Below are 144,179 nucleotides of genomic sequence, written 5' to 3'. Positions count from 1 at the left end.
GGTGGACATCACGGATCCTTGTGTACTAAGGCACACAAGGCTGGAAAAAGACAAAACTAAGGTCCCCAGATGTCATGAATCATCCTAAATGCTAGCTATCAGAGCGAACCAGCCAGCCCTGCCCACTCAACCCACAGCAGCCTCCTCAGCCAAAAGGCCTGCCAGCTCCCAAAATGGAGAAGTAAAGGTTAGCATACAGCAAGCCTACAGACGCCAAGCACAGGTCTGCGCAATGCACTCAAACACCAGGAACTTCTTGTCCAAGTTACACCTGGGAAAACTGAGGCTCAGTCACCTATTTGTAGTTAAAAAGCAAAAGTAGGTGGGAGAACCAGGATTTTTAACCCAAGTTTTACTGATTCTGAAGCTTAGCTTTAAACTGCTCTTCTTGGGAATACTGGCCATTCCCTCCACACCCTGATCTGTCCCCAATTCTTAGCACACCTGGGAACTTCTAGGAGCGTGAGCTCCACCCCACTCAAACAAATGTTGGAAGAGAAAGGGTCAGGGATGTAGTGCAGCCAAGGGTAGAAAAAGGCATGGCCTTAAGTAATCAGTTTGCTGCTGTGAGGGTCTGGTCATAGATGAAGACAAAGCAGACAAAATGGATCCTGGCGCAGGTCCCCTGAAATCCTTCAACACATGACTTATCAAGGGACTTGAACATACCTGACATGGGATCCAGCAGGGCAAGACCAGCTGTGGGGCTTCTCAGATCTCCTGATTCCAAGCCTGGCCTCCAAAGTCCTATACTGGCTGTTGCATTTAGTCCCTGCGCTGGGACACCTGGCTAGACTCTGGAAGACTGAGCCTGTAACCTGATCTTTCATTGACTCCCTGGCTGGGAGCAAACACCAGCAGTTCAGGGTGCAGAAGTGAGCAAGGTGCAGACTCCCTGATCCTCTCCCAGCCAGGACACAGGAGTCTCCCATAGCGGTGCCTTCCTGTGCCTCTCTTCAGCCACATTCTGATGATCTGGAGGCAGCTCCCTTCCCCTATCCTCCGTGTTAAGTCCCCAGGTCTTTCGCTGTTTCTTAGAAGTCTCTCTTTACTCTGCCTACACTTTGGAAATAGTCCTTTGTCAACCTCCCTTCACTCACCCCTTCTCTGTGCACATCTTGTTTGATTCCAATATGGATTGCAAACAGATCTCAAGTTCTTGGCCTTGATGATTCTGGAAAGAGCCTTAGCCTCTCCCTCCTGGCTTCAATCCATCCTCAGAGAACAAGACAACCTGGATACTATAGAAGATGTTTACAGAGAACCACTGTTAGTCTCTCCAAAAGATCCACATTCCACCCTCCTAATCTAGTTCTGCACTACCACCCTGCTCCCCTGGCGGTGGCCAGCTCCCGCATTGAGGAGGGGCTCATCTCAGTTAGAATGAGGGAGACAACATTGCACACATACCCTCCCCGGCCATGTGTACAACTACCCTCCATACCCCCAGTTGCTCTCACTCCAGGTCCTGATAAGTAAGGTAGTCTTGGGTGTGCACAGGAATCAGGATGTAGTTGTTCATATATACACAGACATATACACAGGTTGACAGCTGTGTGCACATAGAAAGCCATGCACAGTCATGTGTATACATACAAACAGGAAGGCTCAGCCCCCATGTGAAAATCACACCCCAACAATCACTTGAACCCCAATCCTTAGTGACCCAATGGTGCCCAGAGCCATCTTTTCTCAGAGAGAACAGGACCCTACCCATGCCTTACCTGGCATTTTGTGTCATCTTAAAACAGATAGACAGAAAAAAAAACTCCATGAGTTTCCTTAGTCCATGATAGTTCCACCTGTGTTCCAACAACCTGATTCACTGTCATGCTCAGTAAGAGACAGTTCTACAGCCCGGGGGAACACAGCACACCAGGTGATGGAGACTCACAAACCAGGCCTCTGAGAAATCCTGAAGCAAGGCTAAAGGTCACCAGTTAACTGATGATAAGTTGCTGGCCCGTGGTGGATAAGGTAAGAAGGTAGATAGGTAGGTAGACAGATGGTGCATAGATAGATTTTTGTGGTTAAATTAACTCCATGAAGCACACTTCTAAATAACACCTGGACAATGGTTTCATTTTATAAATGAAGAAATGGCCTCAGACAGATCTGCTCAGGGTCACCCAGTTGGTCAAAGGCAAATCCAAGAGTAGAACCCAGGCCTCCTAACATCCTTGTCTGCCCTCTGTTCAACTGTCCTCTTTCCCTTTTCTGCATCAAACTGTAGTTTGATTTCTAGCGATCAAAGAGATCGATGTTGTTTCCACAACAAAGCCCAGTGTTTGTGATTGCACTGGATGACTTCACCCGGCCCCACCCCCACCACCACAGGAATGCCCTCCTTCCACTGGAGAAGGTGCCCTTCCCTGCTCCCAGACACTCTGGACTATTCTGAGAGGGGTCTATGGACCTGGATCCTGTTCTGCTGCTGGGAATAGACGCTTGCCATGACATTGCTAAGGGGCAAGCTGGAGAAATGAAATCTGACGTCTGGCCGGGGCCTGGGTGTCACTCACTGCCTGGCACTGGTTTCATAGCTCAAGTACTGGAAGCAGAGCTTGCTGCCCTGCCCCCTTGGCCAAAGTCTAGGCAGCACAAGTCCTACCTCCTACGCACCCAGTTATCGTCTGCTGTTCCCTCTGCACCCTTGGAGCATGCATCAGTGCCCACTGCTCCCAGCAGGCACTATGTCTGCATCCCTGCCATGCTGTCCCTGTTCATGGCTACCTAATGCATCACATAGGCACAGCTTTTCTCCTCCTGCCAGAGGACAAGCAAAGTCCTAGTCTCTCTACTCCCAAACAGCATGCAGGAGAGGAAGAGAAAGAATGGCTTCCAAGTGCCAAGCATGGGGCTGGACACACGGGGTATCCCAGGGCTTAACAGCATCACCTAACCAAACAATTCACCAGGCAGGGTAGCATGTTGAAGAGGGGTTAAAGAGCACTGGGATGGTACACAACCAGGCAGCTCCCCTGGATTTCTGGGCCCTCATCAATGCAATGTGGGAATGCAGGAGGCTAAGGTCACTTCTGGTTCTCCTCTTCAATCACAGAATCAGATAGAGGGGAAAGCCTAAGTCATGTTCCTAGCCAGCCCCTGAGCACAGAAGCAGCTGACATAGCATTAGGAGAAGACTGTGCATGCGTCCAGAATGAAGCCATTGATTACATTTGCAGGAATAGACTCGGTAAGACACACTACAGACCCTAACCTCAGATACATGGTGGAGCCTGACAATGGGACTGGGGGCTATGGACAGGAAGGCGTGGAGTTACAGTCCCTTCTCCTGTTAGCTTGTTATGCTAAGATCCTTTAGGAGCCATTTCTCTTGTTCCCCTTCTCTGCCCACAGCTTTACAGGCTGGCTTGGACACAGACACTGCTTGAGGCTCCTTTGCTGGAGTCTCACTGGGGTCCAGTCCTAGTTCTGCACCTTCCCTGGGCTCCATCCATCTATGAGACCCCTCTCCTCTTCTGTACTAGATAGAGGAAGCTGGGATAGTAGATGTCCCCTTCATGTAGCACCATAATCCACACTCCCCCCTTTTCCAGGCAGGTAAAGATAACACCAAATACTTCTCCAGGAGATGGCAAAACAGCCAGCCAGGGTCCTGACGGCTCAGCCAAGGTGGGCCTATTATCTGACACTATTTACCTTTGGGACATTAGGTGCCCTGCAGGTGAGGGCTTGGAGAGCAGGCCTCAGCCTTCTATCAGGGAGTAAATGTTGGCACCACAGGCCAGGAAGCTACTTTGGGAAGCCTCCTGAACAAGGATGACCAGCAGGTTGTGCTTGCTCCTCAAACCCAGCTCCTGAACAAGTCACTCTGTCCCCAGCTGCTTGGGCTGGCCTTCCTCTCAGTCATACACATGGTGAATAGCTTCTTACCCAAGGCAGCCCGAGGCCAGGGCCCCATCACCCAGAAGTGTAGGATCCCAAGCAAGCTACTTCCTCCACACCTGTCTCCTCATCTGCCAGATGAGAAGTTGGATGACCAGACCTTCCCGCTTTGAAGTAACATCACCTTGTGACCTGAGACAGTCCAGCAGACTTTGACATTATGGACAGGTAACAAGAAGGACACATGCCTTTGGCCAGAGAACACTCGAGCCACCAACTAATACATGATTCTATTTAGGTATTTATCCCATCCCATCGAAGAGCACACCGCATGCTGTCTATTATCACACCTGAAGGCATGATGCACATTTGGAGTATATTCCAGACTTTTTGCACATATACATTCACACTTGGAGCACAACAGAGGTATGTACATATGTTAGGGCACACAGACTCTTTAGAGATAAGCACATGGTATGTATCTACACAGATGTAGCTCACACTTGCGGGTATAAGATGGAACTCTGAAAAAAGTTCTCTCTGGGGTTAAGAACACAGACCTATACCAGGTGCTGGTGGCTCATGCTTATAATCCCAGCTACTCAGGAAGCCAAGATCTGAGGATTGAAGTTCAAAGTCAGCCTTGGCAGCAAGTCCATGAGACTCTTATTTCCAATTAACCAGCAAAAAGCCAGAAGTGGAGGTATGTCTCAAATGGTAGATTGCCAGCCTTCAAGCAGAAAAAGTTGAGCCTCAGTACCAGCACACAAGGAGAAAGAAGGAAGGAAGGAAGGAAGGAAGGAAGGAAGGAAGGAAGGAAGGAAGGAAGGAAGAGAGATACATGGGAAGGAGAGGAGAGAGGAGAAGAGAAGAGAGAGGAGGGGAGGAGAAGAGAAGAGAGCAGAGGAGAAGGGAGGGGATGGGAAGGGAGAGGAAGGGAAGGGACACAGCCCCTTCAGTGAGATGCACAGGTTTATGAACCTTGAGTAATGGCTTGTTCTGTGAGCCTCAGTTTCTTCATCTGTGAAGTGGGGGGTTACACTAGGGTTTACCTCATGGGGTTCTCAAAAACTAGAGGCTTGTCACAGGCAATACCTGTACCAGGGTCCCTACAGTGTCTAGCATGTAAGGAACATTTAACAAGCAATGATTTTGTTATTGCTCATGCACTTAAACATATTTTTACTATATATATATATATATGTATATATAAATCAGATGTTCCCAGAGTCTTAAAGCTTTTGAAAACTCAGATAACAGACAGGAGGACCACTTAATTCATATTTATTTCACATTTGATCTGTAAACTTTATTTTTTTAAAAAAAAAATCCACTGTCGTGAGCAGCATGTGCTGACATTACTTTTTCTTGAGTGAAATCAGAGTGCAGGGCTCCCACTGTCTCTGTCCAGAACATGTAGAAACCGGGTTGTAAACACAAGGTCTCCAGCTTCGCCCCTGGCTTTGGCCGTTCATTAGTGATGTGTTCTCAGCCAGAAAAGCAAGGGGTGGGGGGGAGAGGGTGGGCAATACTTTGATACCTAAGAGCTCTTGGGGCTTGGAGCTGGACAGTTTGGCAGGCCCATTTGTCTTTTCAAACTGTTTACCTTGGGCAAATTGTATTGGGTCTGTTGCTTCCACCTAATTTCCACTCCTCTGTGTCTAAAAACAGCAGCTCAACGATTTCCCCTTAGTCAGGGCTTTGGAGAATGGGGGGAGGGGGAGGGGCACACACATACAGGACAGAAACATACAGTCTTCTTCAAGCAGCGGCCCCTAAGACAGGGAGGGGCACCGGAAAGAACGAGTTTTTAAGTGAATTACTGGGGCAAACGGTGCCTCAGAGGATAATGGCTTTATACACAGGACTGATGCAAGGCGGAAAGGTTCATTGACTTCTGTCTTGGGCCATCGCTGAAGTATTTACATAGGACAAGGCAATTATGCTGTTAGGCACAGGTGGGGGGAAGGAAAAAAAAAAGGACAGAAATCTTTTTCCGTGTCAGGAAATCTCAAAGCAGGTTTGTGTCCAAGGAACTGTCCTCACCAGAGAGGGTATTGTCATACTAGAAAAGAGCTTGCGTCTCCTGATCAGGCCCCTGGTCCTTCCCAGAAAAGGATTCCAACTTCACAGCGCAGGCCATGTAAACGCTGGGAGGGTCCAGGGTGTGCTGTCCAAAAACAGTGTGTGTCTATGTACAGCTGAGGGTGGGGAAGGGAGGGCAGGGCTGCCCTGAGCCGTGGAGTTGGCTGAATTGAATGGGGAAAGGAGACATTGCCCCCCTCGCAGCCTCCCCCCCTCGAAGGAGGGACCAGGGTGGGAAATACCTTTAAGCAAACAATACTGTTAAGGGGTGGGCCCACCAGGAAAATGGCTCCCCGGTCATGAACGACCATAACAACCATTCCCTTGTAGGAGCTCTCAGAAGCACGCTGAGCACCGCCACCGTCCAGGCCGGGTCTTGGGTTGGGAGTGCCGCCGGGGCTGCGCGCACGGCCGGCCGCCGCCTCCCTCCGCGCCCCAGGCCCGCCACCTGCAGGAGTCCGTGAGCCAGGCTCGCGCGCGCGCGCGCAGGCGTGCGCGCGTGGCAGGCTCACACGATCCGCTTTCTGTCCCCCCTGCAGAGGATCTTCTTGAAGGCTCGGCGGAAGTCGTGGTTGAAAATGGTGTAGATGACCGGGTTCAGCGAGCTGTTGCAGTAGCCGAACCAGAAGAAGAAATTGAAGAGCGTGCCGGGCACGGCGCAGCCGACCGCCGTGAGCGTGTAGGTGAAGAAGAAGGGGAACCAGCACACCACGAACACGCCGATGACCACGGCCAGCACGAACGTGAAGCGCTTCTCGCGGTTCTGCCGCCCGCGCCAGCGCGAAGCCTTGGCGCCCCCGCCGCGCTCCTCCCCCGGCCCGGCCCCGGGAACCCCGGGCCCCGTCGCCCCGGTGGCTGTCGGGCGCCGCGGCAGGCTGTCCCCAGGCTTCACCTGGCCGGCCCGGGTCTTGCCCTTGGCCCGGGAGCCGCCACGCTCGGGTCTGCGGGGTCCCGGGGGCCGCTCGGCGTGCTCGGACGACGAGCTCTCCTCCAGGTCCAGCGCCTCGGCGGTGGCGGCGGCGGCGTCGCGCGGCCCGGCGGGCGCGGGGTCCCCCGGGGCGCCGTTGAGCTGGGTGGGCAGCGGCTCGGCCTCGGCGCCCGCGGGGTCCGCGCCGCGCTCGGGGCCCAGGCCGTTGGGCCTGCGCTCGGCGCCCCCGGGCGGCAGGGCGGCGGCGGCGGCGGCGGCGTCGGGGCCCCGGCGGCTGGGCGGCACGCGGGTGCGGCGCTTGGCGATCTGGTAGATGCGCACGTAGACCAGGATCATGATGAGGCAGGGCGCGAAGAAGGAGCCGATGCAGGACGAGATGACATACCACTTCTGGTCGTTGATCTTGCAGCGGGGCTCGCTCGACTGGGCGTCCGGCTTCTTCTCGAAGGAGATGAGCGGCGGGAAGGAGATGACGGCCGAGATGACCCAGACGGTGACGATGATGGCCTTGATGCGGCGCGGCGTGCGCTTCAGGTTGTACTCGATGGCCTGGGTGATGGACCAGTAGCGGTCCAGGCTGATGGCGCACAGATGCACGATGGACGACGTGCAGAAGAGGACGTCCAGCGCCAGGTAGATCTCGCACCACACTTTGCCAAAGTACCAGTAGCCCATCACCTCGTTGGCCAGCGAGAAGGGAATGACGAGCGTGGCCACCAGGATGTCCGCGGAGGCCAGGGACACCAGGAAGAGGTTCTGGGGAGCCTTGAGCGCGCGGCTGGTGAACACGGCGATGATGACGAGCACGTTGCCGAACACGGTGAGCAGCATGAGCAGGCCGGCCAGGCACACCAGCGTGAGCGTCACCTGCAGGGAGTACGGGGTGGCCCGGGCGCCGCCCCCCGGGGCCTCGCTCTCGTTCCAGCTCGCGTTGCCCGAGTCCGGCTTCAGGGAGCCCATGGGCGCAAAGCTGCCCTCGGCCAGCGGCTGCTCCTGGCGGAACATGAACGCGACGCGGGCGCCCGCTCGCCTGGGCCTGCTGCCAGTTGCCTTCCGGCCCGGCGCCCCGAGTCCTCCTTCTTCCTCCTGCGCCCCGCCGCGCCTCACATGCGGAGGGGGCCCGCCCGCGGGGAGACGGGGCCCGGGCTGGGGTGAGGGATGGCTTGTGGGGGGGTGCGGGGAGCGGGGCGCTAGTGGCCCATGGACCCGGATCCCGCGAAGGGCGCCGACCCGCGCCTCGGACCCGCGGAGTGGGCGCCTTCGGGATCCCAGCTCCTAAACACAGCCAAGTTTTCTAAGCGGCAGGAGAGAGAGAGAGAGAGAGAGAGCAAGGCGAGCCGGTGGTTAGAGATGGATTCTTCCAGAAGATGATGACTTGGGAGGATGACAGGAAATGTACATATTTATATATAAATATGCATGTATGCACACACACACACACACACACACACACACACACACACACACACACACACACACACACAGCTCGACTCCAGGAGCGCAAGCAAGAAGTCTTACCGTGTGCGAGGCCCGCCCCCACCCCAGGCGGGAGCCGAAGGGGGTTGCTGCGCGCTCGGGCTGGCGGCGGGGGGAAATGGAGGGGGTCCTAAGTCTATCTCCTTAAATCCTCCGGACGATCTCGGCTTCCCCTAAGCGCGGCGGTGCGGGCTGGGCCCGACTTGGGGCCAAGGCGCGGGCTCTGGCGCCTCCCCGAGCGCCCCGCGACTTCCAAAGTTGCGCGCCGGGCTGGGGCTGGGGCTGGGGCGCGGCGGCGGCGCGCGGAGCTCCGGGGCGGCGGCTGGGGGAGACGTGTGGGGGCCGCATGAAGGTGTCGCCGTCCTCGAGCGAGCCGGGCCAGGTGAAGCAATGATCAGCCTTCCCCGAGCCGCGGGGCCGCGGGCAGGCAGGGTGTCTCCTGAGCGTGGGCTCCGTGGGCAGCGGGCCGGGTGGGCCTGGGGTCCGAGGTCCGCGTGAGTGAGCTTTAAGCCGGAGCGCGGGGACCCGGGGAGGAGAAAGCGCAAGGCTGGTTGGGCGGCGCGCGCCAGCGGCGGGGCGTCTGCACCGGAGCGGGAGCCGCTGCTTGCTCCGCCTGGCTACGGTGGACTCGTTTTATAGCCCCGGGATCAAGCCGGCGTTGCCGAGCAGCCGGCGTCAGCCCCCACGTGGGAAGCCGACCCTCCTCCGCCCCTCGCGCCTCCCCTCGGCGGGTCCAGCACCCGCGCCCGCCCCGCGCCGGACCCCGGGGAGCGCAGCGCTGCGCAGCCCTGCAGGCTGGACCGGCCCTCCGGAGAGGCGGGCGTCTAGATCCAGGGGATCGGGGCGCGAGCCTGGAGCTGGGGAGCGGCCCCTGCTGGGAGTGGGTCAGGCAGCACCGGGCCGGCCCCGCAGATCGCGGCGGACACCTAGGCGCGCCCACATGGAGCCGGGTCCTGGAAGGAAAGTGTGGCCGGCCGGGATCGCTGACCCAGGTTAAGGGGAGTAGCCTCGGGTACCGGTGGCATCCGGTTTGGAGCGGCCCAGCCCTGGACTTGGCCGCAGGTGCTCCGGGCGGCCGGAGGGGGGCGGGGGAAGGGAAAGCCTGGCGGGGAAGGAAGGAGCGCGTTCCGATCGGACCCCCTGGAGCGGAATGGGCAGCAGCCACGCGCCCGCGGGCCGGGTCAGGGTTCAGACTTGGTACGAGACAGTCACCTGTCATCCCAGCAGCAGACCTGTCTGCGGGACGTGGGCCGCCTAGGGTCTGACCGACCCCCACCTCCCGGACGGACGTGGGGAGGGGTCCCGGAGACCCGGGCGGGGCGCCGCGGCAGAACGAGGGCGCACTGACACCTGCTGGCCGCCGGCTGCCACGGCCGGGAAGCGACCCGCTGACTGGGTGCCGGTCCTCCGCTCCACCTTTCTCCTTTCTCGGGGCAAGTTTGGATCTAAGCTGAGGAAGGAAGAACCCAGATTTTAAGTTGATCTGTTGTTTGAGTTCATGTGGCAGAAATCTTCGCAAAGCAGCTACTGTTGTGTTTCGACCTCTGGCGAGCGCAGAACTTTATCTAATAAAGTCACATCAGGAAGAGCTGGCAGGCAAGGCAGGACCCACAGCCCACGCTGGGGCAGATCTCAGGCAGGGAGGCCCCGATGCTGCCACGCGGCTGGCCTCCCCACCGACCCTCTGAGAACCAGTATGTCTTTGCTGAAACGCAGACACATTGTTGTTGTTGTTTTTGAATAATACAAGAAAGGAAGCTCCCTGGCTCCAAACATAAAGATGGAAACATTAATTACCCTGAATTGATTAGTACACGTTGTCTCCAAGTATTGGAATCACACTACACCCCCATAAATATGTAGTTATGACCGGCTAGTCAAATGACTTTTTAAAATATTTAAGCAGGTGAAAAATTAACTACCCTGTTTGTATGCACACTGCACCCCACAAATTTGCCCAGTGATGTTTGCTGATTTCTTTTTTGTTTTTCCTTTTAAAGCTGGATGCCACCCCATATTCACACACATCGTTCAGTAAAGGGAAGATGGATGCTCTCCAAGGAAGAGGGCATGTTTTTCCTCTGGGAAATGGTACGCTTTCCCACCTGTGCTTGATGCCTTGGGTGGGTTTTCCGTCAGGATGCCAGCTTATGCGGTGCTCTCTGCATTTTTCAGATGAGCAGCAGGCAGATTCACCACAAAACCCAGGAGGACAGGAAATGCCAACAGGGTAGATATTAGACCTAAAGACAAGTTGTCATATTTAAGGGCCCATTAAACCATAAAGGCCTTATGTAGTCATCTAAGCTGGAATTCCAAGAACTGAAGAGACTACCTCTCTAGATGCATACTCAGGTCTAGGTGGGCACTGAGGACTCTGAATGACCTTGACCCTCACCTTCAACCCCAGCTGATGTCTCCCGCCTGCACTAGTGAGGGCAACTGCTGCTCTTGCTATGTGTTTCACAGACGTCTCATTGACTTTAGTCTCCTTCCCTCCCAGCTTTCACCTAAGGATAACCCCTTCATGGAATACTGAGCATCCTGAAGGCTAAGATGGCAGAATTTTCTCCCTCTCTTGAGTCCTTTGTTTCCTGTCTTCTACTCAAATTTCTGCTTTGACTATATTCAATTTTTGCACAATTCCAGGAGCCCCAAACCCGAAGTATGAGTGTAAAAAGTAGCAGACCTCAAAGCCTGGAGCTATCCGAGATTCACATTGTTGTTCATAAAATTGACGGGGTCCTGGGAGACCACTACTTCTCATCTCCATGCCAGTTCCCAACACAATGCTCTGTCCTTATTTAAGAGGCCTTGGGTGGATGAGGAGATGAACGCTGTCCACAGTGCTTCCCCTTCTTAAAATCTTGCTGCTAGCCTGAGTATGTCGACGCTTGTCACATTTCCTACATGCTTTCCAAGCAGCCAACTGGCTTCTTAATTCCCAGTTTTGGAATCTCTTCCTTTAAAAAAGAAACAGGCCTTTCAAGGAACTCAGAATCTTGCAGCCAGCACAAGGGACTGTTGAGAAGAACACGAGCTGCCTTTTGTCTGGTACCTCAGGTGCATCATGTCCAGGGCTATATACGGAGCCAGAGCTGCTTTCCACACTGAACTCTTCCTCCTACCCTAGGTTCCTAACCATCTGTCACACAGGGGCAGTATCTGTGGGCTTGGAAAAGCTCCACGGAAACTATTAATTTGGGGGGGGTGGTTTCCGGTCGTGGGGCCTAAACTCTGGGCCTGGGCACTGTCCCTCAGCTCTTCAGCTCAAGGCTAGCGCCCTACCACTTGAGTGCCACTTCTGGCTTTTTTCTTTTTGCTTATGTGGTGCTGAGGAATCGAACCCAGGGCCTCATGCATGCAAGGCAAGCGCTCTACCACTGAGCCACCTTCCCAGCCTGACTATTAATTTTTGCTGGAGGTTTTTGTGCTATGTTGAGAGAGCTGATGCCGAGTAGAAACAGCTGCAAAGACAACTAATCAGGCCCATATGTCATATTGGGCAGAATGCCCTGCCAGAAAAAAATTATGGTTTGTCAGGTCTAAGGTAGAATGTGGCACACACACACACACATTCTAACAAGACCCCTTGAGAATGCCTGCTGAAGACCCTCCACCCCAAACAATACATTTCGGTAGGGCTGGGAGTGACAAGCTGGAGGAGGAAGGCGGGGGAAACCAGGATTTCCTGAGGGCTTTGATGAAACCAACCTGAGCTCCAAAGGATGGGCTTAGGTTGAAAAGCACTGTCCTGAATCTTGGCCAGCAGGACTTGCATTCCTCCACAGAACTGAAGCAGAGGACAGAAGACATTGGCACTGACAACCAAAGGAAGAACCAGATCTGGGCACACAAATGGGGGTCCAACAATGATTGATTTTGTTAAGAAAAATACCATGTATTAGCCCTGACCATATGTTAGGCACTGAGCAGAGCAGTTTACACACTTTCTATTATTTTATCGAGTTCCCCCAAACAATCCCACAACATAAATGCTATGAATTTCCCTATATAGATGGAGAAAACAAGACTCCCACAGGCTAAATAAACACGGAGGGGAGTCAGACTGCCCCTGTGTTTCCTGATTGTAAGCCCAACAATAATGCCCCACTGTGAGGCTCTGCTGCTGAAGGGGAGGGAACCAATTATGTGCTGGTCAGAAGTGAGAGCCTGACACGTGGCTAACTCCCTCTCTAGCCCTTTCCCTCTTATCATACGTGACTAGCACAGTTCCCCTGGAGCAAGACACTGCCCTTCACTCTACATCTGCCTGTCTGGAGGGTAGCATCCTGCACTGTATATAAGACATCAAATACTCCCCAGTGACTAGGTTGATGCAGAGCAAAGGATATCAGTAGCCATGGCAATGACTGAATCCAGAAGCCACTCTTCCAGCCCTTGGGTGCCCGTATATACTTCTAGCACATTGAATGACCTGCTTCTGGAACTTACCTATTCATGTGTGTGATGTGCTGATAAGGGGAAGGCTGTCCTGCTCATCCTGTATTCCCAGGGCACACCCCACACAAGCTATTTTTTTTTATTATAGTTTCTGGGGGACTGAGGATGTAGTTCAGTGCTAGAGCGCTTGCCTAGCATGAGCAAGGCCCTGAGTTCCGTCTCCCGTACTATAAATGATAAACAGTCTTTCTGAAACAGATCCCTGGAGGTTCTGATTTAGTAGAACAGGGATGAGGTCTGACATTTGTGTTTTTAACAAATGTGATAAATACTAACAGACATGTTAGCATAGACATCATAAAGGTTTGCAAGATGAATGAATGAATCAATCAATCAATCAATCAATTCTACTTATAATTGAGTTCCCAACAAGGTAACAGGTCCATATGGTAACATTTCATTCCCTTAGTTTAAGGTATTTTAACTAGATACTTGGATCTAAATAAAGGATCCTCTCCATTTATTTTTTTCCTAAAAGGAGCATGTGACGAGGACAATTATAACTATCAGCGAATTATAATGATCAACTAAGCAATTTACCAATGAATAAAAGCTATTGAAGTGAAATTGTGTGTTTGCCCCAGAAATAAATCTGCAATTAAAGTACCAGACATCATCCAAATGTGCCTGGCTTCTGCGTCTTACAGGGATGGTGACTTTTTCTAACAGGAACGGAGGAGCTGAATGAGGAGAAAAGGAGTATTAATTGTCTTTTCTCAAAGCTCCAATTCCTTAAGGGAAAAAAACTCCATATTACATGAGCTTGGACCTCTAGGCTGTCGGAATCCCCATACATATAAATTGGTCACACGTGCCTGCAAACCCAGTCCACACACCCACACACTGCGACTGCACTTCGAGCACGAACTCTCTCCCGTCTGAACATGCTGAGCAGGAGTGGAACACAATGTTCCCACTGCTCCCGTGCCATGCACACAGCTGGGGGCAAAGCCTTAAACATCTGTCAACTCACTGTCTTGCTGACAAGGGTGGGGGGTGGGTAGCAGAGGATCTGGGGAGCGGAGGGAGTAACTACTGCTTTCTCTGAGTTGTTATTTAATCCCTCCAGCTTGTCATTCTGGGCAAGAGCGCTTGGGAATCCCACAGTTACAGATGGTTAATGGGAGCCAAAAGGAAAGCGTGTTGGGAAGGCTGCCTTCTCCATGGCCCTCCTCATTTCTCACCCAGGAAACATCCATGTGGCTATGCCCCTAACACCCCCTTCGTCTGTGTTCTTAAAGTGCTAATCCTCTCCGGCCTAGCCTGGCAAATTAAGCCAGGTCTTTCACCAAATCTAAAAGATCAGCAGTTGATGCCAAGATCAACTCTTCCTTGAAGATCGTAAGAGAGGTTGGGCTCCCAGATGCCTCTTTGCTGAAGTCTCCTTCTACAGAGCATGTCTGTGTATCCACCAACAGGCAACTCTCCAGTGTGTACACGCATCAATCACAACGTCCTTTACCTTAGTCCTGAGTGCCATGTCCTACCCCGTCCAGCTGAGTGAGACTCCTCCATGGACCAGAAGCTTGAGAAGAAGCAAACCTTGAATTGGTTGTGGTGAGCAACCGTTATTTATTCTCAAGTATAACAGGTGAGACAGAGCCATGACCTTTGGAGATGAAGGAGCTATTGGTCACCAACATTAAAAACTCTCAAGCTAACATTCCATTAATCAAGGTAAAGTCAATCACCCTTCACTCTTACTCCATCATGGAGACTCTGTGCGCCAACCCCCCACCCCCCACCCCCCCACACACACACACTGATGAGCACAGAATCTTCCTTCCTACAGTGAGCCCTGCCAGAGAGGTGCTGGGAAGCATTGCAGTGAAACAGTGGAGTAAAATAACTTGAATTTTGGCCCTACTTCTTCCATTTAATAACTATTATCTACTTGTCTAGAGCCATTTTCTCATATGGAAAATAGTTTTACACACTTCACTCATTTTCCTTCTTTTAAGAATCGTATCATTGCTCATATGCTATTTTTATTTTTTGCATTGTTTATTATATTGAACATAACATCCTCAGGTTTTATCCTCCATTATGAGCAATGAATAACATTCCATTTACTTAGCGATTTATCTGTCAATGGATGCCTGAGTTGCTTCCATGTTTTAGCTGCTGCCTCTCCCATACTTTTCTATGAAATTAAAGTTAAATGTGTGGTTACATGGAAAATACTCAACACAAAGATGGTTCAGTGGGTGTTCCTTTTACACTGGTGCATTTTGTTGTGGTCACTGTTTTTGTCAATACTTTTTCTTTCATTAATCTGAATCTTCTTGAGACAGAAGCAATTAGAGCCTCAGATGTGCTGACTTAAATGATGGATAGTTAATAAATTAGCATGAGAAATAATTTAAAATAAAAGGAAGGTGTGTCTTCATTCCATTTGTGTGTGAGGGGCCAGGGGTAGATTCAATGGTTTTAAATTGTTCCCAGTAGACAAGGAAGACACATGGGGTAACTTACATCATTAGCCCCCAGAGAAGAGGCACAGAACCCAATAAATCAGAGAAGAGGCACAGACCCCAATAAATCTGGAGAAGAGCTTCACAGGAAAGACTCCCAACAAGGTGACTGAGTTCTAAAAGTCGTAACAGACGAAAACTCAGATTTGCCATCCTGGAAGGCAACTGAAAAGCAGGATTTGTGTTTCTGCTTTGATCTAGAGTCAGATGTAAACTAGGCTGGAGGTACAGAAGGGGCTAGAAAAAGAGAAGGGAGCAGCCCCCTAATGGGGATGGAGCCTTGGATTAAAGGGATGAATTGGCTGCTGCTGTGTCAGGATGCTTTCTTTCTCAACTGGAGCCAACTCTAACTAAAATAGAACCAAAAATGGATTGGTTTGCTTAAATGAAATTTGGTGCAAATCCGAAGCAGAGTTGCCTTGGGGCAAGGTGGATGCAGTGGCTCAATGTCATAAGGCGTGATTCTCCTCTCGCACTCTGATCTTGTCCCCCGCATCTGCCCTCACACAGTAGCCACAGTGGGAAAAGGAAAAGTTATTAAGAAAATACACAAGTGATAATATGAGTAGCCATGTCTCCCATCCCCCGTGGGTGGGGGAGGGGGTGGGGGGAGGGGTACCTATGAGAGGATCCACCTCAGTTACTCCCAGCACTCTGGTTTCCAGGTTTCATTGATGAGACAAATCTCTTGCTTTTCTTTTCTTTCTTGGATTCCATATGATTCCAAAGCCCACACAATCATTTCCCCCTTTTTACTCTTTCAGTTGGTTTCTATCTTGTGCAATTAGAAGACCTGGTCAGATGAGTGCTAAAGCATGAATTTCAAAAAGGAAAAAATTTAGCAAGAACATTAAGCACATTCAATGACTAAGACCATTTTGGTGCTAGACATGGATGATACGATCATCCCACAAGACATCACTTTCAAGTCTGTGAACTGAGGAGGAATCTTTGAGAGGCATCTTTTCCATTAGCTTTACAGGAACTCAAAGCATTTCAGTAAAACAATGGAGTTTCTTTTTAAGCACCAAATAGTATCAGTGATAATGACATTCTAATATCAAACCTTGATGCACCTCTTTATGAAGTCATGTCAAAATTAAAGGTAAAAGAGAAACATTTAAAAGATATGTCCAGCTGGGCACCGGTAGCTCATAGCTATAAGCATAGATACTCAGGAGGCTGAGATGTGAGGATTATGGTTCAAAGCCAGCCTGCACAGGAAAGTCTGTGAGACTCTAATCTCCAATTAACCACTAGAAAACCAGAAGTGGTGCTGTGGCTCAAGTCGTAGAGCGCTAGTCTTGAGTTGAAGAACTCAAGGACAGCACCCAAGCCCAGAGTTCAAGCCCCATGTTTGTCCATCCCTGGCACCAAAACAGCCCTATTATAGATATTACCACCAAATTTCCCAATGAAAACTATATGCCCCTACTAAAACATCAGGAAAACACAAAAGGTAACTTTACAAAAAGTAGCCTATTAAGAAAGAGAGGCAAAGACTGAAATAGAAATTCACATGAGAACTTCTATTCAGTTTTTCCATCTTTCATCTTATAAATCTGACATAGAAAATCTCATTCAGAATTAAAGGTAAAGGTCCACTGAGAGCTGGAAAATGTGGAAAGTCTCGAGGAAAATTATTTTCTCGTGTCTCTTTTATTCTCCCTGGTTCAGTTTCTGGAGTGTTTCCAGTTGGGGAAGTGTTTGTCATGAGCATAAACTAGAATTTTGAAGGTGGCAAAACAAAAGATTATTTTCTGACATAAACAAGAGGGAAGGGAAGACCCTGTGCTGTGGAGAGTGAGCAAGATTGGTGGGGGACAGGATTTAATTAATCTCACCTATCAGTCTCAGCACTCTGCCTGAAATGAGCTCACTCAGGCAGAACAGGGTAAGCAAGATCATGCAAATCCCCACAGAAGCCTTTCTGCCCAAATGAATGAGAAATGGGGATTCCTCAGGCTAAAAGTATGTGAGGTCATGAGGGAACTATATCAGAAACAGACGGTCATGCTGTGCTCTTCCACAAGGTCAGAAGTTATTGAATAGCAATAAATTCACAAGCCATATCAATTTTGCTAGCATGAATTAATTCATTACTTGGTAGCTGAGTTGCTGGCAACTTTTTTGTTGTTTTTATTGTCATCTTAAATATTAAGTCTCAGATCACATGGTACACTTCACAATTACAGGTAGGTTCCAGAATGGGTTTAAAGACCTGAAGTGGTTGAAAGATTAAGACAGACCATGTTGAAAGCTATGGGCAGAGGGCTCAGATGCAAAGAGAGGTGCTACAGATGATCAGATGAAGTTTTTATGTTTTACTTTTTCTTTTTGCTACTGAGGATCAAACCCAGGACATTTACCACTGAGCTACATCTCAGCCCCAGATAAGATACTAACCTAGCACACACAGTCCTGGCACTGTTGGGGCAGTGGTGTTGCAGTGCTGCATTTTACATTTAGGCATATGGTCCATTGAAAGTTTCTGTGAAAACTTGAAGTCTTAGATCAGTTTGCAAAACAGACGTGGACTTCCCACACCATCTGTTGGAAGGACTATCCTACATTGATTTCCCTTTGCTCCCTTGAAAATATGAGATGTCTACATCTGTTTGATTCTCCTTGGAGACTTACAATACTGTGACTTTGACCAATTTTGTCAGCAAGACCATTCTGTCTGGATTTTTGTGCTTTTATAGTAAGTCTTTAAGTTGGGGAGAATCAGCCCTCTCACTTTTCCTTCTCCTTCAATATTCTATTGGTCATTCTGAGGATTGAGGTTAATACTAACTACAAACCATAACATAGCCTCACCATTCATCCATTTATGAGCACGTTGGCTGATTGCAAAACTTGACATTGTGAATAGTGTTGCTATATTTATGTGTTGGTACCTTTATTGCATGCTTACATTCCATCAGGTATAAGCCCAGGAGTGATGCACCAGGGTCATATATTAGTGCTATTTTTAGTTTTTTGAGAAAACTCCCTAGAGATTTCTACAGTGTCTACACTACATTACATTCTCAGGATATAAGGGTTGCTTACCCCTCAAATCCTCACCAGCATTTGTTGTTGCTTGTTTCCTTGATGATTGCCAGTTTGACTGATGTGAGATGGAATCTCAATATACTTTGGGTTTACATTTGCTTTAGGGTAAGGATGTTAAACATTTCTTTTGAGAACTATCTTATTTGCCCATTTATTAAGTGCATTGTTAGTTCTTGACTGCTTAATTTTTTTAGCTTTTATACATTCTGGATATTAATAATTTGTTTGATGAATAGCTGGCTAAGATTTTTATCCCATTTTTGTATGTTGTCTCTTTACTCTTCATTCTGCTTTGCAAAAGCTTTTTGATGTAATCTCATTTGTCAATCCCTTTCATTTCCTGAGCTATTAGAATCTCATTCAGAAAACGGTTGCCTATCAATGTTTTCCCTATGCTTTCTGGTAATAACTTCAGAGTTTCAGATCTTACATTAAGATATTTGATCCAAGCTGGTAGGCTCACGCCTGTAATCCTAGCTACTTAGGAGGCTGAGATCTGAGGATCACGGCTCAAAGTCAGCCCAGGCAGGAAAGTCTGTGAGACTCTTACCTCCAATAAGCCATCGGAAAACTGGAAGTGGTTCTGTGGCTCAAGTGGTAGAGCACTAGCCTTGAGCTGAAGAGCTCAGGGACAGTGCCCAGACCCAGAGTTCAAACCCTACAACCAACCAAAAAAAAGATAATTTGCTCCTTTTGGAATTGATAAGGCTCTAGCATTAGTCTTCCACATGTAGATAATTAGTTTTTCTCTAATGTATATTTTTAGCACGTTGTGGAGAATCAGATCTGTAGTAGTATGAATTTAATTCTGAGTCCTCTATTCTTTTTATTTGTCTACATGCTTATTTTTGTGTCAGGACCATGATTTTTGTTGTTGTTGTTATGGTTTCTGTATAATTTGAATTCAGGCATTGTAATACCTGATGTTGCTCTTTTTGCTTAGGATTGCTATAGTTATTGGGGAGGGGAGGATGCCTGTTTTTCTATATTCATTTTAGAATTGATTTCCTATTTCTGTGAATGCCATTAGAATTTAAAGAGATTATACTGAATCTATCAATTTCATTAATATGCCTATTCTCACAATATTGATCCATGAACATGAAAGTCCTTCCATTTTCTAGAATCTTCAACTAATTTTTTCAGTTTTAGTTTTTACTTCAGAGGTCTCCTTTTTAAAGTTTATTCCTAGGAATTTTAAGTTTTGGTGAATTGGATTGCTTTCTTGGTTTCTTTTTCAACATTATTGAGTATATTAACAATGTATTATTGATATATAGAAAAGTTACAAATTTTTAGGATTTTGAATTCTTCTACTTTGCTGAACATGTCATATCTAAGAGTCCACTACTGAAGTCTTTTAAGGATTGTATCAAAAAATAGGGAGAAATGAACCTCTTCCTTTTATATTTGCATACTTTTTAGTTCTTTCCCTTACTCTCATTCTGGCCAAGAATTCACATATTGAGTAGGAGTAAAACAAGTAGATAACCTTATCTCATTTTAGAGAAAATGCTTTATCCTCTACTTAATACAATGTTAGCTATGTTTTATACATTTTCATAACAAGTATATATCTTATTGTCTAATCATTTATGTTGCAGTATGTTCTATTCCTATATCCTAAAGGACTGTTTAACTTCATCAGAGGTTTTTCCTGCATCTATACTGAGATGATTGGTGATTTTTGTCCTTGATTCTATTTATGTATTACATTGTATTGATTGATTTGCAGGTGTTGAACCATTCCTGAATTCCTGGAATGAAATCAACTTGATCATCGTATAATCTTTTTAATGTTTTGATTCTGTTTGCCAGTATTTTATTGAAAACTATCATGAATATGTCCATCAAAGAAGTTAATTTACAGTTCTTGTTATGACCTTATTTGTGTTGGTGAATAATTCTGGGTTCACAGAATTAATTTGGTAGCAGTCTCTTCCTCTCTGCTTTATGGAATAAGTTGAAGAGCATTAGTTGTCCTTTAAAGATATGTTCGAATTCATCAGTGAAACGATCTGGTCCTGGGCTTCTCTTTGATGGGAAACTCTGTTACTACTACAATCCCAGTATCTTTTTATATGTTTAAATTTTTAATTAAAAATTTTTTTTAAAATTCAATTCAGGTCATATATCCAGAAAGTTATCCATTTCTTCCAGTTTCCTAATGATCCTCTGAATTTCATTGTCTTTTGTTGTAATATTCCTTTTCATCTCTAATTTTATTAATTTGGGTTTTTAATTTTTGTGCTGATCCTGGGGCTTAAACTCAGGGCCTAGGGACTGTCCTTTATTTGCTCAAGGCTATCATTTGAGCCACAGCTCCATCTGACTTTTCGGTGATTAATTGGAGATGAGTCACATGGACTTTCTTGCCCAGGCTAACTTCTAACAGCAGTCCCAAGATCTCAACCTCTTGAGTAGCTAGAATTTCAGGCATGAGCCACAGGTGCCTGGCTGGGTTTTATCTCTTTTGAGTAGACTGGCAAAGGATTTATCAAGCTTATCTTTTCAAGATTCATTTATTCTGTGCATTGTTCTCGTACTATCCATTATTTTCTTCCTTGATCTTTATTATTTCTTTTCATCTGTTAACTTTGGCCTGTTCTTGTTTTTCTAAAAGGTTGAATTGCATCATTAGGTGATTTAAGATCTAATTTAATTTAGGCACACATAGCTATAAAATTTCCTCTTAGAGTTGTCTTTTTGGTATCTTATAATTTTGATTCCACAATTTAAAAAAATTCTTCCCTTTTTCTTGTTACTGGGATCTGGTAAGATAAACGAAATCATTTTCTTATATTGGTTAAGACTTGCTTTGTGGGTGCTGAAAAAAAGAGGCTAAGTGGAATATTATGTGGGTGTCTATTAATTTCATTTACTCTATGGTGTATTTAACTCAAAATTTACTTTGTTTTGGTCCAAGACCAGGACTCAAACACAGTACCTAACTCTTTTGCTCATTGGCTAATGCTCTAGAGCCATGCCTCTAACCCAAAATTCTGAAATTTCTCTATAATTTTTCCTGGATTATCTATTGATGAGAGCAGGAATACTGAAGCTGCCCACTATTATTGTATCTGGACCTATCAGTCCCTTTATGTCCAGTAGTGTTTGTTTTATGAAAATGGATGTACTAGGACTGGAATATAAATTTAGTCATTATCTTTATGGATTGCTCCTATTGTTAACATATATTGACTTTCTTATCAGCTTCAAGTCTATTTTGTCAGAAATAGAGCTACTTCTTCTTGCTTTTGGTTTCCATTTGCTTAGTATATAATGTTCCATCCTCATGCTATCCCAACGATCTCTTTGACAGTGAGGTGAGTTTCTTGCATAGCTGGATCTTGTTCTTTTAATCCAATCAGCCAATTCACATCTTTCAATGGAAGTTTAGGATCATTTTCATTTAGCTATTATTGAAAGGTATATGCTGATTCCACATTTTACTTTTTCCTGGTTGATTTGGGTATTGCTTTTTCCTTCTTCCTTGTTCATCTTAAAGAGCTTTTGGTTTTTTGAGTTGAATATGTTTATTTGCTATTTCATAATTATCTGTCCTTTAATTGGTACACAGAACATTTACACTTGGGCACTTGGTAGTTGATATAATATCTATTGCACTTGTTCTTTTCTGTGTGTCTTCCCACATTTTTTTCTGCTTTTTTTTGTTTGAAATAAGCATTTCATATTACCTCCTATCTTAGTACAGCAAGTATATTCCTTTTTCACTTTGGACTTTGCAAATTACATTTCCAAACCATACAAACCCACTTTTAAATTAGTTTTATCATTTTTTGTGAGTAGTGCAAGTACTTGAAAACATTTTTTTCACTCCTCATTGAGAACATGTTGGCTTTCATCTCCCTTAGCTATATGCTATGGCTATAGTATCATTTTGAACAAAAAGATCAATTAAGAAAAATGATTCTCTTTCAATTTTAACTAATTTAGCAGAAACACTAAATAAAAGCTAGGTATATTTATGCAGTACCACGTGATGTTTCACATGTATATATTTTTAAACTGAACAGATATTCATGGTAAAAACATCAATTTTTTTCTAGCATAATTATTAACCTTCATTTTATCCAAGCTTCTAACCTGCATTTTTCTCTTAAGAACTTCTTTTAACATTTCTTTCAAGGCAAAGGTTGATGGGAAACTTCTTCAATTTTAGTTTGAGAAACTTTTTAACTTTCTTGAATGGTGAACCTAGGGCCATTTCATGCTAGGAAAGGGCTTTGCCAATGAGTTATATCCTCACCTTTTTCTCCTTTTGTTAGGTAACTTACAATTATCCACTAAAATAGGTACATAATTCTAGAGCTACCCCAACCCCAGCCCTAGCACTACAGGTGATTTACTATAATCGCTTCCAATAACAGTTTTTAAAAAGTGATTCCCCTTGCTCCAGAATGTTTTCTTCTAGCTTGTTTCCAGGTTTTCATCTTTCAGTTTTCTACAATTTGAATACAATATGCCTATAGGTTTGAGTGCATTTTCCTGCTTAGTAGTTTCCTAAGCTTGTTTAATCTTCAGTTTTGTGTCTAACATAAGTGAGAATTCTCAATCATTAACACTTGTAATTCATTTTCCTCTTTATCTTGCATTCTTGTTAAATATATTCTATACCTTTTGTGTTTTTCCACATTTTTAGAAATTGGCTTGTGTTGGGATTTCAGTGGTTTTCATTTGGGAAATTTCTATGTCTACTCTTCCATAATCCCACCACAGGTATTATTAGTGTTTCATTTCTAGCCTTTGGATCTTAGAATTTCTGCTGACCTATATATCTATACTTGCATGTTGACTTTTTATGGTTCCGCTAGAACCTTTAGCATATTAATTGTAGTTATTTTAAATTTGGTGTCTGATAGTCCTAGAATCTCTGCCACATCTGAGCCTGGTTCTGATGGTTGCAGTCTTCTCAAGTTATATTTTTATCCTTTCAGTATGTTGTTTCATTTTACTAGTGCTGGAGTTTGAAATCAGCACCTCACACTTGTTCAGCTAGCTTGCTTGGTTAGCTTGCACTCTACCACTTGAGCCATGCCTCTAGTCTGGCTTGATGGTTATGTTCTTTCTGCCTGGGCTGGCTTCAAACCTCAATTCCAGGTGTCTGTCTCTGGTGTAGCTAGGATTACAAGCACAACCCAGGTTGTGATTTGTTGCTGCTGGAAAGCAGGTATGTGTTGGGTAAAAGCTAAGGTAATTAGGCCTTCACAGATATGGTACTAAGGTGATGTAGAAGGGAAGCATTCTAAGGTCCTATGATTAGGTCTGTCTTTCAGTGAGCCTGTTCCCAGCTTCACAAATGTTTCTTAGTTTCCTGTTAAGTGGAACAGGAAGGCTAGACTGGGTGTTTCCCTTCTATCAATGGAAAGCTAGAGGTGCCTGGAGGTGGGTACTTCCTTCTCTTGCTGTGGCTAGGCTTTGGTAAAATAGATTCTTTGTAGGCCAAGCCTTATTATAAACAGAAAACTCGGGGGTATTTTTTTTAAGATTTTTTTTCTCCTTTTATGCTTATACCATATTTTCTTCCAGCCTACACTTCAAGACCCTGGTAGGGTTCTTAGAACTCAGAAGGGATGGGGTCCCCATGGAGATAAAGTATTTGTCAAATACAATGTGAAATGATAAACATTTTACAATGATTACAGTCAAAGTCACCACCCCCACAGAATTCTAACCCACTCACACTGAGCCTCTAGTTACTTGTCATTTAGAGTTCCTATCCAGGCACTCAGCCCAGGTTTCTTGCTTGTGGGTTTATGCCCCAGGAAGTTGTGATTCTCTACAGTGAGTGGGTGGGTGAGAGAGTGGAAGGTGGCCAGAGGTAACCATTTATCTGTGACCTCTACATGATGGAGCTAAGAGTTGACTTTTACTTGTGACAAAGCAACAACATCCAAGCTCCTTAAATGTGTATCAATGTCTAATAAACCTGAAACGTTACTTAGTATTTGTTTGTATTACCCAAATTCTATGTGGCCTGTTATTTCCACTAGTATATTCAGCACAAAGACCAGTATTAGAATGCACTTAAAAGAGTATTTCTTCTCAAGAAACAAAATATACAGGGTATTATATCCTCTATTTTCCTAGGAAATATACTTTCCAATTCTAAGGTAAAAACCAAGCGCAGAATTATGTCACTCATTCTAAAAAAAAAAAAAACAACAAACTTTAAGCTTATACATGTTCTATGGTCCCAGAAGGATATGAAATATGGCTACATGCCACCTCTTTCTCCCCCTAGATGTATTTAAGCTCATCAGCAGGTGAGAATCCATGGGATTTTATCTCCAATTAACCACCTAAAAGCCAGAAGTGGAGCTGTAGCTTGAGTAGTAGTGTGTTAGTTCTGAGCAAAAAATCTCAAAACTTAATAGTGGCTCAGGTCCCAACTTCAAGCCACAGGACATGCACCCATCCCCCCCCCCCCCCCCCCCGCCAAAAAAAAGGCTGGGCATGGTGTTTTATGCCTGCAAAACCAGGTACTTAGAAGGTTTAAGAACTGAGGTCCAAGGCTGGCCCTGGGCCAAAATTCAAGACCCTATCTACCAAATAACTAAAGCAACAAGCTACAGCATGGCTCAAGTGGTAGAATACCTGCCTAATAGGCTCCAAGTTCAAACCCCAATACTATAAAAAAGAAAAATATGCATAAGCATGAGCAGTCATGTAAGCCTACTGTATAGACAATGAAGAAGGGTTTCCCTTAACACTATCAGTCTGGCACCTGCCACGCAATTCTGAAGAAATGAAATTTCTCATGTTTCAACTACATTTAATTTTCACAAGTTCCTATGCACACAAAAACTAAATGTTGGCGCTCAGCGGAATTCCATCCTCTTTTCACCTTGTCTCCATTACTTTAACAGTCATCTTTTATGTTATATCATGTCTCTGGGCTTTTCTTAGAGCCAGTTTCAAGTGTTCAGCTGCTTCCTTGGCATTTCCACGATGGTCCTCCACAGGTACTAGAACAGATCCTCTCTGCACCCTCAGACAAACTAGTTTAATAAATACACCCAAATGCTTAAGCTGTTAAGTCTGGGGGCAAGCTTTCAGTCTTACTTGTTGAATCCATCAATTTTTCCTTATGTTTATTCCCAGCATGCTGTTAAATGCTTATTTCTCTGTCTCTCCACTGCCATACATTGCAGCTGAATCCCACCATGCTCACTTATCTGGAATACTCAACAACTTCCCATTCAGCTTCTTGGCCTCTAAGCATTCATTCTCTTCAATCCATTCTTCTCAATGGAGCCAATGATTAAAATGGACACTCCCCCAAAGAATCCAAGGAGGAAAATGACATTTAAATCATTCTTGTTAACCTCTCCAAGTAATTAGTTTCTATTAGGTGTGATCTCCTTTGACCTCATAGTCTTTGCTGCTGTAAAATGTTAAAAAAAAAAAAAGAATTAACTTTATTATGCAAATTTCCCCTTCGAAGGAATGCTGCATTCAATTCTTTTTTTTTTTTTTTGGTCCGGTCGTGGGGCTTGAACTCTGGGCCTGGGCGCTGTCCCTCAGCTCTTCAGCTCAAGGTTAGCACTCTACCCCTTGAGCCACAGCGCCACTTCCGGCTTTTTTTTTTTTTGCTTATGTGGTGTTGAGGAATCGAACCCAGGGCCTCTGGCATGCAAGGAAAGTGCTCTACCACTGAGCCACCTTCCCAGCCCTGGAATGCTGCATTCAATTCTGACCTTCGGTTATCCTAATATTTTAACATGACAGCTGAGTCAAAACAGACTTGTCTTACAGGTTTTACACACACACACACACACACACACACACACACACACACACACACACACACACACACACACACACACACACACACACACACACACACACACACACACACACCCCTTTCTTTCTAGTACATGATGGACTACTACTACTAGAAGGTTCAGAGTGGGAAAATTACTTCTGAAACTCAGTATCTCCATCACAAGGCAGTCTTCATTACAGAGCAGGAGTCATGGAAAAGCCTGTTTTATAAGTAGTAAGTATATACAACCACATTGAAAGAGCTGACTACATGTAATACTTTGTTGCATGTTTTTATGCACCTTACATCTACCTACCTCATGCATGCCATCTGTCCTTTCAGTTTATCAGATAATATAGCAATGAAGTCACTTCCCAGTTGTATTTCGTATGACAAGATAAAATGTCACTATGTAGCCCAGGCTGGCTCCAAATTCACTATATATAGCCCTGGGAGGTCTAGAACTCTCTGATCTCCTTGCATCAGCCTTCCTTCCAAGTGTTGGGATTATAGGCGTATGCCACTGCATCCAACTTCAATTCCAGAATTTTATGGAATAATTGATTTCATCTCCAGCTTCAGTTACACATAGCATCAAAAATGTATACTCACTAGTAGAACATTTATAAACCTTTTATACTAGATAAATATATACTTAGTGAAAATTTTTTATATAGTTAAAATAATCACGCCTATAATCCTAGCTACTCAGGAGGCTGAGATCTGAGGATCATGGTTCAAAGCCAGCCCGGGCAGGGAAAATCTGTGAGACTCTTATCCCCAATAAACCACTAGAAAACCAGAAGTGTCGCTGTGGCTTAATCGGTAGAGCGCTCTCCTTGAGCTGAAGAGCTGAGGAATAGCGCCCAAGCCCAGAGTTCAAGCCCCACAACCAACCAAAAAAAAAAAAAAAAAAAAAAAGTATATTAGCTGAAGGTGTTAGAACGTTTACACCTTTTGCCTATTCCAAACCATAATTCAGAATAGCTAAGTGTACAGCACACTACAAATTCTATTGAACACCTAGAAATTTAATCTTTAGTAGGAGAAAGTCCAAACTACTAAATACTTTGTATTATTACTTAGCAATCAAAAGACAATGTTGTGAATGTTAAAAATAAGTTTGAAGCTGGGCATCGGTGGCCCATGTCTGTAATCCTAGCTACTCAGAAGGCTGAGATCTGAGGATAATTGTAGTTCAAAGCCAGCCCAGGCAGGAAAGTTCATGAGACATTAATCTCCAATTGTAGCTCAAAGTGGTAGAGTGCTAGCCTTGAGCACAAAAGTTCAAAAACAACACCTAGGTCCTCAGTTCAAGCTCCAAGAACTCCATCTCCCCCCAAAAAAGTTCAGAGGTAGGCAAACAGTAAACAAAATTATATACCAATATACTTTCCTACTAAAGACTAATATTAAGTAAATAATTTGAACCATACATAAACAATTTCTTTAGTGGACATGAGATTTTTAAGTATTAAGTAGATTTATTGAATAACTTATTTAAAGAAAGCAGTACTAATGGCTGCTTCAACTGCCACTTGTACATCAAGTTTGTTAAGACCACTAGAATGTTGAATTCTCCATGAAAATAATACTAGTGATAGAAGGTAGATAACATGGAAAATCTGAAATTGTCACAGTAAAGCACCACAGGCACACATTACATTTTCCAAGATGGATATGTAAGTATGTGAAATGCTCAGGGTACCTTTTAAATACTGCTTGAGAACTGATGTTGGAACTGATAGAAAGAATATGGCTCCAATAATTTACACAAACATTGAATCTCCACTCTAGTCAAACCAAGTATCATTGTGCAAGTGAGAGAAAAAAGGTAGCTTTCTCAAGACTCTATATCTGTCAATCTGTCAGAAATCTGAAATAACATAGTCATATATTAAAGTAAGGGACTTTACTGACCTCTGCTAAGACAATACAAGACAAAACTGTCACAACATGCAAACCAAAGAAGTGACCGTTTCCTTATACATAATATTGGATCACATGGCATAGTTACTCTCCACTTGTGAGACTTTGTCCTACCAAACCTGAAAAGGTTCCCAATCTGAAATACTACAAACTATTATCTTGGTGAAGTCCTGAGCACAAATTAGTATTCATATTCAATCTATGTGTAGGAGAAGAATGTCAGTGTAATAATTAACAAGTGTGTACAAGAACAAAGTGCTAATGGGTAATGACAACCAACTCCAATTTAAAAATTAAAAGTTAAAAAAATCCCTTATTTATTTTTAAAGTTAAAAAATAAGCCCAGAAATGTTCCCTCAGAATTATTGTTACCACAGGCAATCTATTTAATAACAAACAACTGACATCTATTTGACAAACATTCTCATATTTTCTTAACAAATATTCAAGGTACTCCCTTAAATACCAATCAATGCCATACCTCTCACCTACTGAAATTTTCCAACTATATAATCAACCAAAGGTGGCCATGCTCGATCCAATTGGGCAAGTGAATGAAGGCTAACAAGCACAAGAATAAAGCAAAAGGCAAGTTTTGGCTAAGATATTTGGTATGCTATTTTATCCTCCATCACAGCTGTGCAAAGAAAATGTTCCCTCATGACAAGTCATTTCAGTTAAATTTGATAGATTTCAAATTTATATTTTTATATTGCTTTTAATCTTGCCATTTGCTTCCATCAAGTTTAATCATGCACAAGCAACCAAATATCTTGATTTGCCTGACACAGTTGATACATGATTGTCATCTCCAAACAACTACTTATAATGCCCTTCTCTTTCCATTCTAAATTGTCCCATATACTTATTGCTCATTCTTATTAATAAAAATTATAAATTCTGTAAGCTGAAAGTAGATCTTATACATGTAACTTCCAAATTAGCCAGATGAAAAACTTCCAAAAAGTAACAAGTTATCACACACACACAAAAAAAACTCACAGACTAACTGCGATACAGAAATTTATCCATTTTAAATGACTGGTTATAGGCAAATTAGAAATATGCAATTACCTTTGTTGGAGCTCATTCTAATTGTATCACCCACCTTTTAAAGTACAAATGAAGTCAAGGCATGTTTTCCTCCCAAGAGTTTCTAGCTTCTAGTGTTTTCATTAGTACCCAAATAATTTACCCATAGTAAATTATTTACTATTTACCTTTTCCGTATGAAATAAACATTTGGAACTTTAAAAGTGCTATGTTAAAAAAAAAAGATTTTTGATGCTACCATTATAATTTTCCTGCTACAGATGATCAAAGTTTAATGTTTTTTCAATCTAATATTCTCTAGCATTCTTTATTTACTGAACTTCATGAATAGATTAAATACAATATCTCTATAAGAAAATAAATTTTTGCATGTCAATTAGCCCAATTATAGTTTCAGGGAAAAAAATCACTTTACATGTAGTCATTCAACAATATTGTTTACCATATTCAAATTATTTAGTATTAGACATCTTGTTTTCACCAGGATGTCTGAGAGTCCTTTCTAGTTTCCTTGTGGTAGTAACGAGACATTAATGGGCTCTTTCTTACAAGGTGGTCTATGCAGAAGAGGCAAGTCTTATTCATGCTTTACTTCTGTATGTAAGACTGGGGTCATTTTGTACATCTGTGCAGATTTACATAAACAAAGGTAGGGGAACCAAACTGCTTTAAAACTATTTTCATTCTGAGAAATGATCACATATTCATTCTTAAGAAACAGCCATTAGTTACTATCATTAAAGTTCAAGTTCCATAAGTTACTATAAAAAAAACACACATACACATATGCTCTAGGTAGAGCTGAAATAAACAAATTCATTTTATAAACAAAAATTTAACTGAAAAGCCACAGTAGATGGAGAAAAGAAAGGATATTACTTGGTAAAATCCAGTGACATCTACAATAGTTTTACAGCACATTTAAGCATTCTAGGGTTTTATATCTTTACCTGCCTTCCATTTTTCAGTTTTCTTTATAAAATTGCCAATTATGAATGTAAATGTGACCTCAAACTCATCCTGAATTTGAATGCCAGAAAAGCAAAACAATCCAATTTTCTATCTTAATATTATAGTCTTATTTTTAAAGTTTTTAAAACACAATGCCCAACAAAATGGAAAAAAAGCAGCAATACGTAAATATACATAATAGTTACTCATTACACGGGAAGCATTTTTAGGATGATATCTAGAATTCACTTGCTCTGTAAGTTTCCTCGGTAAGTAAACTGACTTAAGACCAACACTACCAAAAATAACAGCACTACATAAAGGGGCACACATTTACAATTCTGCTAGTCTTGAAGGCAGTAAAGCAAAAGAAAATATATAAAATAGCACATGCACATCTCACATAACATCCACAGAACTACCAATGGCTTCTATGCAATGTGCCTCTTTCCCATAACTGTACTACCAACTACCAAGAGAGGAAAGATGAGATTAAAAGTAATGGTACTGAACTGAATTGTTTGAAGCCAGTGCCCCATATATGGGGAAAAGTGCATTTAGTTCAGCAGCAATACAGCACAGTGTGAAGATATTGTGCTTAGACACAGAGATTCCAAAACAGATAGATGTACAAGGCAAGTCAAGATATAAAACCATAGTACACTGTTAAATAACCTTGAAACGTACATATATTGCAGTTTTCAAAGAAAGACATTCATTTCATTGTACAAGGATAGGGAGAAATCCTTAAAGTTACCTATTGTAGTTTATGATATAATAAATACATATCTATATAGCATTGTATATACATATATAGAATGTGTGTTTATGTGTAACTTAGATATCTGCCAAATTTCTCTGTTGGTTTTTGTGGCTCTGCAATTTTCTGGAATGAAAAACTCTTCACTACAAGTTTCTGTTCCCCCAAAATTAAGAAAACATATTTATACTCAGAAAATCTTAATACCTGCCCCACCTAGACTTACCTCCAATACTTCGCTTCCATTAATCAGAGAAGCAAAATTAATGGAATTCTACATTTTTTGACTGTGTATTTTTACTTTGCTAGCTGTTTCAAAAAACAATTGTCTTTTATATTCAAACCAGCTAATGCAAATTCTTTAACAGAGGATATAATCTATATCTGACTGATTAAAACAGAGCAAATCAAAACAAAACTAAATCCAGTGATTTACTCTGACTGTAAACATACATAAAATTTAAATCTCAAATTTCAAAATAAGTTAAAGAAAAATTCTGTCTTTGGGGCCTATAATACTATAAAGATCTGATCTCTGGTATGGGGACAATGTATATGAAAAGTTGCAACAAAGTCCTTGGCCCATATTTTTCTTAAGAGGAAAGTATACCGAACTATACTAGTTCTGTTCCTTAAATTTAGTGACTTCATAATTGGTTGGCAAACTTTTTAAGAAAACTGGCATACCAGGTAACACAACAGAAAAACATCCATCAAATTTAGCAAAGAAAACTTATGTAAGCCTTTTTTTTTGTACAGAATTAAAAAAAAAATCTAAATGGCTATGATTCCTCTATTTGCAGAAACACATAATGCGGTCTTTATAAATCTGCCATATATATCAATATCTACATAAATAGATACAGATAGATATGAAACAATGATGGCAGTCTATTTTTGAACAGTGTGTAGGAACAGCAGGTTTGAATCAGACCATGGCACGATATGGACCCTGCATCTTTAAAAACTGAATGATGAAAGACGGCCCTCCAGCAACAATCTGAGGTGGAAGGTGACTGAGTGGACAGTTCTCAATACTCATGATTGAAAGCTTGCTGCAGAGAGCCAGCTCAAATGGAAGGCTATGCAGGTTGGGGTTATCATTCAAATACAGTTCTTCTAAATTCTCCAGTGTACCTGTTTTAAAAAAAAAAAGTCAGTTTTTAAAAATTCAACTGGGCATTAAGTACACATATTTCATCTTATTCATTTCTCTTCATCTTAAGTATCTCACAACTAGATCTCAGGGCTTTTTGTTGGCTTTTTTAAAACCTCAATGTTCAGACCATACTTCACTAAATGGTTGTTTTAAAGTCTGGCATTTTCTGAAAGGAGCCCTCTCTAGAAATTCCATTTGAGATGGCAAGGCATTCAAAATGTATTCTAAAATTCTAGAAATGAGTTTATTATACACTAGTGCCTACAATCATTTTTCTATTATATATAGTATGATAATTTCACCTAATTAATTTCTCATGTCAATAGTTTTTGTTAATTGGCTCAAATCTTTGAGAGTTAGCATACATTTGGTAGTAAGCCAACAATCAACTCAGGTAGTCTTTTGAAATTTTTCTTAAACAGATGCAAGTAATAAATTTATTTACCTATAAGATTATAATAACTATTTAGAACAAATCTACATAAGTAACTATTATAGGTAAGAAAAGAGAGGCTTTCAGAGTTTAATGAGTAATATCCAAAATGGTGAAGCTAATAAGTAGCAGTTAGATTTTAATTATTTACCATCTCCCAAACCATTCTTCACCACTAATCTATAATGGTTCTGAGACAGATCACTAAAGGCAACAGAAAATAATACAGAATTATTCATTTAAGGACTCCTACGTATTCAATGAAACTTGCATAGATTTAAAATTTAAGCCAGCCATGTTGATTATATAAAATGATAAAGGAAACTCTTGGAAAAATCCTAAAGTACACCCAGAAGTTGATATAAGTCTCATAAAGAAATGTTATTTCTGAAGCTAGTCATGGTGATATATGCTACAATACCAATACTCAGGTGACTAAGACAGGAAGATCACATTTGAGCCCAAGAGTTAATAGTCATCAGCAGTCACACAGAGAGGAGCTATCTATCCCAAAAAACCCAAAACAAACAAGTAAAAGAAACAAAAAAAGCAACAACCACAAAATATACTGGTTAATTAAAAACAAATCAAGAACAAAAAATATGTTCTTTCAGCATATATTACCAATTCAAGTCTATGTAATTTTTAAATTTGGAAGGGAAAATAATTCTTACAACTTGAGATTATATAAAAACTATTGGAAATATAACTGTAATAAAGGATTCTCAAATATAGTATCAACCCTAGCATTCCATGAGGATACATAACCAGAATCAACCAACCAATACCGGCCACTAGTACTCAATTATAAAATAAAAACTGAAACAGGATATAGGTTCAGTTTACAAAAATAGACTTGTTAAACATATCTGAAATATTGTTTGAAAGTACAAGAGCAAATTATTAGTACAGTCAAGTATCCCTAGGGTTCATACCTATTTCCTCAGGAAGATGGGTGAGTAGGTTCTCTCCAAGGCCTAGATGTGTGAGATTGGTAAGGTGACCAATGCCTCTGGGAAGAGTGGTCAACTGGTTGTTTGTCAAGACTAATTTCTAAAAAGTTAACAAAAGAAAAGACAGTTACAGATACATTTCCTATATGTGATGAAAACTTAAATATATCTAAAGAATAAAATACATTAATAGGAAAATTAAATTAGATAGGACTCACTAAATATTCTTTTAAATCATTTGCTAGTAGGATGAAAGTAAATAAATCACACAAACATAAAATTTACCTTCATAAAAAAAAATCTATGATTCAAGAATTAGATCCAAATTTTAAAAACTTTATGTACAATTTGGAATGAAATCCAAAAATCTTAATCATACAATTATAGAGCCATGAGGATACTATTTTACCTGTAAATCCTTAAGATAAGCAATTTCATTTGGCAAGGACTCCAGTTTGTTCTCCTCTAGATCCAATTCTCTTAACTTTCTAAGATTTCCAAGACCATGGGGAAGCTTCTTTAGAAGATTATTGGATAATATTAGAACCTAAAGAGAAGTTATTGGCAGTATTTACAACTCGCGAAATTATATTATATATTACTATATGTCACTTAAAATGTATTGAGCAAGCTGATTCTCATAAACAATGAATGTTAAGAGTAATACTCAATTATAAAATACATGAAAGATTTAATTTACTGTTCTAAAATGTTTTTTTAATACTTTATTATTGGAAAGATACTATTTGATTTTGTCAAAACTAAAGCTAAGGAAGTAATTTTAATTAAATTACAAAAAAATTAAAAAATACTATTTTCACTAAGATTCACAGTCAATGTGCTCTGCCATAGAATAACTACAACTGTCCAATGGAATCTGATTATTTATTTTAAAAACCCTTATAAATAAATCATCACTTAAGGGAGATAACAATTGACTTATAAGTGACTATATAATGTTACATTTGTTATACAACATTGTTATGTAATGTTACATAATACATTTGACTAATTTGTTATTTGTTGTATTTATTACCTTTCAAGGTATCCTAAAAGAGTCTAAAAGCAATAAAAACAAAAAGAAGATAGTCCTTATTCTCATAATCCTGGGAGTTAGGATAGTGAAAGGAGCAATATTTTCCCCCAAAGTTATATAACTCATAATAAGATAAACATCTGCAATAAGACCAACAAAATACTAACAGCTACCAATTGTCATCATGTGCAGTACTGCATTTAATCTCAGTTGCAACTCTACAAAGTACCATTGTCCTTACTTTACAGCTTAGCAAACTGAGATCAACTTTAAGATTACTCCCAAATCTGTTCAACCACAAAGTCAATGCTTTTAACTATTTCAGTACACTATTTCACTTATTAAATAACAGGATTTTTACAAACATGAGATGAAAAAAAAGAATACCAGAATATATACTATTTTAGTAAGCTTTTGCATCAAAATGATGAAAGGTCTAGGTACTCAAGAGGGAGAGGCAATCATTCTTGACTGAAGAAGTTACAATAAGATGGACCTTTCTTTACGAAAAAGCTTCTTAAAAGAAAAAAAAGTCACCCAGGCCCAGAGTTCAGGCCCCACAACTGACAAAACAAACAGATGAAACAAAAAAGTTGAGAAAAGAGCATTATAAATAACGTGAATCATAGGAATAAGCATACAGAGCTAGAATTGTGAATACCACATTTTCAAAAGGTTATCAGGCAGGTGATTAGGATGGAAATTAGGCCTAAGTCACAGAATTTTTCTAAGGTATTAAATTCTAATCCGAGGAATCTGTAATTATTTTTGGTAAACAGTGTTGTTTTTCTTGAGAAAAATTAAAGTAAAAATGTGTTATAAAGATGCTAAATGCTAAAGATTCTCTGTAGCACTTAACCTTTTGATGGGTAAGAATTAATTCAGAAGTGTGGAAATTTTAAACCTAAGACTAAGTAAATAACTCATCATCTTAATAGGGCTGTATGTCCAAGGGAGTTCAAATTATAACTTTTCATTTTGATCTTCACCCATATAGAAACTGCTAGACTAACCTGAAATTGGAATGTCCGAGAGTTCTAAATGCTCATATATTTTATGATGAACATTAGTAGAGAAAGTAATGCTCAAAAGATTTCACCCACCTCAAGAGAAACAAGACCAGATACATCCTCAGGGATCTTTGTGAGCTGATTAGTTGCTAAATTCAATTCTACCATACTAGTCCAAGTTCCAAAATCCAAAGGAAGTGATGTCAACTGATTGTCCTGGCAAAGACAAAAAGAAGCACCCCAGATAGAATTTACTACTTTTGAGTGACAAAAGGGGTCACATCAATTAAGATGCACTGTACAAATGATTTGTTGAATGGTAATTCTTTTGTACAACTATTTAAAATAGATAATAAAAACATAATTTTAAAAAACTATTTAAAATAGATAATAAAAACATAAGAAAAACAATTTTAAAAATCACTGCTTTCTATATGAGGAAAAAATGTTGGGTTTCATTTTAAGTTCTTCAAGAGAAAGTTTTGTTTAACATCATGTTTGATTTGATTTTACTGAAAACAGTAAGCCTTTCCAAGTAACCTACTATAATAAAATTGGATCCAAAAATGTGTAATCAAATACAAAAATTAATAAACATCTGGTCTAACGTGTCCTAAACCTATTACAAAAATGAACATTCAGAGCCAATATTATTACTACTGCATTAGTAATTCGAACTGCATATATTTATCATATAACCAGATTTACAAACGGTATGCTTAGAGATTAATATGGAATTTACACTAGTTCACTTATACATATCAAATTATCATGAAAGACACATTATATTTATGATCAAGTATAGTTAGAAAAAAAAGAAATTGCATATTTAGATTGGAAAGGATCACAGGTGAATGAATGGATTACCACAGGCAAAAAGATGTAGTATGATATGACAGAAAGAACACTACCTGGAATAAAGAAACCTATGTTTCCTGGATTCCTCAGCAATGAATCAGTTATGTGGTCAATTCCAGGCCTAAAGTTTGTTCATTACAAATTAAACCACTGGACTAGATAATCTTTCATTCTTCTTTTCAAAACAAATTATTACAAATGTGAAACCCATTCACAGTATAACACATAGACAAGCAAAAAGAAACTGCACATCACCCATAAGTAATTCTGATCTCCAAAGAGAAACATTGTGCTTTGGAAAAACACTGGCTGTGTGTGTATGTATGTGTGTGTGTGTGTACACACAATATATAAGTACTTAATACATAATTAAACATTAAAAATAGCTTTTGAAAACTGTGTGTGTGATGAGATTTTTACATGCTTTCATTTTTACCTAATGAACTGAGAATAATACAACTGATAACTTTTTTTTTTTGGTGCTGGTCTCGGGGCTTAGGTACTGTTGCTGGACTTCTGTGCTTAATTAAGGCTAGTGCTCTATCACTTGAGCCACAGTTCCACTTCCTTCTTTTTCTTTTTCTGGAGATAAGAGTTTCACAGACTTTCCTGCCCAGGCTAGCTTTGAACTGCAATCCTCAAGTCTCAGCATCCTAAACTGCTAGAATTAAAGGAGTCAGCTAGCAGCAGGGCCTGGTTATTGAATGTTTTCCCCAGAGAATAGATTTCTTGGCTCAATAGTATTCTACTAAAGTATTACTTAGAAAAATCCTTATTTGCATTAATTAGTAGGTACCTATGATACAGGAAGTTCTGCAATAAATATCCCTGCAACTGTACATCTATGACACTATTTCCTGAGAACAAAATCCTAACAAATATCCTAAGATGATTGTTGTATCTGATAAAAATTGCTCAGAAGTATTTAAGACTTCATCAACAAGGTATGACTTTTTGTTTTCTACACCAAAAAAGAAAATATAAATATTAGATTTGTGGTAAGTCCTCCCTTGTCCCCAAACAGATGCTTACCTTCATATTCAGTTTACTTAATACTTTTGCTCTGGAGAAAATTCCAAATGGGATTTTATTGATTCGATTGTGTTCCATGTTGAGGGAATAGATGGTAGAAAATTGAGATGGACCTCCCACTGGATATAACTGGAAACAATTTCTAGCCAAGGTCAAACTATTCAGTTTCACAAGACTTGATAAAAGACTCTGCAAAAAATAAAGACAGAAACAACAAAATAACCATAGTTCAGAACTGAAACTAGCCATTTCGAATAGAGCAGCAGTTCCAAGCACAAATACCTCAGTCGCAGACTGAGTGGGTTGGTTCTGATACCTTGTCCAGAGGATAGTTATTTCCTGGCAATATCCTGGCCTTGTTGAAACTGGAGTCAATGAAGTCAGATTATCAGATTTCATAGAAAAAAAAAGAGGAAATTCTCCTGACTTCACTATTCTTTGGCTTCAGTGGACATAAAGAAAACATGTCTCTAGGTGAGAAATATCCCATATGTGCCTAGTTTTGGGTTATTTTTTGGTTGGTTGTGGGGCTTGAACCCAAGGCCTGGGCAGTGCCACTGAGTTTTTTTGCTAAAGGCTAGCTCTCTACCACTTTGAACCACAGCTTTACTTCTGGTTTTCTGGTGGCTAATTGGAGGTAAGAGTCTCAGGGACTTTTCTGCCTAGGTTGGCTTTGAACCATGATCCTCAGATCTCAGCCTCCTGAGTTGTTATTTCCTAAGAATGAGCCACCAGTGCTCAGCCTAGGTAGCTGGAGACTGCTACTGAACATGTTAAGTGTCTAGTCTGGCTCTGATAATGACTATAGGACCACTCCTATATAGGTCTTAGTTACATATTTATCTCTAAATTAGTACTAAGATGAACATAATTCCTGGCACTGAGTGGTTACTCAATAATGTATGATTCCTTTAGGAATCATTACCTTCATGATGTGTTCTATAAAGTAAAATGTGAGAGATACAAGTATGGACTAAGTACTGACTAAACATATAACCCTACCTACTTCTATTTAAGCTTTGTACTATGTGACTAAAGTGCTAAGCACAAGATAGAAGACAATTAGAAAATAATCATCATCAATAATTACATCAAATAGGCTCTTGTTTTTCAAAGCCTAGTTCAAGAAGAATGAATATCCCCTGGGAGCAGCGTAGAAATGCAGGCTCTGGGCCCACTCCCACAGGATCATAAAACTCACTGTAGCAAGACTCCCCAATGATTTTATGCTCATTAACATTTGAGGAACTCTGAGACAGCCTACTATAGTAGTTTTGGATCTAAGCTCTATCTTTTAATAGCATGTAACTTGAACAAGTTACTTTTCTAACCTTGGTTTATTCATTTAAAAAAAATTGGTGCTTTCTTTTCTTTTTTTAAAGAGGACATCACTGCAAATGGTGGGATTTATTTACTTATTAATTTTATCACGTTTAAGCAGTTGTACAAAAGGGTTTCAACTTGTCAATTTGTATAAAGCATCTTAATCGGGCATCCTTCCATCATTCTCTCCCCCATCTATCCAACCCATCCATCTCCTGAAATTACTTTCTAGGTTGTAGTGAAGACAAAAAAAAAAAAAAATACAAATTTTTTTTTATAAAACCTAGTGTATAAAAAGTGCTTAGCCAGGCACCAGAGGCTAACGCCTGTAATCCTAGCTACTCAGGGGTCTGAGATCTGAGGATCGCAGTTCAAAGTCAACTCCGGGCAAGAAAGTCCCTGAGACTCTTATCTCCAATTAACCACTAGAAAGCCAAAAGTGGTACTGTGGCTCAAGTGGTAGAGCGTTCACCTTGAGCAAAGAGCTCAGGGCCTGACCCAGGCCCAGAGTTCAAGCCCCACAACTGACAAAAAAAAAAGGGGGGGGGGACTTAAAAGTTAAATCCCTCTGTACTTAAATTCAAAGAAAGAATAATGAAGTAACTGAAAACAGGTTAAGATGAGAACTAGAAGAATTAAAAAAAAATACTTTATATAGTAGAAGAAAAGATTCTAGATTGAAGCAAAAGCACAAGCAAAAAGAAATGAGCACATTGTGAGACATGCAGGGGTTGAAACTTTGCTGCCCATTAAGACATTGTGTGAGATGCCAATTAGTATAACTGGCAAGTCCACTGAAGGAATAAGTAACCATGCAATTGAAAGCATAGCTGCATAGTAAACGCCCATTTGTTCTTTATACTGATCATTTAGGTGCTACCCTTTACATCTGTCTGTTGCTGCACAGAAAGTAAGTAAGAGTACAGACAAAAATGGTCTTGGGAAAACCTTTCTGGGCATTCAAGTCAGGAAAATGCCTTCAATTTGTTTGAAAATAAAGAAGAGTGTGTATATGTCTACATTAAAACTAGGCCATTTTCAGACAGTTTTCAAGTGGAAAAACATCATTTTATCAACTCTGATTTCAATAGTATAATGAGTCTCCATTGAATATAATGAGTCTCCATTTTTCTTACCTAACCCAGCTGGAATGTTTCATAAGTGCTGTATAATGCATTTGATTTTCTTACTGTGCTTATTATAAATGCAGATAATTACATTTTTTCTTAAGAATATTACTTCCACAATACATGACAACTTTTAAATAAGAGTTAATGCTTCCCCTTGTTTGGACAATACCAGTTAAAGGTTTTCTCCATAGGATCTCTATTTGAAAATGGGTTGGTGGGTGCTGGTGGATCACACCTAAATTCTAGTAATCAAGAAACTAAGATCCATTATATTCACTAGACACTAAGTTGGAAATGAACTTTAGAACTTGGGTAGGAAAGGAATGGGGAGTAGTAAGTAGGAGAAAATGAGGGAGGGGGCTAATAGTGTTTAAAAGAAATGTTCATTATCTTTTCTAATTGTAACCCCTCTGTTCATCACCTTTACAATAAAAATAATTTTAAAAAATTAAAATTAAAAAGAAAAACAATTAAAAAATTTTTTTAAAGCAACAGATCCACAAGACTGAAGTTTGAAGCCAACAAAGGCTCCCTTCCTGCCCTTTTCCTTCCCTCCTCTTTCTCCCTCCCTGGCCCCCACTTTCTTTTAAGTAACGAAGATTGTACCCAGGGCCTCACTCATCCTAGATAAAAACCCTGCTACTTCGGCCACACTTCCAGCCCTTTTGGATTTTGGGAACACGGTATCCCTAACTTTGCCTGTGAAAAGCCTCAAACTTTGATCCTCCTGAGTAGAAGAAATTATATATGCATGCCAGGTGCCAGTGGCTCATGCCTGTAATCCTAGCTACTCAGGAGGCTGAGATCAGAGGACTGCAGTTCAAAGCCAGCCAGGGAAGGAACATCCAGGAAACTCTCATCTCCAATTAACCACCAGAAAACCAGAAGTGGTGCTATGGCTCAAGTGGTAGAGCACTAGCCTTGAGCTGAAGAGTTCAGGGATAGCACCCAGACCCCACAACTGACCAAAAAAAAAAAAAAAAAAAAGGAAGAAAGAAAGAAAAAATAGAGTATCTGAGATTATAGGTATGTAGCACCTCCTCCAGCTTTTAAGACATTTTTAATTATCAGGAAAAAAATGATTCTATGAAACTCATTCAATCCATAAATTCACAGTTCCATTGGTTCATTTGTTAAAATACTAAGATACGTGCTTAAATTTATAAAAATATGTTGCATATACTAAAAAAGCAGCACGTGTCGTGTGTGTGTGTGTGTGTGTGTGTGTGTGTGTGTGTGTGAGAGAGAGAGAGAGAGAGAGAGAGAGAGACAGAGACAGAGACAGAGACAGAGAGAGAGAGACAGAGAGAGAGAGAGTGTGTGTGTGTCCCCTAGGGCTTGAACTCAGGGCCTGAGATCTTTCCTTGGACTTCTTTCATTCAAGGCTAGTACTTACTCTACCATTTGAGCCACAGCTCCACTTCCAGCCTTTTCTGAGTGGTTCACTGAAGAGTCTCACAGACTTTCCTGCCTGGGATGGCTTCAAATCTTGAACCTCAGATCTCAACCTCTTGAATAACTAGGATTACAGATGTGAACCTCAGATCTCAGCCTCCTGAGCAGCTAGGATTACAGACATGAGCTACCCATGTCCAGCTGCAGTACAGTACACTATTTTAATGAAGGGAAGGTAAGAATGAAACTGCACTCAATTATTAAGACAATTAAAAAGAACACTGTGTCTTACCCAACTAAGCCATAAGCAAAATAAAATGTTTCCTAACAGCATCAACACAAGTTTATACTACTTAATAAAAAAAAATAAAAATAAAAATTTTGGTAATTGCTGTATGTGAAATACTAAGTTTTAATATTACTGCATCAGTAAATCAATAATTTGGATTGATGGGAGTTACAGCTAATATTAGACTTGATTAAAAAACAAGTGTATGCTAGAAAGATTATACTTTCTAGAATACTTTATGATAATTGAGCTGGGAATGGCAGTTTAGCTTTAAATAATAGCTACATAGCGTTTTCTTAGTAGCATCTAGTGCTAGCTCCCAAAATGATGTAAGATTTACAGAGTGCAACAGGGAGATATTGCTTTCTTTATTCCACTTCTTACCTCTGGTAAAGTAGAAATGTTATTGTTCTCTAAATTTAATTCTTCAAGTGCACTGCATTTTGCTAGTGATCTGGGTATTGCTGAAAGTCTATTATATCTCAGACCAAGTCGATTTAAACTGGACAGGTTTCCTGTAAATAAAAAAATAAAAAATAAAAGGAATTTATTTTTTAGAAAACCTAATGAGCCTCTTACTGTGACTGGATATCCACTATATTCAGAATTCTTTTGAGGTATTAGTTCAGCAAGATCCTTAACTTCTATTAAAAATTTATATTAAAGAAACAAAATAAGTTAGAATTTTTAAATGACCCATTAGCAAGTATCAGTATCATTAACAAATCAATCTTTAGATCCAATTTAGAACAAGTAGCTACACAGATTGAACATTTCTAACCTGAAAATCTTGAAAACTCCCAAATCAGATGTTTTAAGCATCATACAATGATATCATACAATGATATCTAAGTATAGCCAGCTTGAACACAGTAGCCACTAATAAAGGCTTTTTATTTTCTACACATTTTATATTTTGCTGTCAAGATTATATGATAAAGTATACATAACATACCTGGATAAGTATCTTATCTCCTATCATAAATATTTGAATTAAATTCCTCAAGTGATATACATATAAGAAAATAAGTCCACTTTGATATAAAAGGTAACAGTAGAAGAATTTAGGTCAATGTGTTTCTTTGCTATGTCACTGCTATGACATTTTAGGGTTGGTCAAGTTAAAAGGCCTAATATTACTTTTACTTCTAAATTACCCAGGTTTTCCTAAATGTTAGCAATTACAGAAATGGACATCTGTGTGCCAGCCAAGAATTTCTGCAGAGAAAATTATGAGGACTTTCTATTTTCATTAACCTTATGAACCAATTCTTTTCTTTTTGTTTTGGTTTTTCAAAAAGCTGTTATGTGATCAACTTAATTTCTTGGATACATTACTGTTTGTTAAGAAAGTAGACAGTAGTCTATAGCATAAATCATAAGAAGACAAGCATTATGCCTTAAATTCTTAGTTATCATTTACCTATTTCTTCTCTTCTAGCTGAACAAACCAGTGACTGGAGTTACTAAAATACATGACTAATTAAAGCTAATTATATTCCTTTATGTTTTAAATCACTGACAATAAAAAATCCTTTCATGAGTCTATTCTCACCTATTATAATGTAGGAAAAACTTAGCAGCCATCTTTACTATTCCAACTAGAAATATTTCTCAGGTGCTTAAACTCATTACATCATGTTCCTAGAAGAGTGTTGGGAAACTGAGCCACCAAGAATTTGCTACTTCTAGTCTGGGCACCAATGGCTACTCAGGTGGCTGAGATCTGAGGATTGTGGTTCAAAGCCAGCCCAGAAGGAAAAGTATGGTTATCTCCAATTAACCACCAGAAAACCGGAAGTGGCACTGTGGTTCAAAGTGGTAGAGCAATAACCTTGAGCTGAAGAGCTCAGCGACAGTGCCAAGGCCCTGAGTTCAAGCTCACAATGGACGGACAAGACAAAAATCATAAAGAATTTTGCTGATTCTAATTAACAAAGATTCCAACAGGCATAAAACAGAATATAAAAACAAATAAAACTACCACTTGGCAAAGCTAGGTTAATTTTGTGTTAAAGTATTTTCTTAACAACTCACTAAAGATGCTTCACAAGTATCTTTCTGATATTGGTTAGATGTAAAAAGAGGATGGATGAGGTGACTTTCCAAATCACCAGAGGATTCAGAGATTAGAAATGAAGGTAATATTTTCTATTGTTATGACACTGAATATGATATAAATGTTACTTAAAAAGTGGGTTGGCAGGCCGGGTGCTGATGGCTCATGCCTGTAATCCTAGCTACTCAGGAGGCTGAGACCTGAGGATCACGGTTCAAAGCCAGCCCGGGCAGGAAAGTCCGTGAGACTCTGATCTCCAATAAACCACCAGAAAACTGGAAGTGGTGCTGTGGCTCAAGTGGTAGAACGCTAGTCTTGAGCTGAAGGGCTGAGGGACAGTGCCCAGGCCCAAAGTTCAAGTCCCACCACCAAAAACAAAAAAACAAAAAAACAATAATACTTAGTTCAATGTACTTAGCTCATTGTACTTGCTTTCATCCATGAAGGAGAGCTAATGCCACATATCTAACATGATTGTTCTAAAGCATACACAGAGTATAGTTAAGATACTTTGGCACCATGACTGACACATAATACTCAATATAAAGTTTTTATTCTGGGGTATACCTATATTTCTGTATCTAATAAAATTATATTACAGCAAGGTACTTTTGGCTCATGCCTATAATCCTAGCTATTCAGGAAGCAGCGATCTTTAGATTGTGGGTCCATCCTTAGTCAGTAAAGTCTGTGAGACTTTTATCTCCAATTATCTTCCACCAAAAAGCCAGAAGTGGCTCAAGTGGTAGAGAGCTAGCCTTGAACAGAAAAAGCTTAAGAACACCCAGGCCCTGAGTTTATGGCCTTCAGAGCACACACACACGCACGCACACGCACACGCACATACACACGCACACACACATAGTTTTATATACATGTATACATACATATATATGTATATATCACAAATAATTTTAATATGCCAAAAACTTAACATCGTGTTAACTAAAAATAAAAGGGATAACAATGCTGTGCAACTTTGAGGGGTTTACTTTGTTTTGTGCTGGTACTAGGACTGAACTCAAGGACCTTATATTCTTGCTTAGGTTTTTCATTCAAGGCTGGCACTCTACCTCTAGAGACAAACCTCCACTTCTGGCATGGTCTCATGGATTGCATGCTCAGACTAGTTTAAACCATGATCCTCAGATCTCAGTCTCCTGAGTAGCTAGAATTTCAGGCAGGAGCCACTGGTACCTAGCAAAATTGTACATTTTGTTAATGACCTCAACCCTCAACAATCTAAAAAAGTATACAGATAAAGGAAGAAAAGGCACCAAAACTATCATAGTTTGCAATGGCAAAATTGTGAAAGATAATTTTTTCTTTCAATTTGTGTATAGTTTCCAGTGTTTTGTAAGTTAAAAAAATTGATGAACAATTTTGTAATTCTAAAGGTTTGCTGGTTTGTTTTTGTTTTTTTTTTGATATTTTAAAAGAAGCCAATGCAACATCTTTAGCCATTCATCTTTTCTTTGGGGATAAAAACTACATTATGAAGATATTTTACACTTGTGTGACTTATTTGCATTATATACTTACACATATTTAACAGCATTTTTGACAAGTCTACTCTGATGCATATACATAAATCCACATGTATACACATAAATATACTCATGATATTAAATGCCATTTGAAATATTAGAAATATTCTGAAAATGTATATGTAAAATATCTAATACTGAAAACTCAGAAATGCTCCCAAAGGAAAAAGTCGTATTGACAAGGCAAATCTCACAATATCAAAACATGAAAAAATTATTTCTCAAAGTTAAGACAATTCTCTAAACAGCCTAGTATAATAGTTCAACTATTCAGAAGTGGCCAGATGCCAGTGGCTATAATCCTACCTACTCAAGAAGAAGCTGAGATGGAAGACTACAGTTAGAAATCAGCCCAGGCCAATTCTGTCTCCAAAATAACCAGTAAAATGCAAGGCTAGAGATAAGATAGAAAGCTAAACTCTAATAAGAGTGGGGGAAGTGAAATCTGCTTTATGGTATTTTAATATGCAAGGATATGATTCACAAATGGCTGATCTTTATAGTTCATACATAAAATGCCTTCTCCCATAAGGACTATTTGATTCCAGACTTCAATCCTAGGACAGACCAAGATTAAACATCTGTGAAGCAGTCTGTCAATATAACAAAATAAGCTTCATTGCAGTGCAACTCTACAGTACTGCCCGACTCATAACTGCGTTTAGTTCCGTGCATGTTTTTGTAAGTCTATGGAGTATCGTTATATCTTATGGATAAATTTGCTTAGAATAGAATGATGTAACATTAATGAGAAAGCATCTCATATTAAATTGCTCTATTTCACTTAATTCTACCTTCTAAGTCAATCTGTTTTTCAGATGGAAAGGTAATCACCTAACAATGCAAAGATCAAGAGGGAGGGATGCCCATAAACAGCACTTGTATATTCAACAGAGTAAAAGAACTCTGGAATTCTAAAATTCTCTAAGTGCGGGAGAATGTAGTTCAGTTATACTTATGCTTAGGTTTAATCCCCAGAATTGCAAGGAAACAAAATTCTCAGGTATGTTTTTAATGCCTAAATTGCTTAACTCATCTCTCCCTGACACAACCCTATTCACCTCTTTATAAATGAGTATACAATGAGTATACTTGTAACACTGTGCCAATACTTCTACCATCAAAAAGGTCTCAACAATTATGTTATTCATTTCAGTATCCCTTTTTAGACCCTAGTGTATTTAATGTCAGAAGGTATATACGGCTGAGACAGAATGAGCGAGAATGATGGATGGGGTGATACTGATCAAGATGCATTGCACTAATAAATTTGCATATGGAATTGAAACCTCATTGTACAACCAATGATAATGAAAAATATTTTTTTAAAAAAACCCTAGTCCAGAGCCAAGCACATTTGATTATTATTACTGGAAATGTATAATAAGACATAAAAAGTGGTAAATTATATTCTATAAAATACATAAAGTAGATACATGAGCTCAATTTAAGAAAAACAGCATGATCACTTGAAAAGTTAACAGTCATCCCATGACAGTTGATAAAAAGATGAGATTTTGGGGGCTGGAAAAGTGGCTCAGTGGTAGAGCGCTTGCCTTGCATGCATGAGGTTCGATTCCTCAGCACCACATAAACAAAAAGAAAAAAGCCGGAAGTGGCGTTGTGGCTCAAGTGGTAGAGCGCTAGCCTTGAGCTGAAGAGCTGAGGGACAGCGCCCAGGCCCAGAGTTCAGGCACCACGACTGGACCCCCAAAAAAGATGAGATTTTTTAAAAGCCAGGCACCAGTGGCTCACACCTATAATCCTAGTTACGGAGGCTGAGTAAACAGAAAAGAACCGTAGGATCTGTATTTTTCTGGGATACTCAACTTTTGTGTAAGCCATTCTTGCGTGCCACTTAGAAAGAAAGCACTAACAATTCTAATATGCACCTATACCAAGATCTAAGCATTTATGTACACATACAAAAATACAGGGACTTATGTTCATTTTTATATATGCTTTCTCACCACATAAAAGGTCACATATATACTTTCCTGTGAATAAAGAAGATATATCTCACTTCATTTAACAATTTAAGATGTTCCATGATATGTGCCAACCATTATTTACCAATTTACTAATACATTTCTTATTTTTGAAAAGTAATTTTGTGATCAATACCCACACAAATATCTCTGTGACTATATGAAAATATCTGGACATTTGAGAGAACACAGATGTTTAAAATTTTGATAAATAGTATCACAAAGCTGTACCAATATCATATCCACCAAGAAACACAGAACAGTGCCCATATACATCCCTGAAAAAGAGGGGATTACAGTATTAATATTTCTCCCTTGCCTCTCCCATTCCTCTGGGCACTGCTACATCAAGGCTGGTTGGTGATGGTGGAAATTTTCTTTCTAGTGATAATATCTGACTACTAGCATTTCAAACTTTTCTGATATAGTTTGATTAGTTGTAGGTGGCAGAAGATTTAAAGATGGCCAACCTTAAAAAAAAAAAAAGGAACAGAAGTAGACAAGACTCTAACTTTCTCTTCTTCATAGCTATGCTAGAAAGTTGATTTTTCATGGTAATATAATGGTTGACTCACTCAAGAAGTCCTTGATGTCTTCCACAAGAGCAAAGGGCCTATTAATAATGGAAAGTCCCCATAATTTTGCTCATTTACTCTTTACAGTACATGAATACAATATTTATTTTTATTGAAACCTAAAAACCTCCTGAAATATTAGTATACTAACCAAATACTAAATGCTTATCTCAAAAAAAAAAAAAGAGAATAGAACCAATTCTCCAAACTTCTCTTCCAAAACCAAATCTCACATTTAAAATAAAGTAGGTTTCAAGAATTTCAAAATTACAAAATGAAAATGATTAAATCAAACTGCAACATGACCTTATCTGGAACCAAAATAGCATCTCCATCTTTCTTGCCTCTAAATTTTTCCTTTTGGGTAAGGCAAAAAGGAGCTAAGTTTTTTATTGTTTTTTAAAAATATGACCTATGAGAATATGCTATTTTGAAGGATAAATCTACATTTATCACTTGCTTGAGATTTATATAGTCATTTACATTTTGCCAAAACCCATTTTCTCACCAAAATAACAGAGGTTTAAAAATTAAGGATGAAAAGTTCAACAAGAAATGCACTCACGATCTTACATATGTAACTATAACCCCTTGCACATCACCTTGACACTTGAAATTAAATTTAAAAATTCAATAAATAAAAATTAAGGATAAAAATCAATGCTCTTATGCCAGAAAAAAAAAAATGTGACATCAGAACTTTGCCATTTATTGTGATGTGCCCTCTGTAGTGGTTTAAACTCTAACCTCTTTCAATAAGTGGTTTTAACCACAAGCTAAACTGCAACCTAGAATTCAAGACATAACTTGCTTTAATGTTGAGCTACATTTGTATAAATGTAGGCTGAATATTGCCAGTCACTGGCATTTAGCTTTTAAGTGCTTATCTTTGACTGTAACTTGTTCTGTGCTCCGCTTTGACAGCTTGCTTTCTTATGCTGTCAGGCTTTTTAAATATAGTGAAATTAAATGGCTATGGATTAAAATTAGATGCTTTCATTTCAGCAAATATAAAGTATCTTTAGGTTAATTAGGTATAACTTCTAAGTAAAACTAATTCAAATGGCCTTAATTGTATTTTAACAAAGTAGTAAAAAAAATAGGCAGAACACAGAGTTCTAAAGATGAAATAATGTCAAAAATACAAATTTTTAGAAACATTAAACTGAATATAATGAACAAAAACTGAAAACCAATACAGGAATTCTTGAAATTCAAAACCCTGAAATAATACATAAACATTAAAAAGAAAATAAAGTTGTTCTATATAAATAGCATTGTAATTCCTTAAAACAGAGTTACTAAAACTCTACTTGCTGATAAAACCAAAATTACTATGACATTTCTTCAGAGTACAATGCAACAAAAAGATCTCTTTGCACTGGTGTGTACTTCAGCCTTGAAGACAAGGTTTTGTTGCTTATTTCTCTCTTTATCTAAGAGTAAAATGTTTTTTCTACTACCAAATCCTTTCTCCTTTGATTCCATAAAACCATCAGAAATCCCAGAAGACTTTAAGGAAATAAAGTTCATGATCTAAAACAAAATGATTACAGCAATAAAGCTTAGTATTTTCTTTTGCTTACAACTAATTCTTAAAGTAGAAAATATTTATGTGAAAGAAAATATATTCTTAAAGCTGGGCACCGGTGGCTCACACCTATAATCCTAGCTACTCAGGAGGCTGAGATCTGAGGATCGTGGTTCAAAGCCAGCCTGGGCAGGAAATTCCGTGAAGACTCTTATCTCCAATAAATCATTAGAAAACCGGAAGTGGTGCTGTGGCTCAAGTGGTAGAGCGTTTGCCTTGAGCTGAAGAGCTGAGGGACAGCGCACCCAAGCCCAGAGTTCAAGCCCCACGACCGACTATATATATGTTCTTAATTTTTAGCAGGCCCAAACAATGGCTAAGTTCAAGAAATTGTCATTAAGCACTCTTTCACAGCAAGCACTTGCCTCTCCTCATTTTCTTCTGTCTCTTCACTACATCCTATGTACTGTCAGTGATCTTGGCACTGCTCAGCCTAGACATAAATGACAGTGATTACTGCCAATGTAGGATACGGTAAGAATGATAATGTTAAATAAAAAGGTGAAAATATCATGGCCTACTTAAGAAAAAAAACAAAAGGCAAAGTCAAGGAAATAAAGTAGTATCTTTTAAATGCTATGAGCTGATATGATTTTCAGTGGAGCAGCTGCTGGAGAACCAGGGTCAATTCTTCAGGAGAGGAGTTTCAGGATTTTATTTTTTATTTTCAGTTTTGTTTTTCAAGAAACAAGCTAGGATAAGGGAAAGTTATCAAGAGAAACATACTCTGATGAGATTAAGTTTGCCATGAGACTGCTCCAAGTACTCTTCTAGAATAAATGGGAGGGAGAATCTCAAAGGTCAGTTAAAAATGGAAGGCAGTGAAGTATAGCACAGGAGTACAATGCCTGTCCTGTATGTGTTAGACCCTGAGTTTTACACAGAAGACCTCTTGCTTCTATCCTAAGAAACACTGTTGAGATGTATAACTAATACAATTGTTCCAATTTCTCAATTCTTAATTTTCTGCCTTTTGCTACACAATCAAAACACTGGGAAAAGTAGAAAGGAATAACAAAGAATCACTTAAGAAACATGACAAGTAATAGTATCACAAAAGTTTCAATATATATTACTTTTATTAACTTTGCCTTCACTCAAATTAACTGCCATATTTCCTGACATCTTCATTTAGAACAAGAAGTACATTATTCTCTAATATCATTTTAATACCAAGCAATTAATAATGAAGTTAAATGTTTCATATTAATAAACTTTAAACACAGAAGCATTACTTCAACAGAAGAAAGGAGGGGGGGAGGGTTGGGTGGAGGGTGGGGGGAAGATGGGATGGGAAGGGGAAACAAAGGAGGAGGCTACAATGCTTGATAAGAAATGTACTCATTATCTTGCCCATGTAATTGTAACCCCTCTGTACAGTATTTTCACAAAAAAAAAAAAAAAAACAGAAGAAAGGAATGTAAAATTATGAAAACCAGGGAAAAGAAGGGTTTGGGGAGAACTTATCCTTTCTGAAAGGAGGAGAATCCCAAAGAGATTTTATCATCCAGCATTATCTATGATTTCTATGTAAGGACACTGGTGCTTAAGCCACATCATTCACTGCCTATTATCTAACAAGACAAGCATACAGATGCATACATAAAAAACCAAAATATTGTTAAGACCATCTAACAGACAAGATAAGTTCACGATCACATGCTACATATCCATTTGATCAGATGAATGGAAAAAGAAGTTATGTGAATATTTAGAAAGAAACCTAAGCAGAGAGACAGCAAGTACAAAGATTCTGAGGCTCCAACTTGCCTGACATACTCAAGACCCAATAATATCTAGCTTCTGTAATACGCAAAGAAATGCACAACAACTAAGTACCAGTTAGAAGAATATAACTTTGTAACAAATTGAGTATCTCAAATTTTTGGTGTCCTGTCTGATTTGCAGTAAAGCAAATTGAAATAGAGCAACATTGTCTTTCCAAGACTAAGTAGGATTTTAGATTTTGTTGTTGTTTTTGTTTTTGTTTTGTCAGTTGTGGGGGCTGAACTCTGGGCTTGGGTGCTGTCCCTCAGCTTTTCAGCTCAAGGCTAACGCACTATCACTTGAGCCACAGCACCACTTCCGGCTTTTTCTCTATATGTGGTACTGAGGAATCGAACCAAGGGCCTCATGCATGCGAGGCAAGCACTCTACCACTGAGCCAACTTCCCAGCCCGGATTTTAGATTTTGTGTTAATTTTTCAGAGTGATACTTTTAATGTCACATTCTACTGCTGAGATTATGCATTAGTCTTTCTTTTTTCCTTTACCATTCCAATTACACAGCTGTTCAAAAATAAGTACACATATATTTCAATATATATCCTTATAAGCATAAAGCAAAAACTAAGTGTCACTATGTATTTTAAAAAACTATATGAAATAAAATTAAATATATGTTGAATTGGCTCAGAGTAAACTAAGGAAACGTGACTCGTGAAGGATAAAAGAAATAAAACCTAGTTCTTACAAATGTCAGAAATAAACAATCTTTTGTATGGTCAAGAAAAAAAAGACTAACTCATTTCTAATGGCAAAAACTGTACTAGACCCATGGGAGGAGGCTGGAAGTAGTATAAATTCAGACTGCTTCATTTGTGCTATGATTATTGAAATTATGAAGCACTAATCAAAAATAGAATACACATTCAATTAGAATATTTTAATAAAATAAACCACTAACTGGACCATAAAGTTTCAATAAATTTAAAAAGATTCAAAACATACAAGGTATGTTCTTTATGACAGATTTAAGAAAGGAATAACTCATGGCATTAAGAATTTGTGAGATGTTATTAAAACAATACTTAGGGGGAAACTTACAGTTCTATATGTCTTCATGAGAAGATGAAAAGTTTTCAATCAATGACCTTAAGCTTTCACCATAAGTAGATAAAAGGAAATTAAAAGATTAAGTGGAAATCAATAAAATATAAACCAGCAACAGGGAAAAATCAATAAAACACTGAGAGAAACAATAAAATTGATAAACCTCAGAATGATGTGGGTGAGAGGAGAAAGAAGGGAGAAAGAGGGGCTGGGAAGGTGGCTCAGTGGTAGAGCGCTTGCCTTGCATGCATGAGGCCCTGGGTTCAATTCCTCAGCATCACATAAGCAAAAAGAAAAAAGCTGGAAGTGGCGCTGTGGTTCAAGTGGTAGAGCACTAGCCTTGAGCTGAAGAGCTGAGGGACAGCGCCCAGGCCCAGGCCCAGAGTTCAGGCCCTATGACTTGATCCAAAAAAGAAGAAGAAGGGAGAAAGAAGCTACAAATTACCATCATCAGAAACAAGAAAGGTGGAATTAGTATAAATTCCATAGATTACACATATTAAAGTGTTGTAGACAACTTTGCACCTTCAAATATCACAACATAAATTAACACATTCCCTTTTTGTTTGCTCAAACTCAGTACCTGACACTTTTGTTCATTGGCTAGCCTCTACCAAATGAGCCACTCCTCCAAACCCTGAACATACTCCCTTGAGGACACAAATGATCAAGCTTGTCGAAAGGAAAGTGATGCATTGAAACACTTTGTACAGCTACTTAAAGTAATAATGCTGTATTGCACAGCATTATCCAATAAATTTGATTTAGCAAACATTTTGAATAATTCACTTTCTGTTTCCTTTGTATTATGCTTCACAGACAAAGCACATATCCTTTCAATGATTTTTGTTTCCTTCCAAGAAAAAGATCACTCTCTTCTCTGTTCATCATGGCCATGTCAATATATTTTAAGTACAAAAAAAAAAAAAAGCAGGAAATCATTATGCTTGGTGCCTACTATCTTGACCCATAAATCTGACCCCTTTATATGGGAAGTTTGTTACAATACTCACTATAGGTACCAGAACAATTTTGCCTTTAAGAGAAGTATCCAGTTAAGTAAACCACATTATGCAACCTGCTACCATAACAAATACTAGCATGATAGAAGAACCACAGGCCAGGCAGGTAGACACAAGTTCAACAGTAATAATAATCTTATCTAAGTGTCTACTTGCTTTTCTGTAACAGTTGCCTCATATAACTAATACACCTTTTCAATCTTATTAAAACTTCCCTAAACAACTGCTACTGTTTGAATACTAGTAGCTAATCTAACTCTCCATTAAAAAAACACAAAACACTAAAACTAAAACTGCCAGGATGCCAGGAGTAATGACATATACTATGTAATCCAACACTGTGAAAGCAAAGGCAGGAGGATCCCAAGTTCAAGGCCAGGTAGTCAACACAGTGAGTTCCTGGCCAGTCTGGCTATATAGTCAGACTTTGTCTCAAAAAACAAAAAAAAATCTTTCAAAACAAAAAAAAAATCCCCAAAGAGCTAACAAGATAATGACTAAATATTATTCCAGAAACATAAACCAGCTGAGAAACCAGAAACAAGCAAAACACTATAGGGAATGTTGTCCTGAGAGACCTTCCTTACCAAAAGATTCCACTGAGAATGTTATGCATCTGGTCGATACCTGTAAAACCCAGCTGCTTTAGAAGGTGAAGATCACGGGGTTTGAGATCAAACTTGGGAAAAACTTAGCAAGATCCATGTTGGTGTCTGCCTATAATCCCAGCTACAAGGGAAGTATAGGTAAGAGGATCACAGTTGTAGACTGGCTATAGGCAAAGAGTCACAATACCCTATCTAAAATAGACTGGCAAAAATTAGTGGATCCAGTGGCAGAGCACCTGCCTTATAAGCACCAAAAAGAGAATAAAAAACTAAGGCCCACAAAAAGCTGTTCACTTACTATTAAGAATTGACTAGAAGTAAAATATTCCTCTAAGTAGTCTTCAACAATCATTTGCATCATACCAAAGGGACCAGAAAAATCTCAAGCATCAAACATGAATTGATTAACATAGTCCCCTCCCCCTCCGTACTTGATATAAGCAAACAAACATCCTTTTGGAGAAAGATGGTATCACAGGCCTCAAATGATTTAGGAATAGCATCTCTGAAATACTTGTTGCTGAAATTATGTGAGTTAAATACAGATGCAATTTCCTAAGCATACACCATCAAGACCTTTAGACTGATATGTAAAAAGCAGACAAAATTTTTTATATAGAATGCTTCACAAATTTGTGTGTCATCCTTGCACAGGGAGAGGCCATGCTAATTTTCTTCATATCGTTCCAATTTTAGTATACATGCTACTAAAGTGAGCATCAGAATTTAATTCCATTTTGTTTGCATAAATTTATAGACAACTGGAAAATTATCTTCTGTATAAATGTAAACCATATCGGTTGATTCACCTTTTGTAGTTTGGCAAAGTCTTCATGTTTTAAAAACTAAACAGCAATGGTTTTTCAGTGTGGCCTACTTCAGATAAAAAGAAACCACAAGCAACAAAACAGCATGTTGACACTTTGAAGTAAGCAAAACAGAAAAACACACCACTCTACAATAAGATTATGTACACACAATTCAACATTTTATCTTCTATATAATCACCAACTGAATTTATTTCCCAACTCTTTTATCTTCTTTGCCAAGAAATGCAAGTGACTTGAAATTATTATCCTAATAGTTTTACTTACACCTTTGATAACTTTTGAATTTATTCATCTCTAATTTTTATTACCAGAATGGATCCAACAGAATGCTTTTAACATACAAGTAGCTATAACTATCAATATCTGCTTTCTCCCCTCATACCTATAGTATCTGGGAGGTCTAGGAGTTCATTGTGCTGCAAGTCAAGGTTGGTTATCTGTGTACAGTTTCCAATCTCCTTTGGAAGGTGTTCAAGTTGATTGTGAGCTACATCCAGCGTAATGAGGTTACATAATTCACCTGCAAATTGACCAACATAATAATTTAATAAGCATTATTTAAGAAAATATTAATACTTTGAGCAAGAGAATAAATTTTACAATTTCTAAATGTAACTGAAAGCATCATCTCATTTATATATGTACCTTTTATTTTAAAATGGCAATTTTCTAATGACCATAACTTACAATGTAAGAAGACAAAAAGCTTCCTTTTTCTCTATCATGACAACATTCTTTCTGGAGAAATCATACAAAAAATGTGGAACTGTTATTTCAAAATGACATTAGATAAAATTAAAATAGGTTTTAAAAGGTTATTTTTAATTATTACTTTGTTGTTGAGAGTTTTTGTTTGTTTTGGTCACAGGGAGGGAAACGCACATGCTAAGCACACACTGTACATACCATGTTTTCTTGTTGTTTTACCTTCTTTGAGGCAATGAGGATTAAACTCAAAGCCTCTATCACTTGAGTCATGTCTCCAACTTTTAGTTTGTTTTCAGATAGTCCCCAGCTAACTGTCCAGCCTGGTCATGAACTGCAATTCTATTTCTGCCTCCTGAATAACTGGATTATACCATGTACCACCATGTCTGACTAGATTCTTTCTATGCAGTAAATATCTTGGGTTTAATCAGAGAGATACTTTCAATTTCAAGACACATGCTTTCAAACAGGCATATGTTCTGATGACATAAATATGTAAATTGACATTTATAAATAACACACTTTTCAATTTAATAGCACTTTAAAAGGACATAAAATGAATTACGTTTATGATTGAAAGAGCTGTACAGACAATTTAGATTTCTCTCGGTGTAATCCCAGCTACTCAGGAGGCAGTGGGAGTAAGATCAGTGCCTGAGGACTACTTAGACAAAAGTACATTTCTGCTTATCTGAGAAACAAACTAAAGCAAAAAGAACTGACGACATGCTCAAGCACTTGCCCAGCAAGCACAAGGCCCTGAATTGAAACCACAATACTACCATAAAAATAACAAAAATACATCTTTTCATTTATAAGACCTTTATTGATTAATGATTTTTCTATTTTTTTAGGGCAGAGGTTTGAAATACTGAAAAAATTAAGACAAACAAGCTTCACACAACTTAAAAATAAATGTGGGGCATGTTCATTGCTAAACTACGTATTATAAACATAATAACAATAGAGAAGATGGGTAAGTTGGAATTTACCAAAATACAACACTTTTGTGCAAAGTATACTACTACCAAGACAGTGAAAAGGCAATTCACAGGATGGAAGAAAGTATTTATAAATCATTTGTCTTATGAGGAACCAATATGCAGAGTATCTCACAAAAAACAACTGAAAAAGAAACTTAAAAGCCAGGCATAGTTGTGTGTACCTGTAATCCATCACAAGGGAGGCTGGGTAGGTCAGCAAGTAGGTCACCTTGAGATAAACTGAAACCATGATTCAAAAATAAGCCCTCCCTGAGGACTTTTTATACGTAGGTATATACATAGGTATATAACTTTTTATACGTAGGTATGTAACTAGCCAATAAACATGAAAAGGTTCTAAACCACTCTAATCAAAAGAAAAATGCAAGTCAAAACAGTGAGGTGCCACTTTATACCCATTAGGGTGGCTATTAGCAAAAATTAGGGATGGTCCCGGAGCATAGCTGAGCATGAAGGGAGGGATATGAGACAACCTAAAAGCCAATCTTCAGTGAAATTTGTAACACTAAATCTATAGTCTCCAATAATCACTAAGTCCTCATCTCAAAAGGAAAAAAAGCCGATGCAAGGAGAAGAAAATTAATAAAAATAAGGGAATAAAGCAGTAAAGTTGAAAACAGACAATATTTCATTCAAATAAAAGCTAGTTCTTTGGGGAAAATCCAATATTGATAACCCACTAGCAAGACTTGGAAAGATGATTTTAAAAAAAAAAGGGAAGGCATATAAATATTAACAATGAAGCACGACTACAGATATTATAGTTTGTTGTTTGTTGGAGAATGGGTCTCACACTGCAGCCCAAGAGCCTTTCAAACTTGCTTTGTAGCCCAGGTACTTCAGAACCAAGGCACAGTGCTAATCCCAGCTACTTAAGGGGTGCTGGACATGGTAGTCTGCACTTACTATTTCCAGCAACAAACAGAAGCACAATTAGGAGGATTATAGCCCAAGCCAACTCCAGAATAAAAATCCAACCTCCTAACAAAAGCAGAAAGGGGCTAGAAGCATGGCTCAAGTAGTACAACCCTTGCCTTGCAAGCAAGCTCAAGGAGCTGAGTTTAATCCTCAGTACCACACACACAAAAAAAAGTGCTTCAGGAAGAAGGAAAATGAAATACACAAAAACTGAGATCTACATGAAGGAAAGACAAGAGCAGAGAAAGTTAATTCTTTTATTTTCTTACCCTTACTTAATCTAAGAATATAACAGTTGGATCAAAGTTTTAATAGCAATAATATATTGGGCAATTATAGCTTAAGGCCAAGGTAAAAGATGGATTCTTAGGCTGGACAAAAAAATACCACTTTAAATGTAAATACAAGCAGATCAAAGTAAAATAATGAAGAAATACAATGCTAACACTAGTCAAAAGAAAGCTGGATGGTTATGTTAGTGTCAGACATGGGTTGTGGCTCAAATAGTAGAGGGTTGCCTAGCCAGATGAGGCCCTGAGTTCAAATACTAGTTCCACTACTACCAATAATAATAATACCTCAAAAAAATAAAACACAAAAGCAGAAAGGAAAATTATCAGGTATCTACAGAGTATGACATAACAATTCTTTCAGATATATAATCCTTAGAAAATGTATGTGCTAGCTATCGCTCCCACTGTAGTACTTACCACAAAACCAAGTTAATTCAACTGAGGAAACTGATGATGTTAAAATTTTTGTTAACAAAAATTTACTGAATAAATGTAATATTACAGCAGGAATATAACGTGCTTTGATCAAATTTAACTTACTCTTTCTTAGTCTCTGTCATTTCCGCTCCAGAGGAAGACTGTATTGCAATTGTTTTCATGTCAGAATAAAACTTTTTGTATTTGTCATTACCCTTTCTAATAAATGCTTATTGTTTCAATTTTCATTAAAGTAACTCCAGCTGATGTAAAGGAAGGTGAATCCATGCATCACTGAATAGACTAGTCAATTAAATAACCCAAGTTAAATGAAGATGATCAATCACAGGAGCAGCTGTATCTCAATATAGGTCAATAATTATTACTTTGAAGTACTTCTCAATTCAGTACTATGACATTTTGGAGTAGGCAATTCTGTTTGTGAGAAGTTATTCTGTGTATCATCAGCAACCCTGGGTTTTACCTACTACAGGCCAAAGACCATCTTCCAAGTCATGATAATCAAAACTATCTTCAGATCTTGTCAAAATGCCTTCTGTTGTCAAACCTGCTCCTGGTTAGAAAGCACTGCTATGTTGAAACCCAAGTTTAATATTTGTGCTATTCTCACATTTATTTCAAGAAAGCTAGAAACCTACACTGCCATATAAATCATGTTCTTAAATGCCAATTACTATGTAGTAGGTTAATAAAGAACAAAACATTTTGCTACCAAGTATCTGTAGGGTTTTTTGAGCAATCAGGACATAAATTTGACACCTTTGCAAACAGAAATGTACTGTCACTATTTTAAGACATAAATTTACCTATTATATTAAAACGAAAAAGTATTTTTAAAAAGCAATAATAACCCAAATTCAAGAAACGTTGACTAGCGTGTTCTTTTTGATTTAGGTAAACATCACATTATAAATAACTGTTAGGGTAGTTAATAGTATTACATACTGTTAATAGTGACACATTAAGCAAAATGTCACCTACGAGCACTTACACCTCTCCTTAACATCTAGTAATTCCAAAAGGTTTTAAAAATGCTTACAACCAAGGAAATGTGAAGTTGAATAGCTCATTACACAAAACTTTGATCTGTAAGTCTATAGAATACATCCAACTTACAACTAAATTATATACCAGTTAAGTTAAAAAAATTGTAAAAAAAAAAATTTAGAAAATCTCCAACAACCAAAGGAAAATTATGAGACTCACAAAGAATATTATCTCTTAAAAATCTGAATTTTCTTCAGCCCAACAAAAAAATTAGTAAGCTCAGAAATTTACCATTAAGTTTATCATTTAGTTTCCATTACAACTTTTAAATATTTAAAAATTAATTTAAAATTTCCTGTTTAATGAAACTTTCAAATTATTTTAGTGGGTAAAAAAGGAATTTTAAATACCTTAAAACAACATTAATAATTACCTAAACTTTCCTTGCTTATACTCAAATATTTGAAATTTTTTTAATTTAAATTTTAAGAGCCTATGTTATTTACAAGGAACAAGATAGTAATGTTTAAGCAATAAATGAAATATATCATTAACTATTCTCTGTGTAGGTATTTTTACCACAGAAGATCCAGATATCAGAAAAAGGCAAACTGCTTAAACCCATTTGGAATAGTTTTAAAGGATAATGAGCATTTGGTGTGAGTTCTATTTTCTTCTTTGTATACTTTTATTCTGTGATTTTGTTTTGGTATTTTTTGTTTTGTTTTAACATTTTTAACCCCAAAAAGGGAAAGAAGATTCAAGAGGTAAACACTACCTGGTCGTCCACATCATACATGGAAAAAGTGTTTTCTAAACTACAAATAGAAATTTCCTATCTAAGAGGCAGATACATCTTGGTGAAAGTGAATATATCAAGCTATCATATTGATATTGGTCATTAGTAAGTATTAAGTATTCTGATTCATATTCCATGCCTATTAAACAATATTTTTATTTTCAATCTGGCTTCCCATATAGATTTGCCAAAGAGAGAACAAGAATATAATAAGAATATATTATGAATATTCATTCATTCACCTATCACACAATGTTTATTAAAGCATCTACTAAAATTCTAGGTGCTAGGGATACGACAGAGAAAAAAGGGGCAAAATTCTTGCCTTCATAGAATTTGTATTTTCAGGGGGGGAAAAAAAGTAATACTTAATCAAGGGCAAGAAGTATTAAGGACTATCGAAGAAAATAAATCAGGGTAAGAGACTAAGAGTGTCATATGTAAAAGATTACAGGTTTTAAAAGTAGTAGACAGAGAAAATAACCCAGAAGTAGCAGTAGTTAGGAAGAGATCTGAATAATAAGGGAAGAAGGAATGGGAATATCTTGGGAAAGCTATTCCAGACTGTGGGAACAGCAAGTGCAAATACTCTTGAGGCAGGAGGGTAAGAATGTAGGAGGAGATGCAAGTGGCGAAAAAACATATTCTTTCATGGTTTTATAGACCAAGGTACAGAGTAGCTTTGACAAGGGAGAAAGTGATGAAGCTAGGAGTGATGTTTTAGACTTTACTTTTTAAGAACAATTTTAGGTTAACAGAAAAGCCACACTAAAAGCACAGCTTCTTCCCTACTTTAGCCTAGTACACCGATTATAGTTGATGAATCAACAAATATATTATTATTATCAACAAAAGACAACCATTTGCTAGCAACCACTCCTGTGTTGTCCATTTCTGTGGGATCTGACAACTATCTATCTAGCATTACATAGTATCATGTATCATCTCACAAGTTTCCCCACCCTAAACATGTGCTCCTCCTCCCCTTCTTCCAGAAACCCTGCAATCATTACAATCTCTATAAAAAAAATATAACTAAAAAACAGAATACTAACACCTAATATGCACATGTGTGCGGAAAGAGGAGTGCACATATACAAACACACATACAGACAAATGCACATCAAGTTATTATGGGTACACAGAGAAGCAAGATTCCTGGCTAAGTGGATTGTGAAAATCAGTATTTCAAAAGATAGCACAAACTACACAAATATTCTGAGAAAAAGAACCAATAGCAGGTGATAAAAAGGAGGCCAAAAAAAAAAAAATCACTGGCTCAGCAATTTCATTGGAAGGTATATATGTTGACCAGAGGTACATCCGTTTATTTACTAATGGACTCAGTTTAATATGGTCGTGTTGGTGGTTAGTTGTATCAGCCCCAATTTGGAAACTACTATTCAATGGAATGAATAAACTGTGATGTACTCACAATATCACTTAGGGAGTGATACAAATTAACAATTTTTAACATTAAAAACAAATATAGATGAATGATGCCAAAAAAATAAAGATTTCATTTATATGCTACCAAATAAAATTCATGTATACTTGTAGAAGTATTGGTGGCAGTGGTGACTAAGGATCATGATTAAAAGAACATCAAATGGTCTTGATATTCTACTCAGAAAGTAAAGGTAAAGATGTTACACAGTTCAAAGTAAACATGAGCAAAAAGTTCAACAAACCCCATTTTGATCAATGCTGGCACAATGATTCATGCCTATCATCTCCACTGTATGAAAAGCTGAGATGGAAAGGTAACTAACAGTGCAAGGCTAGCTGGGGCAGAAGTTTTTGAAACCCTATCTCCAAAGAAAAAACTTAGCACAGTGACACACACCTGTCATCCCACATAAAACAATAAACCTAGCCCAGAAACAGAGCATGGGATTGGGTTGGAAAGAAGGAAAAAAAAAAAAAAACTGGTAACTATCAACGTAAGAAATAAGGAATATTTTGGCAAAGTAAAAATTTTATTTTTGAGCAAACTATGGTAATCACAACACTGTTTTAAAAAGTGTTTTCGTAGCTGGGCACCAGTGGCTCATGCCTGAAATCCTCACTACTCAGGAGGCTGAGATCTGAGGATCACTGTTCAAAGCCAGCCCAGGAAGGAAAGTCAGTGACACTCATCTCCATTAACCACCAGAAAACTGGAAATGGCGCTGTGGCTCAAGTGGAAGAATGCTCTCCTTGAGCTGAAGAGCTAAGGGACAGTGCCTAGACCCAGACTTCAAGCCCCACGACAGACCCCCCCAAAAAGTGTTTTTTGTATAGACTTGAATGGATGGATTGCAAGAAGGCAGAATTAGGAAACAGAGGCTAGGGAATACACTATTGCAACTAGCCCACACAAAACATTGTGTGGTCTACACCAAGTCAAAAGCAGTGGAATGGAATGAACAACAGGCTACCAAAAGAGATAAGGGGGAATAAATCTCAACAAGATGGCCTAGAACAATGCTTCTCAAGCTATATATAAAGTCTAGTTCTCTGTATTTTTTAAAAACACAAAATCCCATGTCTATCTGTCCTAACAATGATTTCTGGTTCTTATATTCAGGTTTTGTTCTTTTGTTGCTGTTTTTTCCATACTGGGAGTGAACTGGGCATGTACTCTACCACTGAGCTGCTACACTGCCAGCCCTCACCTACTTCGAAGGGGGGTGGGGGGGGGGAGTGCAGTAGTTGGGGAAGTGGGACAGGAAGGGATGGTAGGGGAAAAACAAAGGAGGGAGTAACAATACTGGATAGGAAATGTACTCATTACCTTACTCATATAACTGTGTAACCCTCTCTGCAGTATCTTTACAATAAAAAATATATATTAAAAAAATGAGCTCCATGCCAGGTGCTAATGGCTCACATCTGAAATCCTAGTTACTCAGGAAGCTGAAATCTGAAGATCAGGGTTCAAGTCAGCCCAGGCAGGAAAGGCCATGAGACTCTTATCTCTAATATACTAAATAATTACAGATTTAGAAAACATGGTCATTAAAACACTATTAAACATGAACTCCTTATGAACTTTACATGATCAACACAAAGAATGAAAAGAACTAGAAGTGGTAAATAAGATACTTCTTATTTTTAAATCTGTACATTAGACAGCTGAAAAGAATGATGGCATATCAAAGGCACAAGGAACAACTCCTAAGAGTTCACAGTTGCTAAAGAACAATATACAAAAACACTGGATTGTTACACTTCAGATAGAGTAAACAAATCCAGACAAGTATAAATAAGTGACTGGATACCTCTTCTTATACAATTCCCATGAATAAAGAGAAAATACATTGAATGAGGAATTTTTTTAAATCCTATTACAATATACTATTAACTGCTGCAGGGGACTATCCACCAAACCAAGTGGTAAGCAAATGGTTAGAGAAAAGCAAGATGCTTACAGGTCTACAACCCCAGCATCTCACAAAATAATTACTAATTTAAAAAATACTAATTTTAAAGAGAAGCTCAGCTAGAAATCACGTTAAGCAACTGGCATTGTCAAAAATCAATGGTAGTTAAGTCTTACCAATAGTCTGTATCTTTGATATAATTTACTAAGAAAGGGATCACAATAGCCATTGTTTTCTTGTCAAAAGCACATAAACTGATCATTAAAAAAGAAAATCATACAAACCAAAATGAGTGTTCATACTACAAAGTATCAAAGCAATACACTTTGTTGTTGCTGTTGATGTTGTTTTTAATGTACTATATCAAGTTTTTTTTTTTCCCTTTAGTTTATCTCCCTGTAGTCAGTGTTTTTTATTCTGGTACCCTGTGTTTTATATATATGTTTATCTAGTACTCTTTGTTTTAAAACTGCTACTTTAAAATTATTTCAGGTCTCTATACATATAAGTATGCATAACTACATTTTACTCAAAGTCTTCTCTTAGGAGCAGCATACAAGTTTGGATATGTTGTTATTGGTTATAATTCAGAGTATTCTCTAAATAACCCTTGTTATTTCTTCTCTCACCCACAGATTATTTAGAAATTAGAACTTAAGATCCAACCTATAAAACTTAATTGAGAGATATTTTCAGATTTTCCCCCCCTCGGTCGTGGGCCTTGAACTCTGGGCCTGGGCGCCGTCCCTGAGCTCTTCATCTCAAAGCAAGCGTTCTACCACTTGAGCCACAGTGCCACTTCCAGATTTTTTCTTTTGATGGATACAGTGCTGGTAGAGATATTCTCCCAATCTACTGACTGTCTTCCTAGTTTAGTAGCTATGTCCTTTGCTGTGCAAAAACTTGTTATGATGTAATCCCATTTGTCAAGTCTCTTCCCCATTTGCTGTGCCCCTGGAACTCTTTTCAAAAAATTTCTACTTATAAGGTCTAATGTGAGAAATATAACATATGATAGGCATCAAAGGAAGAATCAATATTATAAACTTCAAACCAGTAAATTCAATGTATTAAATAAAAGGGACAAATGCTTTGATTTTACTAAGTATCTAAATCCTGAACAACTATGTCTATTAAATAATAAAATCAGTAATTTAAAGTTTGCCTACAAAGAAAACTATAGTCCCAAGTAGTATAGCTATCAATTTTACTAACACTGAAGGGGAAAATACTAAACTGCACAAATTCTTATAGAATGTAAAAAGGAAATGCTTCAATTTATTGTATAACTTAAAGACATTATTACCACTAAAAAAAGGAAAAGCCGGGTGCCGGTGCCTCACACCTATAATCCTAGCTACTCTGGAGGCTGAGATCTGAGGATTGAGGTTCAAAGCCAGCCAGGGTCCGTGAAACTCTTATCTCCAATAAACCACCAGAAAACCGGAAGTGGCATGGCGCTGTAGCTCAAGTGGTAGAGCGCTAGCCCTAAGCTGAAGAGCTGAGGGATAGCGCTCAGGCCCAGAGTTCAAGCCCCACGACTGACAAAAAAATAAAGAAAGAAAAAATAAAAGAAAAAAAAGGAAAAGAAAAACTAGATAGTCAAGATACATGGATACAAATTTAGTAAATTAAATCCTGCAATATATAAGGTCCTATTAAAGTATTTAATAGGAACTCAAAGACTGGGAAATAAATGACATAGGCTTTCCTATACTATCACAGTTGTGTGTCAATACCTGAAACATATCCTGAAAAATGCAATTTGGTGAGCAACTCCAGGATTGTATGAACATCACAGAATATACTTACACAAATAAATACAGCTCAGATGTCACTAATAATAAACTTCTAAGAGCTAGGCAGGGTGGCACACACCTGGAAAACCAGATCCTGGGGAAGGAGGTAGAGGCAGGCCAACCAGGGCAAAGTTAGCAAGCTCATATCTTAGAAACCAAAACAGTTTGGAGTATAGATCAAATAGTAGAGCATCTTGCCTAATAAACGCACAGCACTGAGTTGAAACCCTAGTACCACCAAAATCAACAACTGAAATACAAACATAAGGGTTGGAGGGCATGGCTCAAATGGTAGTGTATTTCACTGACATGTGTGAGGCTCTGGGTTCAATCCTGAGGCCTGCCACCCATCCCCCATGAAGAAAAAAAATACAGGACCAACATCATATTAAGTGTTGACTACATGGCACATGACTGCAAATGACTCATAGTAAAGATGTTTGTATTTAAAAAGTGAACAAAAACCGCTTACAGGAATTTATTTCAAACATCAAATTTTTCTCTATTAAAAATTAATCAATCTTTACAAAAACGTATTTGTAAAACTACATAACAATTTAGAGAGGCTAGAATTCCTATCACTTCATTGTTTAAATTTGTCTTATGGACATTTTATTCTCCCTTTTACTGCACAGAAAATGTAAACACCTTGTCTAAACAAGTGTGTCTGCAACTAAGGGGACAATAACTGGGACCATATCTCTGAATGGGTAAAGTATAACAATTGCCCTCATTTCCTTCCTTCCAACACCTCAATGGTATAGAAAGGCATCTGCCTCCTATGAGCCTATCAAATCCTTTTTTAAATGGCTCAAACGATGAATCCTGTGTTCTCCTAATGTCTATGTCAGCAACAAGTTCTCCAAGATGCCTGTTATAGTAGTAAAAGACCTGACATTTGATAACAATAAACTAACAGTTCATTTCTAGACTCTAAGATCTCTTGCTAATCTTTGTTCAAAAGAGTTATTTATTAACAACTACGAATTCTCTTTATTGATTTCCCTTTCCTGTAAAGTAAGTTACTCATTAGCATTTGTACAAAACACTCAAATGAGATTTATGTAATATATTGTTACCTGGACCATGAAAAGCAACTTGGGCTCCTAACAGTCTTGGAATAATTTCAAGAATTGTAAAGATTAAGGCTTACAATTTGGGTTTCTAATGAAAACAATATTGAAATAGTATTATAGTACTAGAATATTAAAATATATAAGCCAGATGCTAATGGCTCATAACTGTCATCCTAACTACTCAGGAAGCTGAGATCTGAGGATCATGGTTCCAAGCCAGCCAGGGCAGGAAAATCCATGAAATTCATCTCCAATTAAGCACCAGAAAAAAAGCTATGGTTCAAGTGGTAGAGCACTAGCCTTTCACAGAAAAGCTCAACAGCAGCACCCAGGCCCAGAGTTCAAGCCCCAGGACCAGCATCAAAACATTCTAAAATAATACTAAATTCGCTATAAAATTATAATACTATAAAATATTTTTTAAAAATACTGGAAACAAGTAATGGTACACCAAGTTTCATTAAACTCATTTCAAGCCGTATTCATTTAAAGCCTATGGCTCATTCCTATAATCCTAACTACTTAAAAGGTTGAGATCTGAGGATCCAGGTTCAATGCTAGTACAGGGAGACAAATCCTCCAGGCTCTTCAACTAACCAGTAAAATTCAGAAAACAGAGATGTGGTTCAAGTGGGAGAGTGCTAGCCTTGAGGAAACAAGCTAACGAAACACAGGAGCTGAACTGAGGAGCGCAAGGGGACCGAGGTTGGTTGGGATGTATTGTTTACATGTGTAGAAAAAAAATCACGATGAATCCCACCCCTTGTACAAATAATTTGTACTCTTTTTAAAAAAAGAAAAATGAGGGGCTGGGAAGGTGGCTCAGTGGTAGAGCGCTTGCCTTGCATGCCTGAGGCCCTGGGTTCGATTCCCCAGCACCACATAAGCAAAAAGGAAAAAAGCCAGAAGTGGCGCTGTGGCTCAAGTGGTAGAGCGCTAGCCTTGAGCTGAAGAGCTGAGGGACAGTGCCCAGGCCCAGAGTTCAGGCCACGACCGGACCCAAAAAAAAAAAAAAAATGTGTGGCAGCAAACATATGCAAATATCTATTTTTCAAATTTATTTTTTCCAATGAAAATTAAAACACTCATTTGTGCACTAAAGGTCTAGTTGCATCTATTTCCCAATTAATTTGTCTATAAAATAATCACAAGTCATCTCTACTTATAAGTAAACCACAAATAAAATGGAATTAAGAAACAAACTGTCTTTTGGTAACTATTAGGAAATTTCTGATATGGAAAACCACCCAACAAAATTCCTTGGGATAACCAATGCTACAGATAACAATAATCCAAGTCCTCTTACCTATTTCAGCAGGTAACTGTTTGATTTTATTCTCTCGAATGCTGAGCATGCTGAGTTTCGACAAGTTTTTTATGTCCTTTTCTACAGTAGTTATACGATTAAAGCGAAGGTAGAGAGTAGTGAGAGAATCTAGCCGATATACTACTGAAGGAATTTCTCTCAGTTTATTATGCCGTAAATCAAGCATCCGCAGCTTCTTCAAGTTATCAAGAGAGTCAGGCAAACTGGTGAGTGAGTTTTCACTTAGAGCCAGTGTTATGAGATTTACTAGACAGCCTACCTCTCCTGGGAGGGACTGCAATTTGTTACTGTATAAATAAAGTTCTGTTAATTGAGTCAACTCTTTGATTGATGATGGCAGTATGTGTATAGACCTCTTGGATAAGTCCAAACGCATTGAGTTCTCCTCACGGCACTTGTTAAGCTCCTTAATCACCTCAGCATTGCTGGATTTTTTTCTTGTCCCAGGTGCTGGGTTTGGCCGTTTGATGGTATTGTCAACTGAAAAAGCCACTCCTGGTTGGGCAGCACTGGAGTCCTTCTTTCCATCTTTGGCATCTTTTCCTTTGGTTTTAGGTTCTTTTTCTTTGCTCTCTTTCCCAAAACCTCCTGAGGCTTTTGCCTCCTTTTCTCTTTCCTTGGCTGATGGTACTTTGGGATTCTCTTTAGAGTCTTTTTCTTTTCCTAAACTACTACTCATGGTGACTCAAGCTTGGAGAAAAAAAACTACATGAACTCCTTTTATTTTCCCACAATCCAAACTCAAAGATGAAGAGACAAAGATCCTACACAATCAAAAAAGGTGTTGGCATGAAGAAATAAATAGCATGGGGGTAGCATCCATATTCTACATGTTGGATCTAAAAGCACTACACCCATTTCTGAGAGCTCATCCGTTCAATTGGTAAAATGGTGCTGGCCAGTCAATGATTCATGAGAATTCCTGAAACATAATACAAATAGTATCAAATTAACTTAGGTTATTACTTGTTTTTTTTTTTTATTGTGTATACCGTACAGAGGGGTTACAATTACATTAGCAAGGTAATGAGCACATTTCTTATCAAGCATTGTTGCCTTCTCCTTTGTTTCTCCTTAGGTTATAACTTGTATCATATAAATAGGCCCTGAAGAACAAGCACTGTAAATCTGTCATTTTCCTAAGATTTGATACATTAAATTTTTACTAAACACCTTTTATTATACAAATTTCACTGAAAACCATGTAAGTTACTAAGTCAGAACTTATATAAGTCAGGCTCTACTTAAAATGTACTTGTGATCTAATAAGAAAAGGAAAGAAATTATATGTAAGTTCATGAAACCATATGAGGGCTCAAATGCAGACAAACAGAATAGTAACTAACATTTATGAAGTAATTTCTATTTACATATACTATTCTATGGAATTCTCATCTAATAAATGTTACAACCCTATGAGGAATCAATTATCACCATTTTATACAAAGAGGCAATAAGGCACAAAAGTTTTTTTTATTTACTTATTTTTTATTGTGCCAGTCCTGGGGCTTGAACTCAAGGCCTGAAGATTATCCCTCAGATTCTTCAAATCTAGCACTGTACCACTTAAGCATAGTGCTTTTTCTGAGTAATGTGATACAGATAACAGTCTCGTGGCCTTCCTGCCCAGGTTGGCTTCAAACGTGATCCTCAGATCGCAACCTCCTGAGTAGCCCAGATTATAGGTGTGAGCCATGTACACCAGGCAAAGGTACAGAATACTTTTAAGTAACTAGCTTTGTAATTCTGAAAAACTGACAGAACCAATTCTACATTAGGTGGCTTATAGCTACAGACTATATTCCTACCTACCACACCAAAACTGTTTTTGTCTACAGTTAATTACCAAATAGCTTCAGATAACAGGAAGGATTTCAAAACAGACAAAAGACTAGACAGCAGTACAACAACAACAAAAAAACAAATATATGTGAAAAAAAAGTAGATAGTTCATGGAAAAGATTTTAATAATCCCTCAAAGTAATCTGACTACTTTCGAGAAAGTGACAAAAAGCAATCTTCAATGATGACAATATTCTAGGAAGTAGAAAGGAAGGCAATGAAACAGGGTTCTTAAAAGTACAGTTTAGTAGAAAAACAACCAAAAATAGTCCACCAGGACTGAAAAGGTGAGAAAAATCTGTTTTTGTTTTTGTGCTGGTACAAGGGCTTGAACTCAGAGTCTGGGATTTTTCACTCAAAGCTGGCTCTCTGGACTTGTTACAGAAAAGTTTACTTGGGGATAAAACAGGAGGGAATTAAGAAGGATTATTATTTCATACATTCTACATAGGAAATAGCATTTGATTGGCAAAGCAGAAGCAAATTAATATATCAATAGAAAATGTTTTGAAGAAAGACATAAAAAAGGAAGGAAGACACAGACCAGAGACAGATAATATCAGAACCTGGTAAATTAGATGTTAATTTATAGTAGTACCATCAATCTCCAATGCTACTGTGTTTTTTTTTTTTTCCAACAGTACCAGCAATCTAAATTGTATTACCAAATTAATCTAAAGTTGAGAAGATTTGGAAGGTAAGTGTGGCAGAAAATTAAGGGACTGCACAGTTAAGGAGAAGAAGAGAAGGAAGAGGAAAAGAAGAGGAGAAGGAAGAAGGGGGAAGGAGAGGAGAAAGGAAGAGAAGAAGAAAAGAAGAAATGAGCTTAAGATCAGAAGAGAAGAGAGATTTAGAAATTAGAGCAGCAACTTGGAAATAGTTTGTATGTTTTCACTGCTTAAGAAGTTGGTGTTCTTCATGGAGGAAGAACTCATATTTATCCACAACATATGCATACATCAACAAAGACAATTTAATTTTTTAAAGGTTAAAATCATTTTGAAATATTACTATATAACCTAACAGAACCTAAAATAAAAATTAGTTAATAATACAGATCCTAATATAATGATATAGAGAGACCACCTCTCTCATACATTACTGGTGAGGGGGCTGGAAAGGTGGTTCAGTGGTAGAGTGCCTGCCTTGTATGCATAGGGCCCTGGGTTTGATTCCTCAGCATCACATAAGCAGAAAAAGCTAGAAATGGCACTGTGGCTCAAGTGGTAGAGCACTAGCCTTGAGCTGAAGAGCTGAGAGGGACAGGACAATGCCCAGGTCCAGAGTTCAGGCCCCACAACAAACAAAAAAATAAATAATTAAAATATACATTACTGGTAAGAAGGCAAAATAGAGGGGTCCAACCACTGCAGAAAAGTGGTTACGTACTTACAAAACACAACCCATATAGCCTAATAAGCAAGTGCTCTCCTTGGATTTATCCCCAGAAATGTATACTCCTCTCATAGTTTTGATTATTATGGCAAAAACTGGAAACAACTCAAATATCCTTCAGAGGGTGAAACAAACTCTGGTACATTCAGCAAATACTACCCAGCAATAAAAAGGAACATCAATTGATACACATAATATCTGGATGTCAAGAGCAAGATGATGAGTGAAAACCAAATCTCCTACTCTATTTATATATTCTTGAAATGACAAAACTATAGAGATGGAGAATAGAGTAGTAGTTGCTAGGGTATAGACCCAGTTGTGGTTGGAGAGGGAGATTTTGTGGTGAAGAAATCGTTCTATGGTGATGGTTACATCCAGCTACATGTAGGATAAAAACACACAGAACTATATACGCAATTAATACATGAGTCCAAATTTTATAATCTAACAGTGTTGTACCAGTGTCATTTCTTGTTTTGATACTGACATTGTACTACAATTTTGCGAGATGCCGACACTGTGAGAAGTGGAACTGTTGTTTTTGTAACTTCCTATTTGTCTACCATTATTTCAAATGAAATTTTAAAAATTCACTGGCATAGCCTTACACACTACATTAGAATTAAGCTTCAAGAGATTATGTCCACGCCTGTAATCCTAGCTACTCAGGAGGCTGAGATCTGAGGATCGCGGTTCAAAGCCAGCCCGGGCAGGAGAGACCGTGAGACTCCTATCTCCAATAAAACCACCAGAAAACCGGAAGTGGCGCTGTAGCTCAAGTGGTAGAGCGCTCGCCTTGAGCTGAAGAGCTGAGGGACAGCGCCTAGGCCCAGAGTTCAAGCCCCACGACCGACAAAAAAAAAAAAAAAAAAAAAAGAGATTATGTCCAGTTTTGATGTGGTTTCAGAGAATACCTTCAACTATGTGAAAAAGCTATTAAAATATTTCTACCATTCCCAACAGTATATCTGGTATAGGTAAGAGAGGCTAAATATTGGCCACTAATGGACAGTGATTTAACCAACCATACTTATATAATTGTAATAAAGCTTTTATAATAAGCTCTAAACTACAGAGCTTAAGAAAATTTCTAGTTTGGTGAACACATCAAGGTGATAAGAAGACAGTACTTAGGACATGAAATATCCATATTACTGTCTCCAAATCTTTCTCTCTGAATCTCTTCCATTTGTTCCTGAGTTATATCCTTTATAATAAAGCAGCAAATGAAAGTATCTCCCTGAGTTCTGTGAAACATCCTAAATAACAATAAGAAGAGACAATGGAGTAAAAAGAGGAGGAAAATATGAGGTCTGTTTTCTCTGGTATATAACTTTTCTCTCTGGTATAAAAACAAAAAGACAAGCCATGGAACAAAAAGATTCAGGGCGTCTATCTCACTCATTTACTTCCACTGTGAACTTGGCAAAAACATGTGAAAGAGAATGGAAGGACTGAAATAGCACCACTTAGGCTTTCCATTCAGGTATGTGGTCAATCTACAGAAAGAACATGGTCATTGTGGCCAGGTTGTATGAGATGGTAGGTTTTCTATTGTTCAAGAAAATACCTTAAGGCAACAGAAAACCATTAAATAACCAAAAGAGGAACTCATAAAATCATAACCCAAAAAATTCAGATCAGTAAATTGGAATGCTCATAAATCTGTTGTAATACCTATCAGAATATTTACAAATATAATATTCTTATAATCTATCTACAATACATATTTTCAAGGCATCTATTCAATGTATTAACACTTACATGCAACATACTATATGAGCATTTACACCATTTTGAAGAGATTTTTTCACTATATACTGGTTTTATATAGTAATGTGCTGATCCTTACGCCTTAATTACTTTCTTCATAATATAATTCATTTATGTAAGAGCTTCATATTTGTGTAAGAGCATAAGAGAAATTAAATACACATCAAGCCTAATTTTAATGTTTAATCTTTCCCTGAAAAACTTAGAGATGATACAGATAAAGAGAAGTAATCACAGGGAATACGGTAAAGAAATTGGAGACCAAATTCTGAATGGCTATGTTACTGTCATGGAGTCTTCCTCTAGGGTCTTAGTAAGTACAGGGAGCTAAGGTAACCATCGATAACCTTCAATGACAAGGGATGATAGATCTGTAAATGGCAAACACCAAATGAAGAAGCCTGTACTCTGGACCTGACTTGCCTGTAAGTTACATATCTCCATGTGCCTTAGTCTATCAGTACTGAATGAAGACGTATCTGTTTTCCAACCCTCAGTGAAACTCATTCCCCAAAAATAAACTATTCCTTCTGCTTATACCAGCCTAATCCTAAGAGCTAAATGTTGCTACCTGTTTAGACAGAAGTTTCAAACTACTTTCACATAATTACATTTGATCTTCTTTGACTTTGTCTTCTTTAGATAGTATTCTTCCCTTTAGTATCCTTTTTGTAGCGCTGGGTTAGCATTCATGAATTCCTTTAGTCTTTATCGTGGAAGGTTTTAGTTTCTCCATAGCTTCACTGGGTACACTAGTTTAAGTTGGCAACCGTTCTACATTTGATTTTCTACATTTGATTGTTCTACAACCTAGTGTCCTATACATTTGACTTTCAAAACAACTCTGGAGAAACAAGTACCACAAGTAGTAGTAATCCCATTTAACAGATGAGAAAATCTAACACTAATACTAGCAGTAGGAGAAAGTATTTATTGAGCAACAATTACGTGCCAAGCACACAAAGTGCTTTTAGCAAACATCTCATTAAGTCTAAGGCATAGTAATCCTCACTTACAGATAAGGGATACTTAGCCTCAGAGAAATTTAATGACTTATCTAAGAAAACATAAGACCATAACTGACAAAATGAAAGATCAATGGGGGCCATTTTATGGTCAGTACTAAGGTTTGAGTTTATTGCTAGGCAGGGGCTCTTCTACTTGAGCCACAACCCCAGCTCCTTTAGATAGTATCTCAAGCATTTTGGCTTGGACTGGCCTTATACTGCTGAGAGATCTTCCCAATGGTCTCCCAAGTAGGCTAGCCATGATTTACAGGCATGTACCATCATGCCTGGTCCTCTGAGGCTTAACCACATTACATGTTCCCCATGTCAGAATACGAATAAGTCAAGCAAATACATAAAATAATGTAAATCATTGAGATCAGACACAGGAACTAAGGAAAATGTCTGATACAAAAACCATTAGTAAGGACTGCTTTTTTTTCTCGAGGGAAAAAAGAGCAACCAACAGAATAAAGAAAAACCATCTCTTCTCTCTCTCCTCTCCTCCCCCCCACCTTTCTGGTCCTGGGATACAAACTCCGGGGCCCTGGGAACTGTCCCTGAGCTCTTTTGCTCAAGACTGGTGCTCTACCACTTTGAGCCATAGCTCCACTTCTGGCTTTTTTGGGAATTTGAGATAAGCATCTCATGGACTTTACTGCCTGGCTGACTCTGAACTGCAACCCTCAGATCTCAGCCTCCTGAGTAGTTAGGATTATGGAAATGAGCCACAAGTGCCCAGCCTGAATCACTATCTTAAACAGAAAAATATTTTTCTGCCTTCATCTCAGTCCTGATCTTACAGATCACACTAGTATTTCACTCACTATTTTGGCATTGAAGAGAGGAATTTCTTCTAGTAATGTACCTAGATACATAATTTACAGAACTTGGAATCCAGTTTCTAATGAATTGTATCTTTCTGAGAAATATGCTACAAAGAATATTAAAAAGTACTTATAAATTTAAATTCAACACCTTAGATATTAAGTCTATAATCATTTAAACCTAATTTTCCAATAATAGTAAAATATATAGATTTTTCCATAATTTATCACTAGGAAATGATTAAACACAATTCAGAGAAAAAAATCCCAACTTATCCTTGATCCATGTACCAGTTCTTAAAACCTAGCACTGAGTATTCCTTAGTAACAATACTAAAATAAGGCTGCATGCTTATTTTTGGACTACTCTTTCTCTTCCCAGAAAGGGAAAAGATAATTGAGATAAGCGAGGAATTGGATGTCCAGAGAATTCCTTGTTTTCTTGTCTTAAATCTAACACTAAAGGGATTCAATCCCTTCCCTCAAGTCTACTGCTAAACATAGATATCATCTAACTAATTATCATCTCAAAAGAAATATTCTTAAAAACAATATAAGGGAAAGGAGAACCAAAAGATCTGAAACTATTATGACATGTTGCTTCCAACTCCTTTGATAAACTGTGCTGTATGTTGGGCAAAAGTTACATTTCTAGGCCTCAATTTTTTTCATCTGGGAAGCTAGTTATATGACTACATACAGAGAGAGAGCGCTCTAAAACTCCCACTTCTAAGTCTTATTACAAAGTAGTTCTAAAAGTAACTAATTTTGCATGTAGTAAATGAAGAATTACTTCCAATCTAAAATTATGTTAAGTAAATTAAGTCTGGCCTAGAGAGACAACATGTTTTTTCTCATATGTGGAAGCTAGAATTTATAAACGCGCAAGCAAGCACATACAGCAGTGTATGCAAGTGTACACAAAATGAATTAACCAAAGTACAGTATTTACTGGGAAGAATTCAAGCAGTGTAATTCCTTAGAAAAACTCAGGGCTGGGAATGTGGCTTAGCGGTAGAGTGCTTGCCTAGCATGCATGAAGCCCTGGGTTCGATTCCTGAGTACCACAGAAACAGAAAAAGCTGGAATTGGCGCTACAGTTCAAGTGGTAGAGTGCTAACTTGAGCAAAAGAAGCTCAGGGATAGTACCAAGGCCCTGAGTTCAAGCTCCAGGACAGAAAGAAAGACAGAAAGACAAAAGAGACATAGACAGAGGTAGAGAAACTCAGAGTGCAACAAAATGAATGACTGGAAACTGGCACCTGAAAAGTATGGAGTGGAGGTTTTGAGGAGGGTGGAATGAAGACAGAAATGGGGAGAGAATACAGTCATAACATTCAATGCACAGACTATGAAACTAAGAAAACTGAGGAGGAGGGTTGGTTGGGAAGATTAGGGGGGAATAATGAAGGTGGCACATGAATCCAGATACATTGAACTTATAAACTGATTTGCTGAATGGTAACTCCTTTGTGCTTATATTTGAGTAACTACCCAATATAACAAAAATTAAAATATATTTTTAAAAAGGGTTACTTCTAGTTTAGAAGATCAATTCTGACAAAATTCCTAGACCTAACATCCCTCGGGAGGAAAAAAACTATCATAATTAAATGTTCTGAGTATATTTACTTAATTAAACTATTTACCCATATTAAGAAGTTGATTAAGTTTCTTAGGTTTGTAGATAGTCCTAACAGTCAATCAAACATATATTTTGGAATAGTCTAACAATAATTCTAATCCAAAAATATTCTCAACTTTTTCCCAGAATGCATAACAGAGTATTATAACAGTTCTGTGGTCAAAGTAGATTCATAATAAGATATGTTTCAAACAATTTTTAATTTGTAACTCTTTATTACCTTTACAGAATCCATTATTACATTATGCAGAAGACTTCAAACTCATTTGGGTCAAAAAACCCTTTCGGGGGCTGGGAAGGTGGCTCAGTGGTAGAGAGCTTGCCTTGCATGCATGAGGCCCTGGGTTCGATTCCTCAGCACCACATAAGCAGAAAAAAAATTTTAAAAAGCCGGAAGTGGTGCTGTGGCTCAAGTGGTAGAGTGCTAGCCTTGAGCTGAAGAGCTGAGGGACAATGCCCAGGCCCAGAGGTCAGGCCCCATGACGGATCCAAAAAAAAACACCTTTCGGAAGAGTACCTCTTAGTCTCTAGTGTTTTAAGCACTCACTCATAGTCCAATGATTTAGTAGAAAACATAGATCAATTATATTAATAGACTTTTACAAAATTAGTAAAAATTTGAGATTTATGTATTAATGAAATCATAATAGCTAGAATAGCAAAGACTTAAAACTGAAAGCTACCAAAGGAGGCTACTCTTTAGAAGAGGAACAGAAAGGTATAATGCCTATGTATGCATCTGATCATACAAAGTAGTATTTACTGAAATGAACTCCAGGAAATGGAAACAAGAGGCTTTTTTCTCTTTTTTGCTGTTTTTTTCTTTTCTTTTTGTTGTTTTTATGTCTTTGGGAGTGTAAGGGGAGGAACAGAAATGGAAGAACAAAGGGTGAAAAAATGCAGCAATGATACTCACAGGACAATATGCTAAAAATGAACTATAAAATTTGAGGGCAAGGTATGGGAGGGGAAAACTGGGAGAAAAGAGTGAGGGAAGGAGTGAAAAGGCCTAAAAATAAATGTACTCTTTACCTGATTGATGTAACTGTAACCCATCTGTATGTCACCATTATACTAACAATAATAAAATTTTAAAAGATGAACTATGAAAAAAGAGGTATCTCAATGTGATGTTAGGAAAATGAACCCTTAAATATGTATTTTAATGTTTTCGTTTCTTTCATGCATATGTTTCTAATGCATTTATAAGATTATTTCTTTGTTGCTTTGTATGTCCCTCCCCCACAGTGTAACCCCCGCTTTCACTATATTTGATGTCAGTATAACATGTGGAGGAGATGGGGACAAACAAGTCGTTTAAGGATTCAGGTGGACCTGTTGCAACAATGAGAAGTACAAAATGTCATGTCAAAACCAGCTTTACAATGTCGGTGGGGGGGGAGGGGGGTATACTTGGGTGGGGGGAGGGGGGAGGCTGGGAAGGGAGGTGAAGGGTAAACAAAGGAGGAGGCTGCAATGCTTGGTAAGAAATGTATGCATTATCCTGCCCATGTAATTGTAGCCCCTCTGTACAGTATGTTCTCAAATAAAATAAAATAATATTAAAAATAAATAAATAAATAAATAAGAGGTATCTCTTAATTTTAAAAAACTGAAAGCTGCCAGGCACGGGTGGCTGACGCCTGTAATCCTAGCTACTCAGGAGGCTGAGATCTGGCAGTTCAAAGCCAGCCCAAGCAGAACATCCATGAGGCTCTTATCTCCAATAAACCACTATAAAACTGGAAGTGGCGCAGGACAGTACCCAAGCCCAGAGTTCAAGCACCATGACTGACAAAAACCACTGAAAACTGCTGCAATAACCTTCCAAGCATTAACATCATTAATGAAGCTGTTCTATGTCCTTTAGTATTTGGGATTAAGAAAGTAATACCCTTAGTCAAGAAATGCTGTGGAAAAAAATATGCACCTTTCCTCACCTGTCACTTTGCTCTTGCTAACAGGCTAGGAATAGGTAAAATGGAATTGACTTTTTTTCAAATCAGAAAACAGAAAGAAACCAGGCACCAATAGCTCTATAATTCTAGCTACAGAGAAGACTAGGATGGGAGGGTTGTGATTTGGAAGACAGACAGGGCAGGAAAGTCCATGAGAAGTCCATCTTCAATTAAGCAGCAAAAATCAGGATACAGGTGTGGTTCAAGTAGTAGATCATCAGCCAAAAGCCTGAATTCAGAACCCAGTACCGGCAGTTAATACATAAAGGAGTGAGGAAGAGAATGGAAGGAAGGAAAAGGAAGAAAGAAAGGAAAGGAGGAAGGAACAGAAGAATCAGGTAGATTTTGCAAGTAAATTTTTAATAATGTTTATTAAATGAGAAAACAAAATTGACTGTTTCCTTCAAAGCAAGATACCACTCAGAATACTAAATTATTCCAACTACATTATTACATCAAAAGCCTTAAAGTAAAAAATATCTCAGTGGCAGAATCTAGAGAATAAAAGTTCAATTTCAAATTCACTTGAAAAAGGAATCATATCTAAAAGCAGTGACAAATAAAAGTAATGCCTAACTAGAGGCAAATAGTCTCTGGTCTAAGGATTCATACGTACTTAAAACTTTAACAGTAGAAAGTGATTTTTCTTTTTATTCTCAAAAATAAGACCTAAAGCTAGGGATGTAGTCCAGTTGTAACACTCCCTCCTACCATGTAAAAGGTCCTGGTGTGATCTCAAGTGCCACTTATTTAAAAATGATCTAAAAGACCCTTGATAAACTGGTTTTGGCTTTCAGAACACTACGTCAGCACATTTTATTCCTTACATAAAGTGATTACTATCATAACAAAAGTGAACCTGCGGCTCTTAGCATTTTCTAATTTAAAATGCAGAGAAAAAGAAGGTATAGCCCCTCCTTCCTCTAGAAAACTTTCTCCACAAGGAGTAAAGACAATAAAAAGAGAAATACAATATACAACTTCGACAAACTAGAAGCCAACCCCAGCCATACTAAATAAGAAGGATTAGCGATGAGTAAAGGTAGAGGAATGCTGAAGACCACCAGTGAGAGAGGGCCCGCAGCCTCCCACCTCAAAGACAGGTCACATGCCAGGACAAACCAAACAATTCTCTAAGAAACTAGAAATTCTTACAGACTTTACTTGGCATCACTGACATAAAGAGAGACAGAACTTAAATCATTTACTCTGAAAGGACATAGATTCCTAAGTAAAGCAGATACAACTAACAGCTAAATACTAGTAAAATTATTGTATTTTAATTTTTTTTGTTTTGTTTTATCGGTCATAGAGCTTGAACTCTGGGCCATTATGCTGTCCCTCAGCTCTTCAGCTCATGGAGAGAGTTCTACCATTTGAGCCACAGTGCCACTTCTGGTTTTCTGAGTAGTTTATTGGAGATAAGAGTCTCACAGACTTTCCTGCCCAGGCTGGCTTTCAACAGCAATCCTCAGATCTCAGCCTCCTGAGTAGGTAGGATTACAGGCGTGAACCACCAGTGCCTGGCTTGTACTTCAAATTTATTAAACTGAAAATTAGGCCAAAAATACTGCTACTTAAAACTGAGAGTGAGGGAGATATCAATGCTTTTTTTAAAAAAATCAATTAAGGAATAATTATGAAATAAGTCTCAAGGAAAAATTAGACTCCAAGAATTTATACCCTGCTGGGAACTGGAGATTCAAGCCCATAATCCTGGCTACTCAGGAAGCTTAAGATCTGAGGACCATAGTTCAAAGACAGACCTTGCAGCAATGTCCATGGGACTCTTATCTCCAATTAATCAAAAGCTGGGCGTAGCAGAGCACCAGCCTAGAACAAAAAAGCTAAGGGATAGCTCCCGGGCCCTAAGTTCAAGCTCTCAGTACCAGCACCAAAATAATAATAATAATAATAATAATAATAATAATAATGGAATTTATTCTTGTCTAACTGTAGTTCAGAATTAAGGAAACAATTATTATTAAACATGCAAAAATGGGAAAGCAAACAGATGGTAATGTTTAGCCCTGTAAAAGATAAAAAAAAAACTACAGCAAGAAAATGAGCATTGTTTTCAGACAGTAAAAAATGATTGTTGTAATATAAATGTATATACTTTGAATGTATGTTATAATATAAATGCTATACTTTGACAATGCTTTATAACCAATAAAAACTGGAGAGAATAAATAGGCTTGGGAGCACACTTACATCTTTATGCTGTACTGCTTCTCACTTGTAAGTATACTTCTGTTGTTATACCTTATGTCCTGGCATAAAAGAACTACATAGTAGAGTAGTCCCTTCCTAACTCTTTCACTTTCCACAGTGATTTTAGTTATTAGTTATTTAGTCCAAAAATATGAAAGATTCTATAAGTAAACAATACTTAAGTTTTAAATTGTGTCTCCATCTGAACAGCATGATACAGTGTGTCCAGGACCTCTGCCCCATCCCACACAGAGTTGTGAACTGTCCACACTGTATGTACCACAAATGTGGCTAGTAATCCTATCTACTGACGTGTTGTAACAATGGGTCTACTTATTACTAGACATTAATATCTTACTTGTGTAGTTTATGTCAATTTTATCATAATCATATACATATAGAAAAGTGTAGCTTTTAAAAGTCTAGAAAATATTTGCAATGTTACCCTTTAACAATGTGTGAGTTACGTTTAACCCTTATATGTATATCATTTAAATATATACAATGACTAATCCTTTATTAATCAAGAAGGAAAGTTCCTTTCATTTTGAGATAAAAATAAACTAACATTGCCAATTTGTTTGGTAACATTGATTTTTAAACTGCAAAAGTATAAAACAAACTAAAACTAAGAAAACCTGAATACAATCTCTAGTCTAACTTAATAAAGTTCATATGAATTAGTCTAATAGTATCCCATAAAGAGCTTAATTCACCAGGTTGAAGTTACAACACACACATTTATCTTTATGAAGTCATGAAGTGATCTAAGTTTAATTTGAAGCAGTAATACAAGTCTTTGGATATTAACAGTTCAGAAAAAGGTTTTCCAACAAAAATTCAGATTTTAATACATAAAAACTATTTTCATTCACTCAATCTCACATATCATCATTGTGCAAGGTGCTATGGGCTTAATTTTAATAAGGCTTAAGTCTTGCCTATACTTATAAAGCAAGGAAATAGTATATATGTGATATGCAAAATAAAGAAGCCAAGCTTAACCCAGCCTCAGCCTTGGAAGTAGGAGCTATCCGGAAAAGCTTCTTAAAATTGACAACATGTAAACAGAAATAAACCCGGAAAGGTGAAAGGGGACTAGGAATCCTGGAGTCATCATGACCCCTTCTCTCTTTATTCTCATATCCTAACAATAACTACTAAATACTAATCTTCTCCCAAACTCCCCCAACTCTATCAACTTCTGTTTACTCTCACTGTCCCACTGGAAATACACAGAGTCTCTCCTCTAACAGCCTTCTACCTCATCTCACCATATCCACCCCCAATCCTGCACTTAACCTAATCACTACACTGTAATTAGAGTGATCTTCCAAATGCTAACAGGTTACAGCCAATTTAAAACGTGTAGAGGTAGCTTTCATGATAAAACCTAAAATTTTTAGCAGGGATTATCAAGCTTTTCAAGACTAGCCCCTGCTTACTTCTGCCACAAATCTAATGTTTTCCACTTCATACTGTGGTCACATGAACCTCTTTCACATACCATAGAGAGGCCTACCATTTCTTGTGTCCATTACTTTTAAAGCTATTTTCTTTTGCTTGAATCACAGTGTTGCAGTTCGTCACTGAGAAAACTCCCATTTACTCCTTATTGAGAAGCTTTTTTGCCTATCATCTCCTCCATGCTCCCACTTAAAACTTCCCTTTGTCAGAACATTTAGCATCCTATATTATACTTCCCTGGTTAGATGACTCATTTAAAACTGGGGAAAATAGGGCCCAGAAAGCCAATTTTTCAGTTGTATCCCAGGACTTAGAAATATACTTAAAGCCATTTTGTCTACTGAAAAAAATGATAAATACTAACTAGGCATAGCGGTTCACATCTGTAGTCTGAGAGAGATTTCCAGGCAAGATTTCCAGCCCCATTTCAATCATTTGGCTGGACATCGTGACATATTACCATAATTTCAGCTACGTGGCAAGGCTGTAAGCTAGTTCAGGGCAAAAAGCAAGATATTTGAAAAAATAAACAAAAAAGACTGGAAATGTAGCCCAAGTAGTAGAGAACCTGCCTAGCATCATGAGTCCCTGAGCACCAATGCTATGGGGAGGGTGGGGGGTAGACACGGACGGAGGACTGACTGACTTAGAACTTATTAACAAATCATAACTAGACAGCTTGCTCATTATGTAAAGAAAAAGTTTTAATTGTAAAGTGCTTCATGACTTTTTACTTAGCACAGAATAAGTGCTCAATAAACATTTGAATAAAGATAGGTGAAGAATAAAGATAAAGCCATATTTCATATAGTGATGCCCCCAACCTGAGCCTTCTATATAGCTGGCATTATAGGCATTCACCAGTCTCATGTCAAAGAACACAGAAGAGTGAGGGGAAGCCACTTTGCCCTCTCTTACAGTTTCCTAGTTCTACGTATAAAGCAAAATAAACACAGTTACTATACTAGGCTACATAGATTATGATGACAATATCCAACAGTAGTTGCAACTAAAAATAAATATCCAATTTAACCAGGTGCCAGTGGCTCACACCTGTAATCCCAGCTACTCAGAAGGCTGGATCTGAGGATCACAGTTCAAAGCCAGCCCGGGCAGGAAAGTCCATGAGACTTTAATCTCCAATTAACCACCAGAAAACCAGAAGTGGCACTGTGTAGCTCAAGTGGGAGAATGTTTGCCTCGAGATGAAGAGCTCAGGGATAGCACCAGGTCCAGAGTTCAAGCCCCAAGACTGGTCTTCAGCTTGTTGATGCTATCTATCATTAATCCTTCATTTTTGTTGTATAAATCTACACATGTGGTTTATTTGATCTGGTTCCAAGTACTTCCCATTACCAGTACTCACTCTTTAAACTAGCTCTAGAGCTATAGCTCAGTAGTAGCACAGGCCCTGGATTCAAACTCTACACTCAAACACTACAGAGATTAGCATGGCCCTAGTGCAAGGATAAGATGTAAATTCGAGAAGCGTTCTGTATTTTATTAAATATAAAAAAAGCCCATATCAACAAAAAAGAAGTACTGAAGCCAGGCGTTTGTGGCTCGTGTCTGTAATCCTAGGTACTTAAGGAGGCTGAGATCTGACGGGTTCAAAGCCAGCCCTGGCAATGAAAATTCGTGAGAGACTCTTATCTCCAAGTAACCACCAGAAAACAGAAATGGTGCTATGGCTCAAGTGGTAGAGTGCTAGCCGTGAGCTGAGGAGCTGAGGAGCTGAGGGACAGTGCCCAGGCCCAGAGTTCAAGCCCCACAACAGACAAAAAAAAAAAAAAAAAAAAAAAAAGTACTCTAAACAACAAGGTTAAAGTGTATGGTCTCCCACAAGTTGCTACCATTATAAAACAAATGGCTCTTCAAACTTATACAAAGTCCGTTTTTGAGACATTATTCAGAGAAAGACTTTTGCTCAACTAATTATTTACCTACTATGCTGATCATTTGGTTTTGGTCAATTATAATCTCATTTATCTCTGTATTATTTTTCCAAATATTCCAAAGCAAAAATATTATTCATACAAGTTCAAAAAATACCAGGCAGCCCAATTAAACTTAAGGTTACTAAGAAATTTCTCCGAACAGAGATAGTCAAAATATTGAAAGGCATGAGACATTTTATAACTTTTATGATTTAACCATCTAAAAACATCTCATTTCCCAACTGACATGTACTATATTATCTCCTATCTTCCTAATGTAACAGAATTCCTTGCTAAGGCTTATGTGAATTTAAATGAAGTCATGGGTTAGGGTCTTCATGAGATTAATGCTGGTTTGTTGTTTTGTTTTTTTGTGCCAGTCCTGGAGCTAGAACTCAGGCCACTTGTCCTGACCCTTTTTTGCTCAGGCAAGCACTCTTCCACTGGAGCCATAGCTCCACTTTCAACTTTTTGATGGTTTATTGTAAATAGTTTCAAGGTCTTTCCTGACCAGGCTGGCTTTGAACCATGATTCGCAGATCTCAGCCTCCTAAGTAGCTAGTTATGACAGGCATGAACACCCTCACCCAGCAAAATGAATGTCATTTTAAGAAGAGCACAGAGGGCTGGGAAGGTGGCTCAGTGATAGAGTGCTTGCCTATTGCATGCACGAAGCCCTGGGTTCAATTCCTTAGCACCACACAATCAGAAAAAGCCAGAAGTAGTGCTGTGGCTCCAAGTGGTAGAGCGCTAGCCTTGAGCTGAGGAGCTCAGGGACAGTACCCAAGCCCAAGAGTTCAGAGCCCACGACGGACCAAAAAAAAAAACATAGAGTTTGTCTGTCATTCTTCCTGATGCTTCCTTGTTAGGAAGAGAAGTGTTTGGCACGTTGATCTTGCTGGCATCCAAAACACTGAAAAAAATGTGTTTTTTGTTTCAGCTACACAGTATCTGTATTTTATTATAGCAGTCAAAATTCAGACAAATCCATGTGTTTTCCCCTTTTTTCGGGGGCAGGGTATAAATACTGGGGTTAAAAGCAGGGCCTCTCCCTCTCACAGGGGTTTTTTACTTACTGCTGGTATTCTACCATTTGAGTCACTCAATTTCCAGCCTTTTACTAGTTAATTGGAGATAAAAGACTCCTAAGATTTGTCTGCCTGGGGAAACTTCAATCCTCAGATCTCTGCTTCCTGAGTAGCTAGGATTATATTGTATGCATGAACTATGAGAGGCTGGTTGGCTCCCAAATGTAATTCTGAAATAGTTACAGAAACTTGGTTATAAAAACATTCCCACACCTAAATATGCAAATCACTTAGTAATTTATAGGCAGCAAGTGATCCATTTTTAAAGTCATACCAGAAAAAAAAAAACTCTATTATTTAACAATAAAGATTTTTACTCTTGGAAGCAACTCAAATATTATAAATTTGCATATCGTAAGTACTGGGCAGTACTTATATTAAGAATAAGAAGTGCTATTAACATTTTGTTGTTGTTTGTTTCTTGCCAGTTGTGGGGCCTGAACTCTGGGCCTTGGAGCTGTCCCTCAGCTCTTCAGCTCAAGGCTAGTGCTCTACCACTTGAGCCACAGCACCACTTCTGGCTTTTTCTACTTATGTGGTGCTGAGGAATTGAACCCAGAGCCTCATGCATGCAAGGCAAACACTCTACTTGAGCCACCTTCCCAGACTCCTACTTAACATTTTTTAAAACATTAATCACATGCCAGGTGCCAGTGGCTCAAGCCTATCTACAATCCTAGCTACTCAAGTGACTAAGATCTGAGGATCACAGTTTGAAGTCAGCTGGGGCAGAAAAGCCTGTGAGACTCATCTCAACCACAAAACCAGAAGTGGCACTGTAGTTCACAGTGGTAGAGTGTTAGCGTTCAGTGCAAAAGCCCAGGGACAGCCCAGGCCCTAATTTTGAGCCCCATGACCAACAAAATAAATAAATAAATACATTAATCATATAAATATAGTATTCATCAATGATCAATTTTCAAAGAATTTTAATAAAAGAGCAAAATTTCAATTACATTAAACTTAATTTCAACTTTAATAAAAATCTTCACAATCTTGCCATAGATCATTTTAAAATGCTAATATCCAGTTTTTGCAATTAACACAGCCTCAACTTGGTCCCTTTTTATTTTTTATTTACTTGGTAGTCCTGGGACTTGAACTCAGGGCTGGGGTACTGTCCCAGAGCCTCTTTGTGTTTAAGAGTAGCCAAGCACCACTTCCAGCTTTTTCTGAGTGGTTTACTGGAGATAAGAGTCTCATCGACTTTTGTGCCAGGACTGGCTTCGAATGACAACCCTCATCTCAGCCTTTTGAGTAGTTAGGATTACAGGTATAAAGCCACTGGAACCCAGCATTGGTCTTTTTTTTAATTAAAAAACTTGATGAAAGTACAATTGGAAATTCCTTTATGACTATTTTCCTAACCACAAAAATAAACTAGTGGATCACATTCTTTTTTTCTTTTTTTTTTTTTTTTGTCAGTAGTGGGCCCTGAACTCTGGTCTTGGACACTGTCCTCAGCTCTTCAGCTCAATGCTAGTACTCTACTGCTTAGTCTCATAGCTTAGAGTCATAGCTCTACTTCCGGCTTTTTCAGCTTATGTGATGCTGCGGAATAGAACCCAGGGCTTCATGCATGCAAGGCAAGCACTCTACCACTGAGCCACCTTCCCAGCCCTGGGTCCCATTCTTACACCCACCCTGGCTAACAATATTGCAGTGTTTAGGCTGCACAACACCAAGGAGCAATATTTAAATAGAAAATATTTTCACTGAAATTTTTAAATAGTATACATAAACATCATGGAAATGTTCATATCAGTTACCAAACTTTTATCTCTTTTTTTGTGTGGGTGCTGGTCTTGGGGCTTGAACTCAGGGCTTGAGCACTGTCCCTGAGCTTTTATGCTCAAGACTAGTGCTCTACCACTTAAGCCACACTTCCACTTCTAGCTTTTTTGGTAGCTGAAGGTAAGTCTCACAGAGCCAGGTGCTGGTGGCTCATGCCATAATCCTAGCTACTCAGGAGGCTGAGATCTAAGGATTGCAGTTCGAAGCCAGTCTGAGCAGGAAACTCTGTGAGACTCTTGCCTCTATTCAAAAAAGCCAGAAATGGTGCCATGGCTCAAGCAGCACAACACTTGCCTTGAGCAAAAGCAGCTCAGGGACAATGCCCAGGCCAGGCATTTCAAGCCCCAGAAGCGTAGAAAAAGTCTCACAGACTTTTCTGCTCTGCCTGACTCTGAACCTCGATCCTCAGATCTCAGCTTCCTGAATAGCTACATTACAGGAGTGAGACCAGCCCAAACTTTTCTTAATAAAACCTCTCAAAGTTGTTGAGAATAGTAACAATTTTTTTAAAATTATTTCTCAAACCCCAAAATAATTCTTGCTTTTCAGCCTTATATATATCCTAAAGCATCACTTGCCCAATATCAACCTCACAGATAAGTTATATTGGATAATCTTTAGAGCCTTAATGTACAAAATAAAGTTTCAGATAGTCTCAAATTCTTTGGGCTTAAAAACACTTGGTTCATGTCCCAAATACTCATGTTCTATGTGTACTACTATAAGCTATTATATAACAGGAGGTGTGGGGGGTAGGGGGAACACTGCAGTACTACCAGCCATTTAGTATGCTGAGTTCCCACAGTTGCTTGGTGGGTGTTCTGAAACGAGGCCATATTTATAGTATTAAGAATTTCAAATCACTACTTCCAAAGTACAGAAATAAATGTCGTTGAGATTAAGTCATAAAACCTTACTATTTTAAGCTGCCTGGTATATGTAAGCATCCCACTTCTATGAATTTAGAACTGTAATTAACACATGGTATATAAACCAATATTTGTTTTAGCAACAGAATAGTTAGTTCTATCCTTATTATAGACACAGAATTCAAGAGATCCTAAGGAAAAAAAGGAATGCACTATTTAGGAGGCTGAGAGCTGAAGATTCAAAAGCCAGACCAGGCAGACAAATTTGAGAGACTCTTAACTTCAATTAAATAGCTAAAAGCTGGAAATAGAGGTGTAACTCAAGTGTCAGAGTGCCAGTCTTGAGTTAAAAAGCCACACCCCAGTAACAGTACACACACATGCTTTACCTGAAACAGAACTAAAGCTTTCCAGTAAAATTTGAACTCTCTATCCCCAATATATACAAACCAAAGCTGAATTAAATATAACCTATTTCAGGTCACCCAATCTCTTAGATATTACTAGCAAAGAAGTTACAGTGACCTTCAATCTAATGTTCCCTGTCCAGATGATCAAGAAATGCCAAGAGAATAAAGCTTACTCTCAGTAACAGAATAAAAGCTATAGCAGTATTTATTATTAGTCTTTGTAGTTAAATCATTGTAAAGGTTGTGTTTCATACAACACTGACCGAAAACCCACCAAACTTTTACAAAATTGTATACATCTCATAGCTAGCTAAACAAAGAAACATTGCTAAGCATAAACATGTATCTCTATAATCCTAGTTTCTTGGAGGGGCTGAAAACGGGAGCCTAGTCCAGGCCAGGCCAGTCAGAAAAGTTCATGAACCTAATCTCAATGAAAGGATGCTGGGTGTGGTTTGTGCCACTCTAGCTATAGCAGGCTGAAATAGGCTGGCTGAGATTCAGGCAGCCAACCAACACAAATAAGGGCTGGAAACATTTTTCAGCAGTGAAGTACCTCCCTGGCAAGTGCAAGGCCTTTAGTTCAAACCCTAGTAACACACACACACACACACACACACACACACACACACACACACACACACACACACACACACACACACACACACACACACACACACACACACACACACACACACACACACACACACACACACACACACACCCTACCTCTTTATTGGGTGCGCAAGTGCGCATGCACACTCAATAAAAATTGAGAACTATTATACTTCATTAAGCAAATCTTTCTAGTAAAAATGCTTAACATGTTAAGAACTTTAAATTCCATCATTACAGATAGAAACCTGGTCTTTTGATATCTTTAACAATATATAATTAACTACTATTTTATTATCTTAGATCATCACTGAAAAATCATGTATAAAACAAATGGTATTTTGAAAATACTATTTTTTTAAATTCTGCAATTGAAGTTTTCCTCTGCTCTCATTTTCAACTCATATCTCTTAAGTGTTTAATATTTGATTATCAAGCTTCTTAAAACTACATGTGACAGTTTAAAAAGCACAAGTTAACACTTGAAGGATGCTACTAAAGGCAGGTAATATGTGTTTAAGAACAACAATGTGATAATATCTCTTTGTTCTTTTAAATGTCCTGCTCAGTTTGTTTGGGACTCTAAACTATTCATTTAAAACAAATTTTTATTGTTGAAGCCTACACAGAATAGACTTTGCATGCTGGAAAAACAGTAGTAAAGACAGTTATTATTACACATGAAGTTTACAAAAAAGACAAACATTAAAAGACAAATGTCATTAAGAAAGGATGCTATAAAGAGGAAATATAAATGCTAAGGGACCTTAGCAAAGGAGAATCTTGCCAGATGCCAGATCACACCTGTAATCCTCCTTAGAGGCTGAGATCTGAGGACTGTGGTTCAAAGACAATTGGAGCAGAAAGTCCTCTTGAGACTCTAATTTCCAAATAACCACTGAAAAACCAAAGTGGAGCTGTGGCTCATAGTGATAGAGCACAAGCCTTTAGCTAAAGAGGTCAGAGACAGCTCCCAGGCCCTAAGTTCAAGCCTCACAACCAACCAAAAAAAGGAAAAAAAAAAAAAAAAAACAAAAACAAAAAATAAGAAAATCTAACTTGGGGTCAAGTCTCCCAAATGATGTGATATAGAACTGAAGCCTAAGGTGTGAGTGATTAGTTGAGCCAGAGAAGAATACTAGTGGATAGCATCCAAGAAGAAAATACCAGAAAGTTTAGTTTTTCAGTAAGTAAATTAGGATGTTATTTAAGCTAAATGCTAAAACGTAAAAAATATAAAAAGTGGGCTGGGAAGGTGGCTCAGTGGTAGAGCGCTTGCCTTGCACGAATGAGGCCCTGGGTTCAATTCCTCAATACCACATAAGCAAAAAAAGAAAAAAAAAAACCAGAAGTAGTGCTGTGGCTCAAGTGGTAGAACACTAGCCTTGAGCTGAAGAGCTAAGGGACAGCGCCCAGGCCCAGAGTTCAGGCCCCACGACTGGACCAAAAATATAAAATAAAATAAAATAAATAAAAAGTAAATTTCTGTGATGAACATCACTAGATGGGAAAATGGGATTAAAAAAAAGCAGTATGAGCCGGGCGCTGGTGGCTCACGCCTGTAATCCTAGCTACTCAGGAGGCTGAGATCTGAGGATCGCGGTTCAAAGCCAGCCCGGGCAGGAAAGACCGTGAGACTCCTATCTCCAATAAACCACCAGAAAACCGGAAGTGGCGCTGTAGCTCAAGTGGTAGAGCGCTCGCCTTGAGCTGAAGAGCTGAGGGACAGTGCCCAGGCCCAGAGTTCAAGCCCCACGACCGACAAAAAAAAAAAAAAAAAAAAAAAGCAGTATGAAAAAAACTATTAGCACTTTTCAGAGGAATGGAGTTTAGGAGGTCTACATGGGCCTCGCTACGCTGAGAAATATTAAATCAGAATGTATGAAAATCTGTTTAATCACTAGATTTGGTGCTTCATACATGTAATCACAGACCTCCAAGGCTGAGGCAGAAAAACCAAGTTCTAGGTCAGCCAAGGATATCTACACAGACCCTGTCTTGAAAGAATAAAAAGCAAAACAAATTCCTCAATACTCCAGTTCAGATAACATCATGACAAGCTTAAATGCTAACCACAGTTTAAGGAAAGAGTGGGCACTGTCAAATCAATGTACAAAGATTTCTGAATATACTCAAAGAAGTAATTTTAAAATGTTTGTGTAATAAACATGTGCTATGAGTTCAAAGCAAGTTTACTCTTGATAGATGAGCATTGAGCCGGGTGCTGGTAGGTCACGCCTGTAATCCTAGCTACTTAGGAGGCTGATATCTGAGGATCATGAGTTCAAAGCCGGCCGGGAGGAATCTCCAATAAACCACTCAGAAAACCGGAAGTGGCCAGACTTGAGCGGAAGGAAGAAAGGAAGGAAGGAAGGAGGGAGGGAGGGAAGGAGAGAAAAAGAGAAAGAGAGAGAGAGAATTTAAATATGATTCTGAAATGTATTAATACTAAGTTGTAAATTTAGGAATTATCACAAATTAAGAGTGATATGTACTACTTTTAGTTAGCTAAAACATTATTGAGCTGGGCCACCAATGGCTCACGCCTGTAATCCAGCTACTCAGAAGGCTGTTCTGAGGAGCAGTGCAAGGCCAGCTCAGGCAGGAAAATTCCTGAGACTCTTATATCCAATTAAATACCAAAAATACAGAAGCAGAGCTGTGGCTCAAGTGGTAGAACTCTATCCTTAAGCAAAAAAGCCCCAGGATTAACACCAAAAGAAAAGAAAATTTCACTTATATACAAATTTTAAGTAATGATCTGGAACAAGCCCCTCAACATTAACACAGGTCCACAATTCAAGGCCCAGATTCAACTGGATGCACAAGAAATAACACTTTAAAAATATGTTTTAATGAAAGTCTATGTAGGATTTAAGTGCTATTACTGGAATTTAAGTAGTCCTTCAATGAAGTCTCTAACATCAGCACTTTTTCTACCTCTCAACCATCATGCTTGTTTCTCAAGAGTTAGTAATACAAGCCTGTCCTCCAGTGAAGATCCCCAGTTATACATGTAGTCCGAGTCTTAATCTTATCTGAATTTTCTGCTGTTAAAGCACTTGTCACATTGCATAACAATAAGCTACTGACTTGCCCAGGTCATGCAATGAACTCTAAACTTACTGAAAGCAGAAAACATGAAAAATTTACCCCTGCAGTCTTGGATGCACATGGCATTCAATAGAATGACATTAGTGAATATAAAACTAAAATTAGTAAGACATAGAGAACAGAAGTAAAAAGTTAATCTACAGGCTATTTGCAAGAGCAAAAGTCTTGAAAACAGGAAGTGTTATACAACACAAAAGCTGAGAAAGTCCAAATCTGATGAAATTAACTCAAAGTTCTAGAAATTAGCTGTTAGGACAAACCATTTCCATATTTCCTTCAAAAAATCAGAAAATTTTAAAGAAAAAATTATCAGCTATAAAATTACTTACAATTATAAGACTTCTACATAAGTAATGAAGAGCAAACACGTACATTCTAAATTCTATGTCTTTATAGTGCCATAAACAAAAGACAAAAACTGCCAGGCACAAGACTGCAAAATAAATCCTGTCTTTCAGGTATACTTTACATAGAGACCAATTATATCCTTGTCTAAGATCTCCTGTAATGTTTTACCTACAAGCAATATGTTCATTCTTTCCTGTACAGAAACTTTACCTTTTCCAGAATGCACTACTTTCCAGAATGCACTACTTCTTGCGATCAGTTCTGAACTTCAGAAGTTGGAATGAAATATATAGCATGAAGTCTATTTAGTTTTCTTTCAAATCTTGATTTTAAGAACTGCATACCCTCACAAGAAGCAGACATACTATCAACATCTCAGAAGTTTCGGGGCTTCTTGTAAATTATAATATTCTTTCTGTGCTTGAACTATGCTATGCTTTGAGGAATTAAAGACATTGTACTAAAAAAAAAATTGGGAACCAAGATAAAATATCTGGGGAAAAAACACTACTTTACCTTAATGTAGTTAAGTATTTAGAATTTTTTTCAGATTTCTTTCAGCCTACATTGATTTACAAAAGCACATTTCTGAAGAGTATAATATATAAAATTTAAAAGTTTAAAAATAACAAATAGCTACCAACCTAATATTTGCAGGACTCAATTCATATAAAGTACTTAATGTATCACTCAACTGCTGAATTATAGCATGTCCATGCAATTCATGTACAACAAAATATTTTTTCAATTCTTTACCAGTCTTATTAGTGCCAAAGGATTTTTATATCAATTTCCTAATATTTTTATTGAAAAGTTTCAGAATTCTTACACTAAATTCAACCTATAAATCCCATAATTCATCACGAGTCGTGAGTTAGCTTTTTTGTTTTGAGAATTTTTTTGTCTTGTTATAAGCAGAAATCTTTTTTCTCCACACATGGACACATAAACAGCACATTTACTCTTCACTCTCAAAAATAAGTACCTTTTCATCCAACAGAGTATTTCTATCATAAGATAAAAAAGGGTTTTATATTTAAATATTTTTTTACTAAAAAAAAATCTAAGCATTGTTTAAACAGTTTAAAAGAACGTAAGTTTCCAGCCAGGTAACAACAGCTCATGCCTGTGTTCTTAGCTACTTAGAAGTCTGGATCCAGAGGATCAAGGTCCTGAAATAAGCCTGAGCAGAGAAATCTCCTAGAATCCATGTCTAAAATAACCAACAAAAACCCAGGATGGAGGTATGGTTCAAGTGGTAAAGTACCAGCTGAGCAAGCAAGTAAGTGCAAGGTGTTAAGTTCAAATCTCAGTACTGAGAACAGAAACAAAAAACACAAGTTTTCGAGAAACATAAAATTTCACAAATATTGATATTCCAAAACTATAAATTTCAAAACTATAGATTTCAAAACTATAAATACAACTTGTTATACAATGCATTAGAATCTTATCTACACTCCCTCCCCCACCACAATCCATATGGTTAAGTGGGGGGAAGGGGGAACAGATGCCATCTTTCAGTGTCAAATGAAAAATTCTATTTTGTCTCCAGACAAAATATTCTGTTCTGTCCCAAGTCACAGAACAGTAATATTTAAAAGCCTATAATTCCACCATGTACAACAAAATAATGTATAATTTTGGTGCTCCTGCTGAAGTATGAAAATGCTTCAAACTTCTCAATGGCTTTTAATTCAAAAATTGATGTATGACCTTACAATGACCAAAAAAACACATCTGATCAATTTTATGAATATGGTAGCTTAAAAAACTACTACTAATAATCCAACTGCAATTAATATATCTCAATATCATTCTAGTCCATTACAATTTCTAATAAGAGAAAACGAGCTCAAAAACATGCCAACTGAGACAGATGTAGTTTCTTCAAATACTGAACAAGCACCTTGGGAAAATGCAATAATAATCAATAGAGATAGGCTATGTCCATAACTCAAAACTGAGATTTCATTTGTATAACTTTATATATTAGCATACATTACATTTAGGCAGTCTGTAAGTTACAAACTTGAGACAAAAACGTTTTTGTCTCTGATCTGTTTTTCAAATGCATAGTCATAATATAAAATTTCTACAGTGTACTTTATGTCTAAAGAAGTATAAAAAATTCATCATATTCGGTGTCAGCACCCTGTGTTATTAGGTGCTTTACCCCTAAACGTCACTGTCACACAGAAAACTATCAAAACTTGATATACTCCAAATACATGTAAATCAATTTAATGTTACCTATTACAAGTAATAGCTAAATATCTTCAATACACAATAATAAACCTCAGGGCCAAGGAACTGTAGGGGTCAGGATAAAAATTAGTACACTAACAAACTGAGGTCTTTAAATTTTATTTTTCAATGTTGATGATTTAAAAAAATACTTGGTTACCCAAGAATACCCAAAGATTCTGAAAAACAGCAAAAAGTTTTGATAGTCATCTCTACGTGGATCTACGAAGTGCGTACAAGATCACACGGGTTTTAGTTTAAGAGACTACTGGTAGTTATCACGCTGAAGAGAAGTACCGTGCCGTCCACATCTGCAACCTCATTTTGCTTCAGCATCCCCAGAGACTGAAAATATGGGGGGGGGGGGAGGGGGTGGTTGCAAAACAGCCCTTCCTCTTTTATTCCCATCACCCCCATGGTGACACGAACGAACAGTGAAGAGAATCACTTCGCTAAGTGAGGGCTGATTTGAGAATCTAGGCAAAAAAGAAAAGAAAAAAAATGTGGGTTTTTTTTTTGTTTTTTTTTTTGCGTGTTGCCAATTCTGGAATCGGTAAGATTCCACCTGTTTGGAAACCCATCCTTTCACAGTTAACACAAACCCTCTGCTCGGAAGAGAAGAGAAGAGAAGAGAAGAGAAGAGAAGAGAAGAGAAGAGAAGAGAAGAGAAGAGAAGAGAAGAGAAGAGAAGAGAAGAGAAGAGACGGGAGAGAAGAGAAGAGACGGGAGAGAAGAAAGGGAGAGAAAGGAGGGCGAATTAATGCTCCCGAGTCATTATTCTTCCACCTAGGCATGGGGGAGGGGATGGTACAAAACAATGGATACGGAGGGGCTGGGAAAAATCCTCGGGCCGGCGGCCTCCGGCGTCGCGGGGGGGGGGGGGGGGGGAGGGGGGGCGGGGAGTTCAACTACTTTTCCTCTATCCCTAAAAGCTATCTCCGCGGAGATTGCCACAGGGCGGGGAGGGCCGGGCGGCCCCGGGCGCCCACGACTCGCTCCGCCGGGCAACACACCCGAAACCCGCTCCCCTCCCTCCACCAAGGGTCCTGGGGGGGGGGCGGGGGGAGAAGACGGCGAGGGCGCGGTGGGCTCCGGGGGATGGGCGAGGGCAGACCCCACCCCATTCCCGCGAAGCCCCCGGGCTCCACCAAGCTGAGACGCCACCCCGGACGGCCGCAGCCCGGCCCGGCGGCGCCGGGAGCCCCGAGGAGCCGGGCCCCGTGCGCCCCGCGCCCCCCAGCCCGCGCCCTCGCCGCCGGCTCGCCCCGGCCCGGGCACTTTCCCCGCAGGGCCGCCGCAGGCCGGGCCCGGCGCTGTCAGAGCCGGCCGGCGGCCCTCGGCGCCGCCCAGCTGACGGCTCCGCAAAGGAGCCCCGGGCTCCGAGGACCCAGGGCTCCGGGCCGCAGCACCCGGACAAGCGGCGGCCGCCGCGGCGCCTCCCGGGGCCCCCGGGCCTCGCCCGGGCCGCGCGGGCTCCCGCCTGTCAGCGAGCGCGGGGCCTCCCCCTACCGACAGCCAGCCCGACTGCCGGACGGACAGGAAGGCGAGCAAGAAGAACCGACCCACAGACACCCTTCGCCCCGTCCGCCCCGGCTTTACCGTCAGGAGCCGGGTGTCCGCCATCCTCCCCGCTCGCCTCCTTCCTCCTCCACCTCCTCCTCCACCTCCTCTTTAGGAGCGACGCTACCCAACCACCGCCCCCCGCTGCCCCTCCCCCACTCGCCCCGCCCCTCCACACACTCTCGCCCCGACCGCCTCGCCCCACCTCTCCCGACAGGACCGCTCATTCGCTAGGGAAGAAAAGTAGGAGGCGCCGGGGCCAGAGAAACTGCCCAATCACACCGGGGCACTGGCGCCAACTTCCCTCTCTCCGCCTTTTTCCTTGCCAGGGCTGCTCTAAGCCGCCTCCCGCCCACTGGACGCCGCTGGCTAGCGGGACCACAGAGTAAGCCTCCGGCAGGGTAGAGAGACAACTCCCAATCGGAAGTTACTGTTGAAGCTAGAGCAGCCATAATTGATGGTGGCAGCAGGCGTATTTCCTAGCTTCCTGTTTCCAGTGTGACGTAGACTTTTCCTCCGCTCACTCTCACCGTTACCCGGGGCAACAGCTGAGACGTCGGCGAAGGGATGCACCCGTAAGTAGGCCCAAAGAAGGGCCACAGGTGACCAGACCGCCCATATTAGAAAAGGTAGTTCACACTCAGGGCCGCAGGTTTGGCTTCCTGGAGGCGCCTATTTTGCTGAGACGTCTGGTCACTTACCTGGGTGGACACCAGAAAAAGCTCTTGTCCTGGCGGAAGTTGCATCTGGCACTTCCGAGTAGGACGCGGGCGGAGAGGAGGTAGCCCGCGCCCGGCGCGGAGCGGCGAGTGTGCCCCCGGCCCCACCCGAGGGGCAGGCCCTGCTGGACGGCCCCCGGGGACGCGGCGCGTCGAGGACGTGTGGGGCTCTGGGCCACTTCCGCTGGAAGAGCGTTTTCTTTCCGGCTGCCCGGGCGGCGGCCCGCCCTCCCTCCGCCCCTCTGAGCCTCCCAGCGGGGCGAGGCCGCTCGACTGGCCGTCCTAGTCCTACTGGAGCCGGCGGGCCGGGAGGGCCCGCTGCCGCTGAGCGCCCGGCGGCGGGGCGGAGCCGCGGAGTCCTGCACAATGGCGCGCCTGGCCACGCCCCCCCGGGTCCCATGCTCGCCTGCCGTTTCCCTGACTTTTGAAGATTGCGGAGTTCGGGAAGGGAATCATTTCTGCCCCCAGCTAGCCAAGAAAAAATCCTTTCTCCACCACTACACACTACGCCGAGGCCTCCAAGTCTTATTTCCTTCCCCGGCCTCCTGTCTTCACCCGCGGATTTTTTTCTACCTGTCTCTTGTCACTCCTTTCTCGGGTATACTGTCCTAATATTGCATATTAACAGTTTATTAAACAACTTGATAGATGAGAACATACGCAAATATATATATATATATATATATATATGGCTCTTTAAAAGAACATGATGTCATCTCTCACATAGTTCCTTGCATAGGCTCGAATCGAACTCTCCATCATCTTGATCGTTCCAGATTGGACGCCTAAAGCTACAAGAATAAGACCAAAATTTTCAGGTAAATTGAAATTTTATACTTAGCCACTAGATAATGTCGATGCAAATCTATCTTCTCTAATTTCTTTCCACATCTTTAGTGGAGATGAAGCCAAAATTAACTACTTGTTGCTTCTACAGATATGGTTGTAGCAGTAACCTTTTTGTGACTTTATATCCATGATATTATTGTTAGCCTTGGAGATGTGTTTCTACATTCTCTCCCACAGGAAGTAATTTTTGCTGAGCTTATGTAGGACTTCTACCTCTTTTATGGCAAACATTATGTATGAACTGGTTTTAGTTTCACTACCTTATTACATCTAAATACAGTGGTTTGTGTTAGATTCACCTATCATTTCACTCGGCATGTAACATTACTTTGGTACTTACAGAAAGATCAATATAATGATTATCTCCTGTATGCCCACAGCATTACTGCTAAATTTTATAGATCTTCTGTTTACTAGAAATTCAACATCTTCCCTGCTATTCAAGTCTTTGCTACTTCCTTTGCCCCCTGAAGTCTCTCCCAGTATATTTTCCCTTCAAAATGTTTTATCATAAAAGTGTTTTAATATTTAAAAGCCAAAAGAGACTAGTCATTGGCTGTAATCCTAGTTCAGGAAGTCAGAGAGAGAGAGAGAAGAGAGAGAGAGAGAGAGAGAGAGAGAGAGAGAGAGAGAGAGAGAGAATCTAGGTTCCAGGCTAGCCCAGTCAAAAATTAGTTCCTAAACCCCTATCTCAACAAAAGAGGCAGGGCAACCTAGTGTCTACCTGTCTTGCCAGCTGCATTGGGAAATGTAAATAAAAATATCACATTTGCAGGCAGGACTGAATAGATAATGAGACCCTATCAAAAATAACCCAAGCAAAAACAGCTAGAGGTGTGGCCCAAGCAGCAGAGCATCTTGTAGAGTGCCTGCCTATCAAGTAGAAAGGCCTGAGTTTAAAAGAAGGGTCTGTTGTCATGGCAGGTACTCAGAAGGCTGAAGCCAGGAGTGTTGTAAACTCAAAGCCAAACAAAGCTACACAGAAAGATCCTATCTCCAAAAAAGAAAAGGAAGGAAGGGAGGGAGGAAGGGAGGGAGAAAGGGAGGGAGGGAGGGAGGGAGTGAAAAGAAAAAAGAAAAAGCATGTAATGACCGTTACTGTACCCTTCAACTATATCTCAAGAGTTGTAAACACTGTGGTATGTATTTTTTTCATACCTCTAATACTATTTTATTGTCACTGGGTGATATGGGAATAGATGACAAACACTATTTTTATATGCAAACCCCTAAGATACCCAGCTTGAATTCCCTAAGGATTTGATTTCTTCTGAAAAACACAATTTCATCAATACAACTAAGAAATTCAGTCTATGTGCAAATTTTCCTGTCTCAAGAATATCTTTGTAGCCAGGCGCAGGTGGCTCAGGCCTGTAATCTAACTACTCAGGAGGCTGAGATCTGAGAATCACGGTTCAAAGCCAGCCTGGGCAGGAAAGTCCATGAGACTCTTATCTCCAATAAACCACTAGAAAACTGGAAAGGGCAATGTGGCTCAAGCGGTAGAGCGCTATCCTTGAGCTGAAGAGCACAGGGACAGCTCTGAAGCCCATAGTTCAGGCCCCACAACCGACCAAAAAAAAGGGGGAGAGGGTGTTTCTTTTTTTCAGTAATACTAAACAGTAGTAGTACTTTAATCATTCACAATTAAACCCTCTTAAATACAATTACATGTGTCCTTGTCCTAAGTTGCTAGATAAACACATCTCACTTAGCACAAACAGAATTTGGAATTTAATCATCCTTGTGTATAGCATGTATGTTAGTGCCTTGAACTAGAAACAGTATGCCAGCTTTAAAAAGTGCTTCTATTTTGCCAACACTTGGAGCAGATGCAGTGTAATCTGCAGCAACGTCTACTGATGTCAGCATAGTTGCAAGAGTTTCAACTCTTGGCACCCTACAGACTGTTGAAAGGTGTGTGTGGGCTCTGCAATTCAAATATAGATGAATCTTGATGTTATCAAAGCAGATACCAAGGCAACTGTTGTCCATCTGGCCACAGTCCAACTTAGGCAATATTTTCCTCGCTGAAATTCTCCTGCAAATTCTAGTTGGTCCTGGTGTTTCTGTGATAACTTTTTGGTAGCATTAATCAGAGTCTATTAAAAATTGCAAAACCAAGACTATACTTAACAGTTCATGGAACATTTTCTGCCCAATGGATAGAGAAGTGTTTGTGGAATTTACGTCATAATCACAAGAGGAAAACTCCCAAGCCAACCAAGCTTCTATACTCCTCCCACCCAGAACTTCTTTTTCATTTTGAAAGATAAGCCAAAGAAAGAAAATGTTTTAGGGTAGTAAAATCTCTTAGATTGTTGTAGAATGTTTTTAGCTATCGTTGACAGTTAAATAATATACTTTATCACTCGGTTTCTGTGGGTAGAAGAAAATGCTCATATGCTGTAAAACAATTTTAAAGCTGACTGGATTCAGGAAAGAAAATCATACACTTAAACCTAGGTTTAGGCTGGGCGCTGGTGGCTCACATCTGCAATCCTGGCTACTCAGGAGGCTGAGATCTGAAGATCATGGCTTAGTGCCAGCCAGGGCAAGAAAGTCCCTGAGACTCTTATCTCGAATTAACCATCAGAAAACTGAAAGTGGTGTTGTAGCTCAAGTGGTAGAGCGCTTCAGAACTGAAGCGCTCAGGGACAGTGCCCAGGCCCACAGTTCAAGCCCCACAGATTTTACAGTCAAACCTGGGTTTCAGGAACAGGACAATTTGCTAGCTAAATGAGTTTGGACAGCTTACTTGTTCTGTTGTCCGTTGAATGAAACCTTAAAATCTTGTAAATTTGAAAAATCAAATATATTTAAAATGTTTTAGCCTGGCTTATAGTACATGGAATGTAGAGTGTGGTAGTACTGATAACTTCTGAAACAGTCCAATTTGGGAATAATTAAGCATTAATATTTAGTCAGTGAATGAATGAACCTAACAGATCTCTTCTAAGTTTAATTGGAAAACTCAGTGATTGTGATTTCTAGAGAGCTTTAAAAAATGTATATATCTAAATGATAGTACAAAGTGATTTGATGTATATGGTCTGAGAACTAGCCTTTGAGAAACAATGTATAGAATATCAATCTTTCTGCTTATATACTGCTTTAATAGTCAACTAAATATAAATAGCTCAGGTCCTGAGCAAATACTTTTTCTAAAGGTTAAGAGTATTTTTTGTTGTTATTGGTACTGCCCAGAGATTAAACTCAAGGCCTTGTGCTTACAAGGCAGGTGCTCTACCACATAAGCCAAGCCATACTTCAGACCTTTCTACACTGACTTTTTTTTGTTTGTTTGTTTGTACTGTTTTGGTTTTTGGCAGTATTGGGATTTGAAATGAAGGTCTGGAACTTGTTTTGTTTAGCTGGTGTTCTACCACTTGAGCCACACCTCCTCCAGCCCTGCTTTTTGCTGATTATTTTGAGATGAAGTCTCATGGACTTTACTGCCCAGTCTGGCTTCCAATTGCAATCCTCCAGATCTCAACTTCCTGTGTAACTAGGATTACAGGCGTGTCCCACTGGCACCTGGCTGCACTTGTTACTTCTGACACCTGGACCATGATCCGGAGCCAGTGGTATCACTGAAATACAATGAAAAACAGTTCCTATTCTGAGACTTAGGCACTTTTCAGAAACTAGACACTGTACATTTTATGTACATGAGTCTGAACTAATTTCCCAAACAGCATGTTGCAACATTTTTCTCCCAGCAAATGCCAGATAGCAAAGCATAATAGAATCTACTATAATCTCCAACAGTACAGCACATGATGTTTCTTGGCATCTCCATATGAACACTGTCAGTTCATATGAAACACTGTGCTGGCATGTGGGCAGTTGCTTGAGTGAATGAGTGAATGAGTGCATTACTACTTCATCTGCTGAAAAACATTTACCTTTTTCTTACATGAAACATTTGTGTAGGGCTGAGGTTAAAGTTCAATGGTAGAGTAATTGCTGAGCATGTGTGAGGTCCTGTGCTTTTGAAAATCCATTTATCAGATGCCCTCTTGGGTAGAGGTAGTTATCATTGCTATTGTTCCTTCCATTCCCAGTCACATTTTCACTAGGCAGACTGAATTTAAAGCAATGAGCTTAATATTCACAAAAGAAAAAGATCCTTTACTGTTCTGTATATAGATAAAAATTGCTCGGTGCCTCCTTCCATTCCCATTGCATTACTTCTGAGTGGCCACACAGCCTGGCAGTGCATGCCAGCCATCGCTACCTGTTCCAGAGTCTGAGGTCTAAGGATCTCTTGAGCCCAGGAATTTCAAACTAACCTGGACATCAGTAACCAGATTATGTCCCAAAGCAAACACAGCAAAAGCTAGTCAAGGCTCACATGATACAACTAGGTGATTTGGCATGTATATATTCCAGTGTCTCCTGACTGCAGTTGCAAAGTCAGGTGCCTGTAACGTCAGCACATGTAAGGGAAGGGAAACAATACAAGTAGTCAGAACTGATCTGGAACCAGAACCATGATCCTCTGGACTGCAACCTCCCATGAAACTAGGATAAGTATGTGCCACCATGCCCAGCTATGGGTTGAGAAGGGAATCTAATAAACTCTTCTGCCCAGGCTGGCCTGAAACTGTCATCCTCCTGTCCTTAGCCTCTCAAGTAACAACTAGGACACAGGTGTGAGCCAGCAGCACCATGCTTGTACTAGGGAAGTTGAAAGTGCATGCTTAACCAACTTAGACACCCCTTCTTAGCCCCAACCAAATTTGAGTTTTAATGTATGAGAATGTGAACCTGATATCACTATATTTAAGTAACACTAAATTTTTGTTTTTATACGAATTTCCACATTTTCAAACATTTGTTCAAATACTTTTTTTTTTTTTTGCTAATGTCGAGACTGCAACCCAGGGCCTATGCTAACTGCTTGGTCACTTAAACCACACCTCAGCCCTGCTTTTTGCTAGTTACTTTGGAGATGAGAATCTTTCAGACTTTTCTAGACTTCAGCCTCCTGAGTAGCTAGGATTACAGATGTGAGGCAACAGTGCCCAGCTCAAATACTTTTTAAACATCTAGCACACCAGCAGCAAATGTAACTGGATGAGACTGCAGGCCGGCAAGTTACAACCTCTGTTGTTTGTTTTGCAACACTGCAGTTTGAACTTAGGAACTCAAGCTCACTAGGCACCTGTTCACTATTTGAGCCACATTCCAGCTTTTTTTTTTTTTTTGCTTTAGTTTGTTTCAGATAAGGTCTTACACATTGGTCTGAGGCCAGCCTTGGACTACAATTCTACTTCTACCTTCTGAATAGGTAGAACCACAAGCTATGCCACCAGTGTTCAGATTGTTTTTTGAATCAGATTCTTACCTCACTAACTTTTTTGCTCAGGCCAGCTTCAAACTGTGATCCTCCTTTCTCTGCCTCCCAAGCACCTGGAACTACAGGTATGTGACACCATGCCTGGCTATTTTTACCTCAGTATTTCTTACAAAAAATCATGATTGGCACTTTTGTTGAGAATCTTAAAATACTTCAAAATTCTTTTTGTCATGTTTCAGATGCCGTTACTTCTCTATACTAAACAAGTTCCTCAACTGCAGTTTTATAAAGATTTTTATTCGTTTCCACCCTCTTAAAAGCATCCACATATTTTCAACCTTGAATAATATTATAAAGTAGGTTTGCTTTGTCATGCATGCAGAAGCATTTAAGGACACAACTTAACAGCTCATTAAACTTAAATTTTTAAGGAAAAACGCCCTTTAAATCAATCTTTACAGATCCAAAGATTTGTAGAAACAAAGTACTGTACGGTTGATCTAGAACAAATCTTTTATTATAATATCAAATTAGACCTGGAATAATAAATGTCATACTATATTTTTAGGCACTTTTATATTCACTTTCACTTGAACCTTGCAACTTAAAACAGATACTGAAACATTTTTATGAAAAAGCCAGGCTTCTAATGGGCTAAAAAGTATACTCAAGGTCACAAAGTTGGTTATCAGTATGACCACAACACAACCCCTGCCCTACTTAAAATATATACTGATCAGAAGGAAAAATAAACTCTGTAGTACAAGCCACTGTTTATTTAAATTATAAATTGGGTTTTACTGTCATGGCTTGTTTAAAACATTTGGATCTCTAGAATATGCTAAAGCAGCATTCCATTTCAGATGTTAGAAATGGGATTTATACAAGTAGGATAAATTGGTGAGTTTAGGTAATTAATGGATGGGGAAAACAATGAAGACTGTATCATAGGTTAGGAATGATAGACACATTTTAAGAAAGACAATCTCATTTACCAATGAAGGGACTCTGGGGTGCTTCCAGTTGGTCTAGATTTAGTGACCTAAGAGAAGAGCTTTTTAAAACATCAAAATCCTGCCCTTAAGAAACCAACACAACTTTAGCCATCTACAATTTTTTCATTCTGATGTGTCTGAGGCATATGCATATGTTTGGAGTGGCCAGGCATGTAGTCTATATTTTAATCCCCTTTTCTATCTGCCCCTGTGTGACCCCTATGGATGCATCTAAAGGGTGCATCTAAAGCTAATAGTCCTCTTTAGCTATTTACCTGGTGGTCCTGGTCTAATCAGGACTTTCTCAGCTGAGCTGCGAAATGAGAATGATCATCTAATCTATGGTATAACATGATGAACAGAATACAAAAATAAGCTTTTAATGTATTGTATATTTCTTTTTTTTTCTGGTCCTGGAGCTTGAACTCTGGGCCTGGGCACTGTTCTGAGCTCTTCAGCTCAAGGCTAGCACTCTACCACTTGAGCCATAGCACCCACTTCCAGCTTTTTCTGTGTATGTGGTGCTGAAGAATTGAACCCAGGGCCTCATGCATGCAAGGCAAGAACTCTACCACTGAGCCACCTTCCCAGCCCCTGTATTATATATTTCTAAGCAAACTTTAAATATGAAAATTCTGATGGCATTTTATTCTTTTAAAAACTACACACAGGGCAGGGAAGGTGGCTTAGTGGTAGAGTGCTTGCCTAGCATGCATGAAGCCCTGGGTTCCATTCCTCAGTACCACATAAACAGAAAAGGCTAGAAGTGGCACTTTGGCTCAAGTGGTAGAGTGCTAGCCTTAAGCAAAAGAAGCTCAGGGATAATGCCCAGGCCCTGAGTTCAAGCCATAGAACTGGCCAAAAAAAAATTAATTATACAGGGTTGGGGCTCAGTGGTAGAACACATGCCTAGCATATGAGAAGCTAAGGGATTTGATCCTCAGAACTGCACTTGCCCCCTCAAAAGAAAGGGGAAAAAAATCTTAAAACTATATATAAAAGTAATAATAATCCATAGTCAAAAAACAATTTCTTTTCCTAAGAGTTGTTTGCAGAGTGCCTCAACAACTTAAGAGAAAAATAACTCACATTGCCAGTTAAACCTATACATGGTTACACAGTTTCCAAACTGTGTAAAAAAAAAAAAAAAAGTAGTATGCTATAGCTCATTCCTGAGAATTACTGCTAACGGACTCATTTTACATCGTCCTCCATTGTAAAGATCATTACTGGCTTCAAAATTGCCCATTCCAGTAGATACAGAAAAATGTTAGAGTAACATATAGTTATTCTAATCCTCACTGATTTCTGTTCATGGCAGTCTTCTCTCTTATCCTTCTAACATCTTAAATGTTTGTATCCACACTAAATCTCCTTGAGGTCTCCAGGCCATTCTTCCAGATGCAGTATAGTGAAAACTTAAAATAGACCAGGCTTTCAAGTGTGAGATGTGAATTCAAATACTGTTTATTCACTTACCAACTATGTAAAGTTGGACAAGATAACTTTCCTAGACCTCATTTTAATTTGTTAAATGTTGTAGTATATGTGTATATGTATTGAGGGATGCAGTGAGGGTAAGCAGGTACATGTGTAATTCAATTTGGGGGGATGAGGGGCAGTAATAGGGATTAAATCCAGATCCTTGAACATAATAGGCAGATGCTTTACCACTAAGCCACATCTCTAGCTCTGATTGGCCCTATGGATTTCAATTCTAAAATCACCTTTTGGAGTAATAAAAGATACGTATAAATAATATAGAAAAATCTGTTAAAACATGACTTTGCTAAGATTAGATAGATGTCTGAACATTCACTATATGTTTAAGGTAACTTGTATACGGCTAGACTGTGGAAATGTTACAGTAGAAACCCCATCCCCCTTAAATAATTAATGGATGCTAATAAAAAGAGGGGGGGCAGAGAGAATATGCTGGATATGCTATAGATAGAATAAGTGGAGAATACTAAAATGTTCCTGCTTGCCTATAGGCTTTTCTTCATTAAATCTTAGGATGATTCCATAACTAATGTGTATTAGTCTTATTTTTTTGAGAACTAAATTTTATGACATCATAGCACAATAAGAATTGCTAACACTCACTGACCAGCCAAAAAAATAAAAATAACAAACTTATAGTGGTATCAACTTAAAAAGATGTCATTATGCTATATGTGAGGTCAGTGAGTGTTAGCTCTGCTTAGGTGGTGCTGAGGAATTGAACCCAGGGCCTCATGCATACAAGGCAAGCAATCTACCACTGAGCCACCTTCCCAGCCCCCACTATAAGCTTTTGTTTTTCAAATAAAACCAAGGCTTATAAAATTAATCCATATAGTGACCAGTCTGACTTCAGTTGCTTTTCTCAACTGCTGCACTATATACTATTGTCTCTTTTAACCATTACCTGCAGTGGTTAAAAGCCACATTTTTTTTCATACCTTGGATGATTAAATCTACCTCTATAATTTTTCTGGACCTCAAACCTTTTTTTCTTCCAATTGGACTTAATAAGCCTAATAAGCCTTAATAAGACATTCAGTAAGCCTAAATCAAACTCATGGTCTTTATCCTTCCTTCCTTTTTCCTGGCCTGAGTTCCCAACTTGAATTAATAACTCAATATTATTAATAACATCCACTCAATGTTAGCATATCTCAGTCATCCTTGACCATTTCTTTATCACCCAGTATGGTTTTGAATCTCAACTTCTTAGGCCCATGAATCTCTCTGGGGTTTTTGTTTTTTGCTTCCTTGCTTGCTTTGACCCTATCCTTCTACCTATAACCCCCATGTGACTGATGAAAGGCATACACCACCACACCCATCCTTTTTGTTGATATTCAATCTCTCTACTTTTTTCCCTAGCCTGATGGAGACTAGCAAACTTTTCTGTCCAAGCTGGCCTCAAACTCTGATACTCCAAATCTCAGTCTCCTGAGCTAGGGTTACAGACATGAGCCAGGCGTCATATTTAAATTGGTTTATTTTTAAATATTGATATGTTATTTTTTAATGTGCTGGGATATTCTTTATAACTATCTTAATTGAAAAATTATATGTAAACAAATGTATAAAGTGCTGTCTAGTTTATTTTTCAAAATGTCTGTAGGAGTCTGCAGGTAGAAAATTTGGTTAGCACTAGTGTATATTTTCAAAGTCAGAAAGACACTTTTAACGATATAGCCTGGCCCTATACTTGAAATTAATTTATTAAATTATCCCAGAGACTTTTAACTCTCCAAATATATATGATTGACTTTTAAAATACTAATTATATATAGACACATCTTTCATCTCTCACTCCAGTAGTAAAACACTTCATGACAAAGATTTGATTTCAAGTTTACACTAATTTTAGACATTCACTTTGAATACCTGCAATAGGTTTGTATAGGTTCTCACAGGAAATATTTCAAAGAAAGTATGGAAGAAAAGGAAGCATCAGATTATTTTCTGTTTACCCAGACCAAGGTTTTAAAAACATGAACTGAGCTGGGTGCTGGTGGCTCACACTTGTAATCCTAGCTACTCAGGAGACTGAGATCTGAATCAGCATTCAAAGCCAGCCCTCGCAGAAAAGTACCCATGAGACTGTTATCTCCAGTAAACTAAAAACAGCCACAAGTGATGCTGTGGCTAAAGTGGTAGAGCACTAGCCTTCAGCACAAAGAGGCCCAGAGACAGCACCCAGGCCCTGAGTTTAAATACAACTGACGTATTTTTTGAACATTAAAAGTTTGGATTTCATTAATATAAAAATAATCATTTCTTCAAGTTGGTATGTTTTTTCTTAAAGTATACCTTGACAGTCTGCATGATTTTTACCCTGGCAGAGTATTCCAGTCTCTGGATGTTCCGTATTTATTTTGACCTGTTAGTGAGCTTGTGGTATGCCTATTTATTGCTAAACATTTTGCTAATTCTTTCATACTTTCTTTATGCACTAGTGCCTCTGTTTGAAGTCTCATTATTGGAATACTTGTGTCAAAGAAAACTTACACATATAACTTTTGTATATATGCCCTTTTGTATAATGTGTGTGTGTGTGTGTGTGTGTGTGTGTGTGTGTGTGTGTGTATCCCTCTAAAAAAGTAGGGTGGCTCACACCTGTAATCTTAACTACTCAAGAGCTAGAAATCAGGAAATCAAGTTTTGAGGTCAGCCTGGGAAAAAAGTGTTGGAGACCTCCCTCTTGAGATTTTTATTGGTCCACTAATAAATGTGGCAGTGCACATGTCATTCTAGCTATGGGAAGCATAAATAGTCCAGGCTATCCCGAGCATAAACTTGAGATCTTATCTCAAAGATAACCAGAGGAAAAATGCTGGGAGCATGGCTCAGGTAGTAAAGTGCCCCCTTAACATGCTAAAGACCATGAGTTCAAAACGTAAAAGAAAAAGCTGAACTAACAAACAGTGCCATTTCCCTCTAGCTTCACTGTGTATGCTATAGGGCCTTTGATTTTTTTTGTAATTTCAAAAGATACCACACAGGCATTCACATACACAACAGCAGTCTGTTATCATCATAGTTTTCCTATTAAAATTGAATTACTCCCCCCTAGTTTTCCTCAATGTCCTTAAACTACTCTATTCTTCTATAGCACTTACCTGTTAGTATTCTGTTGTTTCTCTCCCTTTGCTCTCAGGCTGTAAGCACTAACAGGCAAAAATTTAGTTGTATATGTTGTTCACTGATGAACAGTGTCTGGTACATAAGCACTAATTTATTTAGCGAATGCCCAAAAGCAGTGGTATGATACGTGTGTGTGTGTGTGTGTGTGTGTGTGTGTGTGTGTGTGTGTGTGTGTGTGTGTGTGTGTGTGTGTGTGTGTGTGTGTGTGTGTGTGTGTGTGTGTGTGTGTGTGTGTGTGTGTGTGTGTGTGTGTGTGTGTAAATATGCTAGTCTGTATGTGTAGCACCTGAGCATTAAGTAGTCTCAGGAGCAACCACAACTTATTAGATACACCATACAAAACACCCATGAAAGAAAAAAATGCTTCCTACTCTGGACTATGAGAGCAGTTAATTATCAGGACAGTGTAGCCCAGCCAGAGCTTGTCATCCAACCACTACCTTGCTTATTTTAGCCCTGCCCTTCCTGTTTCTCTCCTGCCAGTGCCTAAGGGAGCCTAGAAACAAGAGTCATCTCTAGTAAAGCAGAAACCACCTAAGTAAGTAAGAGCACTGAATATTATCCACACCAAGTCCAACCCACTCCTTACCACCAGTTCTTTGGCCCCACACCCTTTCCACTAACAATGGCAGCTTAGTCAGAGAACTGAGGTTTGGTAGAGCACCAAGTTTCATTGTTTTCCCCAGGCCAGTTTTAGATGTGAAAGAGCTATAGACTAAGCAAAACTAAAGGATAGTGATTTAATCATGAGTAGCTAGAATTACAGCTAGTATGTCTTTGTTTGCCCACCATTTAGCATTTTGGTCATACATTTAATGCTTCATCTTTATCAACACCTGTAATATCATCCTCCTTTTTAGTGGCATGTCAAATATGTACCAAACACAGGCCTTATGTTATTTTGATGTTATTAATGGTTGATTAGGTGATGTTTTTTTATAGTTACATCCAGAATTAGGAATCTGCAATGTTAAAGCATTTAACCTAACCTGGAAAAAAAATGTTCTTGATCATGAGGTATCACCACCAAATCCAAGTAGCAAGAAAAAAATTAATAATGTGTGCCAGTAATCCTAGCCACTTGAGAGGTAGAGATGGGGAATTGTGATTTAAGGCCAGCTTGCGCATGAAATTTCACAGCACTCTCAACCAGTGGGTGGATATGGTGATTCATGCCTGTTATTCCAGCTGCAGGGAGGCACAGTGGCTAGGTGCAGTGATGTGCACCTGTGCACCCAGCAACCTGAGGAAGCACAGGCCTGCTGAGCATAAATAACCAAAGGAAAGAGTGTTTAACATGTGCCTCAAGTGGTAGAGCACCTGCCACCTGCCTAGTAAGCACAAAGCTCTGAGTTCAATCCTCATTATTACCCCCCCCCAAAAAAGGGATTGAAGCTACTGTGCATATTTTAAAGAAATTACAGAAAGCATTTACCTTACGTTCCACGCAGTGGTAAGTTGCTTTATTCTTGGTTCATACCCTACTTCATCTTCTCTCCCTGATAGCAGTACACAGGTACTGTGTATTGGATGACAGGAGCTCTGGAAAGCAGATAGAGGTTCCTCAGGAGCTTGGACATTCCAGAAAAGGAAAAAGCTTGGAGAGTAGGAAGCTTTTATTAGGAATGTCAAAGTAGTGGAACAAGAATGACAAAGACCGGAAGCTGCTTCACTTGATTATAATTAACTTTCTGTGGGTGGAAAAGGCAGGCACCAAGCCAGCACCACCATTTTATAAATAATAAATCTTTTATGATGGTGATATTGTGAAAGACAGCGTAAAGTTGCATCAGTGTGCTGAAACATCACTAAATGGGTGGGATGCCTGGAAAAGCATGTGTTTAGAAAGGCTCAATCATTCTACAACCTGGACCAGATGCACCTGGGATGTAACACTTAGTGCAAATGTCACTAAGCCAAAGATTGCATGTATGCTTGGATACTAGTGGCAGCCAGGCACTGATGGCTCATTCCTGTAATCCTAGCTGCTCAGGAGGGTGAGATCTGAGGATTAGGGTTCAAAGCCAGCCTGGACAAGAAAGTCCATTGAGACTCTTCTCCAAATAACCACCAGAAAACTGGAAGTGGCCTTGTGGGTCAAAGTGGTAGAGCCATTAGTATTGAGCGTAAGAGTTCAGGGACTGAGTTCAAGCCCCAAGACCAAATAAAGATACTAAGACAAAAGTGTACACTGTGTATCTCTCTTATTAAAGGGAAAATACGAATTTTTTTTTCAAGTGTCAACCTGTCTTTTTGTATCAGTTCCTCAGATTGTAGCACTGTGATCCTTAGGACAAATTTTATTATAGCAATAGTATCAAAAGTAGAAAGTTACTGAGGAACTTACTAAGAAAGTAGAAATGTTAGATACTTGCTTACTATCTCTTCCTTCTCCTACATACCAACCTCACTTCACTTTTCAACTGCTGTTCATTTATTATGTTACCTTTCAGGGGAGATGTTATCAGTGAATATGTCCCTAAAAATCTCCAGGTCTACTAGTTTTTTTCATGCAAGGGAAATAATTTGGAATACTGTCTTCCAATTAATACCAACACCAGTTAATAAAAACTGTTTTAAGAAAATCCGGTAAGCTCTAGATGCTTATATGAACTGTCAGTCTTGTTTTCATTTAAAAAAATATAGGAAACTAATGGGAAAATTATGCAGACAAGGTAGTATACTTTCTATAGGATTGTGATTTTACTTCTTAAACCACAATGAAAGTGTCTGTTAACATGCTTTTGGAATTTTTAATAGTATTAATAAATGATTTATCATTGAAGGAAAGAGTTACTGTATCCAACAGTTCAGCTATGGCAGAAGTGAAGTCAATGTTCCGAGAAGTTCTTCCAAAACAAGGTATGTACATTACCAATACTTAATAGAGACCCACAGAGTGCTAGGCAGCATCAGTAACTAACCATTGGCTGGTATTGTGTCATGTGTTTCTCATCTCATTTGCTGTCTACCTTTACTATATACTTTTGTCAGTTGTGGGACTTGAACTCTGGATTTGGGTGCTGTACCAGTATTCTTCAGCTCAAGGTTAGCACTCTACCACTTGAACCACGGCACTATTTCCAGTTTTCTGGTGGTTAATTGGAGATAAAGAGTCTCATGGACTTCTCCTGCCCAGGTTGGTTTGAATCACAATCCTCAAATTTCAGCCTCCTGAGTACCTAGGATTACAGTCATGAGCCACCAGCACCCAACATTCTTTTCACATGTAGACTGTAAAAGGGGCCTCCTTTTTCCAGTAGAACAAATGAAGCATTATTGCCTAATAACTGTTATAACTGTTATATTGCAGATTATGATATGGGATTTTTGAATGAAACATTCACAGTAATGTCTGACAGTGAGGTAAAAATGATCTCACTCAAAAGTTAAGAAAAACTAAGTAAATCTTCAGTAATTTAGATACTCATATGTAAACTCATATAACATTTTAGAGTGTTTGATAAAATCTTATTTATAATTACTTTAAGAGTCTTGCACAATTCAAAAATTTATCTTCCTTAAAACTTCAATTTATTTCTTTGTGTATAGGTTCTGGGGCCTTGCTCAGGACCTGAGTACTATCCCTGAGCTTGTGTGTTCAAGGCTAGCACTCATCACTTGAGTCACAGCTCTACTTCCAGCTTTTTGTTGGTTAACTGAGCATCTCGTGGACTTTCTAGCTCAGACTGGCTTCAAACCATAATCCTCAGATCTTAGCCTCCTGAGTAGCTACCAGTACCAGTTAAAACCTTATTTTCTTAAGATGAAATAAGTACCTTCTTTTGCTGGTTCAAAGCAAAACACAGTCTAGAAACAAGAATTTTTCATTTACAATAACTTAACTATTTAGACCTGTATTCTAGCTGTTAGCCCAAACAACTGGGCTATTTTCCTCTAATTATTATTTCTTATTTAACATAGGGCAGTTGTCTGTGGAAGATGTAACCACAATGGTGCTGTGTAAACCCAGGATTTTACCCTTGAAATCTCTGACTCTGGAAAAACTGGAGAAAATGCAGCAAGCAGCACAAGATACAATTCGCAAACAAGAAATGGCAGAAAAGGAACAACGGCAAATAACCCACTGACCAATAACCTAGCATTCTAGAGAAGACACTCACTTTCAAATTACTTAATAACAAAAATATTCTACAGCTCTATACTGAAAATAGTATTTGCTAATAAAACTGAATATTCCTTTAAGTAAAAATAAAGATTGGAGAAGCTTGTTAAACACTAGTATGTAGTAAATACAAACTTGGGACATTTCATGAGATTTCTCTTTTACTCCAGCCAAGTTTTTATATTTTAAATTACCATTCACCATTCCTATCAATTTTGCATAGTAAGTGACTAAAGGTAACTTTTATATAGAAAGGGTCTTTACATATTTCTTTAAAAACCTGAATTTTAAGGTACATTTTAACGTGCATAGTTATGTTGGGCTTTCAAATTATCTAATAAAAATCAAAATCATTTTTAATCATTTTTGTGTTCCATATCATGTTTCATGCTATATAGCCTGGCCAGTAATGATCCTATGAGTAATGACAAAACTGGCTTCTTAAATGGTATTTTTAACAAATCTTCACCTATTCTGCACTCACCTAAGGTTTTGCATGTTTGTGCACTACTGGTGGGATTTGTCAGAGCCTTGTACTCTTGCTTAGCTTTTTCCACTCAAGGCTATTATTCTACCATTGAGCCACATGTCCAGTTTTTTGCTGGTTAGAGGTAAATATCTGTTGGATTTATCTGCCTGGGCTAGTTTTGAACCCAGAGCCTCATATATTAGCATCCTGAGTAGCTGGGTTTCCAAGTATAAGCCACTAGCACCTAGCTTGAACTAAGCTTTCAAGTATATTAATTTTAAGACTAAAGAATTACATCATTATCATCTAGGTACCAAACAAAACTTAATAACCTGAAAATGTTTATTATAATTATCTTCAGTAAGCTGCAGTAATACAGACTTGAAAAGAGCTCATGAGGCAAATTTAACTTTTAATTCTGCAAGTCTGTAAGACAGTACCTAAATCTGTAATAGGTACATTCCTAAGATTGACCTTTGTAAACTGAATGTAATTCTTGTAGTAATCAATAGGCAGTTTAAATAACCACAGACCTGGAAGCCTTGCTGAATAATTAGGCTCTATAAAGAGTTTAGAAATGTGCTCATTAAATTCAAACCCAAGGCTGTATGTACGCCAGACAAGATATCTATAGGAATTTTTCACCTAAAATAAATATACTTCCAATAAAGAATCAACACTGCTTCACATGTTTTATTGTGTGTTGTACATTCTTGTAGAACCAGGTTCATTTTTCCAGTTTTGTAGAAAAATAGATGTTCCAGCCACCATTTACTTAACTGTCTAGTCTTTTAAGACCAAACAATATGTTCCCTGGAAAGATGAATAAGTCTCATGACTAAATCATTTTTTAAAAATTCTTTAAGACAAAAAAAAGACTTTTTTTTTTACTCCCAAAGCACAGTATTCATCAGCAGCAGCCAACACGGGGTTCTAGCAGCTTAACTTTACCCCCTAAATAAAGCTTTGTATAAACCAGTGATTTTACTACAAAAAACACTGTCCTTGAAAGAAAGGAGTGGCAGTCAAGACATCAATGCAAAACTTGGAATGATTAGGTCATAAACATGGCACTTAGAAAAGATAGCTTATTAGAATATTCCACTTAAGAAGTGGTTACTTTTTTGTCCATCCTTTATCCCCTCAAAAACAAAGAAAAAAAGAAAACACTTCTTTTAAAAATTCCCCTTAAATGAAGTTTATAAAATTTCACAAATGCTTTGTACCCAAAACAAGTGCTTAAAAAAAAACTGTGCTAACAACTCTTACAATTCAGATATATATTTGTATAACATCTAAGACCGCAAGAGTTCTTATATTCAGTAGCTCTCTGGTTTAAGACGACCACCATCTCCTTCACTTACAAAACGCTTTCTGCCCCTGAAATTAAAAGAACAAAAACATTTTTTTAAAAATAGAAATTATAACTTACTGGCAATGAAAAAAATTTAAAAATTTTTCTGGTTATACATTAAGATTAAAAGGGCTTAATTACTGTCTTAAAAAATATTTTAACAAAGACTGTTAGCCCTGCTAAACAATTTTGTTTTAGAAAACAAATCCAGTTGGGTGCCAGTGGCTCATGTCTGTACTCCTAGCAATCAGAAGGATCTCTGAGACTGAGGACTGCAGGTCAAAGACAGCTTGGGCAGGAAGTTCATGAAACATCTCCAATTAACCACCAAAAAGTAAGAAGTGGAGATATAGCTCAAATGGTAGAGCGCCAGCCTTAATTAAAAAAAAAAAAAAAAAGCTAACAGCACAGCTAGGCCCTGAATTCAAGCCCCAGTACTGGCACCAAAACAAACAAACAAACAAAAAATAACAACCTTTTTATTTTTTTAAGTAACAGCTTAATTACTAAAAGTTAATTAACTAAGTATTAAAATAGAAAACTAAGATATTTAGAACGTATTTATGCCTACCATAATACTATTTGGAAGCTAAACACTAAGCCAAATATGAAACAATATGATTGAGAATTACACACAACTGTAGAAGTAGTAACAATTTTTAAACTTTTCGCAGCTACAGAAAAGCCATAATCTGAAAAGGTGGAATGGTAGAAATCTTTCCAACTATATCAACCAGTATTTTATATTGAGAAAGTAATATTTAAATGAAGTACCGTGAGGGACAAAGATCTCTGAGTTGTTTGGAAATTATTCCAGCCTGAAAACATTCTTCTACAAATCTCTCAAGCACAGAGTATGAATGTGGAACATCCAAATTAATGTCTGGAATTTCATTGTAAATTCTCTCATAACCCTAAAACAAAATTTTACACAGAATTGTTAGCCCATAAAGTACATACAATAAAACAATTCAGTGCTCGCTTCGGCAGCACATATACTAAAATTGGAACGATACAGAGAAGATTAGCATGGCCCCTTGCGCAAGGATGACACGCAAATTCGTGAAGCGTTCCATATTTTTAACAAGAAAGCATGAACATGGGTTCCCAGTAATTGTAGACTTGCCATTCTAATGTTGACTTCTGAACTTGCATTAAATGATAACCTATGAGTTTATGCCAAAAAAAAAAAAAAAACAATTCAACACTTACCAATGTATTTTTGAGACTGACTATATAGTGAAGAGTCCCACTTTCAACCTTGAAGAGTAAATGGAAGTACCTTTTGTTTCAGAATATTTTCTGTAAAACTGTTCTCCAAACAGCTGTGCACAAGCTTGAGACAGCAAATTCTTATCTACTTCTCTAGCTACATTTAACTACACTTTTTTTGGGGGGACGGGAGGGGTCTGGTCATGGGGCCTGAACTCTGGGCCTGGGCACTGTCCCTCAGCTCTTCAGCTCAAGGCTAGCACTCTACCACTTGAGCCATAGCACCACTTCCAGCTTTTTTCTTTTTGCTTATGTGGTGCTGAGGAACCGAACCCAGGGCCTCATACATGCAAGGCAAGCGCTCTACCACTGAGCCACCTTCCCAGCCTGACATTTAACTACTTTTAAGAAAAAAAGATAAATAACTTCACCAGAATTTCAACAACACAATTTTAAATAGGGAAAAAAGTATTGTTTGGTAAAAGTTTGTGTTAGATATAAAATAAAAATGATCATTATCAAGAATCCTTGGGCTAGAACACACAATCATATTTTAATAAAACAGGCAAAAGGCCCATTGAGGTCTGGGAAGGTGGCTCAGTGGTAGAGCGCTTGCCTTGCATGCATGAATCCCTGGGTTCGATTCCTCAGCACCACGTAAGCAAAAAGAAAAAAGCCGGAAGTGGCGCTGTGGCTCAAGTGGTAGAGCACTAGCCTAGAGCTGAAGAGCTAAGGGACAGCGCCCAGGCCCAGAGTTCAGGTCCCACAAGCGGACCCAAAAAAAAAAAAAGGCCCATTGACATGATTTTTTTACTTTCTAAGAAATGAGTGCACAAGTTACTAAGAAATGAGTGCAAGTTTTAAACAAAACATTGTCAGGCTGAGAATGTGGCTTAGTGGTAGAGTGCTTGCCTAGCATGCATCGAAGCCCTGGGTTCGATTCCTCAGTACCACATACGCAGAAGAAGCCGGAAGTGGTGCTGTGGCTCAAGAGGTAGAATGCTAGCCTTGAGCAAAAAGAAGCTTGGGGACAGTGCCCAGGGCCTGAGTTTAAGCCCCAGGATTGGCCAAAAAAAAAAAAAAAAATTGTCATACTACTACTACACATACTTGAAAGAAACTTTGATTAGCAATTCAAAATCTTTATTCAATTATACACCTAAGGTGTAAACTTAGGAACTGCTAATAATAATGTGATGCTTACCCTTTTCATTTGGTCTACAGTAATGGTAGAAGACTTCCAAAGAGATTTTAATAAATCCAAAATCATCTTGAATGCACTTTCTCCAGTTGACTCTAAAACCATTACAATAGCCTAAAATGTGAGCAAAATTAATTTTTGGTTATTAATTCAGATAAGACTTCTTAAAATATGTTATATCTCTTTCTTCTAATATGTAATGATTAAATGATAATAAATATTTTAGAAAGCTGGGCGCTGGTGGCACACACCTGTAATCCTAGATACTCAGGAGGCTGAGATCTGAGGATCACGGTTCAAAGCCAGCCTGGGCAGGAAAGTCCGTGAGACTCTTATCTCCAATATACTACCAGAAAACCGGAAATGGCATGGGACTGTGGCTCAAGTGGTAGAGTGCCCCCTTGAGCTGAAGAGCTCAGGGACAGCACCCAGGCACAGAGTTCAAGCCCCACAACTGATCATTAACAGTTTTTAAAAGAAGAAAAATGAACATATGTTACTTAGATGAAAGTCCCTGCTGTGCAAAAAAATATATATTTAAAAATTCTCTTTGGCATGGCAAAGCAATCTTACTTCGTAAACAAGCTCATGGTGAAAATGAGGTACTTCCAGTTCCTTAAGGCAATGTTCAGCTTCAGAAATGTCTCCAGAGAGTAAATACTCTTTCAGCAGCATATCAATCTATAAGATTTAAAAAGCATTGTTTAAGTTAAAAACAGCTAAGAACATAGAGACATGATACTCTACTTTTACATAATTAAAAATATTTTACAAAGTTTATGAAGCAAATACAGTGCTTCAGTGTGTCTAAGTAATCGCTGAGTTTCCAATTGAAGATAAGGGATTTTAAACACTAGAGGGGGCACTAACTCAAAGTCTCAATAAGAATTTTGTTTTAAGTGCTACAAAATCATCTATCAGAATGATTATAATGCAACTGGAGCCAAAAGAATGAGAGATGGTAATGGGATATTACTAAGAAAGGAAAAGATCTCTATATGATTTTTCTTTTTTCTACTACTGAGTTAATAATGTTCATCAGCTTCCAACTGTAACTATAGACACAAATACTGACTCTTCAAACTCAAGCTTGTACAGTAGTAACATCTCTGGCTCCAGAGAAAAAATAGGAAGGTTTTCAGCACAACTGCTTCAACTTGGAATGTTTCTTCCCTAAAAACTGCCTGTAAAATCATCTTTGCATCTCATGAATATTCAATGTCTCTATTTCCAACTTATACAATGTATTTTCATGAAAGATAAAAATTGAACTCTAGAAGACATCCTGATTAATAATTCCTGTGTTTTAAGAAAATAAGATAAAGCATTTTGCTGGGCACCGGTGGCTCACACCTGTAATCCTAGCTACTCAGGAGGCTAAGATCTGAGGATCGCGGTTCAAAGCCAGCCTGGGCACGAAAGTCCGAGAGACTCTTATCTCCTCCAGTAAACCACTAGGAAACCGGAAGTGGTGCTGTGGCTCAAGCAGTAAAGCACTGGCATTGAGCTAAAGAGGGTAGGAACAGCACCCAAGCCCAGAGTTCAAGCCCCACAATTGACCAACAAGAGAGAGAGAGAGAGAGAGAGAGAAATACATAGCATTTAAATAAAGTACTTTTATTTTATAATTACAATGAATTTGTTATACTACTTTTAACACTTGTTATCTAACTTTAAAAACTAAAATGTTCCCCAGCAGATTCCATGCATTTTTTAGCATTAGTTATACAAACAAGTAAAGATTCTTTAGAGTCATGTTTGTCTAACCCTTCCATGTAAACAGCCATCCAAATAACGTCAACCTCAAACATATAATGGTAGCTTATTTCAATTTTTGTTTTTTCTACCTTTTTATTGATGAAAATCGCTATCCTTAGCAGATTAGATATTAATTCAGAATCTGATCTCAAAATTAACCATACCAAGAACAGTTTGGCAGTTCAGGGAGTATTACCATCTTAATAATAATGTCTTTTTTTTTTCTTTTTTAGGCCTGGGCACTGGACCTTAGATTTTCCACTCAAGGTTGGCACTCTACTATTCAAGTCACAGCTCCACTTCAGTTTTTTGTTGATTAACTGGAGATAAGAGTCTCATACTGGGCACTAGTGGCTCACACCTGTAATCTTAGCTACTCAAGGGACTGGGATCTGGAGATCATGGTTCAAAGCCAGCCTGGGCAGTAAAGTCCATGAGATTCTTATTCCCATAAACTATTTAGAAAAGGCCAGAAGTGGCGTTGTGACTCAAGTAGTAGAATATTAGCCTTGAGCACAAAGAGGCTTAGGGATAGTGCTCAGACCCAGAGTTCAAGCCCCAGGACCAGGAAAAAAAAAAAACAACAAAGAGTCTCACAGACTTCCCTACCTGGATTGGTTTTGAACCACTACCTCAGATCTCAGCCTCCTGAGAGGCTACGGTAACAGGAGGAGGAAGCCACCAAGCACACAGCTTGTCTTTCCATAAACCTGGGGTATTTTCCACTTAAGTCTTTACTTTTTCAACATTTTGTAGTTGTACTTTCTTTTACTTTCATTTCTTAGTAATTTTCTTTTTTTGGTCCAGTCATGGGGCCTGAACTCTGGGCCTGGGCACTGTCCCTCAGCTCTTCAGCTCAAGGCTAGCGCTCAACCACTTGAGCTACAGCGCCACTTCTGGCTGTTTTCTTTTTGCTTATGTGGTACTAGGAATCGAACTCAGGGCCTCATGCATGCAAGGCAAGCGCTCTACCACTGAGCCACCTTCCCAGTCCTCTTAGTAATTTTCTTACTGGCAGTACTAGAATTTGAACTCAGGGCCTTAAGCTTGCTAGGCAGACACTTTCTCTTGAGCCATGTCTCAGTCTTTTTGCTTAAGTTATTTTTTTGAGATAGGGTCTCAAATTTTTATCTAGACTAATAATGGATAGCATACTCCTAGTTACATTTCCTGCATAACTGGGATGACTTCTTGTAGCTGAGATGACAAGTACACACAACATGCATAGATTTTTTCTTTTTTTGTCAGTCATGGGGCCTGAACTCTGGGCCTGAGTGCTGTCCCTCAGCTCTTCAGCTCAAGGCTAGCACTCTACCACTTGAGCCACAGCACCACTTGCGACTTTTTCTGCTTATGTGGTGCTGAGTACTAAAATCCAGGGCCTTGTGCATGCAAGGCAAGCACTCTACCACTGAGCCACCTTCCCAGCCCTACACAGATTTTATTGAGATGGAGTTGAGTGACTTTTTTTTTTAAGGCTAGCCTTGAAGTACAGTCCCTCCCTCTTACTGAGTAGGTTGGATTACAGATGTAAACCACCACACCCAGCTAGTATTTTGCTTTGGTACTATTGTAAATTTTACTTCATGTCATTCATTGCTAACGATATAGATGTAGAATTAAATGTTATATATTGATCTTACTTCCTGAAACCTTGATATGAAAGTTGCATAGCTAATTAGCTAATAACTGGTTTGGAGTTAGGGAGTGATTCTGCTAATTCATTTGATTTGCTGCCTACAGAGCATGTCATGTGGAATAGAGCTAGTTTTACCCAGCTGATTTTTCTTCCTTTCCAATCTGGGTACCCTTTATTTCTTTTTCTTCCTTTCCAATCTGGGTACCCTTTATTTCTTTTTCTTGCCTAATAGACTGACATCTTGACTATGTTTATACCTCAACTTTTCTAGTAATTCTCAAAACTTGTCTAACACATTGTAATTGTGACATTATAAACACTGACCCATCTATTTTAACATGTATAAAAGCAAAAGAGGTCAACACTCTTCCCTTTTGAACTCCTAATGCTATCAAATGTTTTATGTATGAAAGATTAAAAGTCAAAATTATAGCCACATGAAAAGACTACACTAAAAAATCAGAAGTGCATAAACCATAAATCTTTTAATTTCTTAAAGGTTTCATTTATTTAAAATTAATCTAATTTTTAATTTAAAATTTTAAGATGGGCACCAGTGGCTTATGCCTGAAATCCTAGCTACTCAAGAGGCTGAGATCTGAGGAACTACCTACATAAATAGAAAAGTCCATGAGACTTATCTCCAATTAACCAGTGAAAAACCAAAAGTGAAGATGCAGCTCAAGTAGTAGAACTCCAGTCTTGAGCGAATAAGCCAGGCAATAGCACAGGGCCCTGGTTCAAGTCCCAATACCAAAAAGAAACAATTGTTTAAATTTTTTAATTTCCAAAAGGCTAATCTAATTTCTCTTTAAATATTTAATTCCTAGCCAGGCACTGGTGGCTCACACCTAGCTACTCAGAAGAATGAGTTCTGAGGATCACAGCTCAACGCCAGCCTGGGCAGAAAAAGTCCATGAGACTCTTATATCCAATAAGCCACTCAGAAAAAGCTGGAAGTAACACTGTGGTTCCAATGATAAGAGTGCTAGTTTTGAGCAAAGAATCTCAGGAACAGAGCCCAGGCCCAGAGTTTAAACCCTAGAACCAGAAAAAAAAATTTAATTCCAAAAAGATTTCTTAAAGTCTTTTCTTAAAGTTCTACAGATAAGAACATTGCTGCTTTAAATTTCTTGCTACAGAACACCAGAAAAAAATCCACCAGGAGAAATTTGTAATTTTAATTTATTGACATTATTGCCCAATTACTCTTTCTTTTAATGAAAGTATACAGGTAGTAAGGTTCCTAACAAAAATCTATCATTTTGATCTACTCTAGTGCTCACAATTCATCACTTACAATTCATAATCACCCAGTTTCAAACTTCACATATAAAAACGTGAACAAGTATTTATTAGAACAAGTTTTATTTCAATTGGATAATTTTAAATACTAATTAAGACAAAGATTTCAGGGACTCCTCTGAAGTTCACAGAGAACTTTTTTATAATTATTCATGAAAGCCCTTGTCACAACAACATTTTTAAATAGAAAAAAATTTAACGATATGCACTTATATAATAAGTAGTAAAATGGGATAAGCAAATATAAAAGAGATAATTCAATTTTCTACTTGTACTTCTAATACTGAGTTTAATTTTTGACCACAAAACACCAGTTAGTACATATTTTTTCCTCTCAAAAGAATACATTTTAATTAAACCACACTACTCAATAGGTACCTCTTTAACAAGGTGATTGACAGACTGCTGCCCACCTCCAGAGCCCCACACACTATCTTTACGTTTTCCACCTTTAGACATACTCAGGAGCACAGTAGCCTTATCCAGAGCAGCTCTACCAAAAAATAAAAAGAGGAAACAATTAATTTTGATACATGGAATTGCCCAAGGTTCACCAAATTATAAAGCTAACAAAATCCCTTATGTACCAAAAAATGTAATATAACAAAAATATGAAATAACAAAAATATGAAATTAAAATTCCTTTTAAAAACCATTTTCAAAATAAAAGTAGATAGCAAGAAACACATATTCCATATTTAAAGAACATCCTCATGTTCTTTAGCTTTCATTTCTCATTTAAAAAATTAAAAGATGTTACAAAATAACTGACCTACAATGAGAGAACTGTGTGCGTGCGTGCGTGCGTGCGTGCGTGTGTGTGTGTTATACACTGATCCGGGGGTTGAACCAGGGCCTGGGAGCTATTCTTGGGCTTTTTTGAACAAGGCTAGCACTCTACCACTTGAGACATAGCTCCACTTCCAGTGTTTTGGTAGTTAACTAGAGATAAGAGCCTCACAGATTTTCCTGCCTGGGCTGGCTTTGAACTACAATTCTCAGATCTCTGCCTCCTAGCTGAGAAGGAATATTTTACATATAATTTTTACTGAGAACCATGCCTTGTCATCTAAAGAAATCATACCATTACCTGAAGTAGCCCTAGAAAATTAAGTTAATATCTAAACCTGGTAAAACCTAAGACATGTTGAATTTCAAACCTAAGTCTTTAGGGAGTTAAGAAAAAATCATGTAGCTAAATGTCAGATGTAACTTACAATTGATTATACCAAAGAACAAAAGTGAAAAACATTTTCCAAGAAAGATCTCACTGACAATATAAAGTAAAACTGCAAGTAAGTTTCCTTTAGTAATGTTGTCTTACATTACAGTATTAGATAACTGTAGAATGTTAGAACAAAAAACACCTTAAAGAACATTCTATATGCAACACTTTCATTTTATAAATAAAGAAGCTGAGGCCCAGAGAAAGCTAATAGGTTAGCCAAAACTCAGAAATTATGCATTTTATTAATATCCTTTTCCTGTTATTTCATGTCAATAATCTTTTCATTGTAATAGTGGAGAATTCAGACTAGTGACAAATACATAGCCACAATGTTAGATTAATGCTAATTTCATTTCAATAAGATTCTATAGGAATTTCCTCTAATTTTGAAATTCTAAGTAACAAAATTAATTTACTTACCTAGCCTGTACACAATCTACAGTTCCTTTGTAACTGTCAATATAGGTATTACATAAAATTCCATCTCCAACAGCTCTAGCAATGAATTGGCCCACCAACTACAGTAAGAAAGAAAAAGAGGTAGATAAACTAAAGCCTTTTATAGAACACAATTTTTATTTGTTGTGTTTGGTTGTTTGTTGTTGTTGTTGTTTTGCCAGTCCTAGGGCTTGAACTCAGGGCCTGGGAGGTGTTCCTGGGTCTCAAGGCTAATGTTCTACCACTTGAGCCACAGTGCCAATTCCAACTTTTTCTGAGTAGTTTACAGGAGATAAGAGTCTCCTGGACTTTTATGCTGTGGCTGGCTTCAAACTGCAATCCTCAGATCCAGCCTCCTGAGTAGCTAGAATTACAGGTGTGAGCAACCAGCTAGGACACAATTTCTAAATACATAAATGATGATGAATATTTTAACTACATAGTTGACATTTAGACATACTGTTATATTCAAAAACACCTATTTAGCACCTGCTGGTTATGCTTGGCATACTCCCTCCTCATCTTGACCTTCTAGTTAAGTGCCATCAGAGTAGAGGCTATATCTGCTTTATTACTGAAACTCCAATACCTTGTTAGTCAATATATAATCAAAAGTACTTGCTAACTGTATGACTTAAAAGTCAAGAGAAATCTCTTTTCTAAAAACAAAGTCGAGTTTTTCTCAAAAGAAAAACTGAAGCAATCTATATTTTTACTTTTAATCTTTTTAATCTTAAAGCAGTTGCACAAAGGACATGATATATATGTATATTTAAATATATATAAAATACAAAGTAGTTTATGAATACTGTAGATCTTGATCACTGGCAATTCCTTCAACATTCTCACCCCACTTTGAACCACCACCACCCCCTTCCCTTTTTCTTAATTTGTGATACAACGAATTCTTTTTTTTTTTTTTTTTTTTTTTTTTGGTTAGTACTAGGGCTTGAACTCAGGGCTTGGGAACCATTCCTGAGCCTCTTTGTGCTGAAGGCTACCACTCTACCACCTGAGCTACAGCACTACTTCTGGCCCTCTTTGAATATAGTTTATTGGAGATGAAGAATCTCACTGACTTTCCTGCCTGGGCTGACTTCAAACCATCATCCTCACATCTCAGCCTCCTGAGTAGCCAGGATTATAGGTGTGAGCTAGTAGTACCAGGTTACACAGAATTCTCCCCCACTTCCCTCCTTCATTCCTTTACCACTCTTCAGTTGGCCCCACCCCTCTCTTGGATGTATTCATTTCCTGGGGTTTATTTTGCTGGGCTTTGACCTAGTCTTTCTAAAAGATTATATACTATTTGAGCTCTTCATAGGGTCTATTATATGTCAGTTAATTCATTTGTAACCACTTGTATACTGCCCAACTTGGGTTTGTTTTTTTTTTTTTTTTTACAGATTTATAAGTACATTCTATCTACCACAAATGAAGGAAACCATGCAGCCGTTGTTTCTCTGGATCTGGTTTACTTCACTTAACATAATTTTTTTCCTAATAATCTTTCCAAGATGAGTTAAAATATCATTTGAAAGTGTTCATACATGTAATTGTTTTACAAACTGAAAACTCCCATGTAGAACAATAAAAGTGGGTCCAAGCAAGAACGTAAACTACATGGCTAAAGGGAAAAATATTTACTTATTTTATGGGGTAAGAAAAACTAAGTTTACAAGACAGCATGTATGGTATGATTTCACTTTCTAACTGAAGAATAAGGACATATTAAAAATTATGTTGATATATAACTAGCAAAACAGAATGAAAAATTTAACACCAAAATGTTAGCCATGGTTATTTTTGCTTGACTTTCTTCCTGTTAAGATTTTATTTTTCAAAAATTCTGTAAGCAGTAAGAAGTGATGTAATCATTTTTAAAAGTATTTATTGGGATAAATACTTTTTTCTTTTTTTGGAGAAAACAACCCCCTTTCCAGTGAGAGCTCGACACGTTATTATATAGATTATGTTACAGAAACTCCATTTGGAAACTTACCTATATTCTTGTTTCTAAATTTATATATAAAACTTTTATCAAAAATTGGTAAGATAATAATTTCATGTTTTCAAAGTTATTAAAGAGAAAATAATAACAAACTGTTTTATAATAAAATAAACAAATTCAAGCATAATTATAATTTATATTTTAAAAAATCCTAGCTAGTAAAATTAAACAGAGAATACAGAAAAAAATAAATATGTAACTTAAAACCTATATAGGCCAGGTGCTGGTGGCTCACACCTGTAATCCTACTCAGAAAGCTGAGATCTGAGGATTAAGGTTCAAAGCCAGCCAGGGCAGGAAAGCTGGTGAGACTCTTACCTCCAATAAACCACTCAAAAAACCAGAAGTGGTGCTGAGGCTCAAGTGGTAGAGTGCTCACCTTGAGCTTAAAAGCTCAGAGACAGCACCCAGACCCAGAGTTCAAGCGACACAACCAACAAAAAAAAAAACCACCCTGTATAGAACATAGTAAAGATGTAAAAAAGAATTATAAAGACTATTTAAAAACAAAACAGTAACAAAATGCATTTTATAAATGTTAAGATTGTTTTTGTATGGTAATAAATGTGGGCCATTTCCCTTCCAGCTATTAAAATGTTTTAGGAACATGTGCTATTTCTTCAATTAAAAGTGTGTAGGAAAAAAGGAATTAACAAAGGGAATGACACAAACCTGTGGTGCTCTAGGAGTATCCAATGCTAATTCAGGTAGATCCTTCAACAATTTATCAAATGACTTTTCCACATCATTTGTGCTCATGACTGTCCCACAAAGGTCAGAAAGAAGCTTAGATGTCATTTCTCTATGACTAGCCTTCCCCTCCAATGCTAAGGACACTGCCAACACTGGTACTCCACTTTTCATTTCACCAAGATTTAAATCTTTTAGCATTTCCTATTCAAAAGAATAAAACATTTTTATTTTTAAAAGTATATCATTATAGTTCAATAAAATTTTTAGTTGTAGAAACTCAAGCTTTTATCTATATATCTTTTGGTCACCCCTCCCTCTTTACAAATATCAAGAAAGCAGTCATATTGAATGGGGCTGGAATAATAGTGATCTATTCGTCAAGTTTTACTTATGTGAACATCACTAAGAATGTGAATTATACTGAAAATAGTTTATTGAACTATATATTATTGCTAAGTTTGGTGTCAACTAATTCTCTGCTTTACAATTAATATTATTTCTAAAAATATGGATTGATGAGCATTTATGGAGAAATTCATTTTACACTATTATAGGGTATATATTCTATTTTTCTTCAAAGACTTCTCTGCTTTAAACTTTTACATAAAGTTTAAAATGAGATCTTAAACCATGTTTAATTGGGATTTCTTTTTAAATGCTTGAGTGAAGTCAAGCTTTCCTATTAAGAATAAAGTAACCAGCCAGGTGCCAGTGGCCCACACTTGTAATCCTAAGTATTCAGTAGGCTGTTTAAGGCCAGCTTGGGCAGGAAAGTCGGTGAGATGATTATCTCCAATTAAATACCAGAAATCCAGAAGTAAAGCTGCTATCCTTGAACACCAAAGCTCAGGGACCAGAACCTGAGTTCAAGTCCAAGGACTGGCACAAAAAAAAAAAAAAAAAAAAAAAAAAGAAAAGAAAAAGAAAAAGAACAAAAGTAACAGCTACCATGTTATTAATGGCCACTTTAATTTTTTTTATTTTTTTAAACAGCCACTTTGTATCATCTCATTCAATATGCAAAATAATCTAAAGCACAAGAAAATTAAGAAATGGCTAAGGGCACCCAAGAATGGCCAAATTTGAAGTAAAATAGCAGGATCCTAGAAACTATGTTCTAACTCAGAGTGTCTTTTTCTTTAGTGAAGTTTTCTTGGAACCTCTATACCATGAAATACTACTTAAAAGAATGCCAGGGGAAAAAAAGAATGCCAGGACTATCTTCATAAACATGCAACTGGTATCTGGTTAATAACACCTTCATCATTACCTTGTCCTTGACTGCACTTTAACAACTACTTTAACAACTATCTTTTTCAAAAATAACATTCCTCTTTCTGGTAAATATTCAACTAGCTTACCTGGAAATCCCCTACCCATACTTCAGGATGGTTCAGAATCACCTCTTTTATTACTTACCACTGAATGTTTCCACAATATGCTGCTTAATATTACTATGCAATATTTCAACAGTTCCTGACTTCAAAGGACTTAAACTCTATAGAATGGATTCTTTCACTTTACGTCTTAGTAAATGAGCTTTACATCATTTAAATGAGCTTTAGAAGGATAGGGATCACATATTACAAATTCTTTCACATGGCAGGTACTATATTGAAATCTTGAAAATCCAGAGATAACAAAGCTCAAGAATCAAAATCAATAAAGTTTAAGGAAGTAGAGATGTCTCAAGTGGTAGAGTGTCAACCTTGAGAAAAAAAAAGCCAAGTAAAGAACACAAAGCCCTGAGTACCAGCCCACAAAAAAAGAGCCTTTTAAATTACACACACAGACACACACACACATTGGGAAATCCTATTTTGGAAGTGGTGGTGTGACTCAAGCAGTAGAGCTCTCCCTTCAAGTGAAAAGAAAGTAAGGTGGGCCCCAGTAGTTCACGCCTGTTATCCTAGCTACTCAAGAGGCTAAGATTTAAAGATCATAGTTCAATGCCAGCTCAGACAAAAAAGGTTGAGACATCCCATCCCGAATGAGCCATAAAAATGCTGAAGGCATACTAAAGGTATGGTTCAAGTAGTAGTACACCGGCCATGAGTAGAAAACTATCAAAAGCACAAAGCCCTGAGTCCAAGCCCCAGTACAAGGCCCCCAAAAGCAAGTTTAGTATGGACTGTAAGAATCTAAATTATAAATGTCTTTTAAAGAATCATTATTGTATTTTAAACTAGCATTCCTAATATTTTAAAAAATTTAGGAGGTTGAGGAGGAGTGAAAGTGAGAGAAAAAAGAGGGAAAAGGGTAACAAGTTCGACAAGAAATGTACTTACTACCTTACTTATGTAACTGTAACCCCTCTGTACATCTCCTTGACAATAAAATTTTACTCTTCTAGATTAATTTATAAACAATGCATATTAAATATATGAAACATTCCCACACAGATGATGATTCAAAAGCATTTAAGTTTATACTCTTAGTTTCAGTATATATTCTTTTTCAGATCTCTACTGGTGTTCTTTGATTTCTGAACAGAATACAGAGATAATCCAGAATATTTTACTAAATATCAAATGAAACTAGAGCCAACTGTTAGTGGTTCACGCTTGTAATCCCACTTGGGAGACTGCACTAGAAAGAAGCTGGGTTTGACACTAGCCCAGGCAGAAAACTTCATGAGACCCCTTCTTAACCAATAATGGTAACAAAGACACAGGACTGTCACCACAAACTAAAGCTGAGATTAGAAGGATTAGGGTTCCAAGCCAGCCTGGGAGAAAAGTCCACAAACCTCCACATCACGATGGAGGGAAGCTGGACACAAGCCTGTGATCCCACAAACTATGGCAAGTCCAAAGCAGGAAGAGCACAGCACAAGCAAGCACTCCAGCAGAAGGCAAGACCCTAATCCTAAAAATAACCAATCTGAAAATGTGGACTGGAGAAGCTCAGCGGTAGAATATCAGCTTAGAAAGCACGAGGCTGAGTTCAAACCCCAGTTACCACCACACCAACAAGAAAAAGGCATTATTTGTTCTCATAGCTGGTGTACTACTATTTGAGCCATGCCTCTACTCTAGTTTTTTTTGCTGGATAATTAGAGTTTCACAGATTTTTCTCCCTTTACTGACTTCTCAATGATCCTTAAAATCTCAGCCTCCTGATTAACTAGGATTACAGGCATGAGCCACTGATCTAAGTAAAGCATTCTCAACTGAAGCCCCAGAAAAGGCCTCAGAAGGCCCATAAATGCCCTAACATTGCTAAAATATTTTATAAATTATTAAAATGGACATTACAAATTTATATAATAACATTATTAAAATAGAAATGGAACAGTTTGTGGTCAGACCCCAAATATTTATATAAGAACAAGTGATTTAATATAATAAGATTTTATTTCCTTTCTTAGTTAAGAAATGTGTGCAGACTAAAATACTGAAAATTATCCCATGATCCAAGATCACTCTACATAAGTTTTATTTATAATACTGTTCCTGTTCTTTACTAAATAGATTATCCTTTAAACTTCAAACCTACCGCAACTTCATTAGTATCCCCATGCTCAAAGTATTCTTGTATAATTGGTGTTAAAGTTTTTTCAAATGCTGTTTCATCCAAGGGCAAAACTACAGTTTCATAAACACAGTTCTCCTATAAAGGAAGGAGAAAAACAGTTATAATCTTAGTAAGAATATAAAAAAGATCAATATTATAGTGACTAAAAAAATCTAAAATAAAGCACTGTTCAGCTAGGATGTGGCTCAAGTAGATCATTTGTTAGTATGCAAGAGGCCTGGGTTCAATACCCAGTGCTGAATGAGAAGAATGAGAAGTACTGCTCCAGTGAAATTCATCACAGAAGATAAATGTCTATTCACCAAACTATCCTTTTCTCTAGTAAAAAGTTGTCAAATACTTATTCACCAACTTCTGAATGTTTTCAGTCTAACATATACCTAACAGTATAATATTCAGCAGGGTCCACAGCATTTGAATCAAATGGTTTTAAATGTGTGTCTATGACTGTGTATGGCAGTTCTGGGCTTGAACTCAAGGCTTAGGCGCTGTTCCTGAGCTTCTTTTGCTCAAGGCTAGTACTTTGCCACTTGAGCCAACAGTTCCACCTCCACCATTTTGGTAGTTTACTGGAGATCAGAGCCTCAAGGACTTTCCTGCCTTGACTGGCTTCAAACCATGATCCTGAGATCTCAGCCTCCTGAACAGTTAGGATTCCAGGCATCCACTGGCACCTAGCTTTTAAATGTATTTTTCATATTTCCAAGATCAACTATTAATTAAAATAGGTAAGTACCAGCCAGGCAATGGAGGCTCAAACCTGTAAACCTTAAGAGACTGAAATCTGAGGATTGCAGTTTGAAACCAGCCCAGGCAGAAAAGTCTCCGAGCCTCTTATCTCCAATAAAATACTCAAAAAAAGCCACAAGTAGCACTGTGGTTCAAGTGGTAGCTTTGAGCAAAAAGCAGCTCAGTACCCAGCCCTTGAGTCCAAGTCCCAGCAAAAAAAAAAAAAAAAAAGAAGAAGGACCTACATATGGACAATACACAATTAAACAACCTAATATATGTCCTCATTATTTTCCTGTTTAAAACTAAATGGATTGCAGGGCACCACTGGCTCTTGCCTGTAATCCTAGCTACTCAGGAGGCTGAGATCTGAGGATCACAGTTCAAAACCAGCCCGGCCAGGAAAGTCTGAGACTCTTATCTCCAATTAACCACAAGAAAACTGGAAGTAGTGCTATAGCTCAAGTGGTAGAGTGCTTGCCCAGAGTTCAAGCACCATGACCAACAAAATAAATAAATAAATGTATCATTTCCTATCTTTTTCAAGGACAGTTAATTGCAAAAAAAATAATAATATTTGGTATTTGCTTCAAAATCACCCAGAGGAGGAGGGGGGCTACATGGGGAAGACAAAAGAAGTAGGAAAGTAAATAAATTCTATTACATTCTCAGTTTTATCCCTAAGGAAAGAAATATACATTCCTAAAACAAAATTTATCCTAGATACTATCCTAAACAGTAATATTAAAAAGAAACCTTGAGCTCAGAAGGTGGTTCAGTGGTAGAGTGCTTGCCCTGCATGAGGTCCTGGGTTCGATTCCTCAACATCACATAAGCAGAAAAACCCAGAAGTGGCACTGTGGCTCAAGTGGTAGGGCACTAGCCTTGAGCTGAAGAGCTGAGGGACAGCGCCCAGGCCCAGAGTTCAGGCCCCACGACTGACCAAAATAAATAAATAAATAAATAAGAAAAAGAAAAAAAAACTTATATCTGAAACTCTTGATATTCAAAAGAAACTGGATCTCCTTTCAAGTATCATTACTATAAAAACTGTATTAACTCAATGGTAAATTTAATAATTCTAAGTGAAGCTATGAAGGCCTTTTGACTCCAGAAACCAAGGGAAAACCATATATATATTACTATATTTAACTGTAGTAATGATCTACAAATACTGAGTATAAAACTCTGTGTCAATGTGTATGCATGCTTGTGTATGATTTGGTAACTATAGACTGTAATTATATGTATTTACATATATGATAGTGATCAGTTGATACCTGGTCATCATCATAGTTGGGGTCTTTCACATCCACCTCCTCCACATCATAAACTTGTCCAGGTGTACCCCAGACACCTTTGCCTCCTGCACCACCTGAAAAAGTTTAGAATTGAGAAAGGAAAGAACAAAAAGTTCAATTTTAATTGAAATATGAAATAATTTGAAATGTGCAAATGCTATAGCAGCTAAAAAAACTGCTTTTTAAGTTCTACTAGTTTTATTGCCAGCTGGGAATTATACTTGAAACACTTTTTATTTAGGTAATTTTTCAATGATGATTAGGCTATATTTTATACTCTAATTCCAAATAGTAAAGATTAAAACTAAAAAGGCAAATACTTTAAAGTAAAAACAAGCAAATTTGAAAAGTAACTATATTGAGGACCTTGTGGGAAGTGACTGCATTGAACTTTAAATTTTGTCATTTCATGGGCCCAAAATAAGAAGGAAAAAAAAAAACATGTTGGGCCAGTGAAAGCAATACAGAAAAATTACTTAACTAAAAAATACAGTGACCAACATCAAATGTTTTAAAAGTCAAATACCCTTTGCTGTAATATCACACTTTAATCTATATTTTACAATTAGAAAAACTACTACGTAAGTATTAACAGCACTAGTATTTCTCCCTGCTTCTATATACAAACTAACCAGTATAACAATTTCAGTTTTGCAAGTTGCATTTCTATTTAAATGTAGTGAAATATACATATATTGTTTATTATAAAGATCCCTTACGGTATCATCAAAATCTTTTTAAGTTTTTATTTTGGTAATTATTTTGTATAATCCTTGCTATTAAGCAAAACAAAGACTGATAAAATAGGTTTCATTTTGATCCAAACAACAATTATATACTCACAAAAATGAAAATTTCAAGTGGGCCCCAGTGGCTCATGCTTATAATTCTGGCTACTCAAGAGGCTGAGAGATCCAGGGCATCATAGCTTGAGGCCTGGCTGGCCAGAAAAGTCTGCTAGACTCCATCTCCAAAATAACCATCAAAAAGCTAGGCTAGAACCAGGTACTGGTGGCTCAAGCCTGTAATCCTCGCTACTCAGGAAGCTGAGAACTAAGGATAGAGGTTGAAGCCAGGAAAGCTTTGAACAAGAAAGTCTGTAAGACTCTTATCTCCCAATTAACCACCAAAAAGCCAGAATTAGAGCTGTGTGGCTCAAGTAGTAGAGCAACAGCCTTGAGCTTTGAAAAAGCTCAGGGACAGAGCCCAAGCCCTGAGATCAATCCCTAGTTGCAGCACAAAAACAAAAAGGCCAGGTTGAAGATATCACTTCAGTGGAAGAGCACAAACTGAGTGAGCAAGGTTCTTAGTCCAACTCCTAATATTGTAAAATATATAAGAAATCACTACAATTTCAGTTTATCTGAAGTTTATTCCTTATCATTCCTTTTTTTCCCCCCTCTCATTCCCTCATGGAAGAACTTTTCCATAGTAATTTTTGGTGATACTTGGATCTGAAATCAGCCTTGCACTTAGCTAGGTAAGCATACTACAATGCCTCTAGTCCTTCTTTTGCACTATTTTTTTAAGTTTTAGCAAATAATGATTTTACTATAACAAAGCTGAAATATAGAAACAGAAAAAGGCAAAAGAGAAGATAAAAACTTTCCTGTTCCTTACATAGAAAACAGAAGTTACAGCTGGTCGCTGATAGGTCACACCTGTAATCCTAACTACTCAGGAGGCTGAGACCTGACAACTCCAGTTCAAAGCCAGCCCAAGCAGCAAAGTCCATGAGATTCTTATTTCCAATTAACCACCCAAAAAGCAGAAATGGCACTGTGGCTCAAAGTGGTAGAGTACTAGCCTTGAGCAAAAAAAGTTTAAGCACCCAGGCCTAAGTTCAAGCCCCACAATCAATCACCAAAAAAAAGGCAAGTTAAAGACTGAAAATGGTGATTCTTATTACAGTCTTTAAAACTTTTGTGCTGGGAGAATATAAGAGGTCCTGTGTAGGGCTGGGAATGTAGCTTAGTGGTAGAGTGTTGCCTAGTATGCATTAAGCCCTAGGTTCAATTCCTCAGTACCAGGACTGGCACCAAAAAAATAAATAAATAATAAAAAGAGGTCCTGTCTTCTAGTAACTCCTAAACCTTAAACAATTCTGGATGGGTAAGATGGTGAAACCTACCTACACCCCAAAATACACTGATTATTTTTGAGACAGGGTCTCACTCCCTGACCAGGTCACTCTTAAGACTGCAATCCTCCTGGTTTTCACTTCCTGCCATAGGTGGGTGATCATTTCTACTATTGAGAACGAGTTTCAAGACTACTAGGCAGACCTGGAACCAAATTGCAATCCTCCTGATCTTAGCCTTCTAGTCATCTTTCTGACTTAGATTAATCCTAGGTTTACTAATGGAGGATACTGGAATCAAATTTCCATGTTTAATTATTCTCCATTCATTCCAACTTTTTTCATCATCCAGAAATGACTTAAATTATCAGGATCTTAACCAAAACTCCCATTACTCAGAAGTTAGTCAAACCTCCAAACAGAACCAAAATTCTACCATAGACACAAGTTTACAGACTCATGTTAGTCCCTATCTGCATGCTGAAGATGCAGACATGAAATAAAGCCAATCTACTCCAGTACTCAAAGAAAGCTAAAGAGAACTCTCCAAGCCATACCTACGAAAATACTAAAATTCTGTCCATATTTTAACAAATGTTACCAAACGTGTATATATTATTCTTCACAGAAGACCTAACTAGATCCATTAGATAAGTATGATAAATTTCTGACCACTTTAAAACAAAGTGGCTGCACAACATAACTATGAAAAACATCAGTGTATACCATATTCTGCCAGAAATAGATTAAAAGTTCTGCCCCCAGAAAGTAAGTCAACACAAGAGAAAAGTATCAACCTAAAGAAAAGTGGAGTTTGTCCTCATCATTACTTTGTAAATACATATATATTATATACACTATATAATATTTACATGCACCATAAAATACAACAGTATAATTCTCTGATTTCTAGAACAAGAAATTCATAGTACAAAAACCAGACAATTTGTTCTCTATGTGTTCCTATGCACACAGTATATATACCAACCTTTCTTTGGTAGTCCCCTTCCTTTCCCAGATCTGGATCGCCTATCTAGCAACCTTCCCTTTGGACTGGTCGGCACGGTTACTCCACTCCTAACTGCTTCACTTCCGTTATCACTGACTGAATCTCCTCTGCCAGAGTCCCGGGATGAGTTTTTCCGTAGTCGTCTTTTTGCCTTGGCATTAATTCTAGCTTCATTAATGGAGGATGCAGAAATCCAATTTCCATTTATTTCATTCTTTATTTCCTCAGTCCCAGCATTTTCTTCATCACCAGAAAAGAGAGAATCACTTAAATTATCAGGATCTTAAAGAGAAAAAAAAAATGAAGAATGAAATTAATTTAAGCATCTACTTTTATTCCAGGTATAATCCAGATGTAATTTTGATTAGGGTGAATACATGAAGTTACCATTTTTGTAGGTTAGTAACATAATTTCATATGGTACGACCTAATAAATAACAAGGTGATTACTTTTCCTATTACCAAAGAAACTAAATAAATTTTAATGTACAAGGTTTCCTGGGGAAAAAAGTTACCTCCCACGTTGAATTAAAAAAAATCTATGTTAAGCCAGGAGCCAGTGGCTCACACCTGTAATCCTAGCTACTCAGGAGGCTGAGATCTGAGGATCATGGTTTAAAGCCAGCCCAGGCAGGAAAAGTCTGTGAGACTCTTATCTCCAATTAACCACCAGAAAACCAGAAGTGGCGCTATGGCTCAAGTTGTAGAGCGCTCACCTTGAGCTGAAGAGCTCAGGGACAGCACCCAGGTCCAGAGTTCAAGCCCATGACCAACCAAAAAAAAAAAATCTATGTTAATATAAGAAACAAAAAACAATTAAGACTTTAGTGAGAAGAGAATTGAGTAACAGGGAATATTAAGACAAGAATCTTGAGAAAAACTAGTATTTACAGAATGTTTACTACTTATTAGGCATTGTACCAGATACCATCATTTACCAATAAGCTCAGCAAGTATTGTACAATTTATACAGACAAGAAACTAAGGTTCAGAATATTCAAATGGTTTCTCATATATTCCCTGCTGATTTACAGATACTCAGAAAATATTAGTAATCCAAAGAATCTAGAAGACTTTGGCAAACAAGTGATTTTGTGTGTATGTGTAATTATATATGATTATATTTAGATATATGATTGTTCCATTATCATATTTATTGATATGGGTTTTCTTAATAAAGCCATTATCTACAAGTCCTAACTCATCTCACAAACTTTCTGTTTTCTGGAAAAAAAATTTTTTTTTGGGTCCGGTCGTGGGGCCTGAACTCTGGACCTGGGCACTGTCCCTCAGCTCTTCAGCTCAAGGCTAGCCCTCTACCACTTGAGCCACAGCGCCACTTCCAGCTTTTTTCTTTTTGCTTATGTGGTGCTGAGGAATCGAACCCAGGGCCTCAGGCATGCAAGGCAAGCGCTCTACCTCTGAGCCACCTTCCCAGCCCCAAACCTACCTCAGGATGGCATATTATCCTCTGAAAGACAGCAACACATTTTGGAGTTCTCAGTGGTTCCTCCTTAGAATGTCATCCTCACTTGCTCTTTTAGTTGTGACAATCCTTTAGGACATACTTCAAATCTTACTTGCTAACAACTCTAGCCACAATAACACTAATGCTCATACACAGAAACCGATTTGTTATTTCTTTCAGAAGCAGTCTTGTTTTTCCAACAAGGTCATAGACTAAAATAATGACTACAATGTTCTTTGTATATCACCAGCATGTAAAGTAGAGTATCCTTCATTCTGTAAGGTCAAATGCCCATAGGGATCACACAGAGACATAGTTTTCTGTGAAAACATTTTTTACTTTGTGCCAATACTGGGGCTTGAACTCAGGATCACATGCTCTCAATGATGCTTTTACTCTCAGCTATTGCTCTACCACTTGAGCATATCTCCAGCCCAGCATTTTTCTGGTTAACTGAAGTTGAATATCTTGGATTTTCCTACCTGGGCTTGCTTTGAACTGTGATACTAAGATCTCAGCCTCCTGAGTAACCAGGAACTACTTGGGCCTAGTTGTGAATGTAAGTTAGAAAGGCTATTTATTGAGCTAGTTACCAATGCACCAGACTTTTGTTCAGTGCAACTCAAGTAAAAAGCTGAATCATTCAAATATAATTACAATATATCATGTCTACAAATAGGCTTTAACATGTTAAAAGACATGTTGAAACTAAACATTGTAATTAATCTATTAAAAAGAGGTGCTAACTTGAGCTGAAGAGCTGAGGGACAGTGCCCAGGCCCAGAGTTTAGGCCCCACGACCGGACCCCAAAAAAAAAAAAAGAGGTACTAAAACCTTTACAATTCTTGACAAAGTATAAAAGGAAAAAAAACACAGTGGTACTCAAAAAGACAAGTAAACATTAGTTGTATTCAAATTTCTTTTTTCTTTTTTTAGTGGTACTAGGGTTTCAGTTCAGGGCCTTAAACTTGCTGAGCTGGTACTGTACCACTTGAGCCATGTTCCCAGACGGTTTTTTGATGCTATTTTGAGGTAGGATCTCTCGAACTTTTTGATGCTCAGGCTAGAATATCCAGATATTAGCCTTCTGAGTAGACAGAATTACAGGAGTGAGCCACTGGCTCCACACCTCAAATTATCTCATTACATTTCTATGGAAGTCTCCCTGACTATAGTCTTCAAATATTTCTCCAAACTACCAACTGCTTCTAAACATACCATAAATGAAAACTCTGAAATGTTTCCCATTATCTCACAGTAATCGTAAACCTTACCATATAACTTAAAGTAATTTATGATCCATTCATGATCCTGCTTACTCCATCAGAATCACTGCTAACAACTCTTACATCCAAACTTCAAAGCTTATATCTGACTTCTTAAGGAGGAGGTAGAGGGATTAGTTTGGTAGAATACAGAATATACTAGAAAAGGTTAAGCATAAGCCGGGCGCTGGTGGCTCACGCCTGTAATCCTAGCTACTCAGGAGGCTGAGATCTGAGGATCTTGGTTCAAAGCCAGCCCAGGCAAGAAAGACTGTGAGACTCCTATCTCCAATAAACCACCAGAAAACCGGAAGTGGCGCTGTAGCTCAAGTGGTAGAGCGCTAGCCTTGAGCTGAAGAGCTGAGGGACAGCGCCCAGGCCCAGAGTTCAAGCCCCACAAACGACCAAAAAAAAAAAAGAAAGAAAGAAAAGGTTAAGCATAAAAGGAGGAGAGGAGCTAAGAAAATTTACAATAATTCATTCAAAAAGTAATTTGAAATTGGCAACGCTAGAGTTAATAGTATGTTTTCCTTAAAAAAAAAAAAAGAAGAGCTTTAAAGCAGATGACTCAGATGTGAAAAGAGGAATAGAATAATAATGTTGTCCAAGTTTGTAGAGTGGTTGGAAACTGGTGTGTGAGACTTCATCAGAACTAAACTAGTAGTTGTCTCACAATTGGTAGTAGTCATTGTACTTTGTTAATAACAGTTAATATCATAACCTACTAGGTATTAAGTTCTGTGCTACCTGTACATACTAGACCCTTACACATAATACTACAGCAATTAAGCCATGTGAAAATATTAAGTTCACTATTGTTCTCCATTCTATACTATTACAACCAAGAATGCACACAAGATATGAAAAGACAGGAAGAAAAACAAAGACATCTGAATTTACATGAAAACAAAACTTACAAATCTGATCTTAAAAATATGGTCTACTTTCTTAGACTATTGAAGATAGTTTTGCTATTATCTTTTCTTAAAATATAAAATGCCAGCCAGGCGCTGGTGGCTCACGCCTGTAATCCTAGCTACTCAGGAGGCTGAGATCTGAGGATCGCAGTTCTAAGCCAGCCCGGGCAGGAGAGACCGTGAGACTCCTATCTCCAATAAACCACCAGAAAACCGGAAGTGGCGCTGTAGCTCAAGTGGTAGAGCGCTCGCCTTGAGCTGAAGAGCTGAGGGACAGCTCCCAGGCCCAGAGTTCAAGCCCCACGACCGACAAAATATATATATATATATATATATATATATATATATATAAAATGCCTGAAGTTTGCTCACAAAACAGTCAAGGTTTAAGATAATACTTACCTGTGGGGTTCACATTCAGTATCTGCTCATTTTCTACATCCATTGTTCCTTAATTTCACTTGCACTGATTAAACAAATTACCAAATTGAAGTCTTCCTTTAGAATCTATTTTAAAAAAACAAAAGTTTCAATGTCTCCTAAACTGATATAATTATGGCAAATCAAACTTATTTAAGCATTAAGTAAAAAAATTCTTTTAAAAAATGCACGTCTGTAAGCTTTCTTTTTTTTAGTACCATCGTTCAAACTCAGGGCCTTATGCTTATTAAGAAGGTGATTTTACCACTTGAGCCACACTCCAATCATTTTATTTCAGATTGGGTCTTACGCCTTTCCCAGGACCAGCCTTGCACCATAATCAGTCTACTTCCACCTCCTAAGTAGCTCAGATAACAGGTACAAGTCACTGCCCCCAGCCAAATGACAGAAATTTTTTTTTAATTATGGCTTAAATTCAGAGCCTCATGTTCTTACTTCATTGCAAAAGGCTGGCAAATCTACTATCTGAGCCATACTTCCTCTTCTTAAGCTTTCAATTCTTGATTACAAACTAATATTTCGTTCCAGGTTTCTTTTTTTGTCTATAACACTTTATTATCTTTAAATAGTTACACAAAGGGATTTCAACTCAACATGTTCCAAATTTCTTGAGAAGTTCATCTAAGACCAAACAAAATGTGTCTATGTCCTCCTAAAACTTGGAATTAAATCACAGATTTTCCATATATGTTTGTTAAAGAAACATTCATATATATGTATAGACATGTATATGAGTGTATGTGTATATACGTATATACACATACACACACAATATTTCCCAACTTTTTAGGAACAGTAAGTCTCAAAATAAATATGATGAACATATACAGTGATGTAACTATTGGACTGTTTTCTACCAGTATAATAAACATAAACAATAGTTTTCATTAATCAAAAATTATGACATGATTGTATTTTTCACACTACAGCCTATCTGAAAATAAATGAATCTTCCACTTCATTATCTAAGATTCTATATGATTGTTGTTATACATGACTTTGAGACCAAGAGAAAAAAAATTTAAATCAGCTTTGTCCATAACGAACATTAATAGTTTTATAATATGAAAAAATGATCTTTTTGTCTCAGCTGGTACTCTACCACTTGAGCCATGCCTCCCACCTGGCTTTTTTGCTGGTTATTTAGAAATAGTCTTAAAAACTTTTCTGTCCAGAATGGCTTCAAACCACAATCCTCCAGATCTTAGCCTCCTGAGAAAAACCTATTATTTAAAAAGAAACATTTAAACTATTGGAAAGGAGTAAGATATGGGCATGATGCAATCTTGGCTGTAATCACAGTATTCAGAAAGTAAAGACAAGTCATAATTCAAGGCTAGCTTGTGCTACACAGTGAGTCCAAGGTTACCTTGATACCTCCACTCAAAGAAGCGGGGAGGGGCCCTTGGAATTGCTTTGTGGTATAGTACTTGCCTAAGAGACCTTGGGCTCAATCTCCAGCAACCCAAAATAAATACATAAATAAAATAAATACATAGCATCTTAGTACTATAGGCCTTAGTTTCAAAATTGCTTAAAATCATTAATATTGGGTTGAAATCATTTAGCCAATTACCTAAGTGATACAGATCCAATGTTATTAATGAAGTACATTTTAAAATATATCACTAGAGCTGGGCACCAATGGCTCACATCTATTAACTCTAGCTACTCAGGAGGCTGAGAGCTGAGGTTTAAAAGAGCCTATTAAAATCCAATTAACCATAAAAAGCCGGAAATGGAGCTGTGGCTCAAGTGGTAGAGTGCTAGCCTCGAGCAAAAAAGCCCAGAGACCGCATCCCTGCTCTGAGATCAAGCCTCAGTTCCAGGGCACATGCACAGGCATGCATGCACAGGCACACACACACACAATCACTAGACATCATAGCCAGTAAGATTTGGATTCTCCAGAAATACTCTTTAAACAAATTATACTTCGACATGATAAATTAAACAGGATTCTAAACATTCACACAGTGAGACCAAAGGAGAATATTCTTAGGAGAAGATGACAAAGGCTCACTAGCTCTTTGTACATAATCATATAAAATAATGTTTATCGAAATGAATTCAAAGAAATGGAAACAAAAGGTTTTTTATTTTACTTTTCGTATCTTTTATTTCTGTACTTTTTGTCTTGTATGTAAATTTATATATTTGGGGGAGGGGAAGGGAAGCATAGAAAGGGTAGGACAAAGGGTGAACTAATTCATCGGTGATACTCACTAGATACTATGTTGAAAATGAACTTGTGGGGGAAGGGAGTTGGGAGGGAAAAAACCTGGGAGAAAATAAGGGAAGAGGTGACACTATTCATTAAAAATTAATATTCCTTAAATAATGATTTAACCTGTTTTATTATTTAAGTAAGAGATTGGCCTTATGGTCTTCAAATTATTTACACTTATTTCATTAAAAGTGTGCTGAACTTTTAGATATAAAATGCACAGTTTAGTGATAATTTTTAATAAATTACAGAAAAGTACATATCCCACTCCACGTCATTTTAAGAAAAAAATGACACATCATGACTCTTGGTACTCAAAGGTGAAACTTTTAACAACATATATATCTATCATTACTTGTTAAGTTTATAGCCTTTTCTCAAAGAAAACAAAGTATTATTCTACGACCAAAACAACCACATTATAGTATAATACTTTACTAATATACTACTACATTCCTTTAGAAACTAGAAAATAGTAAAATTGTTATCTAATTCTATTCAAAATAAACTGAGAGCCAGGCACCAGAGGCTTAAATCTATACCCCTAGCTACTCAGGAGACTGAGTCCTGAAGGATTTTATGGTTTGAAGCCAGCCTAGGCATCAAATAGCCAAATAACCAACAAAATGCCAAACTGGAGTTACAGCTCAAGTGGTAGAACACCAGTCATGACCCAGAAAGATGAGTGGGGACACTGAGTTCAAGCCCCAGCACCAAAAGAAAAAAAACCCCAAAACTGATGTTACTTTATGCAATCATTTTTCACTATTATAATTCTAAACAACTCTACACTTAGGAAAAATAAACCTTAAATTTTTGTATACTGATTCACACAGATATATAAACAAGAACAGTACATATTTAATATTCTTCACAGCTGAAAATGCCACATTCATTTTCTTTTTTTTTCTTTTTTGGTCGGTCGTGGGGCTTGAACTCTGGGCTTGGGCCCTGTCCCCGCGCTCTTCAGCTCAAGGTGAGCACTCTACCGCCTGAGCCACAGCTCCACTTCTGGTTTCCTAGTGGTTTATTGGAGATAAGAGTCTCATGGACTTTCCTGCCTGGGCTGGCTTTGAACCAAGATCCTCAGATCTCAGCCTCCTGAGTAGCGAGGATTACAGGCATGAGCCACAGGCGCCTGGCTGCCACATTCATTTTCTGTGCATGAATTACTTATGCACAAAAAGGGATAAAGCAGCATGTGATATATATTTGAGGTTTTTGTTGTTTATTGGGTTTGGGTTCCTGGTGCTTGAACTCAGAGCCTGGGCATTGTCTCTGAGCTTTTGTGTTCCCAGCTAGTTAGTGGTCTACCACCCTAAGCCAAAGTGCCATTTCTGGTTCTGTTTGTTTGTTGTTTTGGTAGTTAACTGGAGAAAAGAGTCTCAGGGCTGGCTTGGAACCCCAATGCTCAGATCTCTCAGCCTCTTGAGTAACTAGGATTCAGGCTTCAGCCACAGACATCTGGCTATGTTTGAGATGTTTAACTAGTTACATTAAAAATATTTTCCAATCTTGATGCAATGTAACTGAGAATATTTTCTGCAGAACCTAATAAAGGAAATTATTTTAGCTGATTATAAGGCCCTTATAATTCAAAATGAATTTTACATGAATCATGTACCTCACAAGACAATCTTGAGGTAGGTGTTCCACTCTGCACCAGCAACAACTTCAGAGAAGGTAGATATTCTGTCCAAGGAGAAACAGATGCACAATGGAAAAATCAGAACTACTATCAGATCTCGTATTTCCAGTACAAGAGAAATGTATTAAAATACAGACCTCTATTGTCAAATTTTTAAAAACTGCTTCCCAAATACTATTATACGGAAGACATTCAGTTGGTCAAAGAAAACTATCAGGCAATGATGACCACTGATCACTTACTAAATGTGTAATTACATAATCATAATAAATAGTCCTGTCTTTAAAAATCGGAAGCTCATCAAGAACTCAGTCACATTTGATACCAACAGTCTTTGAAAGATTAAAGATATGTCCACATTTTCATTCTCTTCATAGTAGGCTTTTCCCCACCTTAAAGATTTTACTCCCAACTTAAAAATGGAAGACAAAAAAATATATTAAAAACCCCATTTCCTTCTTACTAATCTAGAAAAGTTAATTTTTAATGAGAATGCAAAAGTATACACACAGTCAGAAAAATCTAAGCCTGAAATTAAATTTTTTTCAGTATATTTTCTGATTACCTCATAAATTACTCCTGACATTTTTGGAAGTTTAGACCATATGTTTAACTAGAAAATTAACTGAATTCATTTTGGGCTACAATCATATTCATTAGCCACCTTAAGTCAGCTAAAAGCACTCCACCACCATAATACAAAAAAAACTATGGAAAAATACTCAAGCAGTATTTTTTTTTCTCAATTCTAACAATTACTTTCCTTCACCTTACCACGACGAAAAGCCCGATCAAATTGGAATTCAAAGATACCCACTGAGCTATTCAGGAATTCAACACACTGGATTGCAGGAAACTTAGAAGCTTAAATACCAACAATTATATTTGGAACATATCCGCTAAAGTCTCTTTAAAAAGGGGTGGGGGGGGGTGAGATAGAGATATGGTGGTTTCTCGAAACTTAAATTACCAAGCATGCCCAGATTCTACAAAGGAACCGTGAAAACCCAAGTTTAAATTTTAAAAAACACAACAAACCCAGCCAATTCCCTGGGTACCCGGCGTGGCTGCGCGTCTCATCCCCGTGGACACCACATCTGGCGGCCACAGGGCCAGACGGGCGGCCCTGAGGTCCCCACACGACTCTGATTAGAAAATAATTAATAGTAATAACAATAATGACAACACCCCAGCAAACTCCGTGTTCGTTACAGTTCCCCATGGACACCCGCAGCGCAAAAGACACGCGTGTCCCAGAAAAGGGGGCTCCCTCCCTGCCTTTGTTCCCTGGGTACCGAAGGAGAGGGTCGCCGGCCCGAGGGGCACGGAAAGGGGAGACATGGCGGGGGGGGGGGGGGACAGCGGGGATCCCCGAAAGCCCAGCCGCGCGCGGGTCGCGGCGGCGGGGCCCGGGGTCGGGGTGGCGGCGGAGGGCGGGTGGGGGTCCGGGGAGGGGTCCAGGGCTCTCCCCGGGACTCCCGGGGGCCGGGGCCCGGAGGCGGGGAGGGCGCGCACCTTCCTCACGGGGTCTCCGCCTCCCCGCGAAGCGCCGCGCCCACCCCGGTCCCTGACGGGGGGCCCCTCGGCCGCGGGTGCCCGCGCGCCCCGGAGGTGTGGAGGAGGGGGCGGGCCCGCGAGGAGGGAAGCGGGGCCTCCTCCCTGCAGCCCCGGGCGTTGGGGACCAGCGCGAAGGGGCCCCGGCCCCCGGCGACGGACGGACGGACGAGGCGGCGCCCCCGCGCCCTGCGCTGCCCGGCCGCGGCCAGCCCGGGCCCCGGCCGCGGTCTCCACGCCCCCTCCCCTTCCCAACGTGCGGAGGCCTCGGAGGAGAGTCGTGGACGCGGAGGGGCAGACACGAGTGTCCCCCGCGTGCGAGCCGCGCCCTCCGCTACTGACCCCTCGGGCCACCGTTGCCGCCGCCGCCGCCGCCGCCGCCGCCGCTCTCCCGGCCCCGGGTCCGCCGGCCCCGACCCCCGCACCTCAGCCTCGGCCGTCGCCCCGCAGCGCCTCTGGCCCCTCTCGCTCTGTTTGTTTTTGTTTTGTTCTACCCAGTAACACGGGGGCGACAGGGCGGCGTTTATTGGCCGAGGCGAAGAGGTCGGCTGGCCAATCGTAGCGGCGGAGCTGCGGCGGAGGTGGAAAAGGGAGGGAAGTGAAACGTGGAAAGTCGGGGCGGGGCGGGACGCGCGTGCGCAGAGGCTCTCGCCGGTGGCTGATTGAAGCCTAGCGGGAAGTGTGGGTTGGGTTTGGGGGGGAGCGGGTATTGGGAGGAGCTGCAGGATGTAGACGTGTGCAGAAAGG

At 38.7% G+C, this 144,179-nt stretch overlaps 4 protein-coding genes and 2 non-coding genes across 13 annotated transcripts; 2 read left to right on the top strand and 4 right to left on the bottom strand.

The window, feature by feature from the left end:
* Nucleotides 1–6,350: 6,350 nt before the first annotated feature.
* On the bottom strand, nucleotides 6,351–7,948 carry Adra2a (adrenoceptor alpha 2A). Its single transcript, XM_069987981.1, has one exon. It carries the CDS (start codon nucleotides 7,865–7,867, stop codon nucleotides 6,443–6,445), a length of 1,425 nt encoding a protein of 474 aa, XP_069844082.1. The 5' UTR covers nucleotides 7,868–7,948; the 3' UTR covers nucleotides 6,351–6,442.
* Nucleotides 7,949–28,344: 20,396 nt separating this feature from the next.
* Shoc2 (SHOC2 leucine rich repeat scaffold protein) lies at nucleotides 28,345–96,212 on the bottom strand. 2 transcript variants are annotated; one of them, XM_069987972.1, is made up of 9 exons: nucleotides 96,014–96,212; nucleotides 67,179–68,121; nucleotides 54,868–55,005; nucleotides 41,818–41,948; nucleotides 37,297–37,485; nucleotides 35,500–35,622; nucleotides 33,770–33,907; nucleotides 33,343–33,460; nucleotides 28,345–31,952 (listed from the first exon to the last, which is right to left on the bottom strand). In XM_069987972.1, exons 2-9 carry the CDS (start codon nucleotides 67,876–67,878, stop codon nucleotides 31,744–31,746), a joined length of 1,746 nt encoding a protein of 581 aa, XP_069844073.1. In that variant the 5' UTR covers nucleotides 67,879–68,121; nucleotides 96,014–96,212; the 3' UTR covers nucleotides 28,345–31,743. The 2 variants fall into 2 exon arrangements, with proteins under 2 accessions (XP_069844073.1, XP_069844072.1); XM_069987971.1 differs by lacking the exon at nucleotides 96,014–96,212 and adding an exon at nucleotides 95,352–95,422.
* On the bottom strand, nucleotides 54,265–54,375 carry LOC138803990 (U6 spliceosomal RNA). The gene has a single exon (XR_011365115.1). It is a non-coding gene; the product is annotated as a U6 spliceosomal RNA (small nuclear RNA).
* Bbip1 (BBSome interacting protein 1) lies at nucleotides 95,278–113,098 on the top strand. 4 transcript variants are annotated; one of them, XM_069987980.1, is made up of 5 exons: nucleotides 95,781–95,887; nucleotides 96,771–96,849; nucleotides 102,255–102,310; nucleotides 110,608–110,683; nucleotides 111,746–113,098. In XM_069987980.1, exons 4-5 carry the CDS (start codon nucleotides 110,638–110,640, stop codon nucleotides 111,910–111,912), a joined length of 213 nt encoding a protein of 70 aa, XP_069844081.1. In that variant the 5' UTR covers nucleotides 95,781–95,887; nucleotides 96,771–96,849; nucleotides 102,255–102,310; nucleotides 110,608–110,637; the 3' UTR covers nucleotides 111,913–113,098. The 4 variants fall into 4 exon arrangements, 3 of the variants coding, with proteins under 3 accessions (XP_069844079.1, XP_069844081.1, XP_069844080.1); XM_069987978.1 differs by lacking the exon at nucleotides 102,255–102,310 and having other exon boundaries at nucleotides 95,304–95,887; nucleotides 96,759–96,849; XM_069987979.1 differs by lacking the exon at nucleotides 102,255–102,310 and having other exon boundaries at nucleotides 95,870–95,941; nucleotides 96,759–96,849.
* Nucleotides 113,083–143,928, bottom strand: Pdcd4 (programmed cell death 4). Of its 4 annotated transcripts, none has more exons than XM_069987974.1 (13): nucleotides 143,858–143,928; nucleotides 141,855–141,922; nucleotides 137,965–138,069; nucleotides 133,891–134,193; nucleotides 130,802–130,896; nucleotides 128,754–128,867; nucleotides 125,235–125,456; nucleotides 122,534–122,631; nucleotides 121,264–121,378; nucleotides 116,757–116,864; nucleotides 116,187–116,297; nucleotides 114,545–114,684; nucleotides 113,083–113,796 (listed from the first exon to the last, which is right to left on the bottom strand). In XM_069987974.1, exons 3-13 carry the CDS (start codon nucleotides 138,005–138,007, stop codon nucleotides 113,736–113,738), a joined length of 1,410 nt encoding a protein of 469 aa, XP_069844075.1. In that variant the 5' UTR covers nucleotides 138,008–138,069; nucleotides 141,855–141,922; nucleotides 143,858–143,928; the 3' UTR covers nucleotides 113,083–113,735. The 4 variants fall into 4 exon arrangements, with proteins under 4 accessions (XP_069844075.1, XP_069844074.1, XP_069844076.1 ...); XM_069987973.1 differs by having other exon boundaries at nucleotides 143,775–143,864; XM_069987975.1 differs by lacking the exon at nucleotides 143,858–143,928 and adding an exon at nucleotides 143,394–143,413.
* On the top strand, nucleotides 114,745–114,852 carry LOC138804004 (U6 spliceosomal RNA). The gene has a single exon (XR_011365124.1). It is a non-coding gene; the product is annotated as a U6 spliceosomal RNA (small nuclear RNA).
* Nucleotides 143,929–144,179: the final 251 nt, after the last annotated feature.

This window comes from Dipodomys merriami, unplaced genomic scaffold (assembly GCF_024711535.1).
Source record: "Dipodomys merriami isolate MVZ:Mamm:240054 unplaced genomic scaffold, mDipMer1.0.p SCAF_35, whole genome shotgun sequence".
Lineage (NCBI taxonomy): Eukaryota > Metazoa > Chordata > Mammalia > Rodentia > Heteromyidae > Dipodomys > Dipodomys merriami.
This window is presented reverse-complemented; position numbering and strand designations above follow the sequence as displayed.

Excerpts from the sequence above, each read along its gene's own strand:
- Bbip1 (XM_069987978.1), top strand. The coding sequence starts at position 110,638 with ATGGCAGAAGTGAAGTCAATGTTCCGAGAAGTTCTTCCAAAACAAG. Across the intron at positions 110,684-111,745 it reads AGAAGTTCTTCCAAAACAAG|GGCAGTTGTCTGTGGAAGAT; the intron begins GTATGTACATTA and ends TATTTAACATAG.
- Adra2a (XM_069987981.1), bottom strand. The coding sequence starts at position 7,867 with ATGTTCCGCCAGGAGCAGCCGCTGGCCGAGGGCAGCTTTGCGCCCATG.
- Shoc2 (XM_069987972.1), bottom strand. The coding sequence starts at position 67,878 with ATGAGTAGTAGTTTAGGAAAAGAAAAAGACTCTAAAGAGAATCCCAAA. Across the intron at positions 41,949-54,867 it reads AGACCTCCCAGATACTATAG|GAAACCTGTCCAGTTTAAAT; the intron begins GTATGAGGGGAG and ends TTTTATTTACAG. Across the intron at positions 37,486-41,817 it reads ACATTTCTACTTTACCAGAG|AGTCTTTTATCAAGTCTTGT; the intron begins GTAAGAAGTGGA and ends TATTTTTTGCAG.
- Pdcd4 (XM_069987974.1), bottom strand. The coding sequence starts at position 138,007 with ATGGATGTAGAAAATGAGCAGATACTGAATGTGAACCCCACAG. Across the intron at positions 130,897-133,890 it reads AAGGGGACTACCAAAGAAAG|GTGGTGCAGGAGGCAAAGGT; the intron begins GTTGGTATATAT and ends AAACTTTTTCAG. Across the intron at positions 116,865-121,263 it reads TCAATCACCTTGTTAAAGAG|ATTGATATGCTGCTGAAAGA; the intron begins GTACCTATTGAG and ends TAAATCTTATAG.